The 109,614-nt window shown below is 41.5% G+C and overlaps 1 protein-coding gene across 10 annotated transcripts; it reads right to left on the bottom strand.

Moving 5' to 3' along the window:
* Window positions 1-2,593: 2,593 nt before the first annotated feature.
* Window positions 2,594-95,244, bottom strand: C2CD5 (C2 calcium dependent domain containing 5). Of its 10 annotated transcripts, XM_083365286.1 has the most exons (28): window positions 94,921-95,244; window positions 87,983-88,069; window positions 85,225-85,396; window positions 82,910-83,005; window positions 81,867-82,022; window positions 79,105-79,303; window positions 76,830-77,033; window positions 75,740-75,891; window positions 74,032-74,223; window positions 70,592-70,677; window positions 63,525-63,633; window positions 46,952-47,066; window positions 44,767-44,955; window positions 41,417-41,608; window positions 39,007-39,193; window positions 36,927-37,091; window positions 35,858-35,998; window positions 31,971-32,034; window positions 31,377-31,438; window positions 29,247-29,345; window positions 24,541-24,630; window positions 22,949-23,033; window positions 22,742-22,828; window positions 12,052-12,102; window positions 8,913-9,014; window positions 7,776-7,966; window positions 5,145-5,291; window positions 2,594-2,979 (listed from the first exon to the last, which is right to left on the bottom strand). In XM_083365286.1, exons 1-28 carry the CDS (start codon window positions 95,008-95,010, stop codon window positions 2,866-2,868), a joined length of 3,624 nt encoding a protein of 1,207 aa, XP_083221412.1. In that variant the 5' UTR covers window positions 95,011-95,244; the 3' UTR covers window positions 2,594-2,865. The 10 variants fall into 10 exon arrangements, with proteins under 10 accessions (XP_083221412.1, XP_083221413.1, XP_083221414.1 ...); XM_083365287.1 differs by lacking the exon at window positions 76,830-77,033; XM_083365288.1 differs by lacking the exon at window positions 76,830-77,033 and having other exon boundaries at window positions 44,860-44,955.
* Between the last annotated feature and the right edge of the window lie 14,370 nt (window positions 95,245-109,614).

The following is a 109,614-nucleotide window of genomic DNA, read 5'->3' as shown; positions in this document are numbered from 1 at the left end:
ATTTTCCAGCTCAAAGTGATGTTTCCAGCATACAGCTCTGAAATACTTATATTGGCGTAATTAATTTCCAAAAGCTCTGTTTAAATCAGCAGAGGAGCCGTTTCATCAGCAAATCCTTAATTTCCTTGAGACAGCTGCCATAGTCTTAACCCAAGTTGAATATTTTACTAGTGGTAACATTTCACAAAATCCTACCTCTGAATACAAACCCCACATGATTGCACGAGGTCTTGAAGAGGGCAGTAGGATTTTGTGGAATTAAGGCAAGTTTGAGAGATCTTATTTGTGTTTTGAGAGGCTGTCCAAGAGATTGAATAAAATACCCAGAATTGTCCTGGAAATCTGAATAGATCTGAATAGCCAACAAAAGACCTTTAAGGGGGGAAAAAGGACCCACTCTAACCAAACATCTGGAGAGCAGATACCTACATGAACAATTCAAGCAGAATGGGTACCCACAATCATTTGTCACAAGATGTCTGTGCAACACGGTGGGGAGAGAAAGGAAGAATCAAGGTACAAGACCAACCACGAACAAGGACACACATTCAATTTTGCAGCTACCAAGATTGTTGGACGAGCAGGCACAAAAACAGCCATGGAAGTGATTGAAGCCTGGGAAACAGGCCCCTAATCAGTCAACAGGAGTGCTGATTTATCACCAGTCTATCAGGTACTTAGAAAGACGAGGGTTGGGCACTATAAGCAAATGACAGCTAATGACTTAAATCAACATCTAAAAAGCCACTTACAACAGACACTATAAATACTACACACAGAACAGCACACACTCTGCTAGAAAATGTTCCCTGAGGATGGGGTCCAGCACGGGTCTGAAAACTTGGAAGACAAAACCTCTGGTCCTGGTGACCAACCATACTGTCATAATGGATATTAATAATACTATACATGCCAACTGTCCCAATATTTGAGTTCATGAAGAGCTGCCTTGGTAAGTGTTAGGCTTCCTGCCTTATTCGAGAAAGTTTCAGGATTTTTCAACACAACACAGAGACATATATATCTCCGTCACCTGGCTATGTTGAGGTGGACAGGAGTTAAGAGTTTGCTGTTAGATATATTAGAATAATGTAAGAAAATACAATGAGGTTGGTGCAAGGGAGACAAAGTTCTCAATGTTAGTTGTGTAAAAATAATGAAAGAAAGCACAATAATATTGGTATAAGATCAATTATTTTCTTGATGTTGGATATATTAGAATAATGTAAGAAAAAGGACCACTCTAGTACAAGAAAGCAGGAACCCCAATTTCCCCAAGCACCATGTACGAGGTGAGTTAAAAATATCTATCTATCTATCTATCTATCTATCTATCTATCTATCTATCTATCTATCTATCTATCTATCTATCATCTATCTATCTATCTATCTATCTATCTATCTATCTATCTATCCATCCATCCATCCATCCTGTATTTCTTCACTTCCCAAATTATCACATTAAAATGTTCTTGAAATAATTGGGGCCAGGATTCCAGGTCAGAAAGAAAATCAAACCTAACCCTATTATGTGATTTTTCCCCCACAATACCTGTCCACAGCATCAAAGCAGACATTTATATAAAGAAGCTTTATTATGTACATAGGAATGTGATGTTCACACTCTCCTTACAAAGAAATCTCTGAATTGGACAAACAATCTAGAAGTTTCTGCAATTTAACCCAATAAATTCTCATGTATTTACATTCAAGTTTACATATGTACTTCAAGTCCCATATTGGAAGCCGCCAGAACATTTCAGCTTGACTCTTCTTAACTCAAGAATATGTTTGGTGAGGGAGGATGAACATCTGGAGAAGATCTGATGGATATTCTGTCAACAGAATATCAGTTGAAACTGAACCAAGGAAACCATTTTTAAGTGACTTTCTTTCTCTGTTAGGTGACTGTTGTTCTATCACCACTCAAAACATCTATGGCTGGATGCAAATTTCTCCCCTATTTTTCAAAGTGCCTCTTTAGAGATGAAATCACCGTCAGCAATTTCTTCTTATTTTTTTTTCTTTTTTCCATTTTCTTTTTTCATCCATCCAGGGTTATCTGAAACTCTAGTTTTATTTACCGCAACCCGTCTTGAGTACCAAAGCTGAGTGCTGCTTAGGGAAGGGTGGTGGCGTTTGGTGGTGGCATCGGTGGCTTTCTCCATTTTGGTAGCATTTACAACCCGACAAGATCAGAAATCCTGATCTTCTCTTCCAACGCAGCTGGGGTTTCAGTGCCTTGAGAAACATTGTTCCCGTGTCCCGCTGTTCCAAAGAGGAGGCTATAGCAATCATTTGTGCGTTGGCTAGTTCATCATCATCAATACTGCAATTTATTTATTTATTTAAAAAATCACAATAGAAAAATAGTTCATAGCTCACTAATGTGAAAACAAAGAAACAAACATGCCACAGAATCCAGTTGAGGATGCTGATTAGTCTCGCTTATTCCAACAGGTACGTTCTCTGGTTGCATGGTGCACATCTGGCGATGGTAATGCCAGTTCTTCCTTTATGGAAAATGTAGATTTAGCTTTCCCAGTTATTCCAGTTTCAGTATAAATATTCCCCTCCCTCCCTCCCCCCCCGCCTTATCAAAGAATTAGCATCTCAGAGTGCTTCTAAGGCTGTATTATAAAATGCAGGGCAAGAGCCTGAAGAACAATAGATGGTTTGGTTCTTTCTTCTGTCAGATGTTCTTTCATCTGCCCAGAGAGCGATGAGGTGGAACTTGTGAAATGGGAAAGATGTTTTAAGCTGGTTCAAAATGGAGCCGTCCTTCATATACGGAGCATAAGAAACAAAACCTGGCCATTGGAGCCTTTGGAAATATAGTCACATGAATGAAGACATCTCCGCTCTTCATGTCGTTTCTTTTGTGGAGCCAATACCGGAAAACTGGGCAGGCACCCCGTCGAGTTCAGATTCACGAATAAAAACCACTGCATCTCCACTGACATTTATTAGACACTGGGCCTGCAAAGCAACAAAGAAGGGGAATTCAATTAGTTGTCTGATGGGACTTTAAAACTGGCAGTTTCTGATAACTTAAAGGTAAAAGTTCCCCTGCACATGCGTGCTAGTCATTTCCAGCTCTAGGGGCCGGTGCTCATCTCCGTTTCAAAGCTGAAGAGCCAGCGCTTGTCTGAGGACGTCTCCGTGGTCATGTGGCCGGCATGACTAGACGCCAAAGGCGCACGGAACGCTGTTACCTTCCCACCGTAGTGGTCCCTATTTTTCTACTTGCATTTTTACGTGCTTTCCAACTGCTAGGTTGGCAGAAGCTGGGACGAGTAACAGGCGCTCACTCTGTTACGCGGCCCTCGGGATTTGACTCACCAAACTGTCGACCTTCTGATCGACAAGCTCAGTGTCCTAACCCACTGAGTTACCGCGTCCCTTCTGATAACTTACAGAGGCTTAAAAAACATGGTGTGATTTTGGCAGCTTCACAAGTTCTAGATATACATAGAACTGGGGGAAAAATATAGATGATAGCAATAGCCCTACATGGGATTCTGCAGATGTTAAGAGAAGCTATCAGGATAAACAGATTTTGGGGTGGCGTTGTGTACTTTCCAGTCTCTACAGTTTTAATTATTTTAAAACAATTTATAAGTTGCCTCCATCAGATCAGTTATAATTTGCTGACTGAGGTCTGGAATTCGTGGCCAGCCTGGTCGCAAGGAGGAAGGATTGGCTATGCTTGCAAAGTCTCAAAGGGGTACGTCAACGTTGCTCAACTTGGCAACTTTTAAGATGGATGGACTTCAACTCCCAGCATTCCCCCGACAGCATAGCTGGCTATGGAACTCTGGAAGTTGAATTCCACACATCTTAAAAGTTGCCATGGTTGAGAAACACTGGGGTAAACAGTGAGTGCCATTGCAATCAACAGATTTCCATGTCTGCTTTAAGGAGTTGGATCACAGATGATGGAACGTATATCACATTTGACCCAAATTAAGAGTAGGTCTGTAGGCGGAAAGAAAGGATTATTTTTGGAGTCTCTTTGCTTTTATCTATTCAAACCCACATAACTTCTAGAGCTGCAAGAATTATTTAAACTGTCAATAAAACTTGTTCATACTTAATCCAGGCGAAATACAAGTCCTGGTTTCTAATTTAAGCAAATCCTATCAGTTTTGGTGTAAAGAACAGCCCTGGCATGCCTCAGATGACATGCCAGCCCACTTGCTGTGATTCAGGGTCAGCCTGTGGGTTCGGCAGTTGGGTCGGACGATTCAGAGGAGGAGGAGGAGGGGGGTGTTGGAGAGGTTGCTGAGGGTGTTGGAGAGGTTGCTGATGAGAGCCCTCAGCCAGGCCCCTCCCATCTGGTTACGACACAGACCCAGCTGTGTGAGCCTGACAGCGTGGATGAAGATGACCCACAGCTGGCCCTGTTCAAGGACGCCCGACGCAGGAGGCAATCAGGAGTAAACAGAGGAAGGCAATGGGGCACCTCGAGAGAAGCCACGCCCTGAACTGTTTAAAAGGGGAATGCGTGGGAGGGCTGGTTTGCTGAAGGCAACCGTTTGAATAGCTCCTGTTTCATGGTTAGTGTCTTGTTTTGCTCTGTTTGCTTTTATGTCCATAAATATGGCAGGCTTAGTTCCAGCCTCTTGCCTTCTTGTAAAGGGGTTGTCCCTGCCTTATCTGCAGGGCCGGTAGTAGGCTGGTACAGAACACCACTGAAGAATGGATTAATCCCTAATTTTAATTCAAAAGCTATGTGCTTATAGGCTGGGGTTCTCTAATGGTTTGGATTTAATTCCAAAAATGTTTTTGGAGCATGAAGGAGCAGCTGCAGCCTTTCCCAAGATCATGTAGAACTTGTGGACAGCAGCCATACAATCCTAGAAAAAGATACTGCAGTTTTAAGTGTAGCAAATGGCTATGTCCATGAGGCTACATGCTACGAAGCAGCACCTTTTGCAAATTATTTCTGAAGCATTGGACACCGTTTTGCAAACTCATCGGTCCAAAGACCTCTTCCTTTTGGTTCTGAAAATTCCAGAAACAAGTTACGAATGGTTTAATTAGGCCATCATCTTCTCATCCAAAAGCTATGGGCTTTGGGGCTATCACCAAGAGCCTCGAGATGCACCTCAAGAGGATTTAGTAAGGGTAGCATTATTTACCTGGTTTTTGTTTGGGTTCTCCATAAACACACATTGCTTCATGATGTAGGAGACCACAGCATTTCCCCCAAGTGCTGCCACGTGAGCTCGGACCATCGCAAAAACTTCAGCCACAAACGCATGCAGGAAACCACTCACTCCACCTTCCTATAAAACGAACACAGACAAGTTGCTTGAATACCGAATAGCAGAGTTGGCAGGGACCTTAGAGGTCTTCTAGTCCAACCCTCTGCTCAAGCAGGAGATCCAATACCATTTCAGACAAATTTATGTCCAGTCTCTTCTTAAAAGCCTCCAGTGATGGAGCAGCCACAGCTTCTGGAGGCCAGTTGTTCCACTGATTAATTGTTCTCACTGTGAGGAAACTTCTCCTTAGTTCCAGGTTGGACCTTTCTTTAACTATCTTCCACCTGTTAATTCTTGTTCTGCCCTCAGGTGCTTTGGAGAATAGGTCGACCTCCTGTGTGTGACAGCTCCTCAAATACAGGTAGTCCTTGACTTACGACCATAATTGAGCCCAAAATTTCTATTGTCAAGTGAGACATTTGTTAAGTGAGCTTTGCCCCATTTTATGACCTTTCTCGTCACTTGCTGTTAAGTGAATCACTGAAATTGGTAAGTTAGTAACCCTGCCGTTCGGTGAATCTGGCTTCTCCCTTTTGGTTGTCAGAAGTTCACAAAAGGGGATCACATGACCCCAGGACACTGCAACCGTCATAAATGCAAACCAGTTGCCAAGTGTCTGAATTTTGATCACATGATCTGGGGATGCTGCAAAGGTCATAACGGTGAAAAACGGTCATAAGTCACTTTTTTTCCAGTGCCATCCGTTGTAACTTTGAGCAGTCAGTAAATGAACTGTTGTAAGTTGAGGACTATCTGTATTGGAAAACTGCTATCATGTCACTCTTAGTCCTGCTATTCATTAGACTACTAGACATACCCAGTTCCCGCAATATTTCATTGTATCCTTTAGCCTCCAGCCCTCCCCCAATCATCTTTGTTGCTCTTATCTGCATTCTTTCTAGACCAGGGGTGGGCAACCTGGGCTCTTTTATGACTCGTGGACTTCAACTCCCAGAATTCCTGAGCCAGCCATGCTGAGGGGAAAGGGAGAGGTTTCCATACTGAGCCATGCTGGCTTAGGAATTCTGGGAGCTGAAGTCCACGAGTCATAAAAGAGCCAAGGTTGCCTACCCGTGTTCTAGACCAGCGTTTCCCAACCTTAGGAACTTGAAGATGCGTGGACTTCAACTCCCAGAATTCCCCAGCCAGCCAGGAATTCTGGGAGTTGAAGTCCACGCATCTTCAAGTTCCTAAGGTTGGGAAACGCTGTTCTAGACTCTCAGCTGAAGTGAAAAATAAGTGGTGTAAACACGTAGGGTTTTGAAATTGTTCTAATTAATTGAGAGCTGTGTCCACTGTCTCAGAAGAAATAACATTCTCATGCTGAACTCACCAAAATGGTTGGGATATTTACACTTCAGCTTCCCCAGTGAGAAAAGCCTGATTTATTATCCAGATAAACAGGTTAAAATCACAATAAAGAGATGGATCTAGCACTTTTTTTAAAAAAAAAAATACCCCACTGTCTATTTTGAACCTGTTATAGGAAAGACAGCTACATGTGTATAGCTCTGCTACAGAATTGGAAAGTCAAACCCAAGAGATGGACTAAAATGTGATGGAATGTGAAACATGCAGAACAATTTAGGGTCAGCCTGAAGGTAAAAAAAAAAAAGATTGCCCAGAGAACAATAAATATGAAAAAGTACTCGGGGAGGTGGAGTCCCACAATAGCAAGCAAGCTACAGGCTCTCCTACCATTGAAAACCATAGCCATGGGAGAATGGGTGGCAGAGCCTGGGGGCGGAGTCAAGAGAGTCATCAGCCTAGAGTCACTATGTAGCCACAAATTGACCAGGTCCAACCCCTCTTGAATTCCACTGACCTTTAGTGGTAACCATTAATTTATTCCTATGCATTAGCATGTATAATAATAAATCAAATTTAACTGGAACTTGGCGTGTGGTCCTGGTCTTTTGCACCTGACAACAACTGATCTTAAATGGTGGGCTCCTTGGTGCTCTCCGAGCTTCTTGTTTTCTTGCAGGTTAATAATGAAGGGCAATTAAATGTCTGCGTGAAAACCACCGAGCTGAGAGAGCACCAAGGACACCACAGTTCAACCCAGAACTTCCAATATTTTCTTTTATTGGTCTTAAAATTGAATCTGTACTGATAGTTCACGTTCTCTCCTAGTTGAGAGCCTTCAGATCTTTTTACATGATCTTCATGCCAGCCTGCGGCAAGTACGTCTTTTCCAGTGTTACTTTGCTAATGTAGAATTTAGATAACGTCTATAAGGATATCGTGTCAAGAGGGGGACAAGAAATGGGAACTTGAGGAGCATTCAATTTATGGAGTTCCCTAGAGGAGAACTAGCAGATGAGATCTACAACAACCCCTTCTACTGGAGCATGTGGGGTAGGGTAGTCCCAATGGGGTGAAACGGCTCCTCAGATACTCTGGAGCCATGCCACATTTCAGGCCTAAGTCCATGCCACACTTCAAACCTAAACTCAATCCTGCCCGCAATTCCACACGGGAGAAATGCACTTGTCAGCTCACCTCTCGCAGAGAAGTGGTTTCTCGAATGAAGAACATGTTGATGATTCCAAGGTATTTTGTTATTTTTGCCCCGGGGATGAAAGAAAGCGGTGTCATCTTCACAACGGGCACAGTGGAGTTCATTCCTGGGGGCCCCAGATGGTTACGGCCCAGTCCTTCGGTCAGTGGACTTGGCTTGTCAAGGGAGATGGCTACACGGAGCAAAGGGAGAGAAGGAGAGAAGCTCAACTCAAACTCCGGGCGAACCGGATGGAGGTAGTGCCAACACAGTGACCCTTTCCACATGGGTGTGAGAGAGCTGGGTGACCACATTCAGCTGCCTGTGATGCTCAGCCAAAGAAAGCAAATCATCATGCAGCACATGCAAGTGAGAGGCCAGAAGCTTGGTTGGGATTTATTTTGGGAGAAAAGGATCATTTCTGCAAAAGGAAACACGGAGGCCAGCAGCTGCACAGACAGATGATTTGGTTATAAAGTGGATCTACAGAAAAGTGTGGGGGGGAAGGGGGAGGAAGAGGAGAGGAGAGTGTGGAAGGATTCGAAAAGGAAGTCAAAATTTGATGAACATTTTCTGCAAGAAGGAACGACAAGAGTCTACAGGAAAGAGTGTGAAAGTTGACGTGTTTCTCCGTTCTACTTTTTTTTTCTTTTTTTCTGTTTTTGCAATTTTGGTCTAAGCTCTTCCGGCTTCCATCAAAACTGTCATCTTAAGCAAATAAAGCCAAACCTAGGGAAGGACTTAAATAAGAATTAAAAAAAAAAGCTCACCAAGGATTAATTCAGTAATTACAGCCATGCAGGTCACACAGGGAATCCCTGCATGTTACGAGTAATTTCACTAAGGTATACATACATATTCTGCCAGGCAGAGTATGCATATCTTCGGGGTGAGGTGGGTGGGATACAATTCACAAGCCTATTTGGCCACCTGTACATAATATACTGGCAATTATTTGGGGAGCCGCGTGCTCCAAAATTAACCGGTTTTTTTGGACAGACCTCGTGCGTCTGCAGCTTTCACACTCGGGACACTGATTTTTGCAACGCCACTATCGAATACGAAGCTCTGCCCTTTGCCACTGAGAGATCAGAATCTAGGCTCCCAATGATCAGAATGGGGTAGAAACGGCTGCCTACTTGTCTTAATTGATCCACGCCTTATGGTCTGAGCTTTCAGTTTAATGAATTCTATCCAGCTGTTGCATCTGTCTGCAAAGGAACTGTAATCAACTGAAGTGGCTGGAAACACAGACAGAGAAACAAAAAAGGGAAAAAAAAAGAGGAAAATATGGATGATGCCCCTTTGCCCGTTGAAGTGTTCCTTCTGATGAGCGTGTTATCTCAATTTGTATCCCCAGTGGCGTAGCGTGAGTTGTCAGCACCCGGGGCAAGGCAACCGGAAGCGGAAATAGAGGGGCGGGCGGGCGGTGACGTCACGGCACCGCCGAAAAGACGCGCCCCGCAGCGGCGTAGACTTTCCAAGAAGAGTCGCGCGCATGCGGGATGCTTCCGGGTCCCTCTCGAGGGCAGCTGGGCGGGGCTCCGACCTGCAAGAGCCGCTGCATTCAAGCTCGCACGTGAGCCCCGCTAAATAAAGCCACGCATGCGCACGAAGCTAGGCCAGCCGGCGGGTCCGTCTTCGCTCGGCCAAGCCTGCCGGGGCGCCTGCGGGGCGCTTGCGGTTGGCCTGAGCCTGGGCGGAGAGTTGGCCGCTTCTATTTATTTTATTCAGTTTATGTGGCCGCCCATCTCACCTGCCGGACTCATTTCGCTTTGCAAGAAAGAGCAGCTCGAGAGCGGAGCCAAGCCAACTCTGTGCAGCCCTTGGGGCTCCCTGAGCAGCTCAGTGCGAGCGCGTCCCCCCAGATGTTGCGCCCGGTGCGGCCGGCACCCCCTGCACCCCCCATGCTACGCCACTGTGTATCCCGCCTTTTATTATTTTTACAAATAACTGAAGGCGGTGAACGTGCCCAGCACATATTTCTCCTCCTCTTTTCTCGAGTGAGTTGGGCTAAGAGAGAGTGATTGTCCCAAAGTCACCCAGCTGGCTTTCATGCCTAAGGTGGGACTAGAACTCGGTGTATCAAACAGTTATTGTTTTTGTCCCCCAAGTCTTTCAACGAAATCTGAATGGAGCTAAGATAGCACGTTATTGGTCTGGTGGGATTTATACATGTATAAAATTAGCTCACAGGGTGTTATGGCTCAGTGGCTAAAGACGCTGAACTAGTCAGCCAGAAAGCTGATGGTCCGGGTTCGAGACTCGAGCACCATGCAACGGGGCGAGCTCTCTCTCCCCAGCTCCTGCCCACCTAGCAGTTCAAAAGGATGCAAATGCAAGTAGATTAATAGGTACCACTTTGGTGGGATGGTAACTCTGGTGTACGGTCCTGCTGGCCACGTGACCGTGGCATGCGTCTTCAGACAAAGCTGGCTCCCTTGGCCAGCGGAAATGAGCACCTCGTCCTAGAGTCAGATGTGAACGGACAGGGAAACCTTTATATTTACCTACAATTTGGTCATGCTTATAGGGAATTGCACATGGGTGTGCACGCGTGTGTATCTCGTATAAAGGTAAAGGTTCCCCCGCACATGCGTGCTAGTCGTTTCCAACTCTAGGGGCCGGTGCTCATCTCCGTTTCAAAGCCGAAGAGCAAGCACTTGTCCGAGGACGTCTCCGTGGTCATGTGGCCGGCATGACTAGATGCCAAAGGCGCAAGGAACACTGTTACCTTCCCACCGTAGTGGTCCCTATTTTTCTACTTGCATTTTTACGTGCTTTCAAACTGTTAGGTTGGCAGAAGCTGGGATGAGCAACAGGCACTCACTCTGCTATGCGGCACTCGGGATTCAACCAATCAAACTGCTGATCTTCTGATCGACAAGCTCAGCATCCTAACCCACTGAGCCACCACGTCCCTTATCTCCTATAAGCATGGCCAAATTCACAGGAGTACTTTCACCCATTATGAAACTGTTTTGAAATTATTTGCGATAATTCAGAGCTTCGTATTTTCCTGGGAGCCTAAGGCCAATTCTGAAGTGTTTCCAAATTTGGCCCAATATTTCCATAAATTTGTATCACTTAAGGATCAGCACGGGGGCTTCTGAAACCAGTTTTATTTTAATGGTCTGCCATAGGTCGGTGCCAAGAGGGCTGGAGGAGAGTTTATTTTCATATACATACATTAAATATATTGAAGAAGTGATTTAAGGCACCTTTACTTAGGAAAGATTATAGGCGGGTGGGAGAAATTGTTGAATTTCTGAATAAATGTTAAAATACCCTGAATCAATTCGGATTTAGTAAATATGTTTAGTAAATATGTAATGAGTTGGGCTAAGCTAATTTAAAATATGTGCTATGAAATATCCAAGGAAGTTAAGTTAGATGTAGTAGTGTTCAATGTAATTTGGCACACGGAAAAGACATTCAGCTTAATCTTTATTACTTTGTGAAAATCTAAAGAAAAATGTAAAGTAATTGGCACCAGTTGGACCAATGGAGAAAGTCAGACACTGCTCTGACAATTCTTAGGATTCATTCATAACATTCCTGATAACATTCTTATTTAAAATTATTGATCTTGGAATATTAATGGCACCTTCTCCCAGCAATGCCTCGCCAACTAATGCATGAAGTGGGGGCCCAAACAAGATAGATAAATACTTCTTGCAAATCCGTAATTCAAATTTATGAGTTTACTCACTCAGCCAATTCATCAGATCAGAGCATTTTGTGAAATCCATTTTAAATTTTGTATTTAAAATCCTTGGATTACCTTGAAAAAGGCTGGTTCATAAACTCTGTATATAATATTGTTTTCATGGTACTGGAGCACCTCATTTTTCCCCGCTATGTTTTATTTTCAAATAAAAACTGTCTAGATAACTATTTGTAGACGGGTATTAAAACTGCTAATGACGACTCCATGATGGGTAGTCAAATTGATACATTCACAGCTCTTTTACTATACCCATCCCTTCCTTTGCTAAAAAAAAAATATCCAGGGGAATTCAAAATTATTTTAAGGTACGATGAAAGTCAATAACCAACATCATTTCAGAAAATTGTTCCAGACAACAACATGATCACTTGAAACCCATCGTTGTTTTCAATAGATATTTTGGGTACCAATAAGCCATATCAGAGCATGCTTTCCAAGGTAACCGGTGAATACCTTTGCAAGATTTAGTGTTATATCTCAAATGCATTCCCAACAAACCCAGGAATGCATTTCCTGTTCTGGCTTATAGCTAAATCAAGTAAACTCACCTCTTTGACCAGCTGGTATACCTGCGTGGGAACTTGCATTCTCCAGGTCCTCTAATAAGACAAAATGAAGTCCACCAATATGATATAGGCAGTGACAACTCTATTAATTCAGGTTTCTTTTCATTCCAGTTTTCAGCGGCAATCTGCTCAAAGTACCCCTCTAATCAACTTTGAAGTAACAGAATATCAATGTTCAGGATCAATTAATCACAACACGATACGGGAATGCTCTATTATACTGAAGATCAATTTGGCAACGACCATGATTGTAGATTCATCTGCTCACTATTTTTATGGAGAAAAACAGGGGATTCTTTTTATGTCAGGTTAGAAGCCATCCATGATCCCAACCCTGATTACATTGCAGTTTCCTGCCATTTTTATTTGCAAAAAAAAACCCAACGTATTTTTTGAAGGGGAAAACTGAAGCACACGCTGTAAAAAAAGGTACATCAGAATAAAAAAAATGGTTAGACAAATGATGAAAATACTAAACATTTCCCTTCAAAGTAAAGCTCAGCTCATATGTGTATGTGACAGGATTACAGGTAATTCTCAACTTTCGACCACAATTGAGCCCACAATTTCTGTTGCTAAGCGAAACAGTTGTTAAGTGAGTTCTGTCCCGTTTTGCGACTGTTCTTGCCACACTTGTTAAGTGAATCACTGCACGTTAAAGTTAGTGACACGGTTGTTAACTGAATCTGGCTTGTCCACTGACTTTGCTTGTCAGAAGATTGCAGAAGGGGATAGCAGGACCCCAGGATATTCCGCTCTAAGACCCTTGGACATTATGTCTGTGCACCCTTCAACCAAATAACTTTTCTCTTAATTATGCAATAAAGCTTGCTTTCTTGGTAACTTTGAGAAAGCTCCAGTGCTTGCTTTTCCTTTGTGCTGAATAATTTTTCCAAAACCTTCGGCGACATCAAGGACATTTGTAATTTATAATGTACCGTAGATGATATCCGTAACATAGGCAAGATTGTCACATTGGAATGCCCGTCTTTAATCCAAGAACTTTCACATATTAAAACCCCCCTCCAAAATAACCTATGACAGTACAAACGAGAACGTATGATCAGCAGAAAAGAAGAATAGACAGTATATTTAGAATTGATGCTTGAATAAATCATTCTTAGGGGAGCTTCTCAATATGTTAAAAAGGGGGGAATTGCCAAAAAAGGCCTACATGTGATTAAAAAAAAATCAGTATGAAAACATATTTTAGCATGAACAAGGTACGGAACTCTGCAGATTTAAGGTTTCAGGAATTCTTTTCTTCTCCTTGACCAGCAGTGTCTGTCCATCACGTATGTTCTCCTATGCAATGAAGCAATAGGCTCTGTGTGTGTGTGTGTGTGTGTATGTGTGTGTGTGTGTGTGTACGTAAGTATATGTGTTTCCATTCTACTCTTTGGATGTATGGATGCATGAAGAAACACAATGTGGGCAGGAAACATCCTCCTCTGGATCAGAGACTGGGAGAGAGGGACCTACTAATGGAATAACGATCTAAGATCTGAGTTATTTTCCAACTGCCCCTCCTTTGGGATGTACTGGGTCAGTGGGGGGGGGGGGGAATTTCCTTTCTTCCAAATCCTCCTCCCTTTTCAAACTCAAAATTTCTTTTTCTGGCTTCTTCTAAGGTAGCACACTGGGTCCCATTGTGTTCTGGTTTGTGGGAGAATTACCCTGCTGACTGTCCCTTTATCTCATTTCCCACCACCACCCCCGCCCCCCGCAAACATCTTATGTTCCAGCCATTAACCGAGGGTTTTTCTACAAATGCCTTAAATGTTAAAGCAAGGATGAAAGATTGTCCAGCCTGAAGTCTTAAAGCAAGGAAAACAAAACGAACCATGGGAAATGCCATGTTTTGTTTTTATTAAAAGGGCATTTTTACCTATGGCTTAGAATCAGCATTGCCTCCGGGCAAATGGGATTTTCAGGTTTATGAAAGCCCCATTTTTACAACTAATGGTTATGTATGACGTGAGACAGAGGCTCCACGGTGATGTTCAACCTTCAAGCAAATAATCTGTCTTCAGCCGGAGATCGCTGCTTAACAGTTAATCATTCTGCTGTCCTTAACGTGTAATTATATTCTGCTGTCCAAGGTGCTGATCCTGAAGAGACCAAGTAGTAAGCCAAACCCTAAGCACCATTTCAGCTAAGCAGCAATTTTCTCACTAGGGTACAGCTGGTCCTTGACTTATCACAACTCAGCACAACATTTCTGTGGCTAAGGGGGACAGTTGCTAAGTGAGTTTTGCCCCATTTTGCGACCTTTCTGGCACAGTTGCTAAACAAATCACTGCAGTTGTTAAGTTAGTAACACGGTGGTTAAGTGAATCTGGCTTCCCCGTTGTCAGAAGCTCGCAAAAAAGGATCCACGTGGCCCTGGGACACTGCAACCGTCATAAATATGAGTCGGCGTCTGAATTTTCATCACCTGATCACGGGGGATGCTGCAATGGTCGTACGTGTGGAAAAATGGTAATAAATCACTTTTTTCAGTGCCGTTGTAACTTCAAACAGTCAGTAAATGAACTGTTGTAAGTAGAGGATGCCCTGTATTCAAATCTTTATGAAATAATCACTAAAAGCTAACAGCAGAATGCATAAATATGTTTAAAAGGTCATTTCAACTGCAGTTTTGATGGTGAAGAGCTCAGTTTGCTAAAGGGAAAGAAAGATGTCGCGGATCCAATTTGGTGTTGCTAATTTCTTAACCACTTTCTTTCCTTCCGTTCTAAGACCTGTGGACATTATGTCTGCGCGCCCTTCAAACAAATAACTTTTCTCTTAATATGCAATCAGCTTGCTTTCTTGGTAACTTTGAGAAAGCTCTAGTGCTTCCGTTTTCTCTGTTCTGAATAATTTTTCCAAAACCTTCGGTGACATCAAGGACATTTGTAATTTATAATCTACTGTAAATGATATCCATAAAATAGGCCCGATTGTCACGTTCGAATGCCAGTCTCTAATCCAAGATCTTTCACATATTAACCCTCCTCTCCGAAATAACCCATAGCAGTACAAACAAGATAATATAATAAGCAGAAAAGAAGAATAAACAGTATATTTAGAACTGATGTTTGAATGAATGAATGAATGAATGAACGAATGAATTATGGTCACTAAACAAATGGGTGTGAGGACTACCTGTATAGGTATTCTATCATTTAGAAGTATTAAGCACCAGTAACTATTTTTATCCAGTATATTTCAAATGATTCAAGAGATTTCTCTATCTGAAAGTAAAACCCTGTATTGATAGATAGACGGATAGATAGACAGACAGACAGATAGATAGATAGATAGATAGATAGATAGATAGATAGATAGATAGATAGATAGATAGATTTAGGCAGAATAACATCCATAAACATACTGGATACTCGTTTTCAAGAGATAACCTAGAGTTACCATATATAGTCATTACAATATCCGATTAACAACTATTTGTTTTCAAGGGTTAACAAAAGATTACCATCCCAGCTGAAAATCAATTTAACTTCGCATTTAGTAATTATGAATGTGGGGTCCTTGGCGCTCTTTGAGCTGGGTTGTTTTCTTGCAGACATTTCATTACCCAGCTAAGTAACATCATCAGTGCTAGTCAGTGCATGTTTTACTTTTCTGCTGCCCATCACAGGTTCTTCATCATCAGTACACTTGAGGTTTCAGACTTGAAACAGAAAATTAACACTGGGGACCCTGTTTTCTACAGCTGTACTTAACCTTGTTGGCGTTTATAAGAATATACGTATGAATAATGTTTGTGCTGAATGCTGCACTAAAATCAGTAATCCAGTTTGTGCCTAATGCTGGACTAAAATCAATAAAATCCAGTGTTTTTCTAAAACTGTAAATATCAGTTGCAAATCAATTGCACGTTGCCGTGGTGTCAAAATTATCTTTAGACATTGTCTTGGGGAGAAGTTCTTGCAAGCTGAGAGATTCACTTGATGAAGTGTCTGAACAAAAATTTGCTGTATTTCCCACTGTTGATTTTAAAGGCACTATTTGCTGACATGACGCCAGATGTCCATCTACTGGCCAACAGGTGGGTGTTTTTTTTTTACAAGTACAGTTTTACACAATTCAGAAATGTAGTTAACTCTAGCATGTCTTCAGAAAGAATGAAACAAAAAGAGAGGTCAAGGAGTAAAACAATAATTAAAAAAATGGAAATTTAGTGAGGATGCTGGGGAAAGAAAACCCACCAACCTAACAACAAAAACAGTGTCCAAGTATCAAAGCAGACAGAATTGGGAAACCATGGATAGTGCAAGATTATAAAAGTGTCCTTACAGTTATTGGGATTAGCTACACTACGTAGATAGGGCTCGCAACTTGGGTATCCTCCTTGACTCACAGCTCAGTCTGGAAGACCATGTAGGAGCTGTGGCCAGGGGGGCTTTTGCCCAGGTTCACCTGGTGCGCCAGTTGTGGCCCTATCTGGACCGGCATGCCCTGCGTACAGTCACCCATGTGCTCGTGACCTCTCGGATAGACTTACTGCAATGCTCTCTACATGGGGCTGCTCTTCAGGACCACTCGGAGGCTTCAACTGGTGCAGAATGCGGCCGCGCGAGTTGTGATGGGGTTTTCCCGATACTCCCATGTAACACCTCTTCTCCGCGAGCTGCATTGGCTTCCAGTTGCCCTCCGGGGGAGATTCAAGGTGCTGGTTATGACCTATAAAGCCCTAAATGGCATGGGTCCGGATTACTTACGGGAGCACCTGCTGCCAGCATCAACTTCCCTTCGTCCCGTGCGCTCCCACAGAGAGGGCCTCCTCAGGGTGCCGTCGGTCAGGGACTGCCGGCTGGCGGCCCCCAGGGGGAGAGCATTCTCTGTGGGCGCGCCAGCCCTTTGGAATCAATTGCCTGTTGAGCTCCGGATGGCTCCCGACCTTCGCTCTTTCCGCCGTGATCTGAAGACCTGGTTGTTTGAACAGGCCGGCCTGGACTAAGGGTTTGGCTTTATTTTTAACTATTTATTGTTAGGGCTAAATTAATTTAATTTTACTTTTAACTTTTGTACGTTGTATTTTATTGCCCTGTACACCGCCCTGAGTCCTTTGGGAGAAGGGCGGTATAGAAATTCAATAAATAATAATAATAATAATAATGGCCTACTTTATTTTGTTAAAATCATGCATTGTCAGCCATCTTAATGATAACTTCCTATGTTATTAAGCTGTGTTAGTCTGTTGCAGAAAAAAATTTGCATTGCTCTATTGTCAGGCGCAAAAGACCAGGTCCACACATGAAGATTCAATTAAACTCATTTATTGCTAAAAGCCTAAACACAGGAATCTCCTCAACTAACGTGGGCACCTTCTTAAGACTTAGATAAGGGCCAACAGCATACAAGGAGGGTTGGACATAGTTCTCTTGTGTCCATCTAGGGATTCTAGGCTAATCCCCCTTTTCGCTCCACCTCCATGCTCTGCCATTCCTTCACCTAATCTATCATCTTAAAAGCTAATGAATTTATCATGGTATACACATTCATGGACAGGGTTTAATTATTCTCCTTTGGGAGATACCGTATATACTTGAGTATAAGCCGACTCAAGTATAAGCCGAGACCCATAATTTTACCCCAAAAAACTGGAAAAAGTTATTGACTCGAGTATAAGCCGAGTATAAGTATAAGCTTGGCCCCTTCTTAGCAACATATATATATTCTGTGCCACGACGAGCTGCTCGTTGACTCCGCCGGCGGCTATTTCTTGCCGCCTCTCAGCTGATGGAGCTGCGCAACCACCGGCAGCCGTCTCCAGCCTTCTCCCAGCCATCCCTGCCGGCACGTGTGCTCTGTGGCCGTTCATGGCCCCCCGTTCGCCCCCGACCGTGGGTGCAGCCGCGGGTCCGGCGTTCGCCCGCCGACCAGCTGATGGGCGTGGGCGTGGCCGGGCTGTCCCCAGAGCCGGGCGGGATCCACCGGCTGGGCTCCCCACAGCTGCCTCAGCAGTTGGCGCGGCTGCGGGTCCGGTGTTCGCCCGCCGAACAGCTGACGGGCGCGGGCGTGGCCGGGCTGTCCCCACAGCCGGGCGGGATCCACCGGCTGGGCTCCCCACAGCTGCCTCAGCAGTTGGCGCGGCTGCGGGTCCGGTGTTCGCCCGCCGAACAGCTGACGGGCGCGGGCGTGGCCGGGCTGTCCCCACAGCCGGGCGGGATCCACCGGCGTTCGGTGTTCGCCCGCCGAACAGCTGATGGGCGCGGGCGTGGCCGGGCTGTCTCCAGAGCCGGGCGGGTTCCACCAGCGTTCGGCGTTCGCCCGCCGAACAGCTGATGGGCGCGGGCGTGGCCGGGCTGCCCCCAGAGCCGGGCGCCTTCCACCGGCGTTCGGCGTTCACCCGCCGAACAGCTGATGGGCTCGGGCGTGGCCGGGCTGTCCCCAGAGGTAAACTTCGTGACCCACCCAGCCCATGCATAAAACAGAAATGAAAAGTCTTAAAAAAGTTTTGCGCGGTTAAATAAACAGCATTTGCATATTGTTTCTCCACGGAGCACCAACAAAATTCGCTCGAATTAAGGAACGTGGGGAGCTAAAGAATCGGGCTATAGGGAATGTCTGGCATGACGGGCAACCCTGGGAAACACGAGGACTGTAGTGCAGTGGCGTAGCGTGGGGGGTGCAGGGGGGGGCCAGCCGCACCGGGCGCAACATCTGGGGGGGGCGCGACCGGCGGGCTAGGGCAAGGCTGCTCGCGAGCGAGGGGTATCTGTGCCTGCGCCGACACAGAAACGCTTCTCTCTCCGGGTGGGGGAAGGCTCAGTGACAGCTTAATTATTTAAATATTTGGAAAAGACAACTCAAATGACAACTCAAGAGCAATCAGAAATGATCTGGGTCTGTTGATTATGCTAATTGCCAAGCTGTAATTTAACAACTTCACATTCAATTAAAGTTCTTCTGTTCAGAGTACTGGATTTATCAGAATGGCACTTCTGTAGCTGATAGACTCTAATCTTAAGCTTGTCTAATCTAAGCTTATGCTTTCAAATGATTAGATGTTACTCAGATCTCAAAATAAAGCATACCCAATGATCTAATGAGGATTTAGGACTTAGTTCAAGGTAACCCTATGAGAATGATTCTATTTGCCTAGCAATTCAGCTAGAAAAGATTGCTTAGTTTCATGTGGATATTTGAAGGATGGTTAAAACAAATCAATTTAACCATCTTTCAAAAATCCACATGAAATTATGCAATGCATAAACATCAAAGGTGAGGAAAAGTGAGAAGAAGATAATACATTTATTATTCTTGATCAGCATATCCGAGTCTATATACAATAGCAGTACAGGAAGTCCTTGACGTATGACCACAATTGAGCCCAAAATTTATTTTGCTAAGTGAGACATTTGTTAAGTGAGCTTTGCCCCATTCTATGACCTTTCTTGCCACAGTTGTTAAGTGAATCTTTGCAGGTGTTAAGTGAGTGACACGGTTGTTAAGTGAATCTGGCTTCCCCATGGACTTTGATGGTCAGAAGGTCGCAAAAGGTGATCACATGACCCCGGGACACTGCAACGGTTGTAAATATGAGTCAGTTGCCAAGTGTCTGAATTTTGATCACGTGACCACGGGGATTCTGCAATGGTCCTAAGTGTGAAAAATGGTCGTAAGTTACTTCTTTCAGTGCCATTGTAATTTCAAGCAGTCACCAAATGAATGGTTGTAAGTGGAGCAATACCTGTAAAGCCTTTTGTGACTTCTATTCTAGTTACCTGTCAACTCCAGATATAATCTGCCCTTCTCCACATCTGGATCAATACGTTTTCTATACTTCCACCTTCCTGAAACTAAAGTGGTGAACTATAGAAAACATGCCTGTTTGAGCTACTTTAATAGAAGAAGGGGACGACAGAGAATGAGGTGGCTGGATGGAGTCACTGAAGCAGGAGGTGTGAGCTTAAATGGACTCCAGAAGATGGTAGAGGACAGGAAGGCCTGGAGGAACGTTGTCCATGGGGTCGCGGACATGACTTGGTCGAACCTATAATTTCTAGGGGATGGCCCAGGGAGCAACTAGATGTTAGCTGAGAAGAAGATGGAAGAATTTTCAGCAGTTTTCAAGGCTACTGCTTGAAATGCTCTTTTCCTTCATTTGGACTGGTCACTGAAAAGAATCGCTGATGCTTCTCCAATTGGATAAGATCCAAATACTTTCTGCCCAGGGAAATCCTAAATCATTTTTCACTTATCTAGAGCAGGGCTTTTCAACCTTTTCACCCAATGTACCACTTTTAGGATATGGCAATATCTGAGTACCACCAGTCGCCTAGCAAGGTATCAAAAACTTGATGACAAAAAAAAAAGGACTGTTCGAAGTTACAATGGCACTGAAAAAAGTCCCCCCCCCAAGCCACAGCCGAGCAAGACACCTGTCTGTCCGCCCGGCGGCGCTCTTCCTCCTGTCCGAGGTTTCCATTGTTGTGAGCATTTCTGTTGAGGATTGGCAGTAGGGGTGGGGTGGGGAGTGCTTGGTTTTTATTCCTCCTGTCTGCTGGGTGGTTGCAGCAGGTTTTGATCACTTCACATGACCCTGGGACACTGTGACCGTCATAAATATGAATCAGTTGCCAAGCATCTGAATGCAAATCACAAGACGCTGGAAATGCTGCAACATTCCAGCTGATCGACGCTACTTCTGGGCTCAGCAGAAGCGCCAGGATCAGCACCGAGATCCAGCTGGAGCCTGGTGCTCATCCTGGCACTTCCACTGAGCCCTGACAGCCCCGAAGAAGCATTGATCCTAGGGCTTCCGCTGAGCCCTGACAGCCCTGCAGCTCCAGCCGTGTCTCGCTCAGGCTTGTGCAGTGCTGCCACCGATTCAGCTCATTCCCCTCCCCTGCTACCACTTTTCTAGGATGGCCGGACATGACTTCGCAACCAACAACAACAAAAACAACAACCACCCTACTTTGGACACATTATGCAAAGACCAAGGTCTCTGGAGAAACCTCTAATGCTGGGAAAGATGAAGGAAAGAGAACAGGACCACCAGCAGCAAGGTGGATGGCTCGAGTTACAGTAATAATAAACCCACGGTTGGGAGACCTGAAAGAGGAGGCGAGGGACAGATGGTCTTGGAGAAAATCTATCCATGAGGTCGGTAAGAGTTGACACTGACTTGATGGCACGCAATCAACCACCATCTTAAATCATTTACCCTTTCAGGTAAGAATGACTCCATCTCTGTTCAGGAGAGAACTCAATTCTCATTTATTTGGCTTTTGGATGATGATCATCATCATCATAAAGTTGGAAGGGACCTTGAAGGTCATCTAGTCCAACCCCCTGCTCAGGCAGAAAACCCAATACCAGGGGTCTTCAAACTTGGCCCTTTTATAACTTGAGAACTTCAACTCCCAGAATTCCCCATCCAGGCACACTGGCAAAGGAATTTTGGGAGTTGAAGTCCACAAATCATAAAAGGGCCAAGTTTGAAGACCCCTGGCCTATACCATTTCAGACAAATGGCTGTCCAATCTTTTCTTAAAGATTTCCAGTACTGGAGCATTCACAGTTTCTGGAGGCAGGTAGTTCCACTGATTAACTGTTCTAACTGTCAGGAAGTTTCTCCTTAGTTCTAGTTGCTCCTCTCTTTGATTAGTTTCCATCCACGGATCTTAACTTACTGGAGGCAGCTGTTGCTATATTTTTATTGCTTGGGTTTCAGTATTTATTGCAATTGAACACGTTAAGTTTTAGTTAGTTTTAATTGGTGTCATAATGGCTTTGGAAAAGCATGGGAACAATGTAAATTAATAACATAAATAAATGCCTGATCACTTTTAGCTGCCTTTTTCCATACATTTATTCCTCCTAGGTTGTTTTGTAATATAGAACAATAAAATGTGCACACAACATTCAGAAAAAGGGGATACTCAACTAGAAATAATGGTACTTTTTCTTTTCCTTTTTATTCTTTTCCAAGTCTCTCAGAAGTGAGCTAATGTTTTAAATGACCTTTCTCCTTTCTCCTGCAATGAAAATCTAACTTCCCTTGATCTCTTTCCATCCAATCAGCAAACATTCAAACTATGGAATATTTATTCCAATCTTCATCTGCATTAATTCATACTAAATCCATTTTGGGAGATTTAAAAGAATTCTTTTGGAGCTCTCTACTCTGAAGATTCTACCATCTGAATTAGAATGAAGAATGGACTGAAGGAAGAAGAACACTTAATTCTCTTTAAAGAAATAAAAATCTTTAGCTACAATTGTCTCGGTCTAAACAATTACTTTTTCATGTTTCCAGACATTGTTGATTCAATTTAGCAGAGATAATTTTCAGATCACTGAGAAATTGTTTATTCCAAAAATGCAGTTATCTCAAAAGTCAAAAGGCTCCTAGGCTGCCTCAAAGCAGTTACAGAATTGCAATTAAAAAAAACAAGCAAAAAAATCATTCCTTTTCATTGGCTCCTTCCTAATATGTTAGTAGCTGTTGTAATTAAAGCAATTGTCCTCAACACACTTTAGATACAGCTTGCTTAGCTCTCGTACAGATGGAAAATACCAATATTCAATTTATACTGGGTAATGGTACGAAATCCAAGCTGAGTCTGTGGGCAAGCAGCAAAGGAGCAAGTAAATGAAACTTATAAAAGATAAGCATATGCTTTTTTTAAAGGATAATTAAATAAAATCCAACCTTTTGCTGGTGAGAATTGCTGAGGCATATGAGGATCGGAACAAAGCTCCAATGGAAATTGCAGCTGTTCTTCATTGTCTGTGGAAGCTTGAAATAATAAAGTGGTAGATAAATATTGGTTTTTCCATTAAAATGCAGATGTCCTGAAATCATGGCATCCACAATGGCAAAGAATTAATGTGTACAATCTCAAATGTTTTTTTTTACCTCTTTGTAGGTTTTTTTCTGCAGTTTTAGCTGTTTGCAAAGCCTGGTATTTGTCAAAGGTTATTGCAACAGCCGTAACAGTGACCTGCAATTACAAATATTTGACTGTCAGTTGTTTATTTTATTTATATATTCCACTTTCATTTTAACTTAAAAATATACATGTGCATACACCAACACACACTCACATGGGATATATATACATGCGCACACATACAACATTTTTGCATACGTGAGCTATATCCCATGCAGTGTCACAATTTTACAATGAAAACATTAATATTCATAATTTGTCTATGAAGATTCTCAATAATCCAGGTCATGGTTGCCATAAAGGTGCTTTTTCAAAATAGGAAGGCAACTAAAATGTTTTCAAAAAGGAAATCAAAACCAAGAAAGTCTAGCTGCCTTTTGGAAAAAGCACCTGTGGGACATTCATACTCTTGTCTCTGATCGTTTCTTCAGATTTAAATCAGAAATCACTATGAGGCTAGGTAGGTTTCCCCAATACAGACCCAAGTTGACCAATGTTACTTTCACAACAGTCCTGTCCTGATTCAGGATAATGTAAACCAGTGATGGCGAACCTTTTAGAGATCGAGTGCCCAAACGGCAACCCAAACCCCACTTATGTATCATCGGGTGCCGAGTGGGTGTGGCCCATTGGGTGGGTGTGGCTGCGGTGGGAACGGCAGACTGGGTGGGACTAAAACGTTCAATCCATCAATTCCAACTTTGCAAGATCTTTTTCCCCCCCCCGCGAGAAGTTGAAATTGATTGATTGATTGAACCTTTTTTTTTTTTTTTGCACAGGGTGGCAGAGGTCTAAAGCGAAAAGGTTTTCTAAAACCCAGCTGAAAATCTAGTACTGGGGCGACGGCCTGCATGGCCACAGAGAGGGTTCTGCGTGTCACCTGTGGCACGCGTGCCATAAGTTTGCCACCATGGATGTGCCATAAGTTTGCCACCTTGAGGACCACTCGGAGGCTCCAGCTGGTGCAGAATGCGGCCGCGCGAGTTGTGATGGGGGTTTCCCGATACTCCCATGTAACACCTCTACTCCGCGAGCTGCATTGGCTTCCGGTGGCCCTCCGGGTGAGATTCAAGGTGCTGGTGATGACCTATAAAGCCCTGAATGGCTTGGGTCCGGGATATCTGAGGGAACACCTGTTGCCGGCATCAAGCTCCCTTCGTCCAGTGCGCTCCCACAGGGAGGGTCTCCTCAGGGTGCCGCCGATAAAGGACTGTTGGCGGATAACACCCAGGGGGAGGGCCTTCTCTGTGGGTGCACCTGCCCTCTGGAACCAGCTGCCCGTGGAGCTTAGGACTGCCCCCGACCTTCGCACATTTCGCCGGGACCTGAAGACCTGGCTCTTTGAGCTCTCCGACCCAGGCTGAGAATTTTTAACTGGGGTTTTTATTTTTTAGGGATAATTTAATCTTTTTAAATTTGTTTTTAACTTTTGTACTGGTTGTTTTAAATACCCTGTAAACCGCCCTGAGTCCTTCGGGAAAGGGCGGTAAATAAATCTAATAAAATAAATAAATAAATAAACACTACAGAATGCAAAGAGAGATAAGAACTGGCTTACCTGAATTAATTCATCTTCTGGAAGAGCAACAGTAAAATTGACGTGGCACAGGCAACAAGGGATCATCGAGCGGAGCTTAAAATAAAGGCTCTGTGAAATATAAGAAATGACTAATAACTTCCGTCTTCTTTTGAGGCCACTGGTAACATTTACAAATTTAAGAAGCCATAGAAGCGAGATGACTCTCGGTCAGAAAATTCTATTCAATCAACGGGCATCAGGATGACTTGGTCAGTCATAGACTAGTGAGAATGGCAAGTTAGCAAAGTTAGAAGCCTCCAAACTGTATTCTGCATACATTGTTTTGCTGTTTTCTTTGAAGTTTCTAAATGCGCGGTTAGCTGCCCAGAATGATGAGAATGAGATGGATGACTACAGAGCAAATGCATAAAAAACCAATACAAACCCATTTCTTTGAACCTTCAGATTTCTGCTCAATAAAGCCTTTTACAAAAAAAGATAAATGGAAGTAGCTAAAATTGGTGTCTTGGATCTAAAATGCAAATTTGCTCATGTGTAAAATATACGTGTGTGTATATTTACATGTATGTGCGTGTGTGTGTGTGTGTGTATGGATGTGCATGTATGTATATACAGTAGTGGCCAAAACTGTGGAAACCTTTTGAGAAAAGTGTACATTTGAGGTTTGATGGCTAACAACACCACTTTTTTTGGAGTAAGGTAAAGGTAAAGGTTCCCCCGCACATGCGTGCTAGTCGTTTCCGACTCTAGGGGCCGGTGCTCATCTCCGTTTCAAAGCCAAAGAGCCAGTGCTTGTCCGAGGACGTCTCTGTGGTCATGTGGCCGGCATGACTAGACACCAAAGGCGCACGGAACGCTGTTACCTTCCCACCGTAGTGGTCCCTATTTTTCTACTTGCATTTTTACGTGCTTTTGAACTGCTAGGTTGGCAGAAGCTGGGACGAGTAACAGCTGCTCACTCTGTTACGCTGCACTCGGGATTCGACCTGCCAAACTGCCGACCTTCTGATCGACAAGCTCAGCATCCTAACCCACTGAGCCACTGCGTCTTTGGAGTAGTACCATAAAATTATATGTATACACACACACACACACCTTTTGAGAGGGCATCAGATATATTTTTTTTAAATGTGCCAGTGCATTCAAAGAAAAAAGTGACAATAAAGGTTATTTTACCCCTTAACAACCGCTAAAATGTCAGGCACTAATTTCACTGCTTCAATTCACTTGCTAAAAAATTGGATGAAAATCCACTGCTGGCTTTGCCGTTAAATCCACTGCTGGCTTTGCCGTTCAGGGACCTCACCGCAACCCACATGGCTTTCAGGGCCATCCAACTGTTCCTTTTTAGAAATGTATCCTCTGGATGTGAGCAAGTTGCCCAGTCAACACAAGCATTCCTTCTGCCCAGCTGCCCATGTCACCTTTTGCCTTTGTGGGTGGCTTTGAGTCATTGCTGCCTTCCTGGAAACTGCCTGGACTACAGATAGTCCTTCCTGCGCTCCCACAGAGAGGGCCTCCTCAGGGTGCCACCGGTCAAAGAATGTCGACTGGTGGACCCCAGGGGGAGGGCGTTCTCTGTGGGCGCGCCGGATTTATGGAACCATCTTCTGGTTGAGCTCCGGATGGTGCCTGACCTCCGCTCCTTCCGGCGCGATCTAAAGACCTACCTGTTCGAACAAGCCGGCCTGGCCTGATGGGTGATGGGTTTGGGTTTTATTGCTTTTTATGTATTTTAACTTATTGTTATAGTACTTGGGCATCTTGTTAATCTCTTTTAATTTTTGTATTCTTGTCTTTTAACATGTATTGCCCTGTTCACCGCCCTGAGTCCTTTGGGAGAAGGGCGGTATACAAATAAAATTATTATTATTATTATTCCTTCACAACCATTGATTTAGCAACCTTCAAAGTTATAACAGTCACAGGATATAAATTTGGGCACTTGGCATGTAGTTACAATAGTTTGCAATGTCCTGGGAGCATGTGATCACCATTTGCAACCTTTTCTAGCTTGGAGCCTTAACCCCTCCACATCAAGCTGGCTCTCTGTTCATTTCATCATCTCCCCAAACTTCCAGGTTTATTAAATAACAACATTCTCTTAAAAAATGTTCCGGTTGCCAGGAACGACAGTTCTAGTTGCACAGTCCCTTCTTATAACTTCTGAAGAATGTTCTTCATAATAAACTTTCAAATCATGTTATGAGTGGAAAGATGTCAACCAGAGTTTGGAGCTGATTCATCTATCTACCCATCCATCCATCCATCCATCCATCCATCCATCCATCCATCCATCTATCTATCTATCTATCTATCTATCTATCTATCTATCTATCTATCTATCTATCTATCTATCATCTATCTGTGTGTGGATTAATATAAAAAATGCAAGTGGGTAGTTGAGTAGTTGCAAGTATGAAGGATAATTTGATGATACCTGTATGGTTAACACATTGTTGACCCCCAGTGTTTATACCAATGCTCAACACACTATGAAAAGTGGAAAATATTGCTTTCATTTCCTTATAACCTACTCCTAAAGTGCTTTTTTAAAAAAAAACTGCTCCCAACACATGAACCCAGATTTGTTATACGTAGTTGATCGGTTGAACATGTATAGATCTTTCATAATACATACCCTAAACAGAGAGGTTAGAGAAAATGCTGTCCCCATGAAAAAAATGACCCAATTGATGACATTGATTATGCAGCTGGAAAAATTCACAGCTAACCAAATGGAACTTGAATATGCTTCAACTCCAAATGTATGCAAATGAAAGGTCCCTGGTGTCTGCTTGAGAAGTGTGACACCTACTTGTTTTTTATACAGCTGTACAATAACTAATTTCAGAAAGGAAATCCACAAGATTTTAAAGAAAATAAAGATCACTGACATGTATTATTTTATCATATCCAAAGCCATTTCAGATAGCAAATCTTATCTGATTTTCAGCCAGAGCACTAATCAGTACTATGAACACTGTATCTGTTGAATACATCCTTTTGATTTGGATTTACTTCAGATTAGAAAGTAATTTACAAATGTTCTGGGGTGTATAAATAAATAATAATAATAATAATAATAAGTTGGAAGGGACCTTGGAGGTCATCTAGTCCAACCCCCTACTCAGGCAGGAAACCCTATACCATTTCAGACAAATGGCTGGCCAGTCTCTTCTTAAAAACTTCCAGTGTTGGAGCATTCAACACTTCTGGAGGCAGGTTGTTCCACTGATTAATTGTTCTAACTGTCAGGAAGTTTCTCCTTAGTTCTAGGTTGCTTCTTTCCTTGACTAGTTTCCATCCGTTGCTTCTTGTCTTGCTTTTCAGGTGCTTTGGAGAATAGCTTGACTCCCTCTTCTTTGGGGCAGCCCCTGAGATATTGGAACGCTGCTCTCATATCACCCCTCACCCTTCTCTTCATTAAACTACACATACCCAATTCCAGCAACCGTTCCCTGTATGTTTTAGCCTCCAGTCCCCCAATCATCTTTGTAGCTCTTCTCTGTACTCTTTCTAGTCTTGACACCTTTTTTACATCGTGGTGACCAAAACTGGATGCAGTATTCCAGGTGTGGCCTTACCAAAGCATTTTAAAGTGGTATTAGTACTTCACTTGATCTTGATTCTATCCCTCTGTTAATGCAGCCTAGCACTGTGTTGGCTTTTTTGGCAGCTGCAGCACACTGCTGGCTCATATTGAAGTGATTGTCCACTAGGACTCCGAGATCCCTCTCACAGTTACTACTATTGAGCAAGGTACCACCTATATTATACCTGTGCATTTGATTTTTCCTGCCTAAATGTAGAACCTTACTTTTTTCACCATTGAATTTCATTTTGTTAGATAGCGCCCAGTGTTCGAGTCTGTCCAGATCCTCTTGTATCTTAAGCCTATCTTCTGGAGTATTGGCTATTCCTGCCAGCTTGGTGTCGTCTGCACATTTGATGAGTTCCCTATCTATCCCCTCATCCAAATCGTTGATGAAGATGTTGAAGAGCACTGTGCCCAGAATAGAGCCCTCTTTTAGGGATGTAAATTGGAAGAAACTATCCAGTACAATACAATGTTTTAGAATAGATTTTCATTTGATATATTAGTCCTAAAATTTTGGTTTTCCCAAGATTCTTGAAAAATGGGTCTTTGTGATACACAAAACCTAGGATGGGTGACTGTAATATAGTTTGGATTCTACAGTTCTATAACTGTGGTTTTAACTTTTTACCATGAATATTTTTTATGTTTTGGTTTTATTTTGGTCACTGACCAAAAAAAACACAAAAAAACCCCAAACCCAAATGAAAGAGTCACAATTGATTAGAATAAAGCTAACTATAAAATCATACAACAGTATGAGTAAAATTGTAAGTTAAAGGATTTGCAGCGTAAAAATTACTATGAATAGCCACAAGTCTTGCAGCATGTAAAGAATTGCCAAAAATAGTAAATCTAATAAATATGTGGCCATTGACCATGGATAGTCTGCAAAGGTTAGCTCATGTTCTTTGGGAAGATGGGAAGATAATGCAGTAATAATAATAAAAAATCATTTGATTATTATTTTACACAGGATATTTGATGTCATCTATGTAACAGTAATTTATTTAACAGTCATCTGTTTAACAGTAATTTATAACTTACACCAGAAAAGCAAGCAAACACACCTAAAGCAAAGGACTGATTAAACACATAGTTCAAAGAACTAGATTAATTCTCTTACTTTTAGTAGATTCTCACAGAGGTCATTAAAGGTCTTGTTGAGAGTTTGGTTTGTGAGGGTAACATTGCTAAGTCTGGAGACTCTTACAGACGTAAACATCTAAAGCAGGAAAACAAGATCATGAATTGCCATTTGTAAGTATAAATAATAGTCTTTATTACTGGCTGAATTACAACTGAGATTGAAAAAGGTATGAGACAAAAGAAAAATACAATATTAATAAAATAATATTCTAGGATCATTTAATGCCAACTACCGTATTTTCTGGCGTATAAGACGACTTTTTAACCCATGAAAATCTTCTCAAAAGTCAGGGGTCGTCTTATACGCCGGGTGCTGAAACTTTAGGGTCAGGGCTGGCTGGAAAACCTGGAGCGGATCTCCCATTTGGTCTGCGCAGGGAAAGCGGGACCAATTGGAGAAGAAGCTGCAGTCTGTGATTTTTTACAGGCTGGGGTCTGGGCGTCTTTCCTTCTACAGTTGAAGAGCAGCTGCAGTCTATCCCAACTTGAAAGGCAGGTGGGGAATGAAGCAGCCAGAGAAGCTGCTTAGCTCTAAGGACACATTTGACTCAGGAACTGGGCGGGCTGGCTGGAAAACCTGGAGTGGATCTCCCATTTGGTCTGCGCAGGGAAAACTTTAGAGTGAATTAGGAAAAGTTTAATCCACTTGCACTGTTTTATGTTTACATGTTTGATGACAAACAGCCTTATGTTTATAAGTGACAGTTTTCCTACTAAGTACCTGCATGTCATAAGCATTTGAATTAAAATTACCATATTAAAATCAAATCTGATGTTTTTATTTAATTTTTATTTGGTGTGAGTTGGAAGAGGGGTAGTCTTATACGGCGAATATAGCCCAAACCCTATAATTTAACAGGAAATGTAGGGGGTCGTCTTATACGCCCAGTCGTCTTATACGCCGGAAAATACGGTACGTAGATGAGATGGGATACATTTCATGCTAATGATTACAATCCTATGCAGAATGGAATGAATAATTTTTGCCAAAATAAATGAAAATAAATGGAGTGTTGTAGATTTACATTCATATAAGAGAAGAGGAAACAGAACTGGGAGCATAACCTGTGGATCAAATGTTAAGATTGGACATCTATTATAACAAAGCCTTATCGCAAGCTTTAAAAGGTAAAGGTAAAGGTTCCCCCGCACATGCGTGCTAGTCGTTTCCGACTCTAGGGGCCGGTGCTCATCTCCGTTTCAAAGCCGAAGAGCCAGCGCTTGTCCAAGGACGTCTCCGTGATCATGTGGCCGGCATGACTAGATGCCAAAGGCGCACGGAACGCTGTTACCTTCCCACCGTAGTGGTCCCTATTTTTCTACTTGCATTTTTACGTGCTTTCGAACTGCTAGGTTGGCAGAAGCTGGGACGAGTAACATGCGCTCACTCTGCTATGCGGCACTCGGGATTCGACCCGCCAAACTGCCAACCTTCTGATCGACAAGCTCAGCGTCCTAACCCACTGCGCTAATAATCTATAGAAGTAGTTCTTGACTAAGGACCACAATTAAGCCCCAAATTTTTGTTGCTAAGAGAGACATTTGTTCAGGGAGTTTTGTCCCGTTTTAGACTTTTCTTGTCACAGTTAAGTGAAACACACTGCAGTTATTAAATTAGTAACACGGTTGTTAAGGCAATCTGGCTTCCCCATTGACTTTGCTTGTCAGAAGGTCGGCAAAAGGGGTTCACATGATCCCAGGACACTGCAACCATCATAGACACAAGTCAGTTGCCAAAACATCCAAATTTTGATCACGTGACCGTGGGGATGCTGCAACGGTCGTAAGTGTGAAAACCAATCATAAGTCACTTTTTTCAGTGTTGTTGTAACTTTGAATTGTCCCTAAAGGAACAGTTGTTCCTTTACCAGCTGTGGATATGGAACTGGCACACACAGAGAAAACATTCTTAATTGTAGGGCCTCAGAGAAACCTGAGTGGACCTACACTACATTGTTTATGTGAAAAAAAAAACACAACCCAACATTTTTGATAATGCCGAAAACCAAAATCCAAACGAGTTAATATGAAGTGAAAGAAAAGCAGTTTTGCATACTTTATTTATTACTCTGAAAAAATTGATCTGTGCATATTAATACTCTTTTACCTGTATATCAGAAGTCCAGTTGTTTATTCCAGGCATAATTTCTGTGTTGCAGCTGTAAAAGCCTGACAAAGAAGAAATTCGGTTTTTTAAGTATTAAAAAAAGAAGACATAATGGTGTTCTTTCATTTGCTCAGGTTTCCAGCATAGCTGATTTACGAAGCCACTAGGTTTTCTATTTGCATTGTATTTTTTTATTTGAGAAAGATGCAATCTAGTAATATTCTAAAGAAATATGCATATATACTTAGGAATGAATGAATCAGTTCAATTTAGTTTGAATATAACATATTCTAGTATACCAAGGCATCAAAAGTGTTTATTAAATGCACAAATCTACAGTAAAGTGACATTCATTACATACAAGCAAAGAACCTTCCATGATTTTGTGCCTTGAGCTTGCAAATTATGTAGCTTTTCTAGTGATCTAGCAATAAATTGACATTTTTTTAATAAAATCAAATCCAAGAAACCTAAAAGTATGACCTCTTCTAATAGAAAAATAATTACATACTGTGAAAAGAGTATTGGCTATTGTCAAACCTTTGGGAGTATTTTAAAACATTATCAGAATTTTTTTTAAAAAATCAACTGTACCTGAGGGTGGAGGAATATCGGTCAACAAAGAGTGAACGTCTTCCATTGCGTCCGTATCATCAATCTGACAGGAAAAAAAAAATTAACTACATATATATAATAATTTGGTCTCTGAAATGTTCTTTATCAAAAGATATTCTGTGCAGAAAGCATATTTAATACACATACCGTATAAAGACATTATCAGTCAACACGAGGAGTCTAACCCATATATCCAGAGTTTTAAAATTAAAACACCCGGGGACTTGTTAACAGTTTTAAACATTTTACTATATGAAAATTAAATCTTCAGTATTGGCGAGTTAGTTGTCATTTATTTTTAAAACCTTTTTCAAACTTAAAATTACTGTCAGGCGCAAGGAACCAGGAACGACACCACGAGCCTCTCAGAGATGATACTTTATTGCAGGGGTGTCAAACTCAATTTCATTGAGGGCCGCATCAGCATTGCGGTTGTCCTCAGGGGGCCGGGTGGGTATGGCCAGGGTGGGCGTGGCCTACTGTGTGGGCGTGGCTAGAGTGCGTATGGCCTACTGGGTGGGCGTGGCCAGCTCTACATCGTTCGCATCAAGGGTGCCTATGGGGGCCTGGGCAGGAGTGGGGCAGATCTGAGGGTCTCTGGCGGAAGGAGGGTCTCTGGGCCAGGGCCAAGGCAGTGGGGGCCGTTCCCTCACTGTTTCCAAGGATGGCTTCGCGGGCCACATGAAACCACTTCGCGGGCCGGATCTGGCTCTCGGGCCTTGTGTTTGACATGTCTGCTTTATTGCTTCTCACCTATTTACAAGAATCTCACCAGACTAACCTCACTGTCTTCCAAACAACCAGGCAGGGGCTCCAAGGATTTCAGAAAAGGTCAAATCTCCGTTGCTTCCTTCCCATAGAATCATAGGGGTTGGAAGGACCATGGAGGTCTTCCTAGTTCAACCCCCTGCTCAAAGCAGGTGTCTTATACTATCTCGGCCAAATGGTTGTCCAGTCTATTTTTGAAAAACCCCACTGATGGCACATCCACAACTCCGGCAAGCCAAGCTATTCCACTGATTAATTGTTCTCACTTTGAAAAATTTCTCCTAACTTCTAGGTTGTATCTCTCTTTAACAAGCTTCCACCCATTATTTTTTGTCCTGCCTTCTGGTGAATAAGTCCTCTTCTCTGTGACAGCCCGATAGAAGACAGCTATCATGCCCCAGCCCGCCCCCCCACTAATTCTTCTGTTGATAGGCTAGACATTCCTAGCTCCCTTAGCCGTCATATGATTTAGCCTCCAGGCCCTTTATCGTCTTTGCCGCATTTCTCCGCACTCTTTCGAGGGTCTCAGCATTATTTCTGAATTATGATGACCAGAAATGGATATAGTACTCCAAGTGCAGGGATACCAAACTAGCCAGCCTCTTAACTTACCCCTACCCTAGTGGCAAGATTCCTCCACAGGTGCCGCTTATTTTCAAAAAGGCGAAGTGGCTTACAATAATTATTTTTATTATTATTACATTTTATTTTTCTTTATTTTTTTATTTTAATCCCATTTATATCCCGCCCTTCTCCGAAGACTCAGGGCGGCTTACAATTTAAGCACAAACCAATGTGCTTAGCAATAGCCTTCATTCTTTTTTTTTTTATTGAAAAGTTTTAAAATACAATTTTCCTTTAAAAAGCCCCCCTTCCCCCTCCCCCCTCCCCCCTACCTCTCCTCCTCCCCCCTCCCTCCTCCCCCCCTCCCCCCTCCCCCCCGACTTCCCAGAGCTAAATACAAGGTATATATATAAAAAGCAATCATAAACAATCATATACTAACAACTATAAATTCTAAAATCCATCACTCTCTCACTTATATAGGATAAAACAAACCTTAGCAATATTAAATATATATAAAAAAACTAAAATAGAAAAAGAAAAAAAAAAAGAAAACGAAAGAAGCCACGAGTTAAACTTAAGATTATGCAGGATACTCGTGAGAGAGGTGGCCTTAAATTGCCTAATTTTAAATTATATTATGAAGCTGCTGCATTAGTAGGAATAAGTGATTGGATTAATTTGACGCAACTGAGGTTAGTAAATCTTGAGGGCCATGATTTGTTGTTTGGCTGGCATGCATATTTGTTGTATGATAAGAAGTTAGACAACGTGTTTAGGGTGCATATTTTAAGACAGGCATTGCTGAGAGTTTGGAAGAAGTATAGACATAAGTTAAGTTGTAAGATACCATTGTGGGCAATTCCAAAACACGCAATAGAAAATATACATGCTGGCTTCAAACATGATGTGACTACCTACAAGGAGATTCTTAGTTTGGAAAGAAATGCTTGGTGTTTGAAATCATATAGCATCTTGCGAGAAGAGAAGGTTGTTCAAAACTGGTTTCAATATATTCAGTTACGGGCCAGGTGGAAAGAGGACCAGAAAAATGGATTTGCAATGACTGATGAAAATTTGATAAAGCAAATTAGAAATCAGGGACCAGCACATATCAAACGGATATATCTTGCATTGATAGAGATCGATTCAGAAACAGAGCTTGTTAAGGATTGTATGATAAAATGGGCCCAAAATATTCAGGAAGTTATTACAATGGATACTTGGGAAAAGATTTGGGTCAGGAACGTAAAATTTACTCAAGCTCAAAATTTAAGAGAGAACTTTTATAAAATGTTTTATAGATGGCATTTAGATCCTAAAAAGCTTGCAAGTATGTATCCGAAGTATCAGCCTAAATGTTGGAGGTGTGGTGATGAAGATGCAACTTATTTTCACATATGGTGGACATGTAAGAAGGTTAAAGCCTTTTGGATAAAAGTTTGGTGGAATATGCAGAAGATTTTTAAACAGAGGATAAAGTTTTGTCCGCAACTTTTCTTGTTGGGAATAATTGCAGACGCTACAGTTGTGGACACTAAGTTGATGTTGAACTTAATTACAGCGGCAAGACTTTTGATAGGCCAATATTGGAAGAAAGAGGAACTGCCGACCATAGAAGAGTGGATTTTGAAGGTTTCCGACCTGGCAGAGATGGCGAAGATTTCGGCCTATTTGAAAGATCACTCGCAAGAACGCTATATTATGGAATGGAGAAAATGGATAGAGTATATCCAGAACAAGTATAGGGTTAAAAAGTTTTATGTAGCATTGCAATAGCCTTCATTCTATGTATATGCCTGCTTATTAGGGCTTTCACACACACACCAAGCGGCATTATTATTGCTAAGCACATTGGTTTGTGCTTAAATTGTAAGCCGCCCTGAGTCTTCGGAGAAGGGCGGGATATAAATGGGATTAAAATAAATAAATAAAAAAAATTAAAAAAAATATTACAAAGTCAGCTTAATTGCCCCCAACAATCTGGGTCCTCATTTTACCTACCTCGGAAGGATGGAAGGCTGAGTCAACCTTGAGCCTGGTGGGATGCAAACCTGCACTAATTGCAGGCAGCTGGTGTTACTTAAGGAGGCATTAGCCCACTGCTCCACCAATGCCAGTAGATAGGACAACCATATACCTGATGAACTCCCAAAGTGGCAGACTGGTGCATTTAATATTTTGGTTGAATAAATCTGTCGTAGATTGCCTAGTATTCAGCATGCGGAGTATAGAATTTTGGATTCCTGTACTTTTTTTCATCTCTCTCTTTCTCTCTCTCCTCTCTTTCTCTCCCTTTCTTTCCCTTCTATCCCTGTTTTCTCTTCTTTCCTTTCTCTCCCTCTTTCTCTTCTTTTTCTCTTCTCTCTCTCTGTCTCACAGTCACATACACGAATTCAGACATGCTATCTGTACAACGCAAGAATATTTTCTTAATTATGAATGACATGGTTCTGTAACCAACAAAAATGACAGAATTTTGTCCTTGCCTTATCAGTCAGGCAGAAGACGAACTCTTCCGAAGGAGAACATACCTCCAACACAAAGGCGTCTTTCTTGCCATGAGAGAGATCCAATTCTGCAATGTCATCAGAGCTTTCAGACTGAGATCTTAGCAACCTGGTCCGGTGTCTCGGTTCTGGAATGGGAGAACCTATAATTTCTTCAGATGTCTCCTACGCAGAACAATAAGGCATTATGTAGGCATCTCACATTGAGTTAAGTCTCACAAAAGAGCTTTAAACATTTAAACTGCTACCAACAGAGTTTTCTTCCAACATGAATTAAAAAAAAAGAGAATGAGGGCTCTTAGCTCCTTCTGTGCTGACCAAAGTGAGTAACTCCCCCCCACACCTTTATTCCTCAACCTGTTTAGCTTTTGCAACCCCTTGCTCTCTCCTTATTTTCATAGGGTTCTGTCCCTTAAACATTAATTTTATATTTTCAAAAGTCAACTACGTTTAACATGAAATGTATTTCATTCGTCATACAGGCAGTCCTCGACTTACAACAGTTCATTTAGTGACCGAAGATACCACAGCACTGAAAATTAAGTGACTTACGAGCATTTTTCCACACGTATGACCATTGCAGCATCCCCGTGGTCTCGTGATTTACATTCGGATGCTTGACAACTGGTTCATATTTACAATGGTCCCAGTGTCCCGGGGTCATGTGATCCCCTTTTGGGACTTTTTGACAAGCAATGTCCATGGGGGAAGCCAGATCCACTTAACAACCGGGTTGCTAATTTAACAACTGCAGCCATTCATCTAACAAATGTTGCAAGAAAGGTTGTAAAGCAGGGCAAAACTCACTTAACAAATGTCCCACTTAGCAACATAGATTCTGGGCGCAATTGTGATCGTAAATCAAGGACTACCTGTATTTAAAGGGATAGGTCAGCGGTCTTCAAACTTGGCAACATTAAGACTTGTGGACTTCAACTCCCAGAATTCCTCAGCCAGCTGGCTGAGGAATTCTGGGAGTTGAAGTCCACAAGTCTTAACGTTGCCAAGTTTGAAGACCCTTGGCATAGATGTTTCTGCCTTATGAGAAGCATTTGACTTAAGATTGTGACAGTACTTATACAACATTGCTTACCGGAGGGTTAATCTCATACAGCTCTTTATTCCTGGCGATTGTGTCATTGATTTTCTTCTGCACATGAGATATATGCTGTTCATAAGTGGCGTCACTGGGAGTTTTTCCGGCAATCTGAATACCACCAGGAGTAGGTAAAGCAGCCAGATAAACCCCTGTAGCAGACTTTTAAAAAAGTATACCGGTAAGAAAATAGGGCATTGTGGGAACACAGTCTAAGTATTACACCTTCCTCATATACGTAGGTATAAAAATGTAAGGGTTTAAAATGTGCTGTTGACTGTATATCTGGATCAGAATTTCTCAAACTTAGCAACCTGAAGACGTGTGGTCTTCAACATATTTAGAAATTTCCAAGTAAAAACAAAACTAGATACAATTTCTTTTTCTATAATGATGTCTGCACATTTTAAAAACTCTTGAGATTGAGAAACATTGATTTAGACCAGGGGGTCTTCAAACTTGACAACTTTAAGACTCGCGGACTTCAACTCCCAGAATTCCTCAGCCAGCTCCAAACTTGGCAATTTTACGACTTGTGGACTTCAAGCTCCCAGAATTCCTCAGCTAACTGTGCTGTGCTGGCTGGGGAATTCTGGGAGTTGAAGTCCCACAGGTCTTAAAGTTGTCAAGGGTTTGGAGAACCCTGATCTAGATTATGCAGCCTAATAAATATGTGTGGATGGGATTGTGTAAGCAAGTCAGATTTTTCTTCAGAAAATAAACAAGTGGGAAATTCAGGTCAAAATGCAGATTAAAAGAAGAGTTAAGAAGCATCGAGGGATATGTCAGAGTGACAATGCAGCTTTTTCAAAGAGTTATAAACCTGAATATGCAGAAATCTTGGGAATTGCAGCTGAAGGATTACCTTTGTGTATTTTATGTCAAACACAAAAGGCACCATTAGATGCTGCAGATATAACCCTACAAAAATCAGTGAGGGATAACATCTGACCTCTAAAGAGATCTTCATTAGTAGCCTTTATTTTGTTAAAAAGGTAAAGGTAAAAGGTTCCCCCGCACATGCGTGCTAGTCGTTTCCGACTCTAGGGGCCGGTGCTCATCTCCGTTTCAAAGCCAAAGAGCCAGCGCTTGTCCGAGGACGTCTCCGTGGTCATGTGGCCGGCATGACTAGACGCCAAAGGCGCACAGAATGCTGTTACCTTCCCACCGGAGTGGTCCCTATTTTCCTACTTGCATTTTTACGTGCTTTCGAACTGCTAGGTTGGCAGAAGCTGGGACGAGTAACAGGCGCTCACTCTGTTATGCAGCACTCGGGATTCAACCCGCCAAACTGCCGACCTTCTGATCAACAAGCTCAGCGTCCTAACCCACTGAGCCACCGCAAACCTTTAAAGTGGACTGAAACACCAGAAAGTGGATTCCAGCTGCTGTTCATTAACTTTAGAATAGGTACTATTGTAAGACTTTCCATTTTGAAATCTTCATGGTTTATTTTAAAAAGCATAAGGCCTGTTTCTTCCTTACAACTTTTTTTAAATGACTAAACCACAGGTCTGCAACCTGCGGCTCCCAGTCCTCTGCCATGTGCAGTCCCCCCAAAAAAAAGTGGGACTAAAAAAGTTCAACCAATCAATTCAAATATGCAGGGTAGGTGCATATCTTGCCTTGGCTCCACTCTTCAGTCAAACCCTGTTCTGCGCATGTGCGCATGTACGTGCATGCGCACATATTATTTGCGGCTCCCAGTTTTTCCTTTTGTGAGGGAACCGGTTCCAAGTGGCTCTTTCACTGTTTCAGGTTGCTGACCCCTGGACTAAACCGACAAATCTTGACATTCTGGGTTTTTAAGACATGTAAAACCATCCTATTTTATTCAATGCTTAAGTATTTTTCCGGGATGCAAAACTGGAGGGAGATGACGCTAGAGCAGGGGTCTTCAAACTTGGCGCTTTTATGACTTGTGGACTTCAACTCCCAGAATTCCTCAGCCAGCGTGCCTGGCTGAGGAATTCTGGGAGTTGAAGTCCACAAGTCATAAAAGCGCCAAGTTTGAAGATCCCTGCGCTGGAGGAGTGGAAAACAATCAAAATCTTTAAAACACAAATGGAAAACTTACTGCCAGACCCATCAACATCGTTTCTCCCACCGTGATCTGTATTCGTAGGCCAAAGAGGGCGTTCATCCCTCTCAGCTTCAGCTTATTCATCAACTGAGTGTGCACTTCGTACTCCATAAATGGCAGCAGATTACTGATGCAGGTTGCGTTGGCTTCGGCTTGGGCTTTCTTTTTCAGCCGGCACAGCCTGTTGGAGAGTGAAACCATAAATTTCAAGGCACGTGGCCTTAAGGAATCATAGAGTCATAGGGCTAGACGGAACCTTGGAGGTCTTCTAGTTCAAACCCCATGCCCAAGGTGGGAATCTTTATACTATCCTGATTGTTCAGTCTTTTCTTGAAGACCTCCAGTGATGGAGCATCCACAACTGCAAGAGGCAAGCTGTTCCATTGGTTAATTGGGCAAGACATTCCACTGATTGTTCTGTCAGAAAATTTCTGATTTCTAGGTTGGCTCTCTCCTTCCATCAATTGCTTCTTGCTCTGCCCTGAAATGCTTTGGAGAATCAGTTGACCACTTCGTCTCTGGGGCAGCTCCTCAAATATTGGAATATTAGGCTGTTCGCTGTCAGAAAATTCCTCCTTAAGTTTCAGGCAAGATCTCCCTCTGATGAACTTCCACCCATTGTTTCTTGTCCTGCCCTCAGGTGCTTTGGAGAATAAATTGACCCCCTTCTTCCCTGTGACAGACCTTCAAGTATTGGAAGGCTGCGATCCTGTCTCCCCAAAACCTTCTCTTCATTAGGCTAAATATACCTCATTGCCTTAGATATTCATTGTATGATTTAGCATCCAGACCCCTTATTGTCTTCTGGATGATGCGTCCAGCCTGCGGGCCAGCACCCCTGCCCTAGGCTTTTTGTAGCATTTACACAGCGTGTTAGGAATATGTCTATTGCCTAACTGCTTGGGTTGGCAATATATAAACCAAGACTGTATGGTTGCAGTTAAAGCTGTAATGTATACCTTTAATAGTGAATGCACTGCGCTATATTTTCTGCTGATTGGTCAGCAATGTCCCTAATGGCCATAAGAGGGAGCTAGAGACACGGCTTCTCTCTCTCTGTTACAATTCATGTCACTCTGCTATTGATTACTGTTTGTCATGGTTTGTGGTTTGTTTTGCTACTGTATGCAGAACCTGAAGAACTGTGATTAACGTGTTTTGACTTACTGCCTGGTAAGACGACTCTGTAGTGGATAATCCTTGGACTGTTGCTATCGGCTATAATTTAAGCAGTGCTTTTTTTGTAAAAGAAAAAGGTGCCGGAACTGACACATGTCATACAACCCGCCTTGCCTACCCTACAAGGTTCCATCCAAAAAAGGTGCCGGAATTCCGTTCTGAGCGTTCTATGACAAAAAAAGCCCTGAATTTAAGTATCTGTGTATGACCTGGACTGTTTCTTGGACTGTGCTATTACTTTATCCTACAAGTAAACTCTTTACACAACTCAGTGTATCTGTGTGGTTGCTGTGCACAATTCATTACTCTCACAATCCTGTTTTTCCATGCAAACTCTTGTTTTTTTTTTTAAGAGTAGCTTTGCACATCCTTTTCAGAGTAAATGGCATTTTAAATAGAAAAGCCACAATGAACTGAATTGTTAGTCGGCAGAAGAGTGTGAACTTCTACTAAGAAGCACTGCCATATTCAGTGGGATCGCTTTCCTCCAAATCTACTTCGCTACTAAAGAGTGGGCCAGGAAGAGCAGATTGCTTATCTGTGCACAAAACATCTTCCCTGAAGTAGAGCCAGTTTGGTCTAGTGCAGGGGTCTTTAAACGTGGCCCTTTTATGACCACGTTGAACTAGGCACGCTAGTTGAGGAATTCTGGGAGTTGAAGTCCACAAGTCATAAAAGGGCCAAGTTTGAAGACCCCTGGTCTTGTGGTTAAGGCACCAGGCTAGAACCAGGGCGATTGTGAATTCTAGTCCTTCCTTAGCCATGAAAGCTGGCTGGCTGACTTTGCAGAATTCACCAGAGACTGTGAGTTCTGATCCTCTTGGCCATGAAGGCAGGCTGGCTGGCTGGCTGACTTTGAACCAATCACCAGGAGACTGTGAGTTCTAGTCCCACCTTAGGCATGAAAGCCGGCTGGGTGATCTTGGGCCAATCCCAGGAGACTGAATTCTAATCCCGTTTTAGGCATGAAACCTTGGGCCAATCACCAGAAGACTGTGAGTTCTAGTCTTGCCTTAGGAATTAAAGCCAGCTGGGCGACCTTGGACCAGTCACTCTCTCTCAGCCCAATTCACCTCACAGGGTTGTTGTTGTGGAGGAGGAGGAGGAAGGTGGATGTTTGTCACCTGGAGTTACTTGTAGAAATAATTAAAAGGCAGAATATAAGTACTAATATATCTACTATGAAAATATGTCTCTTCTTCCTGTATTCCTTCCTATGGAGTACCTGGCTTGGATGAGGCATCCTTTTCCAAATACTACTGCGTCCATAGGCAAGTCTATCGTCGTGAAAAGAACGTCGGGCACTTTCTGCTTCCTGCAGCTGCAGCAGAAAGCAAGGCGGGCCGGGAATGGCATGTTGAGCTCATCGTAGGGGATGTGGCAGAAGCCACAACCAAGAGGTAAGGATTCTTCTAGCCTAGGAGATAAAATGGCGAGCAGTCTAAAATTAAAATTCAGACACCGACTTTCTAAACAAGGTTGGTCACTTGAAATGGTGGTTCGCACACATATCAGCCTATACGTGGCTTATACCAGGGGTAGTCAACCTTGGCTCTTTTATGACTTGTGGACTTCAACTCCCAGAATTCCTGAGCCAGCATGGCTCAGCTTGGAAACCTCTCCCTTTCCCCTCAGCGTGGCTGGCTCAGGAATTCTGGGAGTTGAAGTCCACGAGTCGTAAAAGAGCCAAGGTTGCCTACCCCTGGCTTATAGAGCTATGCCATACAGGTAGTCCTCGACTTATGACCACTTGTTTGGTGACGGTTCAAAGTTACAACGGAACTGAAAAAAGTGGCCTTTGACCTGGTCCTCACACTTAAAACCGTGATAGCATCCTCGAGGTAATGTGATCAAAATTTGAGCGGTTGGGAATCGGCACGTACTTAAAGTTGCGGCACCCCAGCGTCACGTGACTGCCATTTGCGGCCTTCCCAGACGGCCTGTGACAACCAAGTCAAAGGGAGAAGCCAGATTGGCTTAAAATAGCACGATCCACTTAACAACTGCAGTGATTCACTGAACAACTGTGACAAAAAAAAGATGATAAAAGTGGGTCTGACTCACTTATCAAGGGCCTTGCTGAGCAACAGAAATTCCAGTCACAACAGTGGTCATAAATTGAGGACTACGGGCATATTGCTGGCCAGTCTGCTTTTGTTTATCATGCTTTATGCATTTGAACAAGTGAATCCACAGACCATCCTGTCTTCCCCAAGTGACCAAACAGATAATTAATTTAACTCCCCCTCCCCTTTTTAAACCACACGCACACACACACACACACACACACACACACACACACACATGCAATGGGCAGATTAGTAGAAACTGCATAGCTTTTTGTGAATTTGGTTTCAGTAGTTCTGTAAGACAACACAACACAAATGCTCATTTCTATTAGGTTTACGGTGCTATGAAGCGATTATTAGGATAGGAATGGAAAAACGTGTCATGAAGGAAAGAACAATTTTAACGGGTCGGAAGGGCAACTACAACCAGGTTTTGTAATAAATTTGGCTATGAATGCAAATCAGAGACAAAGTGTCGCCTGCTAGAGAAATCTACTTTTACAGAAACAATTTATCTTATTTCATTATTTATCCATCAAATTTGCAGACTGTTCCATCACCGATAACTCTGGGCAGGGGGGGATCCTGGGTGCTTCTCTGAGCTTGGTTGTTTTCTTGCAGACGTTTCATTGCCCAACTAGGTAACGTCATCAGTGCTAGAAGGGAGTGGGGTTTTTAAGACTATCTTATCATATTTAATTTCTCTTGATTTGACAACTATATATACTTCAAACCCACCGAGGTTTGCCACAATATATTTAATATGAATAAAAAAACTGAACTGTACATTTTTTTTGTCCTGTACTAAAACATTTTTATTTTCAAGCTGAATAATCAGATTGCATGTCTGGTACCCTCACCAACATGTGGATTACTTAGCTTCCTTTTCAACATACACCATTGATTGGACCTAGAAGCTATAGTATAGAAAGTTTTTATTACAAGCAAAAAGTAGGGGGTCTGGCTTTTCTCCACCTTTTTGTTGATCAAGACATGTCTCTGTGTAATAATTATCTTTTTTAGCCCCCTCTGTATAACCTGACAGCCTTCTGAAGGATCTCCCAACCATCTGGAACAGACGGTGGAGAAATCAACCTGAGAACAGAGGAACTGATAATAATTGACTTTTTCTTTGATCTGTTGAGCACAACCTTCCACTGAATTGCTGAAAAGATCGCGTCAGAGAAACGGACAAGCTGGGATGCAACTAACTCAATGTAACAAACTATGAATGCAAGAGATACAGATAACATCAGCCACTTTAGTCTGCCATCTACCTGTAATCATTCTCTAAACAAAAGTAATGTAGATGTATTTTGAACTCAAACGTGAGCTTTTAGTATTGCATTAAGGTAAAAAGTCTTTCGTGAACCTGCAGGGCAGTTTGATTATATAACAAGCGTCTAAAGGAAGGCGCAAGCGGATTAAAAGACAACAAACGTGATCTAATGCCGCTGACCCTTTAGCTACCAAGTAAATCAGGATGGAGCTTATTTAAATTAAGCTGACTTTATTAACTCCTCTAAATACAAGAATAGAGAAGCCCAGAATAGGTTCGGAGGTGAAGCAAATAATTAAAAATGACAGAAGCTCCACTCATCCAGGCTGGAGGCAGAGGGAATATGATGTTTTGAAGAGGAAGCAAAAAGGACAACACCTCAAGTTGTCCATGCCTAACTTTTTTCTTCAAAATAAATAAATGAATGAATAAAAATCTGCCTTCCGGGGGATCACAAAATGTTGAACATGACGGTCACCTCACTAAAGAATGACTCAGCAATCTCAGTGTTAAGCATTTAATACATTTCAGTAGGGTTTTTTTTCTGAAGAGCTCAACTTGGTTAATTTCTACTGAAAAATTATATTTGGTGAAACTTTGATTTGACAGACACACCGGGAGGAGGGGCCTGTTACACTCAAAGGCCTGTCAAATCGCACAGGATGTCCTTTGTTGCACTTTTAGTGATTTGTGTATTGATGCCATGAGACAAATCATATCGGCTTGATGCTCTAATGTAAATTGTCATAGCTGACCCAAGCATAATGTAAATTCAGCTCCCTCATCCAGACCTGTACAAGTTGTTTGGGGTTTTTGTTGAGATAGAAATCTGAACCTCGAAATGGGGATCCTTCAATTGAAGTTTCACTGTAACTTGAAAAGGAGAGGCCAATCTCTATGGTTGGGTGGAGAATTATGGGAGTTGAAGTCTACGTGTCTTAAAGTTGCCAAAGTTGGAAAACCCTGCTTTAGTGTGCCATAAAATCTTGACAATGGTGTGAAACAAAGAGTCACTTGCACACTCAGTGTTAGGAGAGGGACAGTTCCAAACGGGAAAGGATTTGCATTCTGTTGTTAGTAGCCAAATGGTTACCTTATTCAGGCTGTTAGAAATTTTAAAGCAGTAAGACTAGTGACTGGGGCAGTCCCACAACGTCTGTGGTTGTTAGTGAAAAATCAGTAAAGTAGTCGGCCCCCGCATTCTGTGCTGTACCACTGGTAACCTACCCTAATAGAGAAGAACTATCTTGGTTTTGAGGAAAAAAATCAACCTCTCCCTTCTCTGACCCTATGGAAAAGTAGCCAGGCTGCCATGACAACCTTGGTTCCAAACAGACTTCCATGTTTCCATCCTGGAGAAACCTGGGATTCAGCACAGCGGCTGTGCCCGAGGCAGACAAAATACAGACCTCCTCACTGTGAAAGAAAGAAAGAAAGAAAGAAAGAAAGAAAGAAAGAAAGAAAGAAAGAAAGAAAGAAAGATGGAGGGAGGAAGAGAAAGAAACAGAGAGAGAGAGAGAGGCAGTGAGGGAGAAAGAAAAAGAAAGAAAGAAGATAGAGAGGGAGTGAGGAAGAGAAAGAAAGAAAGAAATAGAAAAAAGAATGAAAGAAAAGAAAGGTACGAAGGAAAAGAGAAAGAGGGAGAAATGGAAAAAGAAAGAAAAAGGAAGAAGGAAAGAAAAAGGAAGAAAGAGAAAGAAAAAAAGAAAAATAGGGGAAGAAAGAAAGAAAGAAAGAAAGAAAGAAAGAAAGAAAGAAAGAAAGAAAGAAGAGAGAGGAAGGGAGGAAGAAAGAGAAAGAGAGAGAGAAAGGGAGTGAGGGAGAAAGAAAAAGAAAGAAAAGATAGAGGGAGTGAAGAAGAGAAAGAAAGAAAAAAATAGAAAAAAGAGAATGAAAGAAAAGAAAGGTACAAAGGAAAAGGGAAAAGAGAAAGAGGGAGAAAGGGAAAAAGAAAGAAAGAAAGAAGGAAAGAAAAAGGAAGAAAGAAAAATAGGAAAGAGAAAGAAAGAAAGAAAGAAAGAAAGAAAGAAAGAAAGAAAGAAAAGATAAGTCATCAGTTCAGTCATATGCTTTGCAAAATCTCTTCCCACAAATGAAAAAGCCACAACCCAAATCCATGTTGAAAGTGAGCATTTAGGGCGGGGGAGTTTTGAAAAATAAGCTGCCTGCCATGAGATGTTTACTTTGACTGTGGTAAGGACAACCCCTTTTCAGAAGTACAATAGTAAAGGGTCAAGGGCCACATGTGTGGTGTGCCGGATGCTCTGCATCAAAACAAAAACAACAGCCGAGAGGCAGGACTTTTTCCAGGCTAAGAATTTTAGTCGATGGGTGCGGATGCCCGGCCTGCATTCCAAAAATGGAAGAGCCGGGAAGAATTTTATATTAACCTTTACACATAAATCAAACACAGGTAGTCTCTGGCTTAGGACTACAATGGAGTCTGCCCATGACAGACCTAGCTGTAACGCAGATTGTCCTTGGACCTGACTAGATTTTACCACCTTTTTTGGTGGCTGTCACAAAATGGTGTGATTGTTAAGTGAAGCAATGGTTCACTATGGGGCTGTTTTGCCAAAAAAACAAAACAACAACAACACCCTAGACGTAAAGGGGGCAAATGCAGCTGCAAACGGCTATAAAAGCAGGCTGATTGCTGAGCACCTGAAATGTAGTCCCGTGACTGGGTTGGAGGGGTAGCCGTTGGAAGTTTGAAACTGGGTGGGCAATTACCCCTGGGGGGGGGATCCATTGTAATTCTGAACAGTCACTATGGTTATAAATCAAGGACCATCTCTACTTGCTAATGTAATGAATTCCCTAATATGTAGTGCAGGGGTGTGGAACGATGGCTCTTTTATGACTTGTGGACTTCAACTCCCAGAATTCCTGAGCTGGCATGGCTCGGCATGGAAACCTCTTTCCCCTCAGCATGGCTGGCTCGGGAATTCTGGGAGTTGAAGTCCACCAGTCATAAAAGGGCCATCGTTCCCCACCTCTGATGTACTGGCTCATTCCCCATCTCTTTTTTGTGTGTGTCCTCTAGTCAGTGTTGTCCCCCTACCTTCTGTCTTCACATCCCCAAACCGCATCTCCTCTCGATAGCTACCAGTGAAGACCCCTCACGCCACAGATAATAAAAATGAAGGTCCTGCTGTTCAGAATAATTTGCCATTCCTTTGCTCACCAAACAGCAGCAATGCAGAAACAGCATCCTTCCTACAATGTGGGCATGTCCCAGCAGCTAAGTGGCTAGGTTACTATACGCCCCATCGTCCCGAGCCTCCCTACTTCCGAGTAACGGGCACAACTTGATGCGACAAGTCTCCGAGCGTCCCTTTTCACCCTTTCCTTCTGCTCCTTGCAGAGATAAAGCGGTTTAATTGTCAGAGAAACGGAGCCAGCGAGTTACCAAATGCTAGTTGATTCACTGTAGCCCACTACAGCATGACAGCCCAACGCCTTTGCATGGGATTTGATTTCTTGACGAACTTCCGCCCACCAGGCATCTCGTGTTTCCGGGTCATCTGAAAGAGACAGAGCACATCCCGTTTTATTATTCAGCAGAGATGCAAAATATTCGGCTAAAGCAGGGGTAGGCAACCTTGGCTCTTTTATGACTCGTGGACTTCAACTCCCAGAATTCCTGAGCCAGCATGGCTGGCTCAGGAATTCTGGGAGTTGAAGTCCACGAGTCATAAAAGAGCCAAGGTTGCCTACCCCTGGGCTAAAGCAACGACGTTAACTAAACACTGGTTCACGGGTTTAAGCTAGTGTAAGACCTCAGCAACCTCTTGTTTCTCCTTCCAGCCAATTAAGGCAACTGTGGCTACTTCGGTGGAATGGCGGTTTCACACAGCCAGTCCATTTCTCTTTAATTCTCAGAGCATACAAGAATGTGATTTCTATACTTACTCGTTTTGCTCAAAATACCATTGTAGGTAAGCCTTGACTTACAAACCCAACTGAGCCCAAAGTTTCCACTGCTAAGTGAGACACTTGTTAAGTGAGTTTTGCCCCATTGTACGACCTTCCTTGCCACAGTCGTTAAGTGAATCACTGCAGTTGTGGAATTAGGAACACGATGGTCGAGTGAATCCAGCTTCCCCATTGATTTTGCTTGTCAGGAGGTTGCAAAAGTGATCACGTGACCCCAGGACACTAAATAAGAGTCAGCTGCCCTCTGAATTTTGATCACATGACCATGGGGAAGCTGCAACGGTTGTATGAAAAATAGTTATAAGTCACTTTTTTCAATGGTGTGGGAACCCTGAACAGTCACTAAATGAATTGTTGTAGTCAAGGACTACCTGTATTAAGCTAAACCTTCGAAGCAACACACCAAAGGGATCTCTGACTATGGGGGTGGGGGTGGAATGACAGCATCTCCAACATTTGCAGTCAGCAAATCTCAATATTAAAGATTCACAGGTCACAACATGTGTCCCTTGGAATCATCTTTTTAAAAAAAGCAACTTGAGGAGATAAGATTGCAACAGAAATTAAAGAGTTTGGATATTTTGAATAACAATTTAACTTTGTCAAGATTAAAAGCGGAGTGAAATTCAGAGATTTAAAAACAACTGAACCATATTGCCCACTTGATGGAAAAAAGTCTCTGGGCAAAGTAACATTCTTGCATGGGCCTAAATAATTAATTAATTTAAAAAGTCCTTGTTTTTGTATTTTCAACTGATTTGACAAATACCCACACCCACCCTCACCAAAAGACTTATGAGATATTCTGTTTATACTTTTAACCTCACGAAGGAAAAAAATACTGAGCTGTTAGGTTAATGCTGAATAGCTCTACTGCTTATTCTTGGAAAATGTCTTGTCAATAAAGTAAATACATTTAATAGATACCTTAAAAGATGCATTCAAAATATTTTTAAAAACTAATAATGTTATAACAATAACTCAATTGTAAGTTCCAACATTAAAGGTGAACCATGTTGAATTAGCTTCATATTAAAATTTCAAACCTGACCTCTTTAACATTTTCAAAAACGTACATGGAAGGACTTTTTCAATATTTGCAAAGATATACCAAGTAGGGGGGCTTCAGAAGAACTTTTGGTTGTTTAAATATCTTATATATGAACTTGCAGTGATATTGGAGGAAACTGCTTGTAATTTCTGGAGATTACACGACCGAAACCTGTTTTTAAATTATTAAGAAAAATCAGTAGTTTAATAGAGGACTTCCTAGCCTAGAAAAATTTTTGCAGCCAAATCTAAAATTTCTAAATGAAAATTCATTGTTTCACTCACTCCACAATTACATCATACGCCCAAATTTATTTTAACCGTCTTGAGAATAATCTTTTTTTTCTTTTAGAAGAATATTTTTAAAATACAAAGCAGTACTTTAGATCTTATAAGAGACTGGTATTTGAGGGCATATATTTGTGTGTCAAGTCAGAATATACTTAAATGTACTTAGTGTTAATGTGAAAGGTTTTTAGAGATTTTAGAAAATGACATGTAGTTTTCACCTACCGTACTTCAGATTATTAAAACTGATGTCAATTTTATAAAGGACACATCTGACAGAACAAGATAAAAGGTTTTTATAGTGCATTTGCTTAATGCTTCAAAGCAAGGTGAGGCAGGTAGCTGACCTGACTCATAACCATTTTTCTCTCTCCAGGTTTAACAAGTTGTAACTGATCATTTTAGTTGATAAAATACGGTTTTGATCAATGTTTATGTAACAAACTCCCTGTTATCTTTAGCAATATGATTGTCTTTACTGTTTTAATATTTGTTATGATCATTATCATCAGAACTGGAGATTTTAATATTAGTTTCTGAATTAGGTATATACTCAATCATAAATGATAATAATTAGTGTAATTACTGTAATTACATCATAATAGATAAGTGAAATTTGATCCCTGGCATTGCTTACTCCTAAACTGAGGGAATATGCTGTTTACTCAGCAGTGAATCAGATTTTTGGAGGGTTTGATGTTTTGATTACTTCAGCATTATTTCAACAAATTCACATGTGCATTAATTGAAAATTATGGCATATCAATTTACAACTCAGTCAGCTTAAATTTAAATTATGATAGTTTACTGCAGCACCCTGAACCCCATATTTTAATGTTTCTTCACTGAATTTATTTGATTTTTAAATCTGTAAATTTATTTGATTTTTAAATCTGTAAAGAATTGGTAGGAATGGCTAGTTACTCAATTTTTGAATGCAAAGCTTATATGTGTAATTGTATTACTGCACACAAACCTCTCTGGATGCAGATGATTAGGTGTCTCACTACCAGCTTATACAAGGAAATATAAGAAACTAAATATAACTTACATAATATATTACCACAGAAAACTGAATTAGTTAACATGTTTCCATTAAAAATAGTGAGAAAATGGTGAAAAACTATGTGAAGCATATATTATTTGTACATAGGTGTATATAGGTGTATATATACACTTTTATCTATAGCTATAGCTATCTTTGTATCTGTAGCTATTTCTTTTTGCAAACTCTCTCTTGCTTTGTCTCTATATGGCACATACTTAATTTCTAAAAGGATTGTCTAAAAGTTTTAAACAGAGATGTGTGAATAAATGTTCAGGAGAGTTGCCTCGAAGACCAGCTATTAGTGTATACGCAAAAAGATAAAACAAATGTTCAAAAGAATATTTTAAAGAATTCCCAATCAAAGAATTCCCTTTAATAAAAAGCAATGTGGTAAAATTACTGAACAAGAGGTCTCCTACTCCTGTGATTTTACGGTGGTAATTCCTTATGAATGCCATTCAAATATGAAACTTTTCATGTGTTATTTCACAAAAATATTAGTGAATTCTGAAAAGTTACTATAAGACCCAACGGCTCAAAGCCACAAACCTGAAAACCTAAGGACAGTATGGTTTTGTGTTTATGCCAAGTGGCATGCAGGGCTCCCCAAACCTTGAATGTTATATTCAAGATCCAGTTAAATTATTAAAATTGAAAAAGTTGAAAGACCCAGGTGGTTATTAGGAAACCGGGTCACCTTCACTCTGTGCTGAAAATAACACGTAAAGAGGGCAACATCTGAAAATAATAAAATACCTTTGAGATTTAAATATACTTCCTTGGAAATGAACTTTTCTTCTGCACGTTGTAAACTTTAATGGATTTTAGCTCCACCCCCTGCTAATTAATAGGGGGGGAAATCATATCTCTATATAGAATGCAATGCATATTTACACACGATAGACACAAACTTACCTTTGCGTGTCAAAAGATAAATAACGACTTAATAAAAACCAAGACACCACAACATGGCAGGCGTCGTTCATACCAAACACGGGAACGCAATGCAATGTTAAAGCATTCTCTTTGGTTTTCGGACACAAGTGATTGGCAAGCAGCTTTTCGTCCTTTGGGATTTTGACGCATGAGCCACACAGATTCACAGGGCAACACTATCAGAGCATTTACACATCGAAGTAAAGCTATGCAATTTACATTAAGACAGTCCAGAAATTGGGGGCAGGGGGGGGGGAGGGAGCAGGATGCCATGTGTCCAGCACAGTTCCACAAGGGCATCGTCACCTGTTGTGTTCCAGGCTACGGCGGAAGCTTAAAGAACAGCTTGCAAAGCAGAGTCAGCAGACGGGAGCCAGAATACAGTGGATCGTTTGGCGCATGCTTGGGTCGATGACGGTTACAGACTTAAAAAATATGGCAGCTCACTGAAATGGTCACAGAAAAGAAATGGCCCTGAACTCTAGGTGAAAGCAGAAGGCAAGCAAACATGGCACCCACTGAACAAGCTTTTCTAGCAAAAATCTAGCCCACTAGAGTAAGCCTGGCAGGGGTTGGGGAAGATTTATTTAAACTGCCTGCAAACGAAAAGTGGGTTTTTTTGTTTTGGTTTTTAAATCCGAGGGTCAATTGGTGTGTTTAATCTTACTGCTTGGAACAGCAGGGGAAGACATGAGGTACTAGAACTCTACAAAACCGGGGTAACTTGTGAAACTCCTAAAATCAGCTGGCAGCAAGTGAGAACAATAAACCAGTGGAACAGCTTGCCTTCAGAAGCTGTGGGTGCTCCATCACTGGAGGCTTTTAAAAGGAGACTGGACAGCCATTTTGTCTGAAATGGTATAGGGCAGGGGTAGGCAGCCTTGGCCCCTTCATGACTCGTGGACTTCAACTCCCAGAATTCCTGAGCCAGCCACGCTGAGGGGAAAGGGAGAGGTTTCCATGCTTAGCCATGCTGGCTCAGGGATTCTGGGAGTTGAAGTCCACGAGTCATAAAAGAGCCAAGGTTGCCTACCCCTGGGATAGGCTCCCCTGCTCGAGCAGGGGGTTGGACTAGAAGACCTCTGAGGTGGCTTCTAACTCTGTTCTCCTTCTGAATGTCAAGCACAACTTTTGCAAGATTATTTCAAGAATGAATGAATGAACCTTTATTGTCAAAGTACAACCAGGTATACGTTGAGATTAGCTGAGCCTCCCTTCGTGCTCCCCCCCAACTCACAGTGACAACAAACCCTCCATCTTATTACACCATGTGAACGCATCCATGTCTCTCCTGTTTTTAGTATGGCACATTTATCTCCCTGGAGATTAGGGATGAATTTTTACTGGAATGATGTCAAATAACGGTGTTTGGAACCGTGTTTAATTAAAGACACTAAAAGGGGGAGATCCACATCTACGCACCCCCTTAAAAATAAGTGTGTGAAAAAAGAAAAACACATAAATACAAAACTGTAAGATACGTGTTGTAAAAAAAAATCGCAATTGTGACTGAAATTTATTGTGGCACAATAGAAAGTGGAACAGCAAAGAACAGAAACTCTTATTTTGGGGGACACAGGCTAAAGAGCAAGTCAGATCTAAACTCAGCTGAGTTCAGACTTTACACTCAATGAATGCAGTGACCAGTCAAAACACAGTGTTGGGTTCGAAGCTGAAGTCAATTACTGCATCATCTAATTTGAAAATCTTTTCAAAGAATTCACGATGAGTGAACGAATTGTTGATTCCAATAAAGGAGAATATTCGTAGCTCAGGGTTGAAATGAGGGGGGTCCCTGGTGCTCTCTGAGCACTGTTTTTTTTCTTGCAAAGCATTTCATTACCCAAACTAGCCAACATCATCAGTGCTAATGTAGCACTCTGCTAATCTAGCACTGATGATGTTACCTCATTGGGTAATTAAACGTCTTCAAGAAAACAACCAAGCTGAGAGAGCACTAAGGGACTGCCAATTCAATGCACAACAATCCCTCAAAGATGGGGTCTTATCAGTGCATGGGAAACACTTTCAAAACCCCGTGCATTCATCTTGCATTTTTTGTGCAAGAAGGCCAAGAAAGCTTCTGTTAACTTACGTTGTAATTTCCCCCTTTAAAGCTAAGTAAATACTCAGATATATCAAGCCAATGGGATGCTCTCCTCTACTTGCTTCAGCATTAAGGAATATGTCTTTTCCATTCAGGACACATCTAAAAAAAGTACCAAAGCTCTGCTTAGGGACCCGGGGGAAAAGCAAACTGCCTGCTATGTTTATCTATCTATCTATCTATCTATCTATCTATCTATCTATCTATCTATCTATCTATCTATCTATCTATCTATCTATCTATCTATCTATCTATCTATCTATCTATCTACCTACCTACCTACCTACCTACCGTATCTATCATCCATCTATCTATCTATCTATCTATCTATCTATCTATCTATCTATCTATCTATCTATCTATCTATCTATCTATCTATCTACCTACCTACCTACCTACCTACCGTATCTATCATCCATCTATCTATCTATCTATCTATCTATCTATCTATCTATCTATCTATCTATCTATCTATCTATCTATCCATATACTGACTGGCTTTGCTTGACTGCTAATAAAACTAACGTACAGAAATTATAATGAGCATTCATCATGATTCTACTATTAGAAGCTACTGTAGTGAATGCCATTAAGCAGTTGAGTATCTGTTTTAATTAGGGTGTTGATAACTCGCAACACTAGGTCAGAGAAGCTAAAAAGTGACACATCTTTTCTTGGTAAAACTACAATACTTAATATTTTGAATAAATTATAGATGTCATAAAAAGGAAAATGTTCACATTCAATTGTTAAAAGCATTAATTAATTAATGCTTAATTAATTTTTAATTTTATTTTAATTTTATTTTGTATTGTTTTTAAATTTTGCCTTGTAAACCGCCCTGAGTCCTTCGGGAATAGGGCGGTATATAAACCAACCGAATGAATGAATGAATGAATGAATGAATAAATAAATAAATTTCACAGATATGGGCATTTTGCTTTCGTAAGGATTAGCAAGGGACATAAGAAAGTGTGAAGAAGCAGGATAGAAAGACTATTGAAACTTCTGAACTTATTTCAATGATGAAATTATTCATCAGATCATTAATCAATGATTTAGTCTTAATTTCAAGAAAACAAAATCAGGCTTATCCTGTTGAGAAACAATTGTAGAAAGTGAGAGAAGACTCACGCGAATACTACAAATAGCCAAGAAAAGAAAGAGATCGTTGAACAAATCAATTCAAAATTCTCACTCAGGGCACAAGTGACCAGACTTAAACCATCATATCTTCCTGAGAATTAGGGAGGGAAAGAGAAAAAGAAAATAACCAGCAGCAAGGTGGATGGATTCAATTATAGTGGCAATGGATGCCCTGCTGAAAAACCAGCAGGGCCAGACTGGAGAAGACTTAGGTCTACTCTAAGTCACTAAGAGTTGCCACTTATTTGATGGCATGTAGTCAATCAATACATAATTATGTATAATTATACTATCCCTTGGACTGCAAGGCGATCAAACCGGTCAGTCCTAGAGGAGATCAACCCTGACTGCTCTTTAGAAGGCCAGATCCTGAAGCTAAAACTCAAATACTTTGGCCACCTAATGAGAAGGAAGGACTCACTGGAGAAGAGTCTAATCCTGGGAAAGGTTGAGCGCAAGAGAAGAAGGGGACGACAGAGAACGAGGTGGCTGGATGGAGTCACTGAAGCAGTAGGCGTGAGCTTAAAGGGACTCCAGAAGATGGTAGAGGACAGGAAGGCCTGGAGGAACGTGGTCCATGGGGTCACAAGGGGTCAGACACGACTTTGCAGCTAACAACAACAATGTACTAAAAGCAAGCAAAGGTCTAATGATGTGTATATTATTAGTAATCCTTAAAAATAACCATAACTGTAAACAATTAACCAGTGGAATGGCTTGCCTCCAGAAGTTGTGGGTGTTCCATCACTGGAGGTTTTTAAGAAGAGATTGGACAGGCATTGGTCTGAAATGTTGTAGGGTCTCCTGCTTGAGCAGGGGGTTGGACTAGAAGACCTCCAAGGTCCCTTCCAAGGCTCTTATTCTGTTAAAATTGCGTCCCCTAGCCTTTATCATCAAGAATTCGTTTGGTGTAGAGATTAAGCCGTAAGGGTGGAAACCAATGACTTCTAGTCCTGCCTTAGGCACAAAAACAGCTGACCTTGGGCCAGTGAGCCTAAGAAGAAGGCAAAGGGAAACCACATGCATACATACATACAACCCTTGTCACCCTTAAGGTATTGCTCTTCAATTCCTAGACCTCCCTTTGATGCCTATGCTAGGGTATTATCTAAGTCCACACAACTAGAATTTATCTAGTTATCCAGTTGTGTGGACCTAAGCGAATGAAACATAAGCTTCGCCAGAGAACATTCGCTCTCTTTTGTAAAAAGATATCCAGCCACTGTCTTCCAACTGCTACTCAGAGAATCCTACGCAGGTAGTCCTTGACTTATGGCCAAAAATTGAGCCCAAAATTTCTGTTGCTCAGCGAGACAGCTGTTAAGTGAATTTTGCACCATTTTACGAGCTTTCTTGCCACAGTTGTTAAGCGAATCACTGCAGTTGTGAAGTTAGCAAGCCAGTTGTTAAGTGAATCTGGCTTCCCTATTGACTTTGCATGTCAAGTCACAAAGGGAGAGCATATGACTGCAACTGTCATAAATAAATATGAACCACTTGCCAAGCATCCCAATTTTGATCACTTGATCGTGGAGATACTGCCAGGGTTGTGAGAAATGGTTACTTTTTCAGTGCCATTGTCACTTTGAACAGTCACTAAGTGAATGGTTGTAAGTCAAGGACTACCTGTAATTATCACTGAAGCTAGAGAATCAGAAATAAAGAACTGAAACAATTTATCAAAAGTGTAATATTCCAATACAACAGGCCAAACTCTTATGGCACTAGGCATACGACTGGTTGCAAACCCAATCTAAAGCAGCTGTTCCACACAATCATTATTCCACAGAAACAGAGATATTACATGGTTAGAGAACCTGTAGCCTTCCAATAGGACCAGAACAATGGCCAGTGAACACGTAAAAATCCATAAGAGTTATGTTTCTACAACATCTGAGGGACTATAGATTCTCCATTTCTGAGACACAGAAACCAAACCCAAATGCAAATGTGTTCACATAAATATTGTAGTAGAACTTCTGCAGGAACTAAAGTTAGCCAGAACACAAATAACCATAGATTTTCCAATGCAAAATAGGCCATTATTTTTTTTTTTAACAATACTCCTTTGTAGACCACATACTACAAATAGGTCAGCGTCTATACAAAATCAATCAACTGAGCTAAATGAAAAAACACATATACTGGAAATGGCAATGCGGAAAACAAATGAAGAAATATCTCCCTCTCTAACCAACATTGATTAATATTCCGGAGGTGCCATTTTTGAACCAGGGAACTTCAGAGACAAATGAAAGCATATTCCTCACAAGTTTCAACCATTTTTTGCAGCTTGAACAGAGTCAAATAAGTTTTGTCTTTGACAACGTTATCAATTTTACCTTTTTAATTTTTTTAAAAGTTACGTTCTTCACACATCCTAACCAAGCATGAGGTGTTTTAAGGCTAGGTGCATCCGATAAAGTGGATTTACTTTAGAAACCTGCGTTTCTTACTTGTGAATCTTTGAGGTATCACGAAACTGCAAGAAAGTATTGTGGTTAGAGATCTTTAGATATTTAAAAAAGTGGCATCAACATAAAAAGCCACTCCACGGCTAGCTTTGTGATTTAAAGAGTACAGTACTTTACTTCAAGATGGATCATACCAAATTCTAATCGATTTATTTATTTTTATTAAATGTAAAATATCCCATGGCTGGCTCAGGAATTCTGGGAGTTGAAGTCCACGAGTCATAAAAAAGACAAGGTTGCCTACCCCTACTTCAGGTAGTTTTAATCTACAACTGTATGATTATTGCTGATATTAATCAAGCTTTTTTTCATTTCAAATCGCAACTCTTGTTGAATTCTGAAGAGTAATCAAATGAAAAAGTCCCTGGTATCTGACACTCATCAGTCATGTGGTCCAAGCTAAGAAATGATTACTAAAAAAAGACTTTACAAGTGCTCACGTAGATGAGAACCAACTACGAATTACTGTACTACGAAATTATCAATCCTAGCAACCGTCAAGGAACCCAGAAACAGTGTATTTAATGTTACTGTATCACTGGTTTACCATTACCAGTATTAGCTGGACTAAGCAAGCCACTGTAAGCAATCGTACAGCTTAATCTATTTCTACTGAAATTGCTGAGGTAAAAAAAACTACTAATTTTAACATTCAAAAACGCTGATGCTGCACTGAGATTAATAAAAAAAGGCTGATATTATCAGGAATTACGATCCCCCCCACATCCCGTGTGGTCATGTGACTGCATTTTGGGTGCTTAGCAACAGGCCTGCGTTCCTACTGCTTGCAGCATCCCGCAGTTACATGACCATGATTTACAATGTTTTCTGACAGAAACCAGCATTTAATTCTGGCAAAAGCGTTTAATTCTGGAGAAAAGTGCTAATTGTGGACAACGGGCTCGCTTAGCAACCAGCACAGAGAAAGTCGCAAAATCAGGTTGGTCATGTGATCACATGACCAGCAATCAGCATGACTTACGACTGTAATTTTCGGCACAATTAGAGTATCGAATTGAGGACTACCTGGGGTCATTGATTTTTTACTTGTGTGTTATGTTTCTATGTGCTTTTAATGATTTTGATTAACTTGTTTTGTGTTGCAGAATTGTATTTCTGTTTATAAATTGCTCTGCTTGCCTACAACTGAAATAAATCATTCTCTCTCATCTATTTTGTTTTAATAAGTGTATAAGTACAATTCAAGGATCTACTTTTAATCTCTAAAAGCCTACAGAGAAAGGATCCAAAATACTTATATTCTAGAATATGCTATCCCCCAAATCCAACTAAATCCCATTTTAATTGCCCTTAACAAAGTAAAAAAAAAATGATTTTTCTGTCAGGACTTTGGAATCTAATATTTACTCTCTGTTTCCTATCCAATCAATAGTAGGCTATATTACATTTTACTGATTTTTTTTCACTTATTATGCTTATGGTTCTTATTGGTTTTTGTGATTTGATTTATAAACTGCACAGAGACCTGTAATGTTGGTGATACAAAAATACTAGGAATACCATAAATAAAAAATAAATCTCATCTCCTTTTCGGTGGATGGTTTTGAAGCTTTTAAAGCAATATTCAGAGCAAAAGCAAATTCAGCAGCAGAATGATTACACGCAATAACCTTGATTTCTTTTGAATGCTTTTACAAATGACAAAAATCTAGGTGACAGATTTACCAATCATCAATCTAGTATAACTGGGGAATTCAATGTGACTCTGCAAATCACCCTCGTTGGACAGGAAACAATCACATGAAATTATGCTGTTGACTCACAGACTCACAAATAAGACTACAAATAGCTCGAGAGACTTGAGCTACTGCTACTTGTTTGCCTGTTTGTTTCCTTGAATTAAAGTACTGTACAATGGGGGAAAAGGTGGAATTTAAAAGGCTAAGTAAATGTTTGTACCAACGCAACGGTATAAATATATGTCATGCTTTTTCACTGACTGAAAAGCAAATGAATACAAACTCACTGTAACATAATTAACACAAGCAAGCTAAATATTCATTTGTAGAAAAAGTATACCACAACTCATCCTGATCAGCTTTTTTTTTTCAATTTAAAAAAATAACTCTCCGTCTAAACGGTTCATTTTGCACAGTCAGGTCCTCAGCCCTATTTAAATTATTTGATCTTGAATGAAAAAAAAAAGTAAGACACAAGTTTTTCGTTTCTTTAATTCAGTAACCTCATATCCAATACACCAGGGGTGTCAAACTGCCGGCCCACGGGCTGGATATGTCATGGCAAAACCGCGGCCGCCCCATTGCCGGCAATGGGGAAAAAAGTCACAATACATCATGTGATGTTGTGAGTTTGACACCCCTGCAATACACAGACCAAATCATACACAATCATGCACCTGGTTTCCAGCCCTACCTTAATACTGTAGCTTGATAATGTGGCTTTGGCTGTATTCTTCTGTTAGCCATTATTATATTATGGGACGATTTAAAAATTAAATGTCCCATATTAAAACTGTAAATATATCTAAAATCCACAAATAACCTAAACAGTATGAAAGTCTTATTCAACAACAACATATTTTGTTTCTAGTACAGATAAAATCTTCAAATGAAATTTCTCCATAACTAAGACCCACACAGAAAATCCTGCTTCTAGTTCAGAAAAAGCTAAATTTCAAATGGAAAGATTTTGGAGCATGATTAAATTATACTGATATACAGGGATAATGAGGGATATACAGTCTAGCAACAAACCTAATGGGATTTAATTTCACAATATCACCTACCATATTTATCGTAAATGTTATCTTAAATTTTCACAATTAAAAAAGGATGAAATTTGAAACATTTAGCTTGGCAATGAGGTAAGGTATTTCTAAAAAGACTTCACTGAGCTGCCATAATTTTTGTCAGTCTATGTAGTACTGAATGACTAATAAAATACCTGAATTGCAACTATTCCAGTCTAGTAGTTTGTATGATCTTGTGTTACCCATAATTCCGACAAAGGCTGAGTTCAAAACAGCAAATAAGTAGATCAGTTATGGCAGCAGAATATAGTGAAAGAAAGAAAAAGAACACACACACACACACACACACACACAGTCACACACACACATCCAACAAGAACACAACTGAGAATGTTGTCCAAAGGAACTGGAAAGACACAGACAGCAGAGTTAATAAGAGAATGAAAACAGAGAAAGACAGAAGGAATACACTGTGTTAATCTAAGTGTAGGCATTAAGTAAAACAAATAAATAAAATAATACCACCTTTTGAAAGTTTGGGTTACGTTTCTCCGTGCATAGCTAGTAGTTTATGCATTTTAAAGTCTATCCTATTTGTGCAAGAAAGGCTCATAACAGGTTTTTTTCTCCCTTTTAAAGCAGAAGACTTGGCACATATATAAAAACACCCTTAACATTTTATCAGTATAACCCTTAATCATGTTTCATGATACTATCTTACCAGCCATTCCTAAATAAATAAATAAATGAGATTTGTAGGAAAATCTAATATATATATTAGATATATATATATATTCTATATATATATATATAAGAATACATATATATTCTTGCAGAGTTGATTACATATTGGGTGGTTGACTTGTGTCTACAAGCACAAACAAACTAGGCATACTGACCCACTAATTTCATGTCAAGGCCAAAAGCAACCAGGGCCACAGGCCCATCATTGTCAGCTTGAAAGTAACATTATTTTGATAATAGGGTATAAATAGAACAAAAACAATGGCTAGACCTCTACCAGACAGAGCCAATCTTGTCTTATCTGGCAATTATCCATTCTCGGCAAAAACAGAGAGGCATTAGGAAGGGAGAAAGTTTCTTTGGGAAACTGAAGATAAGACATGTCTTTGGCTGAAGGAGAGTGTTAATTTTTGGTATTTTCACCTGAGGGGTGGGGGGGAAAGCAGAGAATGAGGAGAATTAAAAATCGATCTATCTTTAAAAAAAAATACAATTAAAATGGGTAGGCCAAAGTCTCTTTTTGATTCTTGTCAAAACAGAGGTTTATCAGGTAAGACAAAAACATTTTACCAATAAAGGGGAATATTTGTAGCTCAGGGTTGAAACGAGGGGTCCTTGGTGCTCTCTGAGCTTGGTTGTTTTCTTGCAAGACGTTTCATTACCCCAAATAGGTAACATCAGAAAACCGTTTTTCCCTTCCACCCCACAAATGGAGCTTTGCAAAATTTTAAGCAGTAACCATATTGACCTTGGCTGCTACGGTTTGTAAAAAGGCATTCAGCACAGCAATGGCCACAAAGATTAATGAGAGGATTAATAGAAAAAATGTTAGCTAGCTTATTGTCCCAGAGCGAATCTGTTATGGCAAACACGGTTGCTGCAGTCAAGATGTTGATATTAGCTATCCAAGGCAGAGGTTCTGACATTTTATTAAAAAAAATTCATTGCATTCAATGTAATCTTCCACTAAAGCAGACAAGGTAATTACAAAAGCATTCAATTCAGATGATCAAAGATATCATAAGACAGAGGTCCCCAACCTTTTGGGCACCAGGGATCGGTTACGTAGAGATAGGTTTTTCCGTGGACTGGAGGGGGCGTGGTTTTGTGTGCTGCCTACATCCTGTGGATGGGGCTTTCCTTGCTTGTGTGGACCAGTTGGTGGCATGCCGTGGCCCGGTACTGGTCCACGGATCGGGGGTTGGGGACAAGGACAATACACACCTGTGGGTAAATTTGCTGGCTGTTTTTGTTCCTAATGGAGATTTCCAGTCACATCAGTATCTGCTCCAAAGGAAGTTGGGAAGGGACCGGAGGGAATTATAGGAAAAGACTAGACAAGACTACAAGCTGTAATCAGCCTTCAAGGACTCATCTGGATAACTTGGTACATTCCTAAGAAAAATTTCTCAAAACTTCTTGGAGAAAAAAATGTGTCTCCTATCAAACATTTATTTGTTCAGCTGTACTACAACAAAAGTAGGGACGTGGTGGCTCAGTGGGTTAGGACGCTGAGCTTGTCGATCAGAAGGTCGGCAGTTTGGCGGGTCGAATCCCGAGTGCCGCGTAACAGAGTGAGCGTCTGTTACTCGTCCCAGCTTCTGCCAACCTAGCAGTTCGAAAGCATGTAAAAATGCAAGTAGAAAAATAGGGACCACTACGGCGGGAAGGTAACAGCGTTCCGTGCGCCTTTGGCGTCTAGTCATGCCGGCCACATGACCACGGAGACGTCCTCGGACAAGCGCTGGCTCTTCGGCTTTGAAACGGAGATGAGCACCGGCCCCTAGAGTTGGAAACGACTAGCACGCATGTGCGGGGGAACCTTTACCTTTACCTTACCACAACAAAAAGACAAGCAATTCCAACTAACTTCCATCCTAGTCAATTATCACAATTTATTTTTATTGGCAAGATGGAACCTGTTATATGAATAGAATTATTAATTATTTATTCATTTATTTAGAAATCTGGCCATCTAATTAAAAAGACTGGATAGGCAGGGGAAGGGCAAGAATCTAACCCAGTCTCTTATAGACCCTGGACCAGCAACTACAGAATAAAAACCTATAAGTAGAACATTGTTTGGGGAGCTTTGTGCTCATAATAAAGTTTGCAGCATTCACATTTGCTGCTTCTAGTTATTGCTCAAAGATATAATCCATTTGGACTAGCTCAGGGGTAGGCAACCTCGGCTTTTATGACTCATGGACTTCAACTCCTAGAATTCCCGAGTCAGCTATGCTGACTCAGGAATTCTGGGAGTTGAAGTCCATGAGTTATAAAAGAGCCGAGGTTGCCTATCCCTGGACTAGCTCGTTCTGTTCAAAGACTGAAGATCTTTATTTATTTATTTTTAATTTCATCAATGTGTCTACCATTTAGGCTGCTCTAAGCGGCTAAAAGATCAAACAAAATAAGCAAAGCTGGATGTGGGCTTTAATGCTATCTATATAAGGAAAAACGTCTCTGTTCCAGAGTCATGTTGTTGCTTGAGCTCCTGGATGGCTGGGGAATTCTGGGAGTTGAAGTCGATAAGTCTTGAAATTGCCATGTTTGGAGAGCCCAGCTTAAATCCATGCCAGGCAAAGCACGTAGAATGTTTTTTTCAAGGGGACAAATCTAAACAATTATTTGCTAGTCGTTCCTGCACTAACTGTATAATTCCCAGACTAATCCTGAGTCATTAAGACTCCACCAAGCCCAATGCGCATTCTGTTGCATGTGGAAAACTGGTTATAGTCAGAATGAAAATGAAAAGACCAGCCTTACAAGAAAGAAGACCTTCGTCTGAAATGCATTCTCTAGCCTTAGTAGAACAGATTGGGCACTAGGAATCAACCATCTTTAGCAAACCTAAAGGCAATTGGACTTTCTTGGTTTTTTTTCCTTGAAAAAAAAAAAAGAAGCATCTTCTCTTGGATGAGAAGCGAAATATTTTTAAGGGGAAAAAAAACCAAAGGAAGTCCAGTTGCCTTTTGGAAAAGCACCTTTGGGACAACCATGACTTGGATGATTGAGAATCTCCACTGACATCTTTAAGAAAGTTTTCTATAATAATTTCCTTACTAGTTGGAGGAAGCCGTTTCCTATTTCCAAAATGTAATTCTGAGTTAAATGGATCTTTTGAAGACACTTTATGTAACTTTAAGAACCTTATCTAAACCATCATCATTTGTGTCAGTTGGCATTCTTCAGCATCAAAACGTACCGATTTTTTAAAAAAAGAGATAGTACAGAAGACTTAATAGGTTTGCACTTATTTATTCAAAGTCTTACTAGGCATTTAAATTTCAGATTCTGGAAACAAAATGAAAACAATTACTTCTAGAGTGTGAGTTATATAGCTATATAGTCTCCTTCCCCCCAAACATTACAAGGAAGCTGTCTGAAATATTTGCTAAACACTCTGTATGCTTAAACATTAAACATTTTCCAAGTTCTTACCTCCAGCAAATGATAAACATAAACACAACGAAACAAGGTCAGAACGAAATGTAAACAGATTTTAGGCTTATAACATACCTGGATTGTGGATACGATCCAAGAGCTTCACAGAGCGGGCGCTGACGACTCCACCAACGTGGAGAAGGAAGCCTGGTGGAAACGTCGTCAAAGTGAAAAAAGGAAATTCCTGTGCCAACCAGAAGAACAAAACAGCCGTTGACCTCATGAACTGGTTCTATTGCTCACCAACTCAACATGCATGGACTTCATGAAATACAAATGAAAGAAAACAACTGGGAAAAGGCTGCCTTCAAATATATACCAGGAGCAGGCAACCTCTTCAAGTCAACAGACACAGGTAGAGTTTTGGGAAAGTCACACGGACTCTTTTGCAGGATTGCTGTGTGGACACTAATGCTCACTCCCCAAAGGTAAATTGAATTACCCCCTAGGGTGCATTCTACCACTTAGGAGATGTTCACATAATCCAACAAAACACTGGGCTGTACACACACACACACACACACACACACACACACACACACACCATTTTACTTTCTAAAAATGTCTCTGGGGGGGTTCCATGTGCAAATGATGCCGATGTTAAACGGTGACATTGCAGCATGTTGCTCTTCAAAAAAAATGAAATCGCGTAGATATAAAAGGAGGTGCCGTGTGTACGCTGGTGTCCATGATCATGATGTTGCCTCTCCCTGGTTTACATTATGCATTAAGCAAGCAAAATGTATGCCATCCAGTTTGCTTGGGGCAGCAGACATCTCAAAAGCCACTAAAATGCTACTTTCCCCCCACGTAATCCGGCTGCTAGACAAAACTGTTAACCATACACTGTGACACCATAGAAAGCTGGAGTTGGATTTTTATGGCGAGTGCCTTAAAAGGGGAACACATTTTAAAGAGCTCTGCACTGTGGCATCCCACCTGTTTTTATTTTGAAATTTTATGTACTAATTTCATTTACTGCTTCTTCTCCTTATTATAATGCTACGTACACTTACTTGGGACAAAAATTGCTGTGGCGATTTATTTTTAAATAAGGATTCATACAACGTGGCTGTTGAAATCTAATGCTTCAATTCTAGGCTTCAACTGTAAAGGCCCCTGGAAGAAACAGATTATCTAGACTAGGGGTCCCCAACCCCCAGTCTGTGGACCAGCACCAGGCCGCGGCAGGCCAGAAACCGGTCCGTACAAACAAGTGAAGCCCCATCTACAGGATGCAAGCGAAACCACGCCTCTTTCCGGTCCGCGGAAAAATGCTTCCCCATGAAACCGGCCCCTGGTGCTCAAAAGATTGGGGGCAACTGATCTAGACCAATTTCTGTTGGATTTCAGGCCAATATGCAGTTATGGAGACCACACTGGTCTTGCTAGTTGATAAATCTGCAGTGGAGCCAGGCTAGGGCGGTACAATCAGCCTAGTGCTCCTTGATCTCTTGGCAGCTTTCGGTATCACCAACTACTGCATCCTCTTCGGTAGATTCAGGGATTGCAAGTGGAAGGCACTACTCTGTGTTGGCTCTGCGCCTAGTTTCAATCCTGACACGTCACACTTACGATCTGTTACTTGTGGAGTGTCCCAGGATTCAACTCTCTCTCCCTTTTTCAGATTCACATGAATCCACTAGGTGAGATCATCCATCAGTTGGGAGTCAAATATCCTCAATATGCTAATGATCCCCTATTATATCTCTTGGCCCCGGGCTGACTCAGAGATGCTGATGAAGATCAGATCCAATTGGGCAGGTCTAGCTCAATCTGTCAATGCTGTGACAAACCGAACTGAAGCCATTTTCATTTTGTCTTCGTTGCCGCCTAATAGTTTTAGAGGTTTTAGCTGGAGGAGGACAAGGGGGGGGAGATGCGGTTTTCAGTTAGCCAAAACAATTCATATGTGTGAGAACCAAGGTCATTGTTGATAACATTTTGGCGGGTTAGAGAGCTGGGTGAATGTGATTGGTGAATGTGATTTATTTTATTTTATTTATTTTAATTCCATTTATATCCCGCCCTTCTCCGAAGACTCAGGGCGGCTTGCAAGCTTAGCAGTAGCCAGCTAATTGGGGTGGGAATTGCAACTTGTAACACTGTAACCAGAGGGAGGGGATTTTAGTCTTGGGTTCACCTTTGTATCTTGTTCCCTAAAATAAAATGCTCTTTAAGGAAGAAACCCTTGCCCTGAAGTTCTTTTAAACGGTTTCATCTATCCGAACCATGTTTGACCTCCCCTCCCCCTTTTCTGTGATACTCCATCTTTATTCTTTACTTATTTATTTGATTTGTATACCGCCCTTCTCCCTAAGGACTCAGGGCAGTGAACAGTGACATAAATATCAAATGCACAAATACAGATATTGAAAACATTAATGTAGAAGATAAGTTACCTTAAAACAATAATTACAACAGAACCCATCAGACCAGACCGGATTGCTCAAACAGATAGGTTTTTAGGTCGCGTCGGAAGGAGCGAAGGTCGGGAGCCATCCGGAGCTCAACCGGTAAACGGTTCCATAGGTCAGGCGCGCCCACAGAGAACGCTCTCCCTCTGGGAGCCACCAGATAGCATTCTCCGAACGGCGGAACCCTTAGGAGGCCCTCTCTGTGGGAGCGCACTGGACGGAGGGAAGTTGACGCTGGCAGCAGGTGATTCCTAAGGTACTCCGGACCCATGCCATGTAGGGCTTTGAAAACCATTACCAGCACCTTGAATCTTACCCGGAGGACAACTGGGAGCCAATGCAGCTCACGGAGTAGAGGTGTAACATGGGAGTATCGGGAGACTCCCAACACAATTCTCGCGGCTGCATTCTGTACCAGTTGGAGCCTCCGAGTGGTCCTCAAGGGCAGCCCCATGTAGAGAGCATTGCAGTAGTCTAAATGAGAGGTCACAAGTGCATGAGTGACCGTACGCAGGGCATCCCGGTCTAGATAGGGCCGTAATTGGCGCACCAGGCGAACCTGGGCAAAGGCTCCCCTAGTCACAGCTATTATGTGGTCTTCCAAGGAAAGCTGTGAATCTAGGACTCCCAAGTTGCGAGCCCTATCTACAGGGGGTAATAACTCACCCCCTATAGAAAGAGATGGAATGTTCTGAATATCCCGAGATGCCGGTACGTACAGCCACTCAGTCTTGTCAGGGTTGAGTTGAAGCCTGTTCTTCCCCATCCAGATCCGAACTGTTTCCAGGCAACGGGACATCACATCAAGGGCATCACTGAGGTGGTTTGGGGTCGAAATAAAAAGCTGGGTATCATCAGCATACCCAGTATGAGGGGTCCTTGGTGCTCTCTGAGCTTGCTTGTTTTCTTGCAGACATTTCATTGCCCAAACTAGGTAACACCACCAGTGCTAGTAAGGAGTGTTTAAACTGACAGCAAACTACACTCCTTACTAGCACTGAGGATGTTACCTAGTTTGGGTCTGCAAGGAAAAAAAAAGCAAGCTCAGAGACAGCCAAGGACCACACATGGCAATCCCGAGCTACAAAGATTCTCCCGTATTAATAATTTAAGTAACATGGAGACTTGGTAATCATTTGGCATATACAGTGAAATTTTCTCAGTTTTCCAGACCTTAATACAATGGACAGACCAGATTTATACAGAGGTTTTACCTAATGTCATTTGCAAGATGAAATTATCAAGCAAATGGCAAATTACTAAGACGATTTATTTTTGTGTTTAAGAGCTGTTAGTGAATAACTGAGAATTTGTTTAAGCAAGGTTTCACTGTATTTGCACTGGGTAAACGTGGGCTCTCTTGAATTTGACATCTGCATCTTTTAGTTCGTGGACCATTTTAGGTAAATACCAACCACCAAATTGGCTATACTGCCTTGACCCTGCTGAATTTATTTCTATTTACGTAGAGTAACTAATATGCAAATCCATGACCTATTTTCATAAAATCTTATTAGACCGAGAAGATTAAAAATATTTTTAGGTGAAGAACATACCTAATGAAAAGCATCAAATGAATTATTTCTGTGCTTTAATATCTTAATTCAAGATATTCCCATCCAATTTTTGTGAAACTCTATTGCAGTGTACAAATTATGCACATAAGCAGTAGTAAAGTTTACAAATACCTAGTAGCAGCTGTGGAGTTTCTTTAGGATACAGTGTTTAAATAACGTTATATTTCAGGATAGCTATTATACTATTAACATTTCCCATGGAGGACCATTGAGTCACTATTGGACACGCTGCACTATAAATGCCCAAAAGGACTTGATTTGATAGGGGGGAAAGCAGAAGCAAATAAAAAAATCATATTTCCAATATGAAGCTAATCTGAACATGCATCATGCATATTCTCTATGCATGTCATTTGTGAAGAAGCTTTTAATACGTCATTTTAAAGGCAAAATCGTTTAAAGATCTCTTATTAAATTGTATGGCTGTGACTTACAAAAAATGTACGTTTAACTACGGAGACTGCAAAGTCAACATTTGTAAAGAATGAAAACATTTACTGCGTATCAACCAAAAGACTAAACCCATTATCCAGAAAATATATAAATTATTAGGATAAGCAACAAAGTCAACACTTTTTTTCCCCCTTTGTTAGCTTTCAAATTAAATATTACAAAATCAAATCAATAAAAAAATGATACGTTACATGAAACGTACAGTCATGCCGAACTGAAAAGAGCAACTGGATTGTTTAAAAGTTCCGGAGAAGCTTTCTCGATTTTTTTTCTGCCTAGGAACAATTCCGAAAGGAATGTGGAGAAAATAATAACTGACTCCAAATTCCTCAAATAAAAAGCTCCGAGGTAGAAAAACGAGTCTCAAAATAAATATGAACACAAAGAGAAAGAGGTGAAGTGTCATACAACACTTGGAACATACCCGCCTTCTACAGAATTTATGAGGCGATCCTCCCTTAGCAATAGGTAACACAAAAAATGGGGAGAAAATTATCCACTGATACAATGCTACTGCTTTTCATTTTGAATTAATCCACATTTTAATGGGACGTGACATAAAAACATGTTCGGCAGAGCCCTCTTCATTCAAGTAAAATTTCACTGCTACAAGCGACTTGAAATTCACCGAGTGAAAGTGAGGTCATTGTTCACAATGTGGTTTTCAGCTCTAATAATCAGAATTAAACATTTAAAGATATAAAATTAAAGCGGGCGTGTGGGATATGAGGAAGGTAGCTTGTGTCTTTAGATTACACTCCTCAGATGAAGGTGAATTATTTTTTGGTTTAAGCTCAAAGTTGACTGAAGTAGGAATTATGAGAAAGATAGGCTGATGTGAACAAATTGCATATATTTATGCGCTCAAATTTATAGAAACATAGGAAGCAGATGGCAGAAAACGACCTAGTGGTTCATCTGCTCTGCCCTTGTTTTTTTTTTAATTTTTGGTTAGATGATAAGACATTGGTTTATCCTAAGCATGTTTAAACTCAGTTACTGATGACTGACCCACTATCTCCACAGGAAGCTGGTTCCTAGCATCGACTACTCGTTTTGTGAAGTAATACTTTCTAACATTACATTTGGACTTCCCTCCCGTCAGTTTCAGGTTATGCCCCTGGATCCTTGATTTCTGCTTAATACTGAAAATACTACGTTCTAGAACCTTATTCATGCCCCTAATATATTGAAGGGTTTCAATCATGTCCCACCTTTCCCTTCTGTCCTCCAGGCTGTACATATTCAATGCCTCCAATCTCTCCTGATACATTTTGTAACCCCATGGTGGCGAACCTATGGCATGCGTGTCACAGGTGGCACGCAAAGCCCTATCTGTGAGCACGCGCACCATCGCCCCAGTCCTAGGCCTTCAGCTGGGTTTTATAAAACCTTTTCGCGTTAGGCCTCCGCCACCGTGTGCAAAGAAAAAAAAGTTTCAATCAATCAATTTCAACTTCTCGTGGGGAAAAAAAAAGATCTCGCAAAGTTGGAATTGATTGAACTTTTTAGTCCCACCCAGTCTGCCGGTACCACCGCAGTCATGACCACCCAATGGGCCACGCCCACCCAATGGGCTACACCCACCCAATGGGCCATGCCCACCCAGCACCCGACAATACATAAGTGGATTTTGGGTTGCAGTTTGGGCACTCGGTCTCTAAAAGGTCCGCCATCACTGCCCTAACCTAATCGTTCCACCACCCGTTGTCCGTCTCTGGACTCGCTGAGTCTTATCAATATCTTTTTTTAAGTGAGAACTGGACACAGTATTCCCAGTGGGGTCTGACCTCATCCTGTTCATGTCGGAGGAACCATTTAAGGTGCTTCTGAGTTGAACAGATATCACTGTTGCCTGGGTTACATCCTTGGGGGCTCCTTTCGTGACTCCGTCAAGGAGCTGGAGCGAGTGACAGGATCTCACCCTTCCCCGCAGTAGCACTGAAGTCTCGAACGTGGGCTTGCTAAACCACCAACCCAGAGTCCTAACCATTTGAGCCACCACGCTCTATATAGGGTCTGACTAAAGCCCTATTATAGTGGGATTAAGACCTCCTTTTTCTTGCTGGAGATCCCTCTAGAATTTTGTTTGCCTCTGTAGCTGCCTGGCCACATTGTTTACTCATTTTGCAGTCATCTGCTGTAAGTCCTTTTCTTCTGCTGTTCTGTCTAACGCTGTACCTCCAGTACTTGTCCACTGCCAGAAGATTCTGTTTTTCTAAGTGCACAATCTTACATTTAGAAACATTGAACTGCTGTTACCATATATATATATATTTACCAATTTTCCAACGAAGCCATATCATTTTCCATGTTACGAATAACCCCAGGAGTGTCAGCTTGATTACACACCTTTTATGCCATCAGCAAAAAGACCAATGAAAACCTTAATGACTTTTATGAAAATCTTCATGACGTAAATCTCTTCTTTATAGGCATGTGCATTTAATTCCTCTGCCCAAATAAAGATGACAGCCTATATAATTCACAATTGCAGCAGAAGGATAATCATTTAATAACAAAGGAAACAGGGCGCTGTTTTCCTATACAGCAGTAGGGAAATACAGGAGTGTTTCTAAAGTGATAACTCTAGGCTAAAATCCTACACAGATTTTCCGAGAAGTTAATCCCATCGTTGGACATGAACTATGCTGGTACACATCAAATATATAACAGGATTTAATGAATTTCTTACCCTTTGCTCCAGAGCTGACTGAGTTTGTTGTCTTAACAGAGCTTTTAAAGGCCCCCCTTCTTTTCCAGCACTACCACTTCCCATTCCTAGAGAACATCAGCACGTAAGTCAAAGTGAAATCAAACATTTAACAGACATTACATCAAAGTTATATTAAAAATATGGCACATGTTTGATGACTAGCAAATGTAGACAACCCTGCGAAAGTCTAACCTGAGATGGTCAAAAAGCCAAAGTTGTGTATCAATTAATTTATGAAAAGATATGTGTAGTAAGAAAAAGGTAAGCCTCAGCTTCATTTAACAGGCTATAATTTTTAACTGTAATTTATTTATTTTTTATTTATTTAATTTAATTTGTATACTGCCCTTCTCCCGAAGGACTCAGGACGGTAAACAGGGCAATAAATACCAAAATACAAAAATTAAAAACAGATTAAACCATAGTGCCCAAATACAATAAATAAATTACTTAAAAGCAATAATTAATTAGTGTGCACGTAGCCTATGATTTATGTGCAGAAACTATTAACCATGATCGTGCTAGATGTAAACTTTAGTAAGCCACTGGCTAAAGATTATGCCCCTCAGCCCAATTTGAACCTTTAAAAAACCCAAACAGAATTCAAAAGTTAAATATTTCAGAGTATTTAAAGATGGCATTACTAGACTGCAGTCTGAGATATATAGATTTTCACATGATTATATGCCATCAAGTCTTTTTTTGACTTCTAGCAACCGTATAGATCAGTGGTGGCGAACCTATGGCACGTGTGCCAGAGGGGGGCACTCAGAGCCCTCTCTGTGGGCACATGCACCTTGCTCTTTGGGTAAGTTTTCACAGGAAAAAGCCATTTCTCAAGCCCCTTCCTAGCCAAAACAAGCCTCCGGAGTGAGTGCACTGTTTTCAGCTTTGAATTATATCAAATCTGACACCGGAAACAAACTAACAGAGGCCCTGAGTGCTGCATGTGTTGCTCTCAAACTTACAAAGTATAAGCCAATGTTAGACAAATTATCAGCATGCATACAACAGCAAAAATCACATTAATTGTTCAAAAGCATGCCAAATGCAAAGTTTTACCTTTCAGTAAAAAGTTGTTTGTATCATTCAAAGCTTTGTTATTGTGTTTTTCTTTTAAGACAAAAGATGTTAATGCATGAATTGTTTTTTCTAAACTAAAACCTCAGTATTCAGATTAAATTGCCGTGTTGGCACTTTGCAGTAAATAAGTGGGTTTTGGGTTGCAGTTTGGGCACTCGGTCTCTAAAAGGTTCGCCATCACTGGTATAGATAAGACATTTTGACATAGCAAGGGACTAAAACTTGGTACTCTAAGGTAATTCAAGGAGCCCACACAGCTATTAGAAAAAGAGTATAATCACACACAGTTAAAGGCATAAAGGAAAATAATGTATTTTCAAGGCTGAAACGGTGAGCATGTCACATCAGTGTTTACAGAGTAATTCCATTAAATTTATTCAGAAAAGGTTGCACCTAAGTCATAAAGATATAATTTAAATTCAAAGTTCCAAGTATCAGTCTTGGGTATCTCCAATTGTCATAAATGCCAATCACCCAGTGATAAATCAGCCTTAATAATACTGAGCTAAATGGATTCCTTATCAGACCCACAATTACAACTAATAAGGAGAGAATTCTAATTTCTCTTAACAAACCATCAGCAAACTATTTAATAGGGAGATACCTTAGTATGTTGGTTAAGTCCAGGGGCACAATTTTATATGCTTACACGAACCAGAATGAAAGCTAATTTTTAAATTTTGGGGTGGGGGGAGAGGTGGCTTAAAAATCCTCGTTTCTCTGGATAGAAACTCCAGGATTGGACATTACGTTAAAACTATTCATCCTGCAGCTTGTGTGAAAAAAGGAAGAGTATGGACAAACACAATGTGAACATAAATGGACACTAATTTACACCATCTAAGATTGCTTGAGAGGTCCTTAATCAAATCTGCTCGATTGCACGATTAAATTTAAGTTTACAGTATCCCTGGTCAGGCCTGTCCTATTGAAACCTCCATTTTTAGCTGTTTTTGGATAAGGAAACAAATATTAGCATCCATATAGTCCCATTCTGCATGGTGCAGTCAATCACATTGTTCTTTCTTTTTCTTTTCGCGGTCAAATCTGTCTGACAAGGGGACTATATGATACTAAGAGCAGAGACAGAAATGGAATGAAGGCTGTTGTAGAAAAGGAACATACTTCACGGGCAGGAAGAAAACAGCCCAAACTTGTATTGCTCCACAGCATCAACCAAGTTCACATTCGTTGAAACAGCCTTGTGAAAGGACAGGCAAAACTAACATTTATACCGTGAACATTTAGGAGGGAGTTTAAATTGCAGGTACCAAAAAAAAAAAAAAAAAAGCAGGACTGATGGCCACATGATGATCCACAGAGTAACACGAATGACTTGAAGAAGAAAAAGAAGAACGTTCTTCCCATTCGAAATTGAGGAGCATGGAAACATGGCCGGAAATGGACGGCTGTATACAGGTAGTCCTCCGGCTTACAAGCATTCGTTTAGTGACCGTTCGAAGTTACAACAGCACTGGGTTAAAAAAAAGTGACTTCTGGCCACTTTGCACACTTAAAACCGGTGCGGCATCATCCCCATGGTCACATGATCAAAATTTTGATGCTTGGCAACTGGTTCCTATTTACACTTACTTCACTTATCCTGGACATGTATGTCACACGTCTCACGGTCACATGATTCACCATTTGTGACCTTCTCACAAATAAAGCCAATGGGGAAGCCAGATTCACTTGACAATTCTGTTCCTACTGCAGCGATTCACTTAGCAACTGTGGCGAGAAAGAGTGTGCAATGGGGAAAAATTAACTTAAGAACTGTCTTGCTTAGCCAAGGAAATTTTGGCCTCCACTGTGCTCGTACGGCGAGGACTGCCTGTACCACAATTTTTTTTCTTTTTTAAGAAATAAAGACCAATTATCTATCTCATAAAGATTTGGGAGGGGAAAAGAATGTTAAAAAGGCATGATAAAAATGATTTTTTTTAAAAAAAACAACCAATAGCGATAAAGTTTTGGGGGGAGAGGAAGGAAAGGAATGGAAAACCAATCCTGGGAGAGTAATTACGTCAACGTCATGTAGCCAGCAGTTTTAGGATTTTAAAACGGGTCTAGGGGGAAGAAAAAAAGAAATTATAAGAAGCTTTCAGACTGTGCTTGGTGCCACGACCCAAACTAGGGGTAGGCAACCTTGGCTCTTTTATGACTGGTGGACTTCAACTCCCAGAATTCCTCAGCCAGCATGGCTCAGCATGGAAACCTTTCCCTTCAGGGTGGCTGGCTCAGGGATTCTGGGAGTTGAAGTCCACGAGTCATAAAAGGGCCAAGGTTGCCTACCCCTGACCCAAACCATCAAGGCGATTGATGAGTAATCCTACCGGAAGCAGCCAGAAGTAGCTCTTCAGTGAAAGAAATACTTTTCCTGAGAATTGGGTTCACAGGGCTAGGATGAAGAGGGTTAGAGCTAGATTCGGAGCAGAGAAGATGGGGCTTTGTGAGTGGTGGGGAACGACAAGATAAGGTTGGGGAACTGGGAAGCAGGTAAATCTTGGGTCCCCACAGGGGAAGTGCTGCGGAGAAAAGCAGTAAAGAGATGGTAGATTTCAGAAAATGACAAAAGAAAAGAAAAAGAAAAAGGAAAGAAAAAGCAAAATGACTCAAGCAAAACCAGGTTTGTAAAAAAAAATGAACAAACAACGAGCAGCATTATGAACCGTTACAGATTTACAATTCACAGGATGACAAATACAGCACGATGAAGGGGCACATTCAACAAGAAAACTTCATCTACTATTTCTCCATTTTAAAAGTTGTGAAAGTCTGCTTTATTTTGTTTTTATTTTTTTTAAAAAAAGCTTGTTCCACACCAAATGGGTTTTATAGGAGAGGAATACCCATTTTCCTTGGGAGTTAAAAAAAAAAAGTACGTAAGTTACAGAGGAGAGATGAATGGTGCGGAAATTTGGTAAACACCAAATTAAATAAATAATTTTCCCCTTTTCAGAACAATTTTGCACTTTTTCTGATGGAAATGGGAACAGCTCGCTTTTAAAGCCTTCAGTTTTAAAAAGATACCGTACTTTGCATTTTACTTTTTATTTTTAAATAAAAGAGATAAAATCATCCCCATGATCACATGATCAAAGTTCAAACACTTGGCAACTCGCATTTTTCATGGCTGCCATGTCCCGGGGTCATGTAATCGCCATTTGTGACCTTCTGACAAGCAAAGTCAATGGGGCAATTCAGATTCACTTAACAACCGTGTTGCTAACTTATCAACTGCAATGCTTCACTTAACAAGTGTGGCAAGAAAGCTTGTAAAATGGGGCAAAACTCACTTAACCTCTCTCATGCTCAGCAATGGAAATTTTGGGTTCAGTTGTGGTCGTAAGTTGAGGACTATCTGGGTTTGTCCTATCTTAAGTTACTTTTTTGACAGTGGTAAAAAGTTAACATGGAATTTCATTTTCTAAATCAAGATTTAGAAAACTGAAGATTGCTCTAACGTGAAAGATATCTTATTGTCGTCCTCAAAGCAGCTCAAAAGACAGTCAGCCAGGCCTTATTCAGTTGATTGCAAAGACGTGCAGATACAAGAAAAGTTTTAAATTGTTACACCTATTTGCACATTTTCCAAAAGACATGGTGGACTATCTCCCAAACATATTATGGTTACTTTTAGTGCCCATAATTTACCATATGATGTGGAGGAAATGAAAAGACAACTCCTTAGGGCAGGGGTAGGCAACCTCGGCTCTTTTGTGACTCATGGACTTCAACTCCCAGAATTCCCGAGTCAGCTGACTCAGGAATTCTGGGAGTTGAAGGCCATGAGTCACAAGAGAGCCAAGGTTGCCTACCCCTGCCCTAGGGTAATCTTAGTGCATTGGCTCTATGTCAGTTTGCAGAAGATATCCAGCTGCCAACTCATTCAATAAACGATTCAAAGATTTATGCAAACAGCAGCTACTAGATGCCCAAAACAGAGAAAGGCCGTGAGTGAAAAGCTAAAATAGAAACAACACAAATTCAGCAAAAACAAATCACAAACAAATTAAAATAACGTGGGTGGAAGCACCTTACCAGTTTTGGGTGTCAAACTCAAATCTGTGTCGGAAGAGGAGGACTGTCGACTGTAGGACTTGGAAGGTGAAAAGGAATAGATTTGGTTTTTCAGTGGGGTGGAGGGTCCGGATGAATGAGGATTGGGGTTGGGATCTTCATTGAAAGGAATCCTGCCAGAAGAAGGTGGAAACAGATTCAGTGATCCTACATCAAAGGACAGGGCTGACGATCCCGAAACCAGGATGTGGACAGGGACGGGGGAGGGGACAGGGCCAATGATTCACTTAAGGTGGGAAGCTAGATCGCCGATGCCCACGGGCATTGGACGAGGTTGTTCACACGCACAACTTTGCGGAGGCAAATGGGCATTATTGACCAGCAAAACAAAAACTACAGCTAAAGCATAAAGCATCGAAAAGCAGGAAAGTAAACAAGAACATAAAACCCATCAGAATCCATGGCTGCGAGAATAAGGCATGTTTTTTTTTGGAACCAGATCGTTACAAAAGAAAACAAAGCGATGTTGCAGATTATATAGATATCTGTGCCCTGACGTACACGCAAGACAAATATTTTTTATATATATTTATATATATATATATATACATATATATATATAAAGACGCGTATATATTTCCAAGAATTTTTTTTAAAAAAAACAATGTTTCCTTATCCGTTAGCATTTGCAGGTTACCACAGCTAAAAACAAAGCGGAAAGAGAAGAATCATAGCCAGACGTTGGTACTCACAAGCGCTGCTACCTGTGGCAAGGCCTTACCTGTCGGTCCAGTTTTAAGACATCTCGCACAGAACCCCTTTTGAGAACATCACGATCAAGCCTGAAGCCTGATCAAAATGTACATTTCTCCCCCTACTACCAGACAGAGACACCTGAGATGCAAATGTCATTATTGGAAATGGGGGGGGGGAGGGAAAAGGAAAAAAGAAAACAGGTATGCACAATAAAGCACCAAAAAAAAAGACACACACAGAGAGAGAGAGATCAGAAGATTATCCTCGAGGTCTCCTGTTTCCTCTGACTTAGCAGGTGAATACAAAGGACTTATCTGGAGGAGGAGAACGCTGAGGGATGTAGGTACCTGCCTACACTGCCTGCCTGCCTGCCTGCCTGCCATTGGGCCTGCCGCCTGTCTCTCCCCAGCTTCTGAATCTGAGCAGCTGCGTACCAGTGTAGATGAGAGTGGGAACAGACACAGAGAAGTTCTGAGTAAGCCGAGAGCCAGTAGCAGTGTGAATTGGACTGTTGTGAGTCGAACGACATCCATGGTTGGGAGGATGAGTCAGCAGAGACCTGAGAGAATTTGCAGCCGAGATCGAAGGAAAGGGGGAGGAAAAAAATACATACAAAAAAATACGGCAAAGTTACATTTTTTTAAAAAAAAATTAATCTAGGGTGCTCTAGTTCAGGGGTCCCTCCCAACCTTGGCAACCTGAAGACCTGTGAGGCTTCAACTCTGAGCATCCCCCAGCCAGCCATGCTGGCTGGGAAATGCTGAAAGTTGAAGTCCACAGGTCTTCAAGTTGCCATGGTTGGGTACCCCTGTTCTAGTTACTGGAAGGTTGCAGTTGCGGTTTGCTCGTGGCTGAGGAGCAAACTCTAAAGCAGGGTTGTCAAATGTAAGGTCTGCGGGGATTCCCAATGTGGCCCATGGATTTACTAGCGAGAGCAAAAGCACTTCACAGTGCTTTGTAGCCCTCTCTAAGTGGTTTACAGAGTCAGCCTATCACCCCAAAAAATCTGGGTCTTCATTTTACTGACCTCGGAAGGATGGAAGGCTGAGTCAACCTCGAGCCCCAACAAGATCAAACTCCAGGCTTTGAGCAGAGTTAGCCCGCAATACTGCATTCTAACCACTGCGCCAAAATTCCACCAATTTTAATCAAGGGCTGAATGGGAAATTGGGAAGCTTCCCAAAAATTCAATCCACTGATGCAATGGCTCCAGTTTGCCAATTTAGTTAGCTTAACACTTAAGCATGCAATTAGTTCATTATCATCATTTGGAGAAGATGAAGAAAGACATTATTAGATAATCACACATGACCTTCCTTTTCCTCCTCAATGCTTTATATCAAGAAGAGGAATTGGGGAGATTGATATTTAACAAAGTGAAACCTAATTGATTTTTTTTTAAATAGAAGATATACAAAGTTTTCCAGAATCTACACAGAGGAATACAGTGCCCTTGTTGATTCATTTTGAGTTTTACACCCCTGCTCTAAAGAATTGAGACAAAGAAAAACAGCTAAGCATTACTTGGTTAACATATAATTATAATTCTGCTAAATGTTTAGCTGGAAAGCTAAAAAATAAGCCCCCAATAATTTTGAAATCTGAATTCAAAGAAATGAACTGGACCAACTTAATTTTATTACTGATCAGTGTAAAATGTCTAAGTATGCAAAGTGAAAAGTGCTATTATAAAAAGCAACAAGGTCATTGTATACTTTAAATAAAACTTAAAATAAGTCTCACACTTATCCGGGTGCCCACTTGGACCAAAAGAAAAAAATAAATAAAAGAGAGGCATCTGCCAATACGTTAAATTACATAATTTGAACATTTCAGTAAGCATGACTGAGATAATCTCACTTTGCTTTGTAGCCATTTTTTTCCTGTGTAGATTTCAATAAAAAGGGCCATATAATTGCAAGACATAAAGTAATATATTCTCATTGGCTCTTAGCTTTCCCAAACAAAGTAGTTTCAGATTGGCACACTGCTATTTCTATTTCTCTGGCTCATTCTAAAAGTTGAACTCCATCAACTTCTGCAGGACGCAAGAGTTAGCCAATTGCCTACTGACTAACTGAAAGGGCAGCAAAACTTAATTTGTTCTAAATAAGAGGGAGGGATGTATTGCAGACAGTTGTAAAAACCTGATAGCACTCAGTGATGACATACTGGCTTAGAATTACACGGAAGACTTCTTCCTCTTGAGTCCACGTAAAGCAATGGCATTCAGAATAAAAATAGCTCAAAACAGAGGTCCTGTGGGATTTTATTTTGCAAAATACATGGGAAAATGCGAACATCCCCCTGACGCAATTTAATTTCAGTTGCTCACCAAGAAGAGAAAGCACTCTGGAATGCAGAACAGGTTAATGTCATCTTCCATCATGCGGTGCAAAACTACAGGAATTGCATGTAGCTGAGGCATCTGACAAACCACACTATTCCTACAACTTCTGGTCAAAGGGTTTGCTTTAATTACTCAGGTTTCTCAACACAAAACAGGTTGTCAACATAAAAGGGAAACAGGCGTGTGTATATTCAATCAAAGCAGACCAACAAAAATAGGCAATGAGTTTGAAACGAATACACAAAAGAAACTTTCCAGGGAACATTTAATTCATACTTACTCCTTTATCTCCTTGGATGGGGAATTGCATGCAGGTAAGAACACAGGTGTGTTACTTAATTTGTCCAAAGTACAGGCTGTCCCAATGGCTCGCACTACTAGGCCAGATTCTCCCTCCAGATCAAAACACTGCAAGTAGCCAACCACTGCATTTCCTCTCATTTCAAGGACCTTCAGGCCAATCTTCCTTTGCAGTTCCCCTGTCAAAAAAATACACATCGTTTAATGAAGAATTAATGTAAAATAATTTTGAACACTGATAAAACGAACTTCAATTTTCCGCAGTATTGTACTAAATTGTGCTAGAAGTTAGGCAAGTATAGTATAGTGCAGGGGTAGGCAACCTTGGCTCTTTTATGACTCGTGGACTTTCCCAAGTCATAAAACAGCCAAGGTTGCCTACCCCTGGTACAGTGGTTAAAGCCTAAAGCCCAGAAGCCTGGGAGTTCTAGTCCTGGTTTAGGCATGAAAGCTGGCTGGGTGACTTTGGGCCAAACACCAGGAGACTGGGAGTTCTAGTCCCGCCTTAGGCATGAAAGCTGGCTAGATGACTTTGAGCCAATCACCAGTAGACTGGGAGTTCTAGTCCCACCTTAGGCACGAAAGCTGGCTGGGTGACTTTGGGCCAAACACCAGGAGACTGGGAGTTCTAGTCCCGCCTTAGGCACGAAAGCTGGCTAGGTGATTTTGAGCCAATCACCAGTAGACTGGGAGTTCTAGTCCGGTCTTAGGCATGAAAGCTGGCTGGGTGACTTTGGGCCAATCACCAGGAGACTGGGAGTTCTAGTCCCGCCTTAGGCACGAAAGCTGGCTAGGTGACTTTGGGCCAAACACCAGGAGACTGGGAATTCTAGTCCCAGCTTAGGCACGAAAGCTGGCTAGGTGACTTTGGTCCATTTCTGTTCTCTCAGTCCAACCCATCTCACAGGGATGTTATGGGGAGAATAGGAGCAGAAAAGAGGATTAAGTATGTCCAATGCCTCGAGTTAGTTATAAGCAATGAAGGCAGGATAAAAACCTAATAAAATAAAATAAAAATTAAGATACCAAAAAAAGAAAAATCCCTGAAGATAAGTAGTCTCAACCAGTGAAGTGATGTTTACTATTCACTTGGAAGCCAAAATGCTTCACAAATCCTGCACTGGGCAGGAGATTGGTCTAGATCAGGGGTAGGCATGGCTCAGGAATTCTGGGAGTTGAAGTCCACAAGTCATAAAAGAGCCCAGGTTGCCTACCCCTGGTCTAGATTAACTCTACGGTATGGACCCTCCCAACTCTAGGATTCTAGGAAATTAAAAACAGTTTCTTCACACTTTTCTAAGGAATGATAAAAATAGGGATTACTCAGCCTGTCAGCTTGCTACATTTCCTTTTTCCAAAGGTCAAAGGTTCCTTTAGCTTGGAAACTACAGCAGCTGCAGAATGCACTGGCCAAGCCGCAAAATGGGGCAGCAGCCATTTACATATTTTACCAGTGATGAAGCCACGGCATGGCTGGTAATTATTAAGCCAGATTCAAGCTTCTACTTTTGTCATAGAACAGGGGTCTTCAAACTTGGCCCTTTTATGACTTGTGGACTTCAACTCCCAGAATTGAATTCTCCCAGAGGAATTCTGGGAGTTGAAGTCTACAAGTCACAAAAGGGCCAAGTTTGAAGACCCGTGTCATAGATGGTTCAAGGTAACTTCAGGCTAGGAATACTGGCAATTTTTTTCCCCTTTGCCTTGACCAGGTCCCCTCCAAGATACTCACACAAGGGGTTTTTCCAGGCGGAAAGCACCTACTTTCAGGAATGTTGTCACTACTTTTCAGAGGCATTTACTGTTACATTTTTTTAAAAGTACCTATTTGTCATCTTAAGTTCACCCAGGTCTTCTCTGTGGAAACACTATTTTCCCCCCTTTATGTACATGTTTTTGTATCCACTGCTTTAACTCAATGTAATTTACTTTGTGGTATTTTCATATATATATATTTTACTTGTGCCACTAGTTTATTTTATTTATTTATTTTATTACATTTATATACCGCCCTTTCCCAAAGGACTCAGGGCGGTTTACAGGGTGATTAAAAAAGCAAGATACAAAAGTTGTAGGTAGTCAGATACATGCATTTTTTTCCAATTCATAATTTTTTTTAAAAAATGCTAAAATTTGAGCTCACGGTTAGCCATCTAAAATTCTGGGACAAATTTTTAAAATAAACTAGTAGATCAACTCAATGATTCCTATCTTAGAACAATGGGCTGGATTAGCTTCCAACTGGATGAAAAAGAATCCATAAAATTAATGGCTGAGTTCACACATTCAGTGCCTAAATTTATCATCCTGAAATGTACATTTACATAGTTCAACAATACAAAGGGACCTTTGAAATTCCAACATGCCAGAGACTACGTGGCTGCTTTATAACCTTAACTACAGTTTCAGATCAGGCTCAAAATCACCACCATCTGTTTGTAAATTATTGTTGGATTAAGTTATATGTTAACAGGTAAAATGCTTACCAATTACTGTTTGGGTAGATTCTTAGCTACAAATGTAAAAGCAATTTCATTGCCTTTACAACATCCATTATACCCACTACAATATATAGCATGCAAACAAAATATTGTCTCTTTCTTTTTAGGATATAGTAGCTATAACTTGCCAAGTTAGTTTACAAGGTATAAATTAAATAATACAAACAAATCATTAAAATGCAGAATAATGCAAATTGGTTATTACTTGCAGCCCAATTGTTTTTTTTAAAAACAAAATTACCTGACATTAAAGAAATAAGTCTTTGCCTGGCTTCATTTGATGCTCTTGGTGTACGGATTCGGTCTATCCACTGATATTCTGGATCTTCATTAACTACAAGTTCTTCTACAAATCCATGAATAATTACGGCTTTATAGCACTTCGGAATAGACGTAGCTGTTGAAGATATGGTATGACTTATATTTAATCAGTGAAAATAACTTATGGAGATGCTGCAATTTTGATTCAAGGGAGCCCCCTGTTCCCAATAAGTACATATTAATAATGATGAATAAATATATTAAACAGAAAACTTTTGTTACATTGTTGCAAAGTTGTGTACTTCTGCCAAACAGGATGCTTGGAACAGAAGGCAGTTGAGGCAAAGTATCCGAAGATGATTTCAGAGAACAAAAGTAGAAATCAAAAGTAATCTCACTACCATCAAAGACAGTTGTAACAAATGAGAGGACCCAGTAACCTAAAGCCAGCTAGAGAATTCTGTCCACACATTTTAAAATTGCCAACATTGTGAAACTCTGCACTAACCAGTCAATTCTGGAAGTTATTGAGCACTAATAAGAATGATCAAAGAATGCATTAGGTGCTGCAACAGAGGAATCTGGTGGGGAATGCCTAAAGAAACCTAAAGATGATGATGATGATGATAATAGCAGTAGCAGCAGCAATAGTTGTAGTAGTAGTAATAGAGTTGGAAGGGACCTTAGAGGTCATCTAGTCCAACCCCTTGCTCAGGCAGGAAACCCTATACCATTTCAGACAAATGGCTGTCCAGTCTCTTCTTAAAAACTTCCAGTGTTGGAGCACCCACAACTCTTAATCTTAAATGATCTGAATTGGTTCACCGGTTCTTTCGTTTTTCATATATTTCATATATTATTTTTTAATCGGGCATGTATTTAATTATCTTTTATTTTTTGTAAATCTCTGTGTTTTATTCTTGCCCTGTACACCGCCCTGAGTCCTCCGGGAGAAGGGCGGTATAGAAATATTAATAAATTAAATTAAATTAAATATACAAAAAAAATGTGTTTTCGACTTACTGCAGAAAAATTTTACTCCACATGACGATTGTCTAAAACGGTTTAAGTCATTAAAAAGGTCTACCTTCACCATCACATTGATCTCCCCACGTATACCTGGATGTGAAAATAAAAGCAACAGGGTGAGAATTTAAGTCAGAACACAAAAAAATTGAAGTTCCTGGCTTACCCAAGTTACCTGTTTGAAGCCTTATCATTCAAAACTCTCACACAATTCATACAGTTTCAAACAGAAAATAAGCTTCTAAAAATATAAGACAGGTAGTTTATTTATTTATTTTATTAGATTTATATACCGCCCTTCTCCCGTAGGACTCGGGGCCAGTTCTCGGCTTACGACCATAATGGAGTGTGACCATCATGAGAGTTGTAAAGCAGGTCACTTATGTAACTAAACTGATTTTTACGATCCTTTTTGTGGTGGTTGTTAAAGAGAATGTGGCAGTCATTAAGCAAACCTATTGCCATGGTGGCGCAGTGGCTAGAACGCAGCATTGCAGGCTAATTCTGCCCACAGCCTAGAGTTCGATTCTGACCGGCTCAAGGTTGACTCAACCTTCCATCCTTCCGTGGTTGGTAAAATGAGGAACCCAGATTGTTTGAGGAAATATGCTGACTCAGTAAACCACTTAGAGAGGGCTGTAAAGTCTAAGGGCTAGTGCTATTGTTTGCTATGCAGCACTTTTGCCAAAAACGGGACCCTGTCAAAGAATTTTGCCTGGCAGAGTCCAGGAGAAGAGTCCATGGCTCCCACTGTCTGGAATATCATGTCCCTTGTGGTGGGGTCCTGCCCATCCTCTTGGCCTACCAAAAGGACCTGGAAACTTGCTGCTGGGCTTGTGACACCGATGGGGACGTCCCATTCTGAAGGAGGTTAGTAGATTAGGAGAAGATCCCACCTCCACTGTGTTTACGTTTTGGTCTTTTTTCTCCAGTTTGTTATTAATTTTACCGTTTTAACTTTTAATGCTTCATGTTTTCAATGTTCCAATTGTTTTATGCTGTTATTTTATGACACTGTAAGCTGCCGAGAGGTGCTTGATAGTGAGATGAGTGGCCTATAAATTTAATAAACAGACAAACAAACACCCAACATTTGGTGGATTAAAGCTTCTTGGAAACAAATTATCCCAGAAATATAAGGCACTCTTAAGTGAAGAACTGGGAGTGCAGCAGGAAATTTATTATAGCTACAGGAGAACCCTCCAACATGCGACCTAACTGCAAGCCTAATGTCATTTAAACCTTCTTCTTTTATTGTGTTTGCTCACCACTTAAACTTAAACTCCAGACTCATGAAACATAAGAAGGAATCAATAAATCCATCAGGAAGCCAGCTGGGGGACAGACAACATCTTTAATGACCTTATGTTCTGTCCTGCAAATTCTGGAAAGGATTTGAGCTCATACCGTAACTTAAATCTGATACTACATGGAGAAATTGACACACAATGCTGCCATAAATACATTTTTAAAAGCAAGTCTTTGGAAAACAGAAAGAGGCCTTTTTAAAGAACACAGTCTGAATGATCACGTTAAGAATCCAAGAATGAAGAGAAGTCAATTTTTGGTCTGAATTCTCATTCCCGCTACCCAGACTTTTTTTTCCTGCTAAAATTATTGATGTCTTTACAAAAGAAACATGCAGGATTAAATAAAAATCTTTTTTAAAAAAGATCAAGATTTAAGAAGAACAATTCCTGCAGCACGTAGAAAAAAGAACTAAAAGTTTTTTTATATACAAAAGAACTATACGAATATTTCTCTCCCTACCCTACTCCCATTTCTAATTTTTCCCACAACACTCATGCAGGTTTTGTCTGATAAAAATACAGGTAGTTCTTGATTGATGATCAGTCATTTAACAACTGTTTGAAGTTATGATGGAGCCCCAAATGGTATTTACAACCTGGTACTGAATTCAGACTGTTGTCCCCCTCCATGGTTACATGATTACATTTTGGGTCCTTGACAACTGGCTTGCATTTATGCCTGTTTCCAGTGTCTCAGTCATGTGACCGCAATTTACCATGTTTTTGCAGAAAACCAGCATTTGCTTCTCTCTTTTTTTGGCAAAAACACCTCATAGTAAACAATCATTTCACTTAATGGCTGTGGCATTTGCTTAATGACAGCTAATCTGCTTAACAACCCAGGGTGATTCACTTATAAACACCGCAAAAAAATCATCAAATCACGTTGGTTGCGTGACGGCCTCCTTTACAACCTTCCCACCTTATGACCTGAGTGGGCAGACTCCGTTACGGTTGTAAATGGAGGACCGCTTGTATTTTATAACCACTGAAAAGTCTCACCGTGTATTGTGTCATAAATTGGAAACCAGCCAGAAATAACCGTAGCTGCTTCGCTGTAGAGAAGGGGATCGATATCAATGTAAACTTTTCCAATAGCATCATTAGCACTGTAAGTGTCATGATCAAGGACAGTTATTTGCAGAGGCTCGTCCTGTAGATCTTCGTCATCCACCTAGAAAGCAGAACAATAAGGAAGCTTCAGCGTTTTATCAAACAGAGCCATTGTGAAGGAAAATGGTGCTGAGTTCAATATATAATTTGTCTAAACTAGTAACATCCAGCTCTGCTTTCTTCATAAAGTGCACAGTTGAACTGCACAAAACCCACAGTGTGATTAGTTTTGTTGGTCATTAGTCATGTTTGAATGGGGCTGCGTCACAAGGTCATGCGTAAATTCTAATGCAAACTATTTTCTTGCACTTAAAAGACATAGCTTTTGACTTGAGCACAGAGCTCCAACGGTGGGTTGATGTTCGGTTCAAACAGGATCCTTCTATTAGAAGCAGCTGAAATATAAAACTGGAATAGTCTTGAAATCCCTGCTCATTCTACACTAATTGATGTTGCACAGCCTGACTGCTGTGTACACAACAGGCGCTTTTAAAGAAGATTGTTCCAAGCTCTAAAAGCTACTGGCGAGCTGAAAACAGAAGTAAAGGCATCTGATCACTTCTTACAATCATGTCAGAAAACCTGGAGGTTTAGGGGAAGGATATGATTAACCCTGAGGTTTCTTCACAAAACTCTACATTAATGTTGTCACAATCTTTGAGGTATGGGAGCAACACTAGTCCTCCCCAATGGGCAGGCTCAGTGATGAACTAAATCACTGCAAATTACTTTATCTCATGCCTGTTTTTCTTCCAGATAACAATTTCTACCAAAAAAAAGCATCTGGGTAGGATTTTCTAAGATAAAAAATTAACCTTCTAGAAGTACAAATTTCCTCTCGTTTATATTCCCTCCACATCCTGTGTCTTTTTCCTTCACAAATGTATTTTTTCTTTAACCTTCCTTACATTTCCTAAAGGTTTTTCTTTACCAAAGCCTGTGATATTTCCCAACACGGCAGGCAAATTAAAGTATAAAAAAATTCAGGGCAATTGGTAAAAACCAAACCACACAACATCTGGTCCTTCCAGATTTTGGCAGAGGCAACATCTGAAGGAGCCCTGTGGAGAAGATGAGTAGGCCAAGGGTGGCATCACTTCACTCCTCTCTTCCCCCCTCCCCGTCTCTATATGATCTCTGTGTGGTATCCTGTCCTCTGAATTTTCAATGCTTTTCATTCTCTCTACCTCTCATTATGGTGCTAGCTAAGGGGAGGGAAGGAGGGAAACGCAAGGCCTAGTAGCCGAAGGATTTCTTCCTTAAAAGGAAACAAGATATCGGCACATACAAAGGGGAACCCAAGACTAAAATCCCCTCCCTCAGGTTATAAAGTAACCAGTTGCAATTCCCACCCCAAATTGCTGTCATAAATCACATTAACCAATTATCTCAAAAAACGTGGGCTCTCCTCCCAGCATTTCAGCCCGCCAGGACTCTTATCAGGACTGACCTTGATTCTCACACAGAAGTATTGTTATGTCTGAGAAACTTAACATCCCCCTCTCCCCCTCTTTCATCTAAAATCTCTAAACTAAAATGTGGCAACAAAGACAAAATGAAAAAAAAATGGCTTCAGTTCAGTTTGTCACAGAGTTGTTGACAGGCAGCAGGTTTGCAATTGACTTTTCCCCACAATCTTCCCAGGGTCTCCCTACTTCACTTTAGCCTCTGTCCCAAAAGAGCTTTTTTTTTAAAAAAATGTTTTGTTTCTCATCCAAGAAGCTCCTTCAGTTCTGACTATCAGAACTGTCAAAATTGAACTGTCAGTCAGAACCGAAGCAGCTTCTTGGATGAGAAGCGAAATGTCTTCAAGGAAAATCTAAGAAAGTCCAGCTGCCTTTTGAAAAAGCACCTTTGGGACAACCATGACCTGGATGACAGAGAATCGTCATAGACACATAGCCACTGTCAAATGCTCATCCTCACTTGACTTCAAGTGCAGGATAAGAGGGAGTAAGAAGGGCCTAGGCCAGGGGCAGGCAACCTTGGCTCTTTTATGACTGGTGGACTTCAACTCCCAGAATTCCTGAGCCAGCCATGCTGAGGAGAAAGGGAAAGGTTTCCATGCTGAGCCATGCTGACTCAGGGATTCTGGGAGTTGAAGTCCAGGAGTCATAAAAGAGCCAAGGTTGCCTACTCCTGGCCTAGGCCTAGGCCGCTTTATGACTGGTGGACTTCAACTCCCAGAATTCCTTAGCCAACCATGCTGAGGGGAAAGGGAGAGGTTTCCAAGCTGAGCCATGCTGGCTCAGGAATTCTGGGAGTTGAAGTTCACGAGTCATAAAAGAACCAAGGTTGCCTACCGCTGGCCTAGGCATAGGAGGAGACTGGGAGACAGGGCTTTTTGGAAGTCAAGGACATTATTCAACCAGCCTACCTGCCCAGTCTTCCCAGTCTTTTCTTTTCGTATTTTTTCTTAGCCACTTTGACAGATGTCCCTCCCGTTTTCTCATTTTCCCCCCATTCCTCAAAACACTTCTCTTCGCAATGTGCATTTTTGGTCCAGGAAAAGAGCACCAGAAATGGAGTGCCAGCCTCATAATAATTCTGCCTTTGAGCCTATCAATAAATTCTATTTATTAGATGTGTGTGTATGTGTGTGTGTGTGTGTGTCTGTGTTTGTGTGTACGTACACTTGTCTATTTACCTCAAATTTAAACCACTCTGAGTTCCACTGAGGATTGAGAGATTTGGGATAGACATCTGTCTTAAATGTGGTATTTCCGAACTTTACCTGAAAAATATAAAAACATATGAAAAATTATTCATATCATTTTTTGGTGTTATTAGAACCCTTGCTGGCATCAACCCATTATTTTAAAACACCTCAGTTGTATTTAGTACTACCATAATATTGTTATATGGTCTGTGCTTATACTGAAGCTCAGGACAAATTATTAGAAATCACAACTCTGCATGAACAATATAGAAAGCAAGACAACATACGGTAATAATAAATGTATCAAATATTATCTAATCTTACCACAACTGTAAGGTAATCAATAAATCAAATACTGCCATTGAAAGCTAATGTTCTTCTGATTCCTAAAATGTCCATAAAAAGATATCTTCAAAAAGCCTTTGGAACATCTTAGGAAATTAGATTCCAAATGTAATTCAAGAGGGAATTAATCCCATATAATTCAAGCTAGACAGCAGAACCCTCTAAAACAGGGGTCTTCAAACTTGGCCCTTTTATGACTTGTGGACTTCAACTCCCAGAGTTCCTCAGCCAGGCACGCTGGCTGAGGAATTCTGGGAGTTGAAGTCCACAAGTCATAAAAGGGCCAAGTTTGAAGACGCCTGCTCTAAAATGTGGTTATGAGCTTTCTGACCTGAGGGAAGGAGAAATGACCCTGATTATATAATTAAAGGGAATATTCAAGCAAATGAACTGCAATCAATTGATTCAAATAATTGGCCATTCCTATACAGGTAGTCCTTGCCATTTAGTGACCATTCAAACTTGAAACAACACTGAAAAAAGTGACTTATGACCATTTTTCACAGTAATGACTGTTGCGGCGTCCTCTTGTCACATGATCGAAATTCAGATGCTTGGCAACTGGCTCGTATTTATGACAGTTGCCGGGTCCCAAGGTCATGTGATCACTTTTTGTGATTTTTCTAACGAGCAATGGGGAAGCCAAATTCACTTTACAGCTTTGTTACCAACTTAACAACTGCAATGGTTCACTTAACAACTGTGACAAGAAAGCTCATAAAATGGGGCAAAACTCACTTCACAACTGTCTCGCTTAGCAACAGAAATGTTGGGCTCCATTGTGGTCATAAGCCGAGGGCTAACTGTGCACACTAGCAACCCTTCCTAAGATCTAGTCAAATATAAATAAGCAAATCAGGAAAAGTTCAGAACCACACAAATCACAGGACAAAGGTTAAAAAAAAAGAGAGCTTGTCAACAAATTACTGTTAAGAGTTCAAATGGAAAATCACTAAGGATTAGGGTCATATCTCCTTAGCCATCTTAGACAACTCTTAGACAACTCTTAGACAACTCCTTAGCCATCTCAAAAATTACTATAAGAGTTCAGATGGAAAATCACTAAGCCATCTTTAGCCTCACAAAACAAGAAATGCAACATTTTGGGATATTCAGAAGAGGGGAAGTCAGAAGGCTGCAAATAATGTTTTCCATTGGAGCATTCCCAAGTCCCAGAGACACCAGCAGGTGACAAGCTGAAGAGAAAGGAGGCAAGAAAGATCACAAGCAAACTTGGGGCCATTCAGATTTAACTTAGGCTAGTAGTGAGAACACACCCAACTGAAGTCGCTGTGTGTGACTTAACAAATATCTCACTTAGCAACAGAAATGCTGGGCTCAGTTATGGTCTTAACTCGAGGACTACCCGTAATTGCATACATACTACAGAGTGGAAGATGGGGAAAATTGAAGTCAGACGATTATTTTCTATGTCTCACCAAGCTCCTACAATCTCCTATTACTGCTTGATCATCATAGGTGTGAATGGTTTCTGTTTTGCTTTTATTTTGTTTTTTTACAGCCTGATCAACATATTTGTCAGAGGGTTTTCAGTTCAAAAGGCAGGCAGGATGAAGGGTTCAGAGGCAGCTCACTGGCTGATTTTGGACTAGGTTTAATTTGGAAGCTTTTAAGAGGGTCACATCACACTGACCCAAGAGGGCTCTAAGTTCACATAGATGACACCCTCCGATCACAACAGATGGCTCTCTTAAATCTTCCTTTGAACCCTGTCCTTGCACAGCTTACTAAGCACCACCACCATTTTCCATCAAACTAAGCAGGCTGGTTTTAGAATAACGGTCAGTTCTGAATGTCTGCTAAGCAACATTCAAAAGTAAGATTTCCAATTCTGGAAATGGTAGCTGATCTGGCTCAGATGACATGCATGGTCCTATAGGAATAACTGAACTTGGTTAAAGAGCAATAAGGAATGGACAACACACAGGAACGTGTTAATGAGGTTGGGCTTTTTAAGGCAGAGGTGTCCAACCTTGGCCACTTTAAGACCTGTGGACTTCAACTCCCAGAATCCCCCAGCCAACATGGTTGAATTCTGGGAGTTGAAGTCCACAAGTCCTAAAGTCGTCACGGTCGGGCCCTCCTCCTGGCTTAAAGGCTCTCCCAAATACACTGTTATGAAATGTCTTTGCTCAAAAAAAGTGACAAAAACTGACAAAGCGAGGGCACAGTTTGGTTATCTCAGATAAAGAGCAAATAGGTCAGCTGAAATACCAGCACTGTCCTAATATGACCCTAATCCAGTCATTCTGAACACAGTCCCGGAAAATGTTATGGTATTATCCTAAATGAGTCAAAGCACCAGAGATGGGGGTGCACACTCCCTCAGCCTGTTTCTGCCAGCGACTTCCCCACTCCCACCAACCTGTGGGTGGATGCATTTGTGAAAATAGTAATAACAGAAAAATCTACAGGCAGTTCAAGTGGAACAGCTCCATTTTATAAGGCTCTCATTTCTCTGCTGTCTTCATTCATGTGCATGAATTAAGTATGAGCCATCCATGAATTAAGCCTTCCTTCCAGGAGTAAGATCAACATGTCATGTAAATGCAACCTTTGAGTTTGTTTCCATGCGCAAACAATAATGAGGAAAAATTACTGCTGGATAAAGAGGCTTCTAATTACATTTTTCTACCTTTCCTTTTCCTTACCTTGCCCACAAGGCATCTCCAATCTCTAGGGTGTGTGGAAAATTAAACCAAACACAACCCTACAGCCCAACATATTTTAAATATTCTCCAAGTTAGTTGCTTCACTTCATTCCATCCCAACAGTGACATTCTTGATGCCAGAAATGTTGTCCCTACTAAAACTCGATTCTTTAATCTCTACTGAATACTTCTTTAGCAATCGGTCACAAACTCTTTAATCTTTTCTAATTTCTTTCTGATTTATCTCTATCTGTGAATTCCTAATAGATATTTCTATTATCAGCACAGGTCATTATCTCAAGGTATCATAATCCCCAAAACCAAAACAAATAAATTTAAATCAGCCTGCCAAAACCTTTACTTTTTCATAAGTATTGCTGCTACAATTCCCAGGATCCCTAGCCAGTGAAGGGAATTACAGTTATAACCTAGGGCCTAGGCCAGGGGTCTTCAAATTTGGCCCTTTTATGACTTGCGGACTTCAACTCCCAGAATTCCTGAGCCAGGCACTGTGGCTGAGGAATTCTAGGAGTTGAAGTCCACAAGTCATAAAAGGACCAAGTCTGAAGACCCCTGACCTACACAGACATCTGAGTACAGCCACTTACAGCTTCTTGGCTACCCCAAGTAATAGCACCGAGTTTGCATTTTTATTTTACAAGGCAGCACAGTAGACACTAATTCCTCCCAAAATTCCTGCTTCTTATGTAACATATGCATCAAAATAACTTCCATATAAGAAGCATCAGTGAAATCCCTGCATGACTCCTTCCCTTTTCATTAACACCTCAACCATTTGAAACGGAAGCAGCAGCCTTGCAATGCTTGAAAAGTTAATGATTCACTTAACAAACCTTGGCAAAAAGATAAAAAAAATCAGGCATGACTCATTTAACAACCACCTTGCTTAGCAATGGAAATTCTGGTCCCAACTGTGGTCGTAAATCAAGGAATACCTGTCTACCTCCACCTGGCTGAGAATAGTCATCTATATAACAGAGGTCTCCAAACTTTCTCCGTTAGTGGACGGGAGGGAAAGGGAGGGGGAAGCATTTTATGCATGGGTGCGTGTGCACACACAAATGGGGCCGTGAGCACGCGTGACACAAATGGGGCGGTGCTAGCGCCTGTGTGACACGCACTAGCACCACCCCGTTTTCGCCATGTGGCATCCCGTTTTCGCTGCACAGTGCCCCGTTTTCACCATGGCAGCAGCGCTAGGGGTAAGCACGTGCACACGTGCACGCCCTAGTCAACCTGTTCCACAGGCCGCTGGGCCGTGGACCACAGGTTTGGGGACTCCTGATCTATAACATGACCTATCTCAACTTTGTAAATATTTGTCACTCCAGCTTCTACCTCTTACAACTTGTACACAATGTAATTTGCAGAAATAAGGTACCAAAAAAAAGGATAGTGTGTAAGAGACATAGTGCCATCTACCATAAGAAATGAATATGGAAAACCAAAGAGAGGAGCCTGCCAACCAAATGTAGGTTAGTCTGCTCTGTTGTATTCCCCGTAGATACCTATGACTGTGAAAGTTGGACCTTAAAAAAGCAAGAAGGAAGAAAATTGACTTGTTTGAGGTGTAGTGCTGGGGAAGGCTCCAGTGTTTTCCTCGGACAGCAAAAGTGACTAGCAAACAAATCCTGAAGCTCTTAACACCAGACATGTCACCAGAAGGCAAAATCACAAAACTGCTTCTTACATTTTGGCCATGTCCTGCAGGGGATTTCACTGAAGAAAGCAATTATGTTGGGAAGAATTAGCGGTAGAAGGAAACCAGGCTTCCAAAAAATATGATGGCTGGACTCCATCAAAGCTGACACCAGCCAGAGCATGGGGGGGGGGGGGAGGAATCAAAGAAGCAGTGCAAGATCAGAAGATGTAGACAGAGCTGACCCAAATAATTGTCAAGTCGGACATGACTGAATGGATCACATCATCACAGAATAGAATAGAATAGAATAGAATAGAATAGAATAGAATAGAATAGAATAGAATAGAATAGAATAGAATAGAATAGAATAGAATAGAATAGAATAGAATAGAATAGAATAGAATAGAATAGAATATGGAATGGAATATGGAATGGAATGGAATGGAATAGACTAGAATAGAATAGAATAGAATGGAATGGAATGGAATGGAATATGGAATGGAGAATAGAATAGAATAGAATAGAATAGAATAGAATAGAATAGAATAGAATAGAATAGAATGGAATGGAATGGAATAAAATGGAATATGGAATAGAATATAGAATAGAATAGAATAGAATAGAATAGAATAGAATAGAATATGGAATGGAATATAGAACAGCATAGCATAGCATAGAACCAAACCGTGGTGGCAAACCTATGGCACGCGTGCAGCAAGTGGCACGCAGAGCCCTCTCGGTGGGCACACGGGCCGTCGCCCCAGTCCTGGGCCTTCAGCTGGGTTTTATAAAACCTTTTTGTTTAGGCCTCCACCGCCGTGTGCAAAATAAAAAAAAGGTTCAATCAATCAATTTCAACTTCTCATGGGGAAAAAACAGATCTCACAACGTTGGAATTGACTGACTGAACTTTTTAGTCCCCCCACCCCAGTCTTCTGTTACCACCGCAGCCTCGCCCACCCAATGGGCCATGCCCACCCGGCACATGATGATACATAAGTGGATTTTGGGTTGCAGTTTGGGCACTCGGTCTCTAAAAGGTTCCCCATCACTGGCATAGAAAATATAGGGAAGGGAAGGGAAGAACTTTATTGTCACTTTAAACCTGGGGTCGTCAAACTCGGCCCTTTTATGACTCATGGACTTCAACTCCCAGAATTCCTCAGCCAGCATGCCTGGCTGAGGAATTCTGGGAGTTGAAGTCCATGAGTCATAAAAGGGCCAAGTTTGAAGACCCCTGCTTTAAATGTACACTAATCAGCATACATTAAAATGAAATCCCTTTGCATTCAGCTCTCCAAGGTTAACCACCTCCAATATATGCTACCTCATCACCATCATCATCATCCTAAGACAGGGGTAGGCAACCTCGGCTCTTTTATGACTCATGGACTTCAACTCCCAGAATTCCTCAGCCAGCATGCCTGGCTGAGGAATTCTGGGAGTTGAAGTCCATGAGTCATAAAAGGGCCAAGTTTGAAGACCCCTGCTTTAAACGTACACTAATCAGCCTACATTAAAATGAAATCCCTTTGCATTCAGCTCTCCAAGGTTAACCACCTCCAATATATGCTACCTCATCACCATCATCATCATCATCCTAAGACAGGGGTAGGCAACCTCGGCTCTTTTATGACTCATGGACTTCAACTTGGGGTTTTTAATAGTACAGGGTTGATTTAATATTTTTTAAATTGGTTTTTAACTTTTGCATGGTTGATTTTTAACTCCCTGTAAACCGCCCTGAGTCCTCAGGGAAAGGGCGGTATATAAATGCAATAAAATCAAATAAATAAATAAATAAACTCCCAGAATTCCTCACCCAGCATGCCTGGCTGAGGAATTCTGGGAGTTGAAGTCCATGAGTCATAAAAGAGCCGGGGTTGCCTACCCCTGCCCTAAGAACCAAGTCGTGCTGGAGGGGAAAAACCCAGGAACAATTTACCAACTGAGGATCTCAGCTTCAGGGATGGGACCCCACCCGGAAAGACCCCTGCTCGGGATCGAGCCTCCTTCGAGGCATCTAAAAAAAGAGGGGGGGAAAACTGCTGCCGGCGAAGCCCTGCCTTGAAGTAGGCGGCAGGGAGGCAAGCAGGACCGGGCGGCATCTTTTGCTACGAGTTTCGCGGGCGTTATGCAAAAATATGCAAATACGCGGGGGGGGAGGAGGAGGAGTGACGACGTGATCCCCCTCCCCTCCCCGCTGCTGCGGCGCGTCGTGCAGAAAAAGCCCCTTCCCGCCAGACCTCCACGAAGGCGTCCGTCAGGTCACTGGCTCGGTCCATGACAGGCAGGTGCCGCCCGGCCACGATCTTGACCTTCAGCTTTCCCGGCATTTTCCCGGCGCTCCGCCTCTCGCCTCCTTCCCCGACGGCGGCAGCGGAGCAAACGGGCGACGCGCTTCTTCCATAGAAGCGGGCAGGAGGAAAAAAGGCACCCGGGTCAAGGGCCGGTGGGGCGCATGCGCGCGCGGGGGGGGCAGGGGACGGCGACGGCCCGCCGGGGCTTCCTCCGAGCTTTCGCCCCGAGACTGCGCGTGCGCAGCTCCAGGATGACGTCTTTTTTTCTCCCCTCGACTCGCGGCCCGATGAGTCCCCGTGTGCGCGTGCGCGGTGTCCTCTCCTCAGGTTCCGTTGACTGACTGACTTATTTATTTATTTATTTACTTACTTACTTATTTATTTATTTATTTATTTACTTATTTATTTATTTTTAACGGGCGTTTCACGTTCGCTTCCGTGTCAATAGTCTTCGGGCGGCGGTTCAGAATCTACTGAATTGAATCTACTCGAACCGTTATCCAAACCGAGAGAGGGAACGGGGGAGAGGGATTAGCGAAAGGCCTGGTAATCGAATGCCGGGTTGCTCGATGGGCACCTGTTTGTGGTTGCCTAGGGTTACCAGGCTGCGTGGAAGGAGACCCAGAACGATCGATGTCTCGGATTATCATGCTGCAGACGTCAATCAAGGGCGTCGTTATTTCGGGGCTCCTGCGGGAACTAGGCCGGAAATATTGTGAGGTTTTCTTGCCTGGCGCTGCCAATTTGGGTCCGACCACCAGATAAAGTTTTGTTTATTCGTTCATGCTTTTGTCGCCATTATTATGATGATGTGCATTATTATTATTATGGTTATGTTTATGCAGTGTATATTTGGAGGTGGTTACCCTTTGAGAGCTGGATGCCAGGAAATCTCATTTTAATGTATGCTGATTAACGAACATTTAACGTGACAATAAAGTTATTATTTGATTCTATTCTATTTAAATGGAAAAGCGTGATTCTGGGCGGCCTACTATAAAATCTAAAGAGTCATAAAAGACAGATTCAGCAGAATAAAAATTGGGATTAAAAGGGTTAAGATTATTTTTTAATTAAATAAAATTGTATTAATAAAAGGCCTTTATTATATTTTTAATTTTTATTAATTAAAATTATTTTTTAAAAATTAAAAGGTTAAACGGGCAGATCTTAACAGTAATGGAGCCACCTCAGCAACTCACAGATCCCTTGGGGTCCCAAAGACAGAACCAGGTTTTGAGGGACTTCAGTAAAATTTAACAGGGAAGGAGCCAGTCAAACCCATGTTAGTCCCACCCAGTCTGCTGTTACCACTGCAGCCTCGCCCACCCAATGGGCCATGCCCACCCGGCACATGATGATACATAAGTGGATTTTGGGTTGCAGTTTGGGCACTCGGTCTCTAAAAGGTTCGCCATCACTGGCATAGAATATATAGGGAAGGGAAGGGAAGAACTTTATTGTCACTTTAAACGTACACTAATCAGCATACATTAAAATGAAATCCCTTTGCATTCAGCTCTCCAAGGTTAACCACCTCCAATATACGCTACCTCATCACCATCATCATCATCAGGGGTAGGCAACCTCGGCTCTTTTATGACTCATGGACTTCAACTCCCAGACTGGAAAAAAAATCAGACAGGGTAAATAATTGAAGACAAAGGGGTAAATGAGTTAAGACTAGTTAGTGTATTTTACTTTTTTATGAGACTTTTCCCCACCTTTATTATTTTTTATTGAACTACACATCCTATAGTTCCAAATAAAATATCAAGAGTTGTGGTTAAGGTTACATGATGACTGACAAAAGGAGGACGTGTGCTCCCCTTTGTTTTCATGTCCTTCATCTGGCAGGTGTAACCTTAAAATCAAATATTGTCTTCTTTTTTGATTGTCCCAGTTTTTATATTATTACTATTTTGGGTTGTTTTCACAACAGTAATCATATCAAACTTTTGTAAAGGGCGGAGGTACAAAAACTATCCATATGGTGTAGTAACAACAACTTGCACCTAAACATCGGCAAGACGAAAGAGATGGTGTTAGACTTCCAGAGAAAAAAGGAGGAACCTGCCCCACTTTACATCGGGGAGGACTGTGTGGAGAGAGTTTCCTCCTTTAAATTTCTGGGAGTCTACCTCTGTGAAGATCTGACCTGGAAAGTTAACACAACCCAGGTGGCTAGAAAGGCCCAACAGAGGCTTCACTTTCTTAGGGTCTTGCGGAAGAACAGGGTAGAACAACGGCTAATGACCCTCTTTTACCAGTCTACTATAGAGACCGTCCTCTCGTATGGTATTGTGGTTTGGTATGCTGGTCTGACAGTCGCGGATAGGAAAGTATTACAGAGGGTGGTAAGCACAGCACAAGACATTGTGGGCTGTCCCCTGACACCACTGGATGACATCGCCAGGGCTTGTTGCCTTGGAAGAGTGAGGAAGATTCTCAGGGATGACTCACAACCTGGAAGGTATCTCTTTACTCTCCTACCATCCGGTAGGAGATATAGGAGTATAGCCAGCCGTACCAACAGGCTGAAAAATAGATTTTATCCGTGGGCTGTTAGGCTTTTGAATGGGATATAATCTCTGTGAACTTACGCAGAATTGACTTGGGAGGCCGGTGTGTGGTGTAGTTGGTTCACATGGTGTGGTAGGATGGAGGGTTTGTTATCACTGTGTGTTGTGGGGAGAGAGCAGGGGGGGGGGAGGCTCAGCTAATCTCAATGTGCACATATTGTACTTTGACAATAAAGGTTTATTATTATTTTTATTTTCCTTGTATGTAGCCCAGCCCCCTCAAATCTATGAACACTAATCTACAGATCACATGACTTATATGCTGCTTTGGGGAAATTTGCAAAGTATGCCCTGGTCAATTCTACATTATAGCTAGCATATGTTCTTGAAAGGTTTATTGGAAAAGCACTACAATTGAAAAACCAGTCTTTCGGAGGGTAGAAAAAGTAATTTCACATACATGAAGACCTAAGTATATTTTTTGCAGTTTTTTTTTGCAGGAGCCAAGAAAATTAAACAGTATTTTCTTCTTTTGTCCTCATTTCTAATTGTCTGTTTCTGTCATTTCCTCCTTGCTTCTTTAGATACCTAATAACCCTGATCCATGTATGTGTTTCAGATGAAGAACTCTTTAAAATATTCTTCAGTTCCTCTTCTTCCATAACATTTTTTTTGGAAGTAGAAAAGCAAGAGACTACAAATGAAGGAGGACAAGATTTTGATTTTAAAACAGGGTAATTAATCCGTAGTCCTCATTTACAAGCATTCTGGATCTACAGATGTACCTAATCTGTGGACTGCATACAGGTTCTTCAACATGAAAGCTGATGCTTACAGAAGCATATCACAAAATTGTTTTTTCTTGCTTCTCAGCAGTTCAGTACTTTGATCTTTCTGGTCTCCAAATTTTGTTGCTGTTTAACCATTGAGTTATATATCTCTTTTCTACTAACAATTTAGCAATTAACCAAAATTAGAAGAAGAATATAAAAGCGTTCTTTAATGTTTACACAGTCATCTTGGACTATAATCCTGATATTTCAACATCCAGTTTATTTATATACTAAAGGGTAATTAAAGGTTTAAGCAACTTTTTTTTAAAAAAATCCAGATTATATAAATAACAGCATGTGAATTTTGTTGAGTGGTTCATAGAGGTTTTGGCAAGACATAATCGAAAATTATTTGAGTAGAAAGATGTAGGTCTGGAAATTTTTATCATAAAGAGGTTTAAAAATCAACTCTTTTTGTGAAAATGTTAATTTATTACAGTTATTTTAATGTGCATTTGTGTATCTGTTATTTTAGCAGTTTAGCAATTGGATTATTAAATATTTAAAAAAATGAAAAATTACTTCATAATTACAAGCCTATGCCGATTTAAATCCATTTTGCCCAATGTGGTTAGTCACTGTTAGTTGTATATTGGATTATCTATAATATTTTCAACCAAATCCTATTTATTTGTATTCAAAAATAGGTTGTACTAAATTCAGTGAGATTTAATTCCAAGTAAGATTATGCAGGATTTCAGTTTTGGATTAATAGCCCTCAAATTCTCAAGCGAATATAATATTTTTATTCACAACCGTAGCATATATTTTTTTAAAAAAGTCAGGAAACAATCTGCAGTAGAGGGACAGGAAATAATGACCTATTAGAACTCTGTAAGGTATTTTCTTGGTGTGCTGAAAGAGTTAGCTAACAGACAGAACAATAACAAGTTTGAAAACAAAACAATTGCCACTTTTATATGGTAACACCTTATGCTGCCTATTGCCAAATTAGTCAAATTGTTTGGGGTTAATACGCTTTGTTGTTTAATTCAACACTTGCAAGGTCAATCAGGGGCATTCATGGTTTCTTAAAGCCTTAGCTTTAACCTATACAAATTCTCTAATATATTCTATTTAATATAGACACTGGGTGGCTTATAAAATCCATAAAAAGATGTAGAAGAGCAGGCATAGATGGGCTGGTGGGGGTGGGTGGGCAGAACCTAGAGCAGGGTTGTCAAACTGCCGGCCCACGGGCCGGACGCGTCATGAGGAAACCGCGCCCACCCCATTGCCGGCAATAAGGACAAAGTCAGATATGTCGCGCAGCGTCACGTGACGTCACAAGTTTGACATGTCTGACCTAGAGTTATTAAGATTCCCACAAACAGTCTTAAATCCAACCCTCTTGAATTCCTAGTGCCAATTTAGTATTGAACTTTAGTTGACTAGATTCTGGTATAAATAGTCCATTTCAATAATTAAATATAATACAGAACTTAATAACCAAAGGGAACAGCAGAAGCCGAAAAGATTCTATTAGTACAGAGATTAAATATTGTAACTGGCTTGTGAGATTGCAAAACTGCCTAAATAACTGTAACTGTTTTGGGGAATGAATTAAAACGTGCGTACTGTGCAGTATGGGTTTCTCTCTTTCCCTCTCCTCTTTCTCTCCCTACACACACACACACACACACACACACACACACACACACACACCATGTAAATGTGCTAATTCTAATGTGTGTTGAATAACCAGGCCTTGTATTCTTTAAGACAGTTTCACATTGATAGTCAGCCTAACATTCTTCTGGTACTCGTAGTCTAACAACCATATTGTTCAAAGGATTATTTTGAAGATAAATTGGGGCAAGCAGGGAAATATAAGAGGCAAAATGTTTTCCTTCCAATATTTCTAGGCTGGGATTGGGGGGGAGCAAATAGAAGAAATAAAACACGTGGTAGTGTAGAGAAAAGCACAGAATTGGCCCCTCCCATTCAGTGGATGGAAACAAAAGACTTGTCTTTTCTTGTGATTCAGCATGGTGCAAAGGAAGCATTAGAAATGCACTGCTGTTGTAACACATGACCAACTCAAGACAGCAGCAGTGGCACACCGCTGCTAAATTTAAGTCATCAAACCTACTTAAAACCCTATCCTAGATATTCAAAGAGTTGAACTCAAAAGTTCCCTAAGCCCGCTTTTCTGCACAAATGGAATTCCTCACACACACACACACACACACACATACAAACCCATACACAAATCTTAAAAGAGTTCTTTATTTCAGTAGTATACCTTAGGGCACAAAAGAGTTATTTTATTGCTGCAGGTTACTAGCAGATCACCCGCAAGTCACCCAGTTGATCTCAACGTGCTTTCTACCCGTGCCTGGTATTTTTTTTGGCGATTGGATTTAGTTTGGGTAGGACGCTTCCTACTCTTAAGTAGGTAAAATTTCTCTCAAAGCTTTTCCCCCCCCCCATTAGTTATTGTTGTTGCTAATTCAACTGATAATGTGGTTGATGTTTTCTGCACATAAATCATAGGCTACGTGCACACACTAATTAATTATTGCTTTTAAGTAATTTATTTATTGTATTTGGGCACTATGGTTTAATCTGTTTTTAATTTTTGTATTTTGGTATTTATTGCCCTGTTCACCGCCCTGAGTCCTTCGGGAGAAGGGCGGTATACAAATTAAATTAAATAAATAAAATAAATAAATAAAATAAAGTACTGTGTAAAGATAAAGCAGCCCTTGCCTGTGAGTTCACACAACAAAATGCGAAACGAACCCGGGGGGGGGGGGGATAAGAAAGAGGCAGTGAAAAAAAGGCAGCTCCTTTCTCTGGCTGATAGAGCCAGTTAGACTCCCACTTCCTTCTGGGGGGGGGGAGAATAACCTTTTCTTGGGCCTCACTTTGGCCCCACGCCAGCACATACTTTCTTTCCAAGTACAATCCCAAGGGCAAGAGAAAGTTGGAAGTGTTCTTTTGCTGGAAGGGATAAAAAAGCAAGATTCTTTAGCAGCTTTTCCCCAGTCTTCCCCCCCCCCCACACACACACTCTCTGCTGAATTTCCTAGTGCAGGCCGCCTTCTTCAGCAACCTAAATTCCATCCTTGATTGTCTTTCAGCAGGACAAAACTTCTCATGTTAATCCTTCTCCAAGCTCATGAAACACAGAATCTTTTAACTAGTTTACGGTGCAGGACAGGTTTAAATGTGGAAATCCATACTTTACCTGTGTTTTGCCCTTCTCCTAGTAACCGTGATGGAAAAAAGCAATGAGGAAAAAAAAAAAACGAGACAGCAACACAAAGCAATACTTCTTACTTTTTAAGATTCAGAGTTATTTCGGCAATAATTTAGAACAGGGCTTTTCAACTTTTTCACCCATTGTACCACTTTTAGGTATATAGCAACATCTGAGTACCACCAGTCGCCTAGCAAGGTGTCAAAAACTTGATGACCAAAAAAAAAAAAAGGAAAAAAGTGATGAAGTACAGGTAGTCCTCGACTTACAACAGTTCACTTAGTGATTGTTCGAAGTTACAGTGGCACTGAAAAAAGTGCCCCCCAAGCCACAGCCGATCCTGGTGTTTCCACTGAGCCCTGACAGCCCTGCAGCTCCAGCCATCTCTCGCTTAAGCTTGTGCGGTGCTGCCACCGGTTCAGCTCATTCCCCTCCCCTGCCACCACTTTTCTAGAATGGTCGCGTACCACCTGCCAGGTGCTAATGTACCACAGGTGGTACCCGTACCACTGGTTGAAAAGCCCTGATTTAGAACACACACATAAACATCACTTACATTAAAAACCCATTGCAATGAGGTCCAGTGACAGAGCAGGTCCAGCAAGGAGAGGTCCAGTCCCAACTTTTTATACCTTTTCTCATCCTTAGACCGTTGACCAAGGGTCTTCAAACTTGGCCCTTTTACGACTTGTGGACTTCAACTCCCAGAATTCCTCAGCCAGCGTGCCTGGCTGAGGAATTCTGGGAGTTGAAGTCCACAAGTCGTAAAAGGGCCACGTTTGAAGACCCCTGCCGTAGACAGATGGTCAGCAATCTTACACTTTCTGCTGGCCCTTTGCTGAACATAACTTTCCACGTACTCGTGTACATTGGAACACGCATCCATCAGTTACTTTCAGTTCCCTATTTCTTACAGTTCCAGTCCTTATGTTCTAAATATATTTGAAACAAGCAAGCTGAGCAAAATCATATTAAGTAAAATACAGTTGCTGTTAAATTAGTAACACGGCTGTTAAGTGAATTTGGCTCCTCCCCCCCCCTTCACTTTGCTTGTCAGAAGGTCGCAAAAGGGGATCACGTGACCCCAGGATACGGCAACGGCCATAAGGACATGCCAGTTGCCAAGCGTCTGAATTTCGATCACGTGACCATGGAGATGCTGCAACGGTCATCAGTCTGAAAAACGGTCATCAGTCCCCTTTTTTTCCAGTGTAACTTCGAACGGTCTCTAAAACGAACTGCTGTAAGTTAAGGACTACCTGTATTTGCTAGCAAAAGTCAACTTGCAGCCATGGTGGAGCAGTGGGCTAATGCCTCCTTAAGTAACACCAGCTGCCTGCAACTAGTGCAGGTTCGAGTCCCACCAGGCTCAAGGTTGACTCAGCCTTCCATCCTTCCGAGGTAGGTAAAATGAGGACCCAGATTGTTGGGGGCAATTAAGCTGACTTTGTAATAATGCTGCTTGGGGTGTGTGTGAAAGCCCTAATAAGCAGGCATATACATAGAATGAAGACTATTGCTAAGCTTGTAAGCCGCCCTGAGTCTTCGGAGAAGGGCGGGATATAAATGGAATTAAAATAAATAAAATAAATAAAATTTCCTGTCGCAGCACAAGTTCAAATAGAACTGTAAAGTGTGAGCCGAGAGCAGCTGTGTAGTAAGCATGTGCTGTGCCCTGACAGGTGCTTGATCAACATCCAGTTTTTGCTGCTCTGAGCAGATAACCAAATCCAAGATGTTTTGGAAGCTCCTGATGTCCCAGGTTAGGGTTTGACAGGTCGTTAAGTACTACAGGCCGGAATGACAAATGGTATCTCCGTGAACCATCTAGAATGTGGTGACCCACTTAAAGGCCTACCGGTAAAATGCAGAGTAAAAAAATTCCCATGAATGAGCCACACGTAAGTGCCAAGCGATCTGCCTTATGAGCAGCTATTCATATGCACAACCCTGAAGAAGTCACAGAGTTCACCTCTGCCACTCTTAGCTCATCTTTCCTGGATGTCGAAAGCCCTGGAAAAACCCACCCTTGCCTCAGTGCATCTATTTATGATCGTGTTGATTTTACCTTACAAATCTTGCCAGGTGGCTTACAAGGTAAGGAGATTGTCCTAATCTCAAATATCAGATATTTGCATCCCAAATATCTCAGGGGCTGCCCCAAAGAAGAGGGAGTCAAGCTATTCTCCAAAGCACCTGAAAAGCAGGACAAGAAGCAATGGATGGAAACCAGTCAAGGAGAGAAGCAACCTGGAACTAAGGAGAAACTTCCTGACAGAACAACTAACTAGTGGAACAACCTGCCTCCAGAAGTGGTGAATGCTCCAACACTGGAAGTTTTTAAGAAGAGACTGGACAGCCATTTGCCTGAAATAGTATAGGGCAGGGATCTTCAAACTTGGCTCTTTTCTGACTTGTGGACTTCAACTCCCAGAATTCCTCAGCCAGCGTGCCTGGCTGAGGAATTCAGGGAGTTGAAGTCCACAAGTCAGAAAAGAGCCAAGTTTGAAGACCCCTGGTATAGGGTTTCCTGCCTGAGCAGGGGGTTGGACTAGATGACCTCCAAGGTCCCTTCCAACTTATTATTATTATTAGATAATGTACCACCTCTTTATTTTCTTAGAGCTGTATCTTGTTTCCTATTCGGGCTAGCCAGAAGCCTATAGAGAAGTAAAACATGCAACAGAGGCACTGGCCTTATCCTCTTTGCTAGCATGCAGAGATCTTTTGTCCGTGATCCTGGAGCTGGACTTAAAAGTTACATGGCAGGTAGCCGGTGATGAATTCTTCCTTTTTTTGAATTAATTTATTCCCCTTTTCAAAACTACTCGTGTTGTTGGTTACCTCGTGCTTACTGTGGTGATGGCTTTATCCTGTTTCTTCTGGAAGAATCTGGATAAGAATCCCAAAGTCTGTGCCCAGGTCAAGATATTTACTGTACGGCCTTTTGTCTATTTTAAATCTCCGTCGTTCATTATATCACTGAGAGCTTTTTCCATTTTAATATAGGTCACTTCTTTCCTTTCCTCAAGTAAAATGCCTTGTAATCACCTCAATAATATAATACTTTTGTGCTTAAGAACACAGCAAGTTTTTTTTTTTTGCTGGATACGGTGGGTGGGTGGAGAAACATTTAACTCCTTTTGAGAGGTGACAGATGGGGCAGCTGTTGTAGAGAACAGAAATGTGAGAAACATTTGACTTTTCTAAGGCACATTTAGGACACTGTCCTAGTCATCAGGAGGTAGTAGATGACCACTTTGAAGATTATCCTTGTTTGCACAAGGCAATAAAGTTCAGAGCAATCCTTGCTGATCTGCTAGATTTTCGAAGGAACGTATTCAATCATCCCTGACAGCACGCACACACAAGCATGTTGCACAGGAAGACTAGATTCAGACCATATTTCTAGACTGACTGGACAGATAAGCTGTAAATACTTAACCTATTTACAATCCCTTTGGGATCTTTATGCTCAGATCAAAATATAATCCAACGTTATTTCAATGATAGAGCCAATTGGGGGGGGGCATCCAGAGGCTTGCCTCTCTCCATGAGGTACACAGGGTGTGGGATTGACATGTAGCAGCCCTCACCTGGTGGAATTCTCCTCTGTGCAAACCTCCACTTTATCGCTTTTCCGCAAGTGACTTAAAGCTGTTTTATTTGCTCTTTGATATTGTATATTGCCCACCATGCTTTGGGATTTCAGAAGTGAGTTATAAGGGAAAGAAAAATTGGTGGGGAGGTGGGGAGGGAGGGAGGGAGGGAGGGAGGAGAGAAATGGGGAGGGAGGGGAAAGGAAAGAAATAGAGAAGGGAGGGAGGGAGGAAGGAAGGGAAATGGAGAGAGAGGGGGAAGGAAAGAAATAGAGAAGGGAGGGAGGGAGGAAGGAAGGGAAATGGAGAGAGAGGGGGAAGGAAAGAAATAGAGAAGGGAGGGAGGGAGGAAGGAAGGGAAATGGAGAGAGGGGGAAGGAAAGAAATAGAGAAGGGAGGGAGGGAGGAAGGAAGGGAAATGGAGAGAGGGGGAAGGAAAGAAATAGAGAAGGGAGGGAGGGAGGAAGGAAGGGAAATGGAGAGAGGGGGAAGGAAAGAAATAGAGGAGGGAGGGAGGGAGGAAGGAAGGGAAATGGAGAGAGAGGGGGAAGGAAAGAAATAGAGAAGGGAGGGAGGGAGGAAGGAAGGGAAATGGAGAGAGGGGGAAGGAAAGAAATAGAGAAGGGAGGGAGGGAGGAAGGAAGGGAAATGGAGAGAGGGGGAAGGAAAGAAATAGAGAAGGGAGGGAGGGAGGAAGGAAGGGAAATGGAGAGAGGGGGAAGGAAAGAAATAGAGAAGGCAGGGAGGGAGGAAGGAAGGGAAATGGAGAGAGGGGGAAGGAAAGAAATAGAGAAGGGAGGGAGGGAGGAAGGAAGGGAAATGGAGAGAGGGGGAAGGAAAGAAATAGAGAAGGGAGGGAGGGAGGAAGGAAGGGAAATGGAGAGAGAGGGGGAAGGAAAGAAATAGAGAAGGGAGGGAGGGAGGAAGGAAGGGAAATGGAGAGAGAGGGGGAAGGAAAGAAATAGAGAAGGGAGGGAGGGAGGGAGGAAGGAAGGGAAATGGAGAGAGAGGGGGAAGGAAAGAAATAGAGAAGGGAGGGAGGGAGGAAGGAAGGGAAATGGAGAGAGGGGGAAGGAAAGAAATAGAGAAGGGAGGGAGGGAGGAAGGAAGGGAAATGGGGAGGGAGGGGAAAGGAAAGAAATAGAGAAGGGAGGGAGGGAGGGAAAAAGGAAGGAAGGGAAATAGGGGGGAAGGAAAGAAAGAAGGGAGGGAGGGAGGAAGGAAAGAGGGAAATGGGGAGGGAGAAGGAAAGAAATAGAGAAGGGAGGGAAGAAGGGAAGAAGTAAGGGAAATGGAGAGAGGGGGAAGAAAGAAGGGAGGGAGGAAGGAAGGAAGGAGAGAAATGGGCAGGGAGGGGGAAGGAAAGAAAGGGAAGGAGGAAGGAAGGAAGGAAGGAAGGAAGGAAGGAAGGAAGGAAGGAAGGAAGGAGATAAATAGGGAGAGAGGGGGAAGGAAAGAAATAGAGAAGGAAGGAAGGAAGGGAAATAGAGAGGGAGAAGGAAAGAAAGAAGGGAGGGAGGGAGGAAGGAAGGAGGGAAATGGGGAGGGAGAAGGAAAGAAATAGAGAAGGGAGGGAAGAAGGGAAGAAGTAAGGGAAATGGAGAGAGGTGGAAGAAAGAAGGGAGGGAGGAAGGAAGGAAGGAGAGAAATGGGCAGGGAGGGGGAAGGAAAGAAAGGGAAGGAGGAAGGAAGGAAGGAAGGAAGGAAGGAAGGAAGGAAGGAAGGAAGGAAGGAAGGAAGGAAGGAGATAAATAGGGAGAGAGGGGGAAGGAAAGAAATAGAGAAGGAAGGGAGGAAGGGAAGAAGGAAGGAAGGGAAATAGGGGGGAAGGAAAGAAAGAAGGGAGGGAGGGAGGAAGGAAGGAGGGAAATGGGGAGGGAGAAGGAAAGAAATAGAGAAGGGAGGGAAGAAGGGAAGAAGTAAGGGAAATGGAGAGAGGGGGAAGGAAAGAAAGAAGGGAGGGAGGAAGGAAGGAAGGAGAGAAATGGGCAGGGAGGGGGAAGGAAAGAAAGGGAAGGAAGGAAGGAAGGAAGGAAGGAAGGAAGGAAGGAAGGAGATAAATAGGGAGAGAGGGGGAAGGAAAGAAATAGAGAAGGAAGGGAGGTCCAAAACTAAGATATATTAAAGATTTGAGCAATAATAACCAGTGAGGCTCTTACAGTATCGCAGTGAGGCTTGATTTCCAGAATGCCTTCCTCCAGAAGATTGATTGTACAGAGTAAAGAAGATGACTCTTGACAGAAATATGCAATATTCCCCATGCTGGCTGGGGAAATCTAGGCGTTCATGTCCTGAGTTGTCAAGATTGAGAAAGACTGACCTAGGCGAAGAAAGCCAAAATGTTCTTTAAGCCGTGAGAAGCAAGATAATATTCAGAAGAGGCTTACCCGCAGGCCTTCCTGATTCCCTGCCTGGGATATTAGAAGGAAAGGAATAAAGGATCTGCCAGATTCTGTTTTTGTAGTGTCTCTCAGTGAAATGAAGTTCTCGTGTTCCTATGAAATTAATTTTCTTAACAGGTCTACCTAGCAGGGCTAATGAAGATTCAATTTAGTCCCAAATTCAATTAATATTAGACAAGGACAAAAGCCTTTTCTCTTTGCTCACATTCTTGTGACTTCTTCCATCTTAACGTCTTCTTGCAAATCCTTTTCTACCCATATTTGCAACAAAAGTGTAAGTTCCATTCCTCCTACAGGCACAAAAGCCAGCTGGGTGACCTTGGGCCAGTCACTTTCTCTCAGCCTAACCCACCTCACAGGGTTGTTGTTGTGGGGGTAAATAGGAAATGGACAACATTAACCTCGTATGTTCAGCATATGTTCACTGCCCAGAGTTGACCAGTCCAATAGTAATAACACCACCTAAATATGGGCAAATATATATATATATATATATATATTTAAAAATACACACATGTTTTAAGTTTGGCAAGGCTAAAAATCTGCTAGAAACGCCAAGGTTAAAGCATATCGAACCCATGCTTGAGTTTGAATCTTTGCTTTTTTTCAGTGTAATGTTTCAAGAACTCAAAGACCCCTTTTCTCAGACTCCCCTCCTCCTCCTTCTACCAGCCCCCCCAACCAATGCAGCTTGAACCCCCAACTACAGAGGTCATGGCTAATCAGAGAGAATCAAGCAGAAACAAGTTGGAACAGCACTGATAAATAATCTGTTAAAGGACTTGGAGAATGTGACTTGTTATGGGTTCATATAGATGTCAGAAAAGCAAGAAATTAAAGGTCAGGTTTAAAAAGAGAGATGCTGCAGTGAAGAGGAAGAAGGAGAAGGTCCAGGCAGTTCACCTCCCAAGGGGGTGTGTCTATTTTTCTCTTTTCAATCTATTTCCTGCCTCATCCAATCCCATATCTGAATAGATGAATTGCAGGCTGCAAGAGACATTTCTTTCCAGCTGTACTGATTCGGCAGCTTACAGAAATGAAACCCCAATGCAAAACCAATAACCCCTCACTCACACACACACACCCCAGCAACAACAATCCAACCAACCATCATCATCATCATCAATCATCATCATGATGACAAAGTTGAAACTGTTTCACATTTAATATGTGAGTGCAGCAAAATGGCGCAAACTGATTGCAAAGCCAGACATGACTGAGTTGCTAAAGTAATCCACTGGGCATTGTGTAAAAAATACGACTTGCCTGTGTCCGAAAAGCCGTGGGAACATAGGGTGGAAAAAGTTGTCGAGAATGAGAGGGTGAAGATCTTGTGGGACTTCCGAATACAGACAGATCGCCATTTGGAACACAACACACCAGATATCGCAGTCGCAGAGAACCGAAGCGTACAGTTGATTGATATCGCTGTACCAGGAGATGCCAGAGTCGAAGAAAAAGAACTGGAAAAATTTACGAAATACCGCAACCTGGCCATCAAAACTGTGCGATTATGGATGAAATGTGCAACAGTGATAACCATTGTCATCGGGGCACTAGGAACTATGTCCAAAAACTTTGCAAAATACATCAAGAAATTGCAGCTTCCTGCAATAACTCCAGCAAAGCTACAACAAACCGCGCTACTCGGAACATCTTACATTTTACGGAGATACCTGGTTGATACCTAGGATGCTGGCAGCAAGCCGTGTCAACCATTAGTGCCAGTTGTACCATTTGAGTGTTCAGTTGACTGAGTTTCATGTTTTATGAATAAAAGTTTTATAATAATAAAAAGTTGAAAGGGACCTTGGAGGTCGTGTAGTCCAACCCCCTTCTCAGGCAGGAAACCCTATAACATTTCAGACAAATGGCTGTCCAGTTGCCTTTTAAAAACTTCCCGTGTTGGGGCATTCACAGCTTCTGGAGGCAATAGAGTTGAAAGGGACCTTGGAGATTTGATGGGCTCTATAATGCCGTGGAAGCCCCAGGTCTTGAGAAAGAGTGTCAAAGTCAGGGCCAATCTCACTTCTGCAGGGATAATGTTCCACAGGAAAGGACCCACCACAAAGAAGGCCC

Source organism: Vipera ursinii, assembly GCF_947247035.1.
Source record: "Vipera ursinii genome assembly, chromosome: 6".
NCBI classification, from domain to species: Eukaryota; Metazoa; Chordata; class Lepidosauria; order Squamata; family Viperidae; genus Vipera; species Vipera ursinii.
This window is presented reverse-complemented; position numbering and strand designations above follow the sequence as displayed.

Coding starts and splice junctions, on each gene's coding strand:
- C2CD5 (XM_083365286.1), bottom strand. CDS start 95,010: ATGCCGGGAAAGCTGAAGGTCAAGATCGTGGCCGGGCGGCACCTGCCT. Junction 35,999..36,926: donor TGTATGAGATTAACCCTCCG/GTAAGCAATGTT, acceptor TGTTCTGCGTAG/GAGACATCTGAAGAAATTAT. Junction 23,034..24,540: donor CAGAAGATGAATTAATTCAG/GTAAGCCAGTTC, acceptor TTGTAATTGCAG/GTCACTGTTACGGCTGTTGC.